General features: G+C 42.6%; 3 protein-coding genes across 5 annotated transcripts in view; all 3 read right to left on the reverse strand.

Annotated features, from left to right (window-relative positions):
• Positions 1-878: 878 nt before the first annotated feature.
• On the reverse strand, positions 879-7,878 carry EEF1AKMT1 (EEF1A lysine methyltransferase 1). The gene is made up of 5 exons (XM_048495512.1): positions 7,670-7,878; positions 7,422-7,574; positions 6,449-6,531; positions 3,506-3,786; positions 879-1,043 (listed from the first exon to the last, which is right to left on the reverse strand). The coding sequence occupies exons 1-5, from the start codon at positions 7,670-7,672 to the stop codon at positions 904-906; spliced, it is 660 nt and encodes a 219-aa protein (XP_048351469.1). The 5' UTR covers positions 7,673-7,878; the 3' UTR covers positions 879-903.
• A 13,415-nt stretch (positions 7,879-21,293) lies between these two features.
• On the reverse strand, positions 21,294-90,074 carry XPO4 (exportin 4). 2 transcript variants are annotated; one of them, XM_048494717.1, is made up of 23 exons: positions 89,978-90,074; positions 78,897-79,002; positions 77,246-77,387; positions 76,260-76,398; positions 66,317-66,433; positions 64,967-65,120; positions 59,042-59,154; positions 55,607-55,764; positions 55,250-55,271; positions 49,455-49,631; positions 45,220-45,362; positions 44,949-45,094; positions 40,390-40,567; positions 37,869-38,028; positions 36,026-36,195; positions 34,740-34,914; positions 33,608-33,901; positions 31,818-31,998; positions 31,228-31,346; positions 29,597-29,727; positions 28,378-28,495; positions 26,558-26,650; positions 21,294-25,849 (listed from the first exon to the last, which is right to left on the reverse strand). In XM_048494717.1, exons 1-23 carry the CDS (start codon positions 90,053-90,055, stop codon positions 25,652-25,654), a joined length of 3,312 nt encoding a protein of 1,103 aa, XP_048350674.1. In that variant the 5' UTR covers positions 90,056-90,074; the 3' UTR covers positions 21,294-25,651. The 2 variants fall into 2 exon arrangements, with proteins under 2 accessions (XP_048350674.1, XP_048350673.1); XM_048494716.1 differs by having other exon boundaries at positions 55,250-55,424.
• A 20,814-nt stretch (positions 90,075-110,888) lies between these two features.
• LATS2 (large tumor suppressor kinase 2) overlaps positions 110,889-144,179 on the reverse strand; it is a 49,977-nt gene continuing 16,686 nt past the window's right edge. Inside the window, exons 2-8 of one of the 2 annotated variants that reach the window (XM_048494641.1) lie at positions 124,081-124,159; positions 123,459-123,591; positions 121,055-122,607; positions 119,614-120,196; positions 118,497-118,679; positions 115,428-115,534; positions 110,889-114,276 (exon numbers count right to left, since the gene is read on the reverse strand). In XM_048494641.1, the coding sequence (XP_048350598.1) occupies positions 113,782-114,276; positions 115,428-115,534; positions 118,497-118,679; positions 119,614-120,196; positions 121,055-122,607; positions 123,459-123,588 (3,051 nt within the window). In that variant the 5' untranslated portion in view covers positions 123,589-123,591; positions 124,081-124,159 and the 3' untranslated portion in view covers positions 110,889-113,781. The remainder of the gene's footprint in view (positions 114,277-115,427; positions 115,535-118,496; positions 118,680-119,613; positions 120,197-121,054; positions 122,608-123,458; positions 123,592-124,080; positions 124,160-144,179) is intronic. The other variant, XM_048494640.1, reaches the window with a different exon arrangement.

Raw genomic sequence — 144,179 nt, forward strand, 5'->3', positions numbered from 1 at the left:
ATTCCCTGGGGCCCAGTTGATACACAACCAGTCATTCAGCTAGTGTGTTGTTGATAGTGTACATGTGCTTTGCTCTTAGTGAGGTCACATTCCTTTATACTCTGGCAACTAGGATCTCTGCTTCTCCGAGAACACTGCATCTTGTCCTTGCTTCTCCTGGTATTTCATCGGTCTTCATGAACATGTTTAAACTGAAAACCTCATACCAGAAATGCATCAAGACTAACCAGATCACCCTCAACTCTAGGAACTGTATGACTGTATGCTGTATGCAACTTGGACGCTCCTCCAGATTTGAATTTGAATGAAGGAGGCATTTGCTCTAACAGCATTGACTCGCCTCTGTTGTCACTGTGACTTCTTACACATTATGGGAACATTTTACCTGTGAGAGTTGTCTTTCCGCTGACCACCACCTCATGCAGCATTTGAAGTCCACCACCAGCTAAAAGCCAGGATGATTAAACTGAACCTCCATGTGACCCTCTAAATACTAATGCTGGAGGGACAATAGCAGGTGGAAACGTTGGCTCTTACTTCTTGCTTGTAGGACTTCACAGGCATCCAGCTGGCCATGGTGTCAAACAGGGCGCTGAAGTAGATAGACTCCTGGTCTGATCCAATGGCTGTTGTGTCATTACAGTCTCATGAACGGCACTTTGTGACAAGTACTGGAAGTTTTTAAAAAGCACTTCAGAAAAGAATGTGTATGATATCCTGAGCTATCTCAGCCCAAATCTTTTTTAAAGTGATACCGAAAACAAATGTGTTCCAAATATTTGCCCAATTAACAGTGGAAGCGGCTACATAGCTTTAAAACTGCTGACTAGCAGATAAAAGTGATAAATGTTTACATCACTCAAAAAAATGCCCCATACTGAAATATACCAGTCCTTTATGTCACTACAAAGAATCAGAATCCAGTCTAGAATCATAATTCGCATAACATCGAAATTCATTGGCTAAGTTTTGAGTATGTTTTGGGAGAAACTTGCACATCTTCACACCAAGATATTTTGCAGCTGGCTCTTCCATGGTTGCACCTGAAACAGAAATTTTAAAAAATAATTTTTTTAGAGGGAATAAAGAGCAACAAGCCCTGCTATATCAGACCAAGGGTCCATCAATCAAATATTATTTTTCTACCAGGGCCAGCCATATGCTTCAGGGAAGTCCATAAGCAGGGCATAAGAAGGCCAGAGACCTCTCCAGTCAATTCCATAGGCATCCTGAACGGGGACGGTGGCAGAAGGTCAAGCTCTGGGCGCCACTTAGACGAGTCAATTGGGGGGGTGTTTGACCGGCAGCCCCCCTTCCCAGGAGCAAGGAGCTGGAGTGCACTCTCTGTCGCCTCCACTGCCAGCCTCTACCATCCCTTCTGCTGCTGCCAGCTGCTCACCCTCAACTTGGGCTTCTGCCACCTGCAGCCACCTTTCTCTTGGTTGGTGCCTCAAGGTGAGGGTGGAGGGTGCAGCAGCTGTGTGGGGGCCCGCCCACCTCTCTTGCTCACTGGCTGGCTTCTGGCGCTGCCCATCCACCTGATACCTGCCTCTGGTACCACTGGCCAGCTTTGTCCTGGTACCTGGAGTTCTCCTGGGGACATCTGTGCTGTGGCGGGGGTGGGGGGGAATTGCTGCTCCAGTCTCAATGTCTCACACTGGCCAGGCAAGAGGGGTTTGTGAGGGGGTGGCTGGAGCATGGTCTCCTTCCTTCCCTGAGTGCACACAGGTGCTGGTCTGGGCAGCTGGAGGAGTAACCGTCTTAAGCTGGGAGGACACAACCCATGCAGGACTGGCTGTCTTGCAAATTAGAAGCAGATTTGCCACTTCCATTCCAAGTCAAAAGAAAAGCACCGGAAGAAATTTGGAAAAGAAAAATAAATAAATAATCCTTCTTTAGCCCACGCTCTGAAACCAAGTGACACTTCCCACAGTCTCTCCTCAAATAAAAATTAAATCCAACACCTAACTCAGACTGGATATATTCATGACAGTTAGGTTTATGTGTCTCTCTTGTGGTCTCACTTCATGCACACCTGGCCTTTGTAAATCACCTGGCGCTGGCCCAAACACTGCACTGATCTTATCCACCTGGCTTCCTGGTCCTTGTAGACAAGTGAAGGTTCCATGTAAGCTATGCAGCTTAAACGTAGCAAAGGAGCACAACTGTCCTGATTATTTTTTTGATGGTGCTGCTTTCACCCACTTCAGGTTCGTGCTTGCTTCAAAAGCCTCCTGAACATAATGCAGGAAGTTTTTCTGCGGTGCTGCAAGTATCACATCTTTTAAAAAATCACCTTTTAAGGAACTGATAAACGTCTTTCGCTAACAGTATATCTAGATGGGTTTTCAAAGCAAGAAATGGTTTGCCATGGCCAGCTTCTGCAACCTTGAAATTCCTCAGTAGTCTTCCATCCAAAAGTACTAACCAGGACTGACCCTGCATAGCTTCCAAGCAGGCTAACCTGGGCCATCTAGGTCAAGTGCTAACTTTACAAATTCCTGCAAATTTCTCTGATTTCTGATTTATTTAAAACGTTTTATGCGTCCCAACTTAGAGCCCCCAAAGTGGGGAAGAAATCTAAAAATTAAAATCAGCTTTAAAACACATATATACAAAACATTCAAAGCAACGATTTAAAAATAAATAATTAGGAAGGAGCATCCGTGTACAAATGCTAAACAACTTATGCCTTTTACATCACTTTGATTTCGCACTTTTTGACTCCAAACCCTTCCCCCTCTTATATTGGATTGTAGAGAGATGCCACTGCCACAAAAACAGCCATTGGTAGTCACATTGAGCCCAGCAAATAATAAAGAACCAATTTCAAGACTCTTGGGCCCTTTCTGCATGGGCGCTGAGTGGGGGTGCTTCGGCATAAATTATGCCAATGCATCCCTCCCAGGCCCGTTTGCACAGACCGTCCCAGTAGGGGCATAGGGGAAGGCGCAGCCTTCGCACAGGCTGCGTCTTCCTCAGCCAGCTTACCTTCTCCTGCTGGCTTCTGTTGAGTTGTGGAGGCCAGGGGACACGCCCCCCTGGCCATAGCAACAGCTCTGGAGACGGAGGCCAGGGGGGCGTGTCCCCTAGCCTCCACAACGCAATGGAAGCCAGCAGGAGAAGGTAAGCTGGCAGGGGAAGGCGGGAGGGAAACACCGCCTTCCAGCCGCTGCCGTTTGCACAGCAGCGGCTGGAAGGCGCTACTTTTGAAAAACCTCACTTGTGGAGCATGGTTCAAAAGCGGTTCAAAAGTTTCCACGCTTGGGTGGCACGAGCACAGCGCTGCTGCATTGCGGCAGTGCCTGCTGTGTGAATGCCTCCCCAGGGACGGTGTTTTTGCCATCCCTAGGGCACTGTATTCCGCCGGTGCAGAAACAGCCGGAGTGTGATCAATTGTACTGAAACAATTGTACCGAAACAATTGTACTGAAACAAAGTACTTGCAGTTGCCCCCAGTTCTAAAGAAACAATTAATACTTGAGAGTTTAAACGGATCCTATACCTGTACAAAGCAGAATCTTTCCTTTAGTTAAGTATTTGATGGTATCTGCTGTTTTTCTGAGGCATTCTTCAGATAAGTAGGGTGGATCTGCTAGAACTATGTCAAAACTGTGTGCTGTGAGATTTTCTGGAAGTTTCAAAGGATCGTTGTAATCATAGAAAACATATTCATCTCCATACACAGAAAATCTTCGGTCATATTCCAATATACATGTTGAGAAATCTTCGCTACCCAGCTCTTTCAGTTTTTGATAAACACTGGGTGTGCTAACACATGCTATCCTATGAAGATAAAAATAATTCAAGAAAGTGCTTTAGAAGGATATTACAATCCAACAGTTATAAAAACAGAACACGCCCAAAATATTATTCAGATTTTTTTCACGCCTTAAGATGACTTTTGCCCTGCAATTGCAAAAGAGGTTTTTTAAAACCAGTGGAAACGCTAACTCAAGCACAGAATTGTCTTATTTAAATTACATTAAATTTCTTATTTAAATTTCTTATTTAAATTACATTATTTAAATTATTTATTATTTAAATTTCTTATTTAAATTACATTTAAATTACATTTAAATTACATTACATTAAAAAAAATAAACTTCCATTAAATGCTCAAAACTTTCAGAGTCTGCTAATTTAACACTGATTGTACCTAACATATGAAAGTATCACATCTATGACAATATCAGCAGAGGCCAATTTGCTGGCGGTTCCTGGCCCCTCGATGATGCGGCTGGCCTCCACACGGGCCAGGACCTTTACGGCCCTGGCCCCAGCCTGGTGGAACACTCTTCCTCCAGCTGTCCGGGCCCTGCGGGACCTTGGTGAGTTCCGCAGGGCCTGTAAGACCGAGTTGTTCCACCGGGCCTTTGGAGTGTCCAGTCGCTGAGTGGCGCCCCCTCCCCCTCTCCTTCCCCCCCTGCATCCCCCTGCATCTTCTTGCACATACCATCTGATGCACTTTACCACCTATTATCCTCCCAGAGAGGAACCTGACCCCTCCCTTTCTTTTTTACTGGGGTGATCTTAATTGAATTGGCCATAATAGGGCACCTATTATGATACTAACCGCTGTTTTTAAGTAGCTTTTAATGGATTTTAATATTATATTGTTGTTATCGATTTAATTAATTGTATATGTGAATGTTGTTCACCGCCCAGAGCCCCCAGGGGATGGGGCGGTTTATAAATCGAAACAATAAATAAGTAAGTAAGTAAGTAAGTAAGTAAGTAAGTAAGTAAGTAAGTAAGTAAGTAAGTAAGTAAGTAAGTAAGTAAGTAAGTAAGTAAGTAAGTAAGTAAGTAAGTAAGTAAGTCTTCATTCTTATTAGCTTAGAGTTTACACTATGAAATGAGAATGCTGCTTACAGAATAGTCCACAAAAAGGTTGTTGCTTTAGAAAAAGGACAGACATATTTCATTGTGAAAGCATTCTGTAATAGCACATCTTGCTCTCATGGTAGTCGGGGAGAGAGAAGGGAAGAGGAGGGGGCCAGAAGGATCCCTAAAGTAGCATTCTGGATAAACATCAGGGCAACAGCAGAGTCAACTAAGGAAAGGATTCAGGAACTGACCTTTCTAGACTTGCTAACTTCATTACCCTCTCAAAATCACCTGTGTGTTCTGTTCAAAGAGCACTACCCAGTCCACTAGTTCCAAGAAATATAAGAGATTAAAATAGTTCATGGTTTTGGAAGATCCAGCTTCACAAGAAGCAACAAACTGTTTTGGTTCAATTTCACAAGTTTTTGCAATGGCATCTCACTGACCTGCACTGTATGCATAGTCAGTGTTAATACTTTCACACTCCTATATGCTATCTCCAACATTTTCTAAAGCAGGTGAAACTGTGCCTTATGTAGGAGAGCCAAAGATCTGAAATTCTGTGCAGCAAAAGCGATGGTCAGCTCCCGATATTGCTACAGCTATACTACATCACTAGAAAGCGCTTGTCCTGTAACTATTTCAACTTTAATGTGTATCATCGTTTTAAGAAATCAAATGGCTGTTCCTTGTATTGCGTGATTTTATTTATTTGTTTGTTTGTTTATTTATTTAATAATTAAACCTTTAGACTGCCCTCCCCCGAAGGGCTCAGGGCGGTGAACAACAAAGACAATACTTCAATCATAAAAATCTGGATCATACTGGCTCAACATATTAAACCTGATCATAAAAACAATAAAACAAAATATACACTATAAAACAGGAACTATAACAGATGGCGACGAAAACCCACCCCCCCTACTGTGCCCACGGGAGGCCTAGATGTAATGGGATTATATGATCAGCCCGGCTGGTCAAACGCCTGGGGGAACATGTCCGTTTTTCAGGCCCTGCGGAAACTCTGCAAGTCCAGCAGGGCCCTGGTCTTTAGGAAGCCTGTTCCACCAGGTAGGGGCCAGCCAGATGTCTTTTGGTTCAGGGACCTCCAATAGGCTCTCCTCTGAGGAGCATAGGGACCTAATCCGGTTCTGGCTAGATGCCCTCATAAGGAGCCTGGCTGCCACATGTTGTACAAGTTTAATCAAGCTTGGAGGTGACTCGATGGGTGTATCATCTCCACTGGCTGCCCATCGAGTTCCAGATCATGATGTATTAAGCATGTCCACAACTTTTTTAAAAGTAGTCCTAGCAACAGTTGTGAAAATGCTCCGAGATCTTGAAACTATAGATTCAGTTTCCTACATATTATAAGTTTTGTTGGGTGACTTCAAGCTGGTCACTGTGTCACCTTCCCTCAGTTCTTTGTTTGTGAAACAGAAATACACTGATTATTTCCTCACAGGTAGTAGCAGTAGCTGGCATGTCATTCTTCTTGCTTGGATCATGCTACCAAAATGTTAGAACACTTAGAGAACTTAAGAAATCAAATTCTTACAATATTTCCGGTAAGATGGAAGAATACACAATGCTTTACTTATAGAACAATATAACTTACCTGCCACCTTTTCCAACTGCCTGTATAGCTTCAGTAGCCAAACGGAGTGCAGTTTCAGAATCATACCAAAACTGGCTCAGATTCTAGGGAAATAAAACACAGACATAAACAATTAAATACTTCATACAGTACATTTCTCATGGGAAACAGGCCCACAATCACAAACATTGAATAGTTTGGCCTTTTTACTTTTTATATTGTGTTTCACCATTGGAGGGCACTCAAAAAGGAGAAAAGGTGCAGATACTGTAAAGGGATGGCAGCAGCAAAAATGTAAGTTCAGATAGGATAATTAATACTTAACAATGAACTAAAGGTGGCCACACAGCTCGGAAACAATATCAACACACCTAATTTATACTGAGCTTAGAACAGGTATTTTGGAAAAGGTGGTCCATGTCCTCTGTTCATTGGAAACTGATTCTTCTCACTCTTGATCCTCACTATGAGGATCACATCCCTGCTCTCAGTCACAGGAAGTATAAGCACTGATGTTGCACCTGCATTCTTACCAGTAAGCGTATCAGAGATACATTTAGGAAAATTACCTTTACTGTTTCATTTATGTTTACTTTCCCTTTTGAACACAAGTTTTGTATGACATACAAACTGAATTACAGTCAAAATCAAGTAAAAAAAATACACACCAGTTGTTCAGTTCATAATGCAGAATTAGAGGGTTTTTTAATATAATTTATCCTGACAACTTGGATCCTACGGAAAAGATCCATTAAATGCAAAAGAAGGGATATCTTTGCAAACTGCACCCTCTCCTGTGGCAGCCCCCCAACTCTCTCCTACAAGTTGGGGGAAAGCAGCATGAGGAGATTCATTTCAATGAGCGTTTCATTCATTTCAAGGAGGCTCCAGCTGAAGGTGGGGAAGCTGTTCTTCCATACACAGAAGTCTCAGATGGGTTGCAACCTAAATACTTATTACTTTGTTCCACCACGCACAGCGACCGCCAGCTTACCCAGTTCTCTTCTATTGATCCCAGAGAATAGTGAGAACCTTCTTCTATTGACTTAATGTCATTTTTCTGCTGCTCCTCGATGTAGAACTCCTGTAGGGCAGCTAAGGCTTGGGACGAGAGCTGAGGAACATCATCATCCGTGTCACTCATTTTCTATTAAACAACAACACACAACAAGACACAGGCTGTTGTTGTTTTTTTACTACAAGTGATACTGAAACAATACACCGACCGCGCATAAAACTAACCATTCATCCAGAGAAGGAAAGATAACAAATAAAGTGCAATCTTTAGCAGAGTTTCAACCCTCTAGATTCACTGATTTGCAAGGGCTTTGAAAGCTGTAACTCTTCTTCTGTACTAAGAATTACTCTGTTGATATCCACATCAGCAGATTGGCCATAAGTGGCCGCGAGGACCACGGCGGAAGAGGCCTCCCTGCGACTGCCCTTAGTAGGGCAGGTGGCAGCCGTGCGCGTTTTGGGCAGGCGCGTCATGACGTCATCGGGCGGGGCCGGGGCGGGCGCCCTTATAAGCTCTTCCTGTTTCGCGGCATGGCGGCATGGCGGTGGCCAATTTGAAAGTCGTCGGCGAGGGCAGCCTGGGCGAGAGTTCAAGAGAGGGAGGTTGAGGCTGCGCTGTCGTGCTTTCGCTGCCGCTCCGGTCCCGGAGAAGCTGCCTCGGGACTCCCCGCCACCCTCTCCCAGACGCGCCAGACTATAGCTGGAAGCCTTGCTGCTGCTTCTCGTTGCGCCCAGCCCGGCGTGGTCGGCAGCGAGTCGCTCTTCTTCTCGCCTCTCTATCTGCCAGGCGGCCGTCGCTTTCCCTCTCCCCCAAAAGACAGACTTAGTGCGCAGGGAAACCCAGGTGAGCCGGGGAGGAAATGGCGCTGGACTCAGCATCTGGGGAAGCACTTCTACTACAGCACAAAGCAGTGAAAAGTTGTTCATTTCCCTCCCCTTCGAAGGTGGGTAGTATGTGTTTAATGGCCAGCAGAAGGTGGGTGATAGCATGTTCAAGCAGGCACAAGCCCAACATGGAGGGGGCAGAATAGGGGGGAACACCTGTGTGGTTGAGGCATCAAACCAGGACTTTAGGGCTAGAATGCTTATCTTGGAATGGCAGATAAAGTCTTTGGAGTGCTGTTATCTTTGACACAAATGGAGAAGGGACATGGTACATTTCCCTAGAGCACCAGTCAATGTTTGGCAAGAAGCAGCCAGGGAAGTATACTCAGGGTCAGAACTGTGGTGGGCCTCATCCAGAATACAGAAATGTACAGATAGAGGCCTGACTCTTCAGCATCCCATCAAATTGCCCAAACTGTGAGTTCTGTGCTTGAGTTATTTGGTAATTTTCACTGAATATTTCAATATCTGTATGAAAGGAAATAAAGCAGAACAAAAAAAAAATCTTAACTTGCATAACTAGTTCCTGCACTAGGCTCACATAATTCCTAATCCATACCTTTTCCTGTTATCTTGGTATTTGGTAGCTAAGTATGAAGGATACATTTATGCATGCAGAAGCAATTGGAGAGAAACAAGTAGGCATCACTACAGAAGTACACAACAACTAAGCTTATAATGAATATTTTATATGAGTGGTTATTCTCACATAGAGCTATTCCTCGGGTAGGGCAAATTATTTATTTCTTTATTTTTATTTATTATTTCATTTTTAGACCGCCCTCCCCCGAAGGGCTCAGGGCAGTGTACAATTAGGCTGACCAGTGTACAATTAGGCTGGAGGTTATTTAAAAACACAGTAATAAAAGCTCAGCTGGAATGTGTTCCACAGGTTAGAAAAAGCAGCACCCAGTCCAAAAGAAAGCCACCATGGTTAACAAGAGAGGTTGAGGAAATTATCAGAAAAAAGAAAATGTCTTTTAGAAAATGGAAGTCCAGTTTGACTGATGAAGAATACGAGAGGGAACACAAATGGTGGCAAAAGAGAAGCAAGTTAGCTGTAAGGGAGGCAAAAAAGGATTATGAGGAACGCATGGCTGCGAACATCAAGACCAGCAACAAACAGTTCTTCAAGTACATCAAAAGCAGGAAGCCAGCAAGGGAAGCGGTAGGCCCGTTAGATGACAAAGGAACAAAGGGTGTGCTAAAAGATGACAGGGAGATTGCAGAGAAGCTGAATGAATTCTTTGCATCTGTCTTCACCCAAGAGGAGGTGAGGAACATTCCTACACCTGAACCAAGCTTCTTAGGAGGCGAATCCGAGGAACTAGCGAAGATAGTGGTAGACAAGGAAGAAGTTCTGGCAGCCATTGATAAACTAAATGTTACCAAATCCCCTGGCCCAGATTGCATTCACCCAAGAGTTCTTAAAGAGCTCAAGCATGAAATTGCTGATCTTCTCACTTTAATATGCAACTTATCCCTGAAATCAGGCTCCATCCCTGAAGACTGGAAGATGGCCAATGTCACACCAATCTTTAAGAAAGGATCTAGGGGGGACCCAGGAAATTACAGGCCAGTCAGTTTGACATCTGTTCCTGGTAAATTAGTAGAATCTATCATTAAAGATAAAATTATAAAACATGTAGAAAAGCAAGACCTGCTGAGAAAGAGTCAGCATGGCTTTTGCAGAGGCAAATCCTGTCTTACAAACTTACTAGAGTTCTTTGAGGGTGTAAACAGGCATGTGGACAGGGGTGAACCGGTGGACATTGTCTACTTGGATTTCCAAAAGGCTTTTGACAAAGTTCCTCACCAGAGACTGTTGAGAAAACTCAGCAATGAAGGAATAAGAGGGGAAGTCCTCCTATGGATTAAAAACTGGTTGAGAAACAGGAAACAAAGAGTGGGTGTAAATGGGAAGTTCTCACAATGGAGAGATGTCGGGAGTGGTGTCCCCCAAGGATCCGTTTTGGGACTAGTGCTCTTTAACCTATTCATAAATGACCTGGAAGTAGGGGTGGGTAGCATGGTGGCCAAGTTTGCAGATGATACCAAATTATGTAGGGTGATGAGAACCACAAAGGATTGCGAAGAGCTCCAAGCGGACCTTGATAAATTAGGTGAGTGGGCTAAGAAATGGCAAATGCAGTTCAATGTAGCAAAATGTAAAGTGATGCACATTGGGGCAAAAAATCCAAACTTCACATACACGCTACAGGGGTCAGTGCTATCAGTCACAGACCAGGAAAGGGATTTAGGCGTCTTAGTTGATAGTTCCATGGGAATGTCAACTCAATGCATGGCAGCTGTAAAAAAGGCAAACTCGATGCTGGGGATAATTAGGAAAGGAATTGAGAATAAAACTGCAAAGATTGTCATGCCCTTATATAAAGCAGTGGTGCGACTGCACTTGGAGTACTGTGTCCAGTTCTGGTCGCCGCATCTCAAAAAGGATATTGAGGAGATAGAAAAAGTGCAGAGAAGGGCAACAAGGATGATTGAGGGACTGGAGCACCTTCCCTATGAGGAGAGGCAGCAGCGTTTGGGACTCTTTAGTTTGGAGAGGAGGCGGCTGAGGGGGGATATAATTGAAGTCTACAAAGTTATGCATGGGGTAGAAAATGTTGACAGAGAGAAATTTTTCTCTCTTTCTCACAATACTAGAACCAGGGGGCATTCATTGAAAATGCTGGGGGGAAGAATTAGGACTAATAAAAGGAAACACTTCTTCACGCAACGTGTGATTGGTGTTTGGAATATGCTGCCACAGGAGGTGGTGATGGCCACTAACCTGGATAGCTTTAAAGGGGGCTTGGACAGATTTATGGAGGAGAAGTCGATTTATGGCTACCAATCTTGATCCTCCTTGATCTGAGATTGCAAATGCCTTAACAGACCAGGTGATCGGGAGCAACAGCCGCAGAAGGCCATTGCGTTCACATCCTACATGTGAGCTCCCAAAGGCACCTGGTGGGCCACTGCGAGTAGCAGAGAGCTGGACTAGATGGACTTTGGTCTGATCCAGCTGGCTTGTTCTTATGTTCTTAACCCATGCTCTGGAAGGGCCACTTTCCCCTGAAGAAACAGTTAATCACATAAGCCTACCTTATTCCAAGTCAGATAATTAGTATGTAAAGGTCAGTCTTAGGTCTCAGAGAGAGCTGGCAGGGTAGCCATGTTAGTCTGCTGTAGCAGAAGTCTTGTGACACCTTAAAGATATTTGTAGCAGCAAGAGCTTTTGTGAATCAGAGTTCACTGCTTCAGATACTTGGATAGTCTTTCATATTAGCTGTTATCTGATGCTTTTAACTACAGATGCTGGAGACAGAACTCAGATTGCCTGCAGATAAAGCAGGTGCCATATCACTGAGCCATGGCTGGTGAGTGGCAGTTCCATCTGGCACTAAGACTTGTGTCACTGCAGGTTAACTGGGCAGCAGGTCTTGCTCTGCAGGAAGTGATGCAACTTCCTTGGAGCGTGGCTGCTCTGCCCTGAACCTCAAGCCAAGGCAACGCAGGCCTGATAAGGCTAGCCACTAGTGGGAGGTATTCTCCACCCATCTAGGAATACCCTCCCCACCCCAAATCATGACTGAAGAGCAACTTCACGGAATGTGGATGTAATCACTCACCTGTCAATATTGGTCCAATTAAAAAACTCTTACACATATGCATGTCTCAGGTATTTAAAGATACACCAAAAATGTACTGAATTAACATATGCATCAAACAAGCATACTATTGGTCAGGATCAACTTCAGCAGCCAACCAAGTGTACATTTTGGGGGGAGGGGGGCAAACCTAGGTTTGGCGTCACATAATATATGGAATGGAATAGTGTGCACCATTTACAGGCTTAACCAGACCTTGGTGTGAAGATATACCTGGGTTATCCATTTCCTACAACCTGCTTGTCCTGACCTGGATAGCTCCAGGCTAGCTTGATCTTGTCAGATCTCAGAACTTCAGTTTTTGGATGGGAGACCTCCAAGGAACATCAGGGTCCTAATGAGGCAGGCAATGGCAAACCATCTCTACACAGCTCTTGCCCCCCAAACCCCTCCAGGGGTCGCCATAAGTTGGATATACCAGTCAAGCGTGTCTGTTACTTTTTAAAGTTTACCTTTACCATTCGTTCACCATCCCTGTCGTGAGCCAGGTTTTAAAAAGCACAAGTAGGCTATGCCACTACATCTCAAATACAAGAATTTATTGGGGATTCTGCAAAAATTGTGAACAACCAGGATGTCATCTGAGGAACTCTTTCCTACTAATTGAACGAACAAGCTTTCAAAGAAATGGAGTCCGGGAGCCATAAAAACACTGGTGGGTTGGCTTAGGGAAGGAACACACTTTGTTTATTCCCATGGCCATACTGATGGAAGCATGAAATGTGCCTCCCCTACCACGCTTGTAATCAACCTTTGCACAGCATCTCATTATCTTGAACCGACAAGTCCAACCCAAGCCTCTCCTTTCTTCTGACATCACCCCAAACATGGTGAGGTGCTCCTCCTGGCCCATTATTTCGCTTATGACCGATCTTTTGCCTCCTGGGCTTGTCACCTCACTCACCCCCAGCATGGCCTCCATCTCTCCTCTGCCATTTCAGTTCTGTCTCGTACAGATGCAGCCGAGGGACTCCACTCGCTGCTCCCTCCAGTGGAGGCTCTGGGAATCTCTGCTTCATTTGGGCTGGTTACTTAAGCTTCCCCATTTAACCGGTTGGTTTGATTTTTACCTTAGCCACCCGGCGGTCTTGTTGTCCTCTGCTTCCTCTCCCATGTTCAATGCACATCTCATTTTATTAAAAAATATATTACTATTTCCACCATCACCCATGGGTGTACCTGCCACAGGGACATGTGAGGTCCCATGTCCGCAGGCGCTTGCCATTTGGTCACATGTGGGGTGCAAAATCGTCCCCCATTCAGCCATATACCCCACCCCAGGGCAGTGGTGCCTTGCCTTTTTAAAAGCCCCATCACATCACTTCTTTGCCCCCACTCTCAAACTGGGGGTGGGGGGGGCACCAGGACTTTTAGAACCCCATATCAGTGGCAACAAGGCGCCACTGCCCCAGGATGGGGGGCGGGTAGGTGAGCCCAAGAGGGCTTACTAGGGGTGGGGAGTTCAGCCTTTTGGCTGGGAAGTAGCCACTTGTCTGTCTACACTTCAGCACATTAAGAAGAACAAGACTTTCCTGGACAGAATGGAGCAGACATTACTGGGTGGAGAACCCACTGGGGACATCTCTGAGGAGGATGACAGCTCTCAAACAGAGGAAGTGGGCAATTGGAGAAACAACCCATAGAAGCAGAAGGACCAGGGAGCATTCTGTGCATATGAAACTACAGAATCGTTGAGGTTCTCTTCCTTCTTGATGAGGATAAGGAACAGGCACAGGAGGAACGGACTCGGCTCTCAGAGAATGCCAAGTGACAGATGGTTCAACCCATTAAGTGTCACCTGCAAAACCCCAGAGGAGATGTGAGGTGGTGATAGGGGACTACCTGCTAAGGGGGAAAGCAGCAATTTGCAGGCCTGACAAGATGCATCGAGAAGTGTGCTGTCTTGGGGCAAAAGTCTGTAATGTCACAGAGAGGCCCACGGATCATTATCCCTTCCTTTTAATCCACTGCTAAATTTAGCTTTTGGGACATCAGAAAGGATTTTGAGGCTCTCGAAAGGAAGCTGAAGGAACTGGATGCACAGGGTGTCATTTCATCTCTACTTCCAGTGGAAGGACATGGGCAGTGGTGGGATCCAAAAATTTTAGTAACAGGTTCCCATGGTGGTGGGATTCAAACTGTGGCGTTGCGCCAATGGGGCTGGGCGGGGCAAGACGGGGGTGGGCGGGGCATTCCTGGGTGGGACTGTGGCAAGGACGCAGCCGCTGCGCCGGTCCTTGGGCGGGAAACGAATGCACGCAGGCGCAGGCTGCCACGCACGCTGTTGCACCTCCTGCTAGACCGCTTCAAGTTCTGCGCGCTACTGCTGAGAGGAGGGGTGTAACTAAGGCAAAAATCACGTGGCAAAATCACCAATTAGTAACCCCCTCTCGGCACACACAAATAATTAGTAACCTACTCTCAGGAACCTGTGAGAACCTGCTGGATCCCACCTCTGGATGTGGGCCCAGGCAGGAAAGAATAGTGGAGGTGAATAACTGACTTCACAGGTGGTGCAGCCAGGAACGTTTTGGCTTCTTGGACCATCGTCTGCAGTTTCATGAAGAGGGACTACTGGCAAGGGGTGGGTTGCACCTCACGGCTGTATGGAAGAGCATTTTTGCTGGGAGATTGACAAACCTAATCAAGAGGGCTTTAAACTGAGTGAAATGGGGAAGGGAGACAATATTCAAGTGGGAAGGAGTTCACCTAGTACAAAAGAGAATTGGCTAAAGATTTTAGAGCGAATAGTTCAAAAACCTAGCAGTGAGGGGGATGAAACTTTAAATAAGCACCCACGGGGCATGAACCAAAGCCTTAGATGTCTCTATACTAATGCACAAAGCATGTGTAATAAACAGGATGAACTGGAACACTTAACAAGGCACAATAAAATAGGCATCACTGAAACCTGGTGGGATGAATCTCATGACTGGAATGTAATAACTTGAGGGGTACAACCTATTCCAGAGAAATAGATCAACTAGGAAAGGTGGACGAGGAGCACTATATGTCAAAGATGATTGCACCTGGGAGCAGGTCCATGACTTAAATCCTGGGAACCAGGTTGAGAGCATCTGGGTAAAAATTAAGGGTGAGAAAAATGATCTCATTGTGGAGATCTCTTACAGACCCCCAAGCTGGACTGAAGAGTTGGATGATGCCTTCCTGGAGTAGATGACCAAACTTTCACAAAGAGGAGAAATAGTAGTAATGGGAGATTTCAATTATCTAGATATTTGCTGGGAGTCAAACTCTGCCAAGTCTACCGTGTCCAACGATTTCCTCACTTGCCTTGCAGACAATTTCATGGTCCAGAAGGTGGACGAGGCAACAAGGGGATCGGCTATTTTAGATCCTAACCAACAATGATAACCTGATGTCAGTTTCCCTGTTCAGACAATAACTCATTTGATGGGTTCAAGGATTTTATTGAAGACAGGAGAAGACAGTTCTGGCAAAAAGACGCCAAAGCAGTTGATAATATGTTGCAGCAAATCCCCACCCCCACATGTGAACCAAGACAGTTAGAAAGAGTCCAGCCTGAAGGCCCGTCTCAGCCGCCGAGCTCCAAGGCCAGGGAAGCAGATATAGCAGCACCTGCAAATTCAGCTAAAGCTCTCCCCAGCAAGCCCCACCTCCCAGCAATGGCATCCTGACATCTGATGAATGGGGTGGAAGTGGTAGGGTCCTTAGATGGGAGTGACTGTGTTCTCCTGGAGTTCATTATACAATGGAAATGGGATACTAAGTCTAGTCCAGGGGTAGGGAACCTGCGGCTCTCCAGATGTTCAGGAACTACAATTCCCATCAGCCTCTGTCAGCATGGCCAATTGCCCATGCTGGTAGGGGCTGATGGGAATTGTAGTTCCTGAACATCTGGAGAGCTGCAGGTTCCCCACCCCTGGTCTAGTCGGTGACGCGTTCTAGACTTTAAGAAAGCTGATTTCAGCAAACTTAAGAAACCACTGGGTGAAATCCCATGGTTAAGAATACTAAAAGAGAAGGGAGTACAAGATGGGAGTTTCTTAAAAGTGAGATCTTGAAGATACAATTTCAAACAGTTCCCATTAGGAGAAAATATGGAAGGTGTCTAAGAAACCAGGATTGATGTCTGAAGAACTCTTAAGTGAGCTAAGATATAAAACAGACATGTACATGAAATGGAAAAGGGGGGAAATTACTAAAGTGGAATTCAAACAAATAGCCAAGACATGTGGGGAGAAAGTCAGAAAAGCTAAAACACACAATGAGCTCAGACTTGCAAGAGATGTTAAAAACAATAAAAAGGGCTTTTTTTGGTTATGTCAAGTCCACTGACAAAAGGAAGAAAAAGGATATGATAGGGTCACTGCTCAACTGGGGGGAAGTGGATCAGAAGATACGGTAGGGGAAATTCAGAACAAAATAAATGAAGAGCTAGTACAGGAATACCTGAATACTTTAAATGAATTCAAATCTCCAGGGCCTGATGAACTACATCCCAGAGTATTAAAAGAACTGGCAGAAGTAATCTCAGAACCACTTGCTATAATCTTTGAGAACTCCTGGAGAACAGGATAAGTCCCAGCGGACTGGAGGAGAACTAATGTTGTCCCCATCTTCAAAAAGGGGAAAAAAGAGGACCCAAACAACTACCACCCAGTCAGCCTGATATCAATGCTAGGGAAGATTCTGGAGCAGATCATTAAACAGTCTGCCAGCACTTAGAAGGGACAACTGTGATCACAAAAAGTCAGCATGGGTTTCTAAAAAACAAGTCATGCCACACTAACCTTTTTTTGATAGAGTGACAAGCTTGGTAGATGAAAGGAATGCTGTGGACGCAGCATACCTTGGTTTTAGTGAAGCTTTTGACAAGGTGCTAGAAAGATGTGGACTAGATGATGCAACTGTTAGGTGGATTTGTAATTGGTTGACTAGCCAAGCACAAAGAGTGCTCATAAATGGCTCATTTTCATCCTGGAGAGAAGTGAGTAATGGAGTGCCACAGGGTTCTGTCCTGGGCCCAATGCTATTCAATATTTTTATCAATGACTTGGATAGTGAAATAGAGGACACGTTAATCAAATTTGCAGATGATACCAAGTTAGGAGGGGTAGCTAATACCCTGGAGGACAGGGGCAGGATTCAAAATGATCTGAATAGATTAGAGATCTGGGCCAAAACTGAATTTCAACAGAGATAAATGTAACATTCTACACTTAGGTAGAAAAAATGAAATGCACAGATATAGGATGGGTGACACCAGTACATGTTAAAGGGATCTGGGAGTCCTAACAGACCACAAACTGAATGTGAGTCAGCAGTGTGATATAGCAGCCAAGAAAGCCAATGCAATTCTGGGATGCATCAATAAGAATAAAGTGTTTAGATTGAGGGATGTAATTGTACCACTCTAGACTGCATTGGTCAGACCTCACCTAGAGTGTCCTGTTCTGAGCACTGTAATTTAAAAAGGATATTGACAAGCTGAAACGTGTCCAGAGGAGGGCAACCAAAATAGTTAAAGGTCTGGAATCCATGCCCTACGAAAAGAGAGTGAGCTGGGGATGTTTAGTCTGGAGAAGCAAAGGTTAGGGGGACATGATAGCTATGTTTAAATATTTGAAGGGATGTCATGTCGAAGAGGGAGCAAGCTTGTTTTCTGCTGCCATGACTAAGGCACAGACTAATGGGATTCAAGGTGCAGGAAGAGATTCCACCTAAACATTAAGAGATTCCACCTAAACATTAGGAAGAACTTTCTGACTGTCAGGTCTGTTCGACAATGGAATTCACTGCCTCGGAGAGTGGTGGAGGTTTTTAAACAGAGGCTGGATGATCATATGTCAGGAGTGCTTTGAGTGCATGTTCCTGTGTGGCAGGGGGTTTGACTTGATGGCCCTTGTGGTCTCTTCCAACTCTGATTCTATGGTCACCTACTACAGCACTTTAATTTGTTTAGAGCACTAGTGAGCGAAAGTAGCCCAACAAGATCTTGTTTTGTAACACTTAAGCAATACAGGATTCCCAAAGGAGCCCATATATACAATACTCTGATTGTACCAAAAATGGTACAAATTACTTTTACATGGTCCCTCCCATATCCTAATAGTAGTCAGTCTATCACAAGAAACAGGAAGAAAAATATATAAGATATATTTAGCAAAACCAATAAAATTATAATTGGAACAAAATGCAGTTATCTCACAATCTGTACAACAGTTTTTCAAGAAAAATGGATATCCCAAAACTCCTCCATGACTTGTTCTTAAGTTCTAAAGTTGAGAGAACCAAACGTAAAAATTAATATTAAAAAGAAAAATTAAAGCAGGGCTTTGCTCCTCTCTTTCAGGTTGAACAAGCATTGAAAAGTCATCGTACTGGTCTCTAAATATGATCCGGCAGACTTTAAAAAATGTAAATGAGCATCACTAAAAATAACAGGCAGGTATTTATTGTAACTTACTTTCCTGAGGCAGAGCTATTTTTTAATATGTGTTTATAAAAACATTTGCAACACAATTCATTTGCAAGAGCCATAAAGTTGTAAAAGTGCATAAGAAGCTTGAAGACAGTCCAAGTGTATTTCAGAAGAACAGTCTTTCGACAGGATAACGAACATAACCATTCGTTGCAGTGGTGTCAATCTTGATAGATCTTCCTAAGATGATTCTCATGAATACAGCAACAGTTCAAGGAAGCAATTTTTTTGCTTAAACGTACTGGAACACACCAAGAAAAATGCATAGTAGACAATATTTTGAAATAGAGAAGACGGGACAATGATAGATCTCTACCCAAAGGCTTTAGTTGATGAGTTTTGCAGTGATGCTTCTGAATAATTACAAAATTATCCTGCAGGTTTACTGCCAGAATTAGATAAATCGAGATGTTTGTATTGTAGTCTTGCATGCAGTAAGCAAGCCCTCAACTTTTTCACACTAACCATCTGCTTCACAGCTGGGACACAAACCAGGCTCACTTGCCACAAACTCATTTTTTGGTGAACGGAAATGCAATGCACAGAAGATTCCAATACAGAAATTAAAATATTATTGCGGAAAGAGCTACTATAAACAATGAGGAAAGAATCAATGTCGATACTTGACATATCAGTGGTAGAAAAGGTGACTACTGCAGTTACCTCTTCAAAAGTCCCAAAAGGTAAATATTGCACTGCACATATTGAAGCACCAAGATGGTGATCCTGCAAGTCTGAAAGGCAATTCAACACTATCACTCTTACTTTCTAAAAGGTCACATGATCAACTAAACCACTAGCTTGATATTATATTTTCCTGCTATGACTTAAATTCAATGAAAAATGAGCAGCTTTTCCTGGTTCCTGCCACTTTTTATATATATATATATGTATATATATATATGTATTGGAGGTCTCGGATTTCTAAAAAAGAAAGCAAATAACCTAAAATTCATAGTATATTGGGGCAAAAAAAAATCAATTTACCTAAAAATGTGTGAAGGTTTTGTATCTGAAAATTATCAGTTTATTCCATAAAGCAAAGAGGCTAAGTGTCTTTTTCTTGGATAAATAGATACTTTCAACCTTTCTACATTCTCTGAGATACTGCTTGTTCTGTAGAGAATGAATGTTTCCCACTGCTGGACCAGGTCAGCCAATATGAAAACCGCAATGACAATCAAGCCAGTAAGATAACAGATATATTAAGCGAACGTATGAAGCAAGTTCTCACCATTGTGAACACTCTAAGTACACTTTCAGTGAAGAAGCATTTTGGAAAACTGAATGAGCAAAGGAGAAAAAGCAATGGCTCAAGAGCTTCTAACTTTCAGGTTTCCAAGGACATTTGAGAAACACCTGTAACAATCAGGTGCAATCTTTAGATGACAAGAAAATCAATTGTGTGACTTACAACTTGAACATAAATTTCATGTGGGCAAGATTAACAATGTCCTCTTCCTAAAAATGGCTTTCTAAAAAGAAGCCAAAATGGCCAAATAGTCTTTTTACCTCCTGCAATGTCATTTTGATTGCCCGCTTATTGCCATTCCCCCTGCAAAATGCTCTATGTAACTAAGAGCAGGTAGGTCAGGTGCAGATGTCTTGGTACCTGCAAAAATTAGTCCCATCGGCTATTGTGTGTATTACAGACACAGCTGAAAGACAGTTTTTTGAGGCTGCAGGTAAAAGAGGAACAATTTCACACAGCTAAAAGTCGAATGAAAAAGTCAACATAATTTGGGTGGAGGGGCTAGCTTTATTAAACAGCAATGGCTTCCTGCAATTTGATGGTAACAATATTTCATTTAGCCTGGTATTCAGTGGGATACCAGAATTCTTGTGCAGATTCAATACAATCACTATTTTGTTGAAGGCTTTCACGGTCTGAATCACTGGAGTGTTGTGGGGTTTCCGGGCTGTATGGCCGTGTTCCAGTAAAATTTTCTCCTGATGTTTCACCTGCATCTGTGACTGGAACCTTCAGAAGATCTGATGGTAGTAAAGCAAAGCAAGTGGAGTATATATATCTGTGGAATGTCCAGGGTGGGAGAAAGAACCATTTGCATTGTTTAGCAAGTGTAAAGGGTGAAATTAGCAAGTGTGATTTCCATGTGTTGAGTGGAATCCGCCATTTTAGCATATGTAAATAACAACGAAGTTGCACAATCAGCTAGCAAAGGCATTTGCACAGCACTTGCTTTGCTTTACTACCATCAGATCCTCTGAAGCTGCCAGCCACAAATGAGAAAATGCTACTGGAACGTGGCCATACAGCCCGGAAACCCCACAACACTCCAATCACTATTTTATTTTGTTCAGGCGAGGCTATGACTTGAAATGATTTCAAGTGCTAGATCAACCTTTAAAGTTACGTTTCAAGAGTTGCATGCTTCAAATGTTCAGGACATTCAAACTATCATGTTCTACCTAAAAACAATTTTGCTTGTATGTGTGCATCCAGAGAGATTAAGCAGTACTACCAGGGTTGATCTCAAAATAAGCCTTTGAGATAAACTGAGTATCAGCAAGCAGATATCACCCTAGAAACGAGCGTCTAACTCAACAAAACGTAAATATTTTTCATAGTATTGTTCAGAATGCAAGAAGAAACTGCTGAATTACAAATAACCTGCACCACAAAGGGGATTTTCTTTTATTTTACTATGGGCTTCTTTTACTGTAATTGTCACTTTCTGGTATGCTGAGAATTCGTACAAGTAAGCTAACACAAAATAAGTGCAGGAGTGAGGAACGCTACTATTTGCATACTACTATTACTGTAACAGACTTTAGTATGATGGTACAGACATGGACTCACTGATTCAGTGCCTCTTCAATTTATTTCATATTCTACTGTGGTCAGTTACTAATCGAGATCACATTCTGAACTCTAGACGTATTACAGTGTTTTAAAATGAATTACTGGTTCTTTGTAGCTAGGCACCAGCATGTGTGCAAAACAGACTTTTCCTCACTCAAGCTCGAAGGTACTCCTTGCATCTAGGAACTGCATGTTCACTGGCAAAATCTTCACTGCAGATTAACTTTGGTATTATGATTTTTTTTTAATTCCCATTGCTAGTACTAAATGGTAACCTTTGCCTACAAGCAAAAATCCACCTAGCTGCCTGTACATTTCTTTTAGTTATTAAGCACTGTGCATCATTTAAATGGAATCTTGGATTAAAGCTCTTGACCCTTTTCTGCAGTAGCAGATTTTTTTCAGGTTTACATTCCTTGCAATATATAATATAGAGATTAGCAGAATGAAACCACAGCACTCTCGAAAGCTACCCCAAGCCCTGAATGTAGATTAACAGAAGTGGGGAGCAAGAATGACATGCTAAAACAGGCATCCAGTGGAAGCTGTTTACTGTGTGAAAGAACCACACTTGAGAAAAGGTTATAATTGTACAATTGTGATTTGCATAACAGATCTAACAAAAAACTCAAAAGCGTTTTGACCTTTCAGTAATTATTCACTGTGTCAACATTCATTTGTTAACATTAAAATACCAGTTCCTCAAAAATATCACAAGGCTTAATTCAAAGCCTGATAAAATGAATTGTGGTTTTTATTAATTCCCGTGGGCTTTCTTTGTGCCCTCTCTAACAGAAGAACGTAACATTCCATTAAAGATTGCTCAAAAACACAATGGATATAGTCAAGTAACGAAAAGCTCTCCAGTGTGGTGAAGGTACATAAGCACCAATACTGGCTTCCAGAGCTACTGTGGTATCTCTGAAATAGTTAAAAATAATGACATTCAGAAGATGGACATAGATCATGTGACATCTGGAAATGCTGCACAGGGAAGGAAGAGATCAAATATTATTCTTTTAAAAAAAACAGACAGGAAAGAAATTCAACGTTCTTAGATATTACGAACAGTTATAAAAGTTTTCAGATAAAAACATACTGACAGCATCCCCTTAATACAATGTACATTTCAAATGAAGAAGTAAATTAAACTGAATTGCAAATCCTTGACAACTCAACTTTAGTACCAACCCAACTGCTGTTGTGTATACAGCCCATTCATCTTGAATAGACAGGCTGTACAGCAGCAGCTTGTGATAGAATCTTCCCCAATCCAGAAAGAAAGTGTTCTTAAGCAAGATTCATTTTCCGTAATACAGATATTTTACACATGAAGTGAAATCTTGCAATTTTTAATATTTTTTTGTGAAATAAGTATCAATTGCCAGAAATCAGAGATTCACATGGTACTAATTTTAAGCACTATTTTTTTATAAACTGGAACCATTGTACACAATAATTGTGAAAACAACTGATTCAGTTACACTCCAAACCATTGTACGGGTGCCCTCAATAAAACAGAGGCTACAGAGTTGCCCATTTTTCTAATCATAACAATCTTTTAACACAATTGATGGTATTTTCAAAGCCATTGTCCACAGAAGCCCAAAGGATATCAAATAATTTTACTCATAGAATTTTCCATAATTAGATCACAAGTGGATTTGCTGGAGCCACAAAAACCAAAGTTTTAAAAAGAAATCAGGAATTAACAAGGAATTAACATTTCCTCATTCTACACGTATCACTAATACCATCCTAGCAATGGCAGAAGCAACAGGAACTGTGATGGAAAAAATTTAAGGCTCTATTTAAATGTCACAGCTAAATCAGGATTGTGACCCTCAGGAACTTAAGGCTCCTGCTTCAAACTCTAATGTACCATTCTGGTTTGGTGGCAAGCTGTGGTTTGAAGTAATTACATAAATCCAGCCAATTTGAATGTGATGACAAACTATCACAATCTATACCCTGTTCAAGATAAAGATGATGAGATTTCTGAATTCACCCACCACTTCCTGCACCGTTTTTGTTCTAGAATGCTCTGCTTGGGTCCTAGTGCCTTGGGGACAGAATTAGGTAAGCGAGAGGACCCAAGTGGAACATTCTGGAACAAAGACAGTCCAGGAAATGGCAGATGAATTCACAAATCCCCTGTCATCTTTATCCTGAGCAGGGTATAGAACTAGAAAGAGTATACAAGGGAAATGTGAGCACAGAGCAAACTACTGATGGTAGTCATGACATCTGAATTGAACCGTACTCTAATAAGCCTATCAGATACTTTATTGCGTGGAGACAATTTGCTCCAGCAAGCCTTAATTGTATGAAAAGGCTGAATTAGCTGTTGCGGGTTTTCCGGATTGTTGGGGCTGTAGTCTAGTAGTTTTTGCTCATAATGTTTTGCCTGCATCTATGGGTGATATCTTCATAGATTTACACTGTGCCATGGAAAGAAACACATCTCACCATGACCTGTCTCTGAAGATGCCAGCCATAGATAAAGGTGAAACATTAGGAGCAAAAATTACCAGATGACAGCCACGCAGCTTGGAAAGCCGGCAACAGCCAGCTGATTCTGGCCGTGAAAGCCTTCCACAGTACAAAAGGCTGAAAGCTTAGAGGAAGGTTTTTTGTTTGTTGTTTTTTTAAACAGACTCAATGACACATCCTACCCTTCTGGGTTCGTGGCTTATCAACAAGGAATCAAAGAAGTTAGGTTTTGGACCCTTACAGCACTCCATAGTGCTAAAGATTTCATATTGTATATAATTCTAGGTAGTGAAATTACATTTTGAGATGAACAGCTGAAGGATGGCACGGAATTGCAAACATGATGCTACTCACAGCAGTGAAAAAGTGAGTATTTATCTATCCCCACCCCCCCCCACCCCTCAATATAAAATGTAAAAACCGTCATTTGGAAAATGTCCAATAACACAAATCTTGCAGGGGTGTGAAGTTCAAGGCCTGGGAGACAAATTAGCCGCTTCCTTCATTAAAAAATGGTTCAGTTTAACCAGCAGCATGTACATTTGCGTTGGTTGAGTTTGGCTTGTAACTAATAGAAAATTCCCTGCTTCCATATTCTTGAGTTCCTGCCACTTTGTTCCCACTGCAGCCTCCTATTTGGTGGATGCAGGATGAAACCATACAGGTAATCTTTAAAGTGCCAACACATAGAATAAGTGGGATCAGAGCAGCAGAAGACAGCACCGTGGATCTGACCGTGATGGTGAGACATCAGACCCCCCCGTTCAGGATTCTGGATCTTGAAATCAAAATGTGCGTGGCCTTTGGCTAGAAGTGTTTGACACTCACAGTCTAGCCGTTGCATCCAATGCCCCAACATAAAAGAACAGTTCATATAAATCAATAATTTACACCTTTTGAATCATTATTGCTTCAGCAAACAGTTCAGTCTAGAAATACACACCAGTTGTGTACGACCTGGGCACGAATCAAGAGATACTGAAAATAAAACGACACATGAACTTTTCTGTGACACTCGTACTGACATAATACTTGCAACATATAGAAGGGCTGCAAAACAGGTACCCAGCAGCTTAATGCCAACATTCTAGACCAGTTCTGAAGACCCAAACCTTGCCTTAGACTTCTCACCCAAGCGTGCTTATTTGTTTTTAAATTAAGGCAATGAAATGGCTACAGTTCCTAAAGTTCATTTCAGGGGAAACAAAAATATACAACTTTCTTCTTTCTGAACTTTAGGCAGCAGCATATAATGTAGAAACTTGTATTACACAAAAACATGCAACGCCAGGTTGATGTAAAAACAAAAGCGTAACTCCCCAAAAAAAAAAAAAAACTAAATCCAAGTTAAAAAATATCATTTGGTGGTTCTCTTTTTCTTCTTCTGGATCACGCGCTCCATTTTCAGAGGAAAAAAAATAAAGCTTAGAATTGTTTTACAGTCCTGCATGTGCTTACACCACACACTAGAAGGGTTTATAGCAACAAAAAACAATCTTTTTTCGAAGTCCGAATGGTCGCTATTTCAGGGCCATTGAGGGGCAAGGCACTGGTTCTTGTTTTTAACTGTGCCCGTTATCTGTATGCACTTGTGGAATTCTTTGTAAGCTCTCAGTTTGTTTATTCTGTACAACATAGAAAGGTACGTCAAGACTGTAGCTAAAATACATTAGCAGAAGCTGATTTTAAAGCTGTCCTCTCCTATTCCACTCTGCTATACCAAAACTTCCAGGCTCTCTAAAATCCTAGGATGGCTGAGAAAAAACAACAACCCAGAAACAAGAATTAAGATAAAAGTCAGCTTTCAGCATTTCTCAGGGCAGTTTTGCAGAAAGGGTCTAAGTTAGGCATACAGTTCTGGCGTTTTATTTTACACAGAGGAGTCCACCAACATTTGACATAAAATCTTCTAAACTTTTGAGGAAGGCCATCTTCTGCTTACGGTCCAGCGTAGGCGGAGTGCTGCTTCCAGTAAGCTTGTTAAAGGCATCAGCTAACCGCTGGTAAATGATAGGGTCTTGTTGGCTTGATAATAACGTTTCAACTAATTCCGAATATTCAGCCTGTGAAGAAGAGTGGTTATATTTTCATTATGACGAAATGGGCTGGACCCAGAGAATTTTCCAACAGAAGAACAGAACTTCGCTGCCTCCTCCCTTCCACTGATCCCCCCCAGGGGAGCATTTTGCAGAGATAGGGGACCCCGAGTGGGGTCTGCAAGTAAAAATTGCCAGTTTAGTCTGGATCCAAACCAATATGCAACAGCTGCCACTAATACATAATAAATAAAACATTCATATAGCTTGTTTCAAATTTCACAGCACTTCACATATTTCCTCTTCTATATTTGTATAGCAGCAATTTAAGGAAAACTGGTATTATCTTAATTTGCAGGTCAGACAGATAATGGACTGGTAAATTCATTGACTCAGAGGAATATCTGCACTTCAGGCCGGGGGAAGCTTTTACTCCATCTTTGAAGATCATGGGAAGAGGCAGGCAAAACTGCTGCTGAAAGGGAAAATGGACAAACACCCACCACCCACTCCTTCTCTCATGGAGAAATTCAAACCTCTGGGTCCTAGTAAGTCTGAGCTATTCTAAATATGTTTACTGAGCATCACTGGTGAAAACCAGGATAATTCTTACAGCAGTTCACTGATATATTTTATGCATTTGACACAATTTACAGTGCATGAGTTATTCTACTCTATGCCCACTGTTAGAAACTGATAAATGGTTTTTGCAGGTATAATATAAATGTAGCCTACCTGATGCAAGCATACTAACGTGTAAAATGCTTCACCTGCTGCAGCTGTCATCTCTGTATTGTGCTTCTGCAGAACGAGCATATCAAAAACCATCTGAAATTACAAAAAAAACCCCCTTTGTACTCTTGAAGGAAGATTGCTATATACTCTTGCAGTGGCTTGAGAACCACACGTGGCTCTTTGACATGCTGGCCGTGGCTCTGTGGGGGACTGGTAGAGGCCAGCCGCATCATTGAAGGACCGGGGACTTCCAGCAGCTCCGCCAGCGCAGAGCGCAGTGGCCTATTCGGGACATATGGGGCAAGATGGTCCCGCAAGTATGAGGGCCCCAAGCCACGAAGGGCCTTAAAGGTCAGTACCAACAACTTAGACGAGGCATCCCAACCAAAAATCTAGGAAAACTGTTCTTCTTACATATGACATATTTGACATATGTATATACTAAAGAATGGAAAATTAGATTTTATCAGATCATATTTGCAACTAAGCCTCATTACAATGCAGTGGGAGTAGGGGAGTGAAATGCTCTGGGAGCCAACTGTGCCTTATACTGGCATTTTTTTGGATTTATGCTGGCGTGTCCTGGAGCAGAGGCATATCTAGGGAAAATGTAGCCCAGTGCAAAATCTGAGTTTTCACCCACCCACCCACCCCGTATGGGCGGCTGCCTCCCCCACCACAAGCAAACTTTTTTTGCACCAGGTCTTTAAGTCAGTGTGTAGACCTGGGGGGAAGGAGAAGGAGCCCCCCACGTGACTCACAGTCTCAGCCAAGGGACATTTGTCCCCCTGGGCAGTACGCCCCTGTGCTGGAGTTATGCTAGCATACACCTCTGAAGCAGCACAGCAGTGGCTGGCCACCAGCAAACCCTGCTGTGGCCTGTTGTTGGAAATTTGCTGGTCCACCCCACTATGTTAATATAGCATTCCCGGGAGTATAGAAGGAGTTAATTGGCTCCTTAAGCTTCCAGTCCAGGAACGTCTCTCACAACCAGTGTAAAGTTTCACCAGCAAAAAACAGAGTAGCCCACAAGTGCTCATTCAATGGAAGAGTGAAAATCCTACCCTCTGCTCCCCAACCATGGTCCCAGAAAAAAACCTTGACATAACTCAGGATGCTGTGTGCAGTCATGGGTACCAACACACATCCCACGGGGCTAGGGCATACCTCCTCCCTTACCCAATCACTGCCTCCCAACACTACGTAAAGCACCTATCAGAACACTTCATAGGTCAGACTGTGCAGCAAGTGATTCTGCCCCCTAAGGTCCCTGATATGCACACTTAGAAAGCACAGCATTGCCCTTGGGTGGTGGGAGATGCAGAGAGAGGAAACTGAACACCACAAGGAGATCACCAACACTAACACTTCATGGGGAGAGCAAACGTCCTTGTTATAGAACTAACATGCCTCACGCCTGATCCCCATTGCTAGTGAAACACACCAAAAGGTGACCCTGTAATCCTAATGGGAGCAGAGAACTGTACCATCCTGACAGATAAGCAGGAACAGGGATCCAACAGCCTTTGTCTAGGAGCGCTCTATCACCTCCCTGCCCCAGTGCCACCACAACAGTGCAGACTCCCACAGATGAGGCTGGCAGGATGTATCTTGGGGCAACATGAAGCAGCTCCACCTAGGAGTCTGCCCATGGCATGCAATGAAGAATACTCCCTGGAAGCCGTACTTTATGGAAGGTTATTCTGAACAGTTATTGTCCAGTGTTCTTATGCTGACGAGGGACTGGGGTTGGTTTGGATAAAAACTCAATAATGAAGACAAGTCATAAAAATAAGATATTGGAATAAGAACGTTCTTACCTTAAGAAAGTGCCTTGTTGCTAAAAAGAGGGAAGAGTCCGTCTCCTGTGCTTTTGCACATTGTTCCGCTAATGGCGTCAAAGCTTCCAAACAGAGCTGGCAAACATCAGAACTCATTCTAATTAGCTGATGTTAAAGAAATGTTTTCTTTTGGAAACAGCCAAATGGTTCAACCATCCCACCCAACACAGGCAAATCAAACTTGCTAATTGCACCCTTTACACTTCTTAACAGGCAAATGGCTCTTTCTCCCACCCTGGACATTCTGCAGGTATATATACTCCACTTGCTTTACTACCATCAGATCCGCTGAAGATGCCAGCCACAGATACAGGTGAAACGTCAGGAGAAAATGCTACCGGAACATGGCCATGCAGCCCAGAAACCCCAGGTTCAACCATAACTTTCAAAGTGCAACAGTGACAATATTAACAAGCAAACTTATGAGGGGGCTGGAAGGGTGCTTGTTCTTTTTGATAGACAGAAGGATAGTCTGCCTAGTAAACATTTTCATTTCCATTTCACTTTACTACCCACCCTCTACCACTGTCACAGGATGGGTGGCAATAAAACATTGTGATCTGACATCACCCCGTGGGTCAGTAATGACCTGGTGTTTGCACAAGGGACTTCCTTTACCTTTTAACAAAGGCAGAATTAGCTTTTCAGAAAAGGGCAGCTGAAAGCAGACACTTTACAAAAATTTATATTATGCTCCAAGAGGTATAAGTCAAGGGATAAGGAACAAGGGATAAGGAAGCCTTTAAGACCTCTGGGACTTGAGACTACTTAACACTGCCAAACATCTTCATAGAAGAAGGAGGAGGAGGAGGAGGAGGAGGAGGAGGAGGAGGAGGAGGAGGAGTTTGGATTTATATCCCCCCTTTCTCTCCTGCAGGAGACTCAAAGGGGCTTACAATCTCCTTGCCCTTCCCCCCTCACAACAAACACCCTGTGAGGTAGGTGGGGCTGAGAGAGCTCCGAGAAGCTGTGACTCGCCCAAGGTCACCCAGCTGGCATGTGTGGGAGTGTACAGGCTAATCTGAATTTCCCAGATAAGCCTCTACAGCTCAGGCAGCAGAGCTGGGAATCAAACCCGGTTCCTCCAGATTAGATACATGAGCTCTTAACCTCCTACGCCACTGCTGCTCCGGGAAAAACCCAACTGCTGCTTCTAGGAAAAAAACCCAACACATACAAGTTAAATAATAAAGGATACGACGTCATCCCTAATTCTAATGAATACATAAGGCTTTTGAACAAGTCTTCCGGAAGCTGTGGAATCTTCTCAGGAAATATTTCACAAATAAATGTAATCAGTTTGTAGTACTGATTACACAGTGATGGAAACTGGAAAAGAAAAATGCAAATAAAATGCATGGCTCCAGCTGGAAAATTACTGTCTTCTAAATATTTCAACATCTTTAATTTATACACATCCCTAAACTCTTCAAGTCAGTCTCGAAGTGCCAATTAAGAATTCCAAAGTGTCTTTAAGGACATTATTTTCAAAACTATGATATAAACATCAAAAATAAATTACTTGCATTATTTTTACATCACTTTTAAACAACCATTCGCAACATGAATATATAAATACAGTTCATTAAACCAAATCAGAAACAGAAATGATAGCAGACAAGTCTTTACCCCCAGTTAAAAGCAGACACATTTCCAAGTGGAAGAAAATAGAAAGAGGCAAAGCTAGAACCCCCCCCCCCTCCCGCACACACACAATAGCTACCACTGAAAAAGTAACAGCCCAATCCAGAGGCAGGCGTGGCCAGGGATGGCACTGCTGCTTGTGCCACCTCCCGGCGGTGGCAACAAAAACTAGAAATCCCCTGGCTGCCTAGAATTTCTCCATTGGGCAAAATGGTCTGTGCTGGGAGGCGTTCTCAGGCCAAATGCCTAATGGAAGCTAGCTAGGGTTGGTTCTGTCCCCAGGAATGACCCTAGCCCACCCCCGGCTCCTCCAGTGTCTACCTTTTGGCCAGCGCAGCTCTGCAGGGGGCAGGCTTTTCTGGGTTGGGCCCACCCACCACCATGTTTGCCCTCCCCATCAGCATAGGTGCCACTTATGCCAGAGGGGTGGACAAATGCACCTGCACAGCCCTGCATCAATTCTAGGAGCCACCCCACCCCTCCCCTGGATCCAGCTGCCCAATGCTTATCTGAAAAAGAAGGTAGTCTGAGAGGAGTCACTGAAATATCCTAAAGCATGGGAGAAATTTATAGTGGTTAATCTGATTTGAAATTTCAAAGAGATTTCAGAGAAGTTACAACCATAACAAGGAACGTATAATGGAAATATCAGACTGTGGAGCAGTGACAATAAGAACATAAGAAAGAACCTTGCTGGATCAGACCAGAATCCATCTAGACCAGCACTCTTCTACTCGCAGTGGCCCACCAGGTGCCTTTGGGAGCTCACATGCAGGAGGTGAAAGCAATGGCCTTCTGCTGCTCCCGAGCACCTGGTCTGCTAAGGCATTTGCAATCTCAGATCAAGATTGGTAGCCATAGATCGACTTCTCCATAAATCTGTCCAAATCTCTTTTAAAGTTTCTCTGGCCAAGATGTTCTAATGTCACAGAAGAATAGGGCTGACACAAGGGTTTCTGGCTGCTATTGTCTGAACTGTCCTCTTCTTCAAGAAGGGCAGAGATGAAGGCTTCAGAAAGGTTTTTATTGTTGGTCTTCCCAGTCTCAGGCATATAAGTGTAGATGGCAGTACAACATTTAAATTCACCTTTAATGGTACGAGGCAGTGTCTGGAGACCTCAGCTAAAAGTTTTCAGATAGCTCTGAAATATTCTTATTGGCAAGGCTGTGTCAAGCCGTACTTACTTTTAGGAGATCTTGGGACATTAAAGGCAGGATAAGATTCACTCCGTATAAGACTACATCTGCTGCTGACACAGATCTGCTTGTCGCTTGCCCTGGATCATGTCCTCTAAATACTTCATCTAAAGGGGGGAAATATACAGCAACATGTTTTTTTTTTAAATTTATCACTTCAATACATTATCCTCTCTCTCCCAAAGCCCAATCTGAATTCCAGCCTCATAATAGTTTAATATATTGTCAGTGAACATGCCCCCTTGCAAAAAAACATTACACCAAAGCCACTAGAGTTCAGGATGTGTACTTCAGCAAGACCAATCCAAACTTGACTCTGAATACGGCAGTTGGTCTTGCTGAGGTACAAAGCAGTGAACCCCTTTCAGTTTTGCCATTCGCAGTGTTTACTGTCATAATTGTAAAGCAGAAGCAATTTCAATGGGAAGAAAGGACATGAAAATACAGGTACAACAGGTTCATTAAGTTTCATCGTAACACCAATTTGAAAATGTTCACCTTAAAAATATCTCTAGAAACAGACATTTTAGACACGCTTTGGAACATGCTTTACCTGTTTATTACAAAATGTATCTCACCTGTATCACTGAAGTCTATAAATTCTTTTGAAAGCAGATTAGTAAGAAGCTCCATGATGAGAAGAAGGTCCTGGTATTGGTCCTCTTCTGCCGTAACATCTATTCGTTGTCTACCTAAATTATTCTTGGAATACACTTGAAGTAGGGTCAGACAGGCTTCATATAAATTCATGGCTTTAGACTACAAAGGAAAGAAAAAGGGAGACTTACTAAATATGTATACTGGTGGTGGAAAATGTCACCAAATCACAGCCAACCGTAGGGATTTCAAGAGAAGAGAATGAACAGAGGTGGTTTGCCACTGCCTATTTCTGCTTGCAACCCTGGACTTCCTTGGTGGTCTCTTAGCCTTCCAGATCTGATGAAACTGGACTAACTCAGGTCATCCAAATCACGGTGAAGAAGTACATTAGCATTGGTAATTGCATAGTGCTTAAGAGTACTGGACTAGGATCTCGCAGATCCAAGTTGAACTTCCTCCTTGCCATGAAACCTACTGAGTTTGATCCTGGTTATTCATTCTCTCTCAGCCCAACAACCTACACAGGGCTGTTTGATGATACAACGGAGGAGGTGAGAATTATGTGGACAAATACACCCAAGAATGCACTAAAATAAATTAGTTTCCATTATAGTTGGGTGGTTTTAACATCCTGTAGGAAAAAACACAATGTCAGGAAAAATGTGTATCATACATTAATATTAATCAGGATAAATGGACAACCACACCATTCAACTACTGCTGATTTCTCAGTCTCCAACAGTCCCATACAACTATTTAAGAAAGAAGGAGGGGGAGAAGAGGAGGAGGAGGAGGAGGAGGAGGAGGAGGAGGAGTTTGGACTTATATCCCCCTTTCTCTCCTGTAAGGAGACTCAAAGGAACTTACAAATTCATTTCCCTTCCCTCCCCCCACCCACAACAAGCACCCTGTGAGGTGGGAAGGGGCTGACAGAGCTCAGAAAAACTGTGACTAGCCTAAGGTCACCCAGCTGGTGTGTGACTGAGTGCACAAGCTAATCTGGTTCCCCAGATAAGCCTCCACAGCTCAAGTGGCAGAGTGAGGAATCAAACCCGGTTCTCCAGATTAGAGTGCACCTGTTCTTAATCACTGCACCACGCTGGCTCTATTAAGTATTCCTCTTGACGGCATTCCACAAACCCACATGCCAACATGACTGTGTTTTGCAGTTAAGCTAGCTGGAAGCAGCTGGAGCCCAGTGTTAGAATACCAATTCCCACCCCTCTTCCTTATATTCCAAAAGAGCAACAAGGTCCTATTACAGTTCCTTGAGACAGAAAAAAAAAGAGAAGGAATGTAAAAGGCAGGGAGAAAACTTGCCAGAGCATGGGAAAACACAAGCAAAATAAAAAAAGAGGTCACGAAGGTGTAAGAGAGGAGGGAGACACCCCAAGACATTTTGGCTGAAAAGTGGCACGCAATCTAGTATAATGCCTCCTTGGATTCTTAGAACTACTTTGCCTATCAGCTGACTATATTTGATATCTGCTCAAGTATGATTCACCAGACTTTCAAAGCAGCTTCATCTAGACAGCTATTTTAGAGCATCTCCCCACGTTAGCTTCTGACATTTGTGATCTGGTACCAAAGCACAGAACTAGAAACGCAGCAGGCAATTCTTAAATTCTCAGCTGAATAGACAGGGCCTGTAATGGGCTGAAACACCCAGGAGGTGTACTCTGAGGAAGCTGATCCAGTTACTGAAGTGTGGATTTGCAAGATTTGCTGTCTTAATAAACTGCACCCCAATGATTTGTGGTATAATTACCTCTCCAAGATAGCATATTTGTTTATGTGCAACTTCAACAAAAACTTCTATGATGAGGTTAACAGTCTCTGGTGTATTCTTGTACACCTCCATTAGTCCAATACAATTGGTAAGGAAGTCCATTAGAAAATTAAAGAGAATTGCTACATTGTCTATCTGGGTAGCCTCAGCGATGCCACAAAGTGCTTCTAAGGTTGCTGTGATTTCCTGTTTCACTTCTTCCTCTTGGCAGATCTGCTGGAAGTTCTCTTGGTTTATCACATTCAAGAATCTTTGTTGAAGTGGTTGAAGAACCTACAGAGCAAGAAAACAAAACAAAAAAACCCCAAACGAAATGTAGTCCAATTTCTAGTTACCTAAATAATAAACAAGCTCAGCTACTGACACTACATTTTTCAATACAAATTCTCTTTATCTGACATTTAAATATGAACATCCGTAATTTCTTTTCAATTTTAAATAAATATATCAGGATATAAGTAATTAAACATAATGCAATTATAACTGTAATTAAAAAGTTTTTTTTTAAATCTTACTGGTTCTCAGATAAAAAGATAAGGACGTTTTTGGGTATACTATTTTTCCTCAGCAAGCTTACAATGACATATGTTAGATGACAAGAGATGATAGTTTTGGAAAGACCACAAATCAAGCAAATGTTACTAAAAAGGTAAAGTTAAACTTCTCCAATAATAATTACCGTAATAATAAAAATGGGTTCTAGCATTAATGTTTATGAGAAAATAATAAGAACTTTAAAAAGATACTTCAGCATAATAAAGATCAAGGAAACTCGATCATCTCAAAGCTTTAAATTGTGTCCATGTACCGTGTTTTCCCGAATATAAGACAGTGTCTTATATTAATTTTTGCTCCCAAAGATGCGCTATGTCTTATTTTCAGGGGATGTCTTATTTTTCTGTGTTCTGTTCATCGAGCATGCTTCTAAACAAAAACTTTGCTATGTCTTACTTTCGGGGGATGCCTTATATTTTGCACTTCAGCAAAACCTCTACTATGTCTTATTTTTTGGGGATGTCTTATATTCGGGGAAACAGGGTAATTCATACACCTGCAGATCCTAGACCCAGAAATTTCATTTGTGACTTCTGAAATGAAAAATCAGCCTTACCTCTGTCCAGTATTGCTGTTTAGTATCTGTGTCCATATGAGCAAAACCTCCTAGAACCAAGGCCTTCATTAGTGTACGCTGAACTGAACTTGATAAAAAATGAAGAGGTGGATTCCGCCTCGCAAACTGCTTAGCCAAGTTCCACCAGTTTTCACACTGAATTACTAAATTTGCCCTAAAAGTAGAAAGATATATGAACACCAATTGTTTAGCTGCATGCCACACTTCCAGGATTTCTAGATCTTCTAGATTTATAATTCAAGATTTTCTTTAAGTTAATCTTTTTAATGCATCCAAAGTCCTTTCTGTCGTGCATTCCAATTCAGATGTCACGTCAAGCAGACATTAAGCCTGAATGTGCAGGCTTGTTCCCAAGTAGACCTCACTCCTTGTGAAGGTGTAAGGAAAGCATCCTGGTTTAAAACTTGATCTGGTCACCCGAGATAACACAAATGCACGTGGCACAGCTTAACTAGAGTTTGTTTTCCTCTCACAAATCAATTGTAAAATAAAAGTTTAATTCATGTTTAAAACACTTGTTTGTGGAAAGAAAACCAACTCTGGCTAACAGCCACGCACCCATATTTTAATTTTAACAACTAAACAAAGATAGGATTCCTTCACTGTGCTTTGTAAACTTTGGGGGGGGGGGGAGAACAAAATGCTAACACAGGGCTCATTAAGCCTCAGTTTGTGCACAGAGGCGTAATGTCAGATTGACATGGTGTCTGAATGCAACCTCAGTAACTAATCATACATCCAGTGAAAGCTTTGTTTGCTATGTGGTCAGATAGCCAGTGAGCTCTGCCAATGGTCTACTATTTTCTAGGTTCACAAATGCATGCTCATTATTTGTTTACAGTACTTTGTGACTCACAGCTGAACATGTGAACCAATTCCACTGAGAAGTACTGTGTGATAACCTTCCCAGCATGCAATGTAATTGCTGTCAGCAGCATTACATCTGGGAAGGCTCCTTTATACATGCAATATGATGCTGCATTCATCAAATAGTTAATGTCCAAGTATGATCTAGCCCAATGTCACCTTGAAAGCCCAGAAATACAGGTACCCATATAGGCAAGAGTGTTCTCATAAAATCATGGATGGTTTTGCCACTTTGTGAAAAGGCCACATTCTTCACTCCTGTGCAGTTAAATTATTCAAAGCACTACATTGTCCCATTAAGTGATTATTTTAGTTCGCTCCACTGACATAGTTTTAACAGAATATCTCTGAAACATGTTACACAGGCAGTTTTTTCCTTGTTGACATTTTAGGCTTACCTTTCCCTCCTTTCTACCAACGTTACTAGCAATTGCACTGTGTCGTTTGCCAGGTCTTGCTCAGAACTCCACACTGCAAGGTTGCTGATGACTTTTTCTAAAAGGTAACCCACAATCCACTGAGAACCCTCTGTGTCAGCACCAAATGCTGTATTGAATGGCAGACTTATCTAAAAAAAGAGAAGCAATTACATTTTACTAGAACTGAAAACAATGCAACTGTTATATTGATTCCAAGCCTTTGTCTGCTTTTAAACCACGCACATATCTACTAACAACCCAAGAAATGGTAAATAAGATTGGTATTGCAAGGAAAAAAACTCATGTGTTCCCTAGCAAATCAATGGGTTTGATCTCATAGAGATTTCCTTCCAAACAGCAGGACCTTCTCGCTTCTCCCTCCACTGCAGCCTGAAATCCCCCCCACCTCCAAAATGTCAGTTCTTGAAGACAGGCAAACCCACAGGAGGGAGGGGGACTGCATGTCTGAAGGAGGAGGAGGAAATCTGTGAAAACAACTCCTTCACTTGTGGAAATACTCTGTGAAATTCAAGCCAACTATAACATCTACTCTTTGGCAATCAGGGAATGTTAAATAAGAAATAACGAATAGAGGATGCCAGAAAAATACCCCTACGTTATAACAGCACAAGCAAAGCCTTTTTCTCTCAATGAGATTTCAGCCTCTCCCCTGGCCTCGCTTCACTCTCTTTCTTGCCAATATACCTCAAGCTGTCCCCATCTTCAGGTTTCCCTCCTTCCCTCTCCCTGGCAGCCTCTCCCCAGGAAAAGTTTGTGGAGTGCCGGGTTAGTTGCACAGCCAGAAACGTTCAATGACTTGCAGGAGGCACCTCACTTTCCCCTCTATCCTCTTCCCTATAATACCTCCTCTTTCTCTCCTCCTGACAGCCTCCATATCTTTGTCATGGTATATAAAAAAAGAATGAAAAGTTCACATAAAGGGTCCTTTTAAGTTAGCAGAAAGTTTGCAAACCCAAAGAACGGAGACAGTCAGTCTAGGGCAGGGGAGAACCTGCGGCTCTCCAGATGTTCAGTCAGTCTAGGGCAGGGCTTGCAGTTTCTTCAGATAAACAGGGTAGCACTCTCTATCAGCTCTTTTCACCAAGCATGGGCACAATTGGCCATGCTGACAAAGGCTGATGGGAATTGTAGTTCCTGAACATCTGGAGAGCCGCAGGTTCCCTACCCCTGGTCTAGGGGCAAAAAGTAGCAAAGATTAACATTTAACATGACTGGTGAATTCAAACTGTAATTACCAATGAGAGGCTGTTGCGTGGGCAAGTATCCCTGAAGTATGCATTTGTATATGTTGTGTTGAGATAGAATTGAGACTGAGTTCTGTGTGTGTTGAACTTTGTTATAGCTGAAGAGATCTGTATAGTACAATAGTCTTGTATAGATAGATTTGTGTAACCTTGCAACTGCTAAAGTAAAAGCCTTCCTATGGAAAGAACATCTTGCGTGGAGAGTATTCTTTTCCAAGTGGTGGAGAAGGTTGCAGTGAGTGCAAGAAGACTAAAACTTTTCATCTTACCAGAGTGACTCCGCTTTATACTCTGCTGGTAATCTTCACTTTTCCTTGCTTCCTTCTTTCCTTACCATCCACCAAGCAAACTACCTTTTATCTGCCCCCTCCATCTTCAGCTGTATTTATTTACTTCATTTATACCTTGCCTTTCTCCACAATAGGAAACCCAACCAGCTTATGTACATAATTCTCTTCTCCTCCATTGCATTCTCATAACAACCCTGGAAAGTAGGTTAGGCTGAGAGTGTGTGACTGTCCCAAGTATCCACATTGAAAATTAGATATAGCGATTACCTGGTCATACAGTTTTTCATCCACTAAGAGGTAGGTTTTCGCCCACCGTTTAAGGAACCATACAATATCTTTTCCCATCTGAGGGCTCAAAAGGTGCGTTAGATTTGCTCTTATTGCTCGCGATTCCACTTCTGAAACTCTTAGAATAGCAGACAATAACCTGAGAAAATTAAAATTATCATTATTTCTAATGTCCTACCGTGTCCTCTTGCACTCTCTCTCTCTCTCTCACACACACACAGGCTAGAAATCTTCAAAAGATGGGATGTAACTGAGAGACACAACCTTCTTCTCCGCTATTCCTTTTTAGAAAAAATAAATTCTCCAAGGATTCGCTCTGCTTATTCAGGCACAGAACACCAGGATATAATACATGCCCTTTGCCTTGAAGACTAGTACATGATGAAAAGATCACTCTTTAACTTTTGAACCTGGGCTCTCGGATTACAGCAGCAGGAAAAGCTACTTCTAAGGCCCTGACAACAGGGGAGGCGGGAATGTTTCAACTGGAATGTTGCCTAGAGTACTTGAGGCTTCTGTTGATACCTTATGCCAATGCCTGTTGATCACCATCACTTATCATAGTTTAAAGGTGGTTAGATCTCTCAGTGCTGCACAAGTGCTCTGGCAACAGAGAGATGCATAGAACTACAATTTTTATTTATTGCTAACAATAAAGTACACAACCCACTTTGTGTTTCACATAGTAAGAACTAAGAGGTCCTAATTCAATGGCAGGACACAGGTTTCTACGCTAAAGGTCTCCGGGTAAATCTCCCCAAAACCTCCAGTTAAATGCTCACAGATAAAAGTATAATAAATCCTTGCTGCCTAAAACACTGGAAAGCATATGCCAGTCAAAAGGCAGAGATGGTGAGCTAAACAGGCTAATGGTATGACTGAGTCTAAAGCAATTCTTTATTTTTGTATTTGTGGTGCCTTTACAAGGTGTTTCTGCAATTAACAATCTCAGATTTGAAAGGAAGACTATGCCCAGGGATTTGCAGTAAGCATGTGTCTGGGAGGATAAAGTGCAATTTCTTAGAAAGAGGGTCCTCAGGTGAGCATGAGCACCAAAATGCCTACCAACACCTTTTCTGGGACCCAGCAAATTTTTTGGAAAGCAGGCAAGGCCAGGTTGGCTTTTGCTTGGCACAGCTTCTAATTGACTGTGGAGGTTTTTAAAGACATTTGGCAGCCACAAAAGCTCAAGGAGCTTTACTGTGTGACTGGAGTGAAGCTGTAACAATCATTTCGTGCTTGGCTCTACTTCCTGTGGCATTCCCCTTGTGGCTGCACCCATGACACAATATCAGAATTCCAAAGGTGCCTGCAGGCGCCCCCCCCCCCGCCCCCCCAGGGCTGGGATGTGTTTACGGGCAGTTCTTAGGTATGCTTAAATCCTGTTAAAATCAGTGGCATCAAATGCTGAGGTGTTCAGGTGAAACCTGAAACACTGAAATCATTAAATTCACAGTGCGGTAGAACTTTTTCTTCTCTGTCATATTTTTAGGTTGCTCAAGAAAGCCTTTTCTCACTGTTTGCTTCAAAACCATTAGAAGCTGCAAATATTTTCTACTGGTGTTTTTTGCAGATGGAATTCCAGCCTGATCAATTAATTAATTAATTAAGCAATTAGCCTGGCACTGAGTAACCCTCTTAATGCAGCAGCATATCACCACAAACTTTAGCCTGAGGGCATGAATAGTGCTTTAGCATGGCTAAACCATGACAACTTAGGGATCAAATACTCAGTAATAAGAATATTAGTGAATCATTAACCCTGAAAAAGAGCAAAACTTATTCGGGGGGGGGGGGGGCTGAAAAGTAGCATAATACCACTTATTCAACATAGGATTTCAGATACACGTTATCGTAATCTTTTAAAAGGATACAACTTTTTGAGTAGTATCTGATGGTCAACTGAACAGCAGCATACAATCTTAAATTCTTTTACAAGTTACGTTGTCTGACTCATAACCTTAACAGCTGATTTTGTACAACCGAGAAAATCTGGTCAGTTTTCATAACTACAAGCCACTTGGTTTTATAACTTCCCACTGGCTTGGAGAAACTAGGTTTATGTGTTTTAGCTCTGCTCAAGCTATATGTCTGAGTATTTATTTCTAGCTTGATATCAACCATTTATTTCAATTTAAAGATGTACCCGAACCACCTCTTAACAGAAGGTCTATGCATGCATACAACTTTTCAGTTCCCTCATACATCCTTGTTCTGCCATTCAGCCCTCCAAACATGGCATTCTCAACGTTGCCCTTGCACTGAAGATTGATTTTAACTTACTACTCAGCTCTAACCATTTCCCAATGGTCTGACTTACTTTGGTACACTGTCATTTGCAGGTCAGGCCAATCTGACATAAAGCCTACGTAACTTTTCACCATTTGCAACATTCACAATGCTGTCATCTTTGATGTGGACAAACAATCTCTGGTGTTATTTGCTACCTCTGAGGGGTTTTTCCCCCCAATATTTGGTATGAAGATACTAAATAAATTACCTAATAACAGAATCGGTTCTGTTGTACCCTGGAATGGAAGAGGCCTTTTCTCCTGGAGATCCAAGAATTTGAAGCGTTGTATTGATGTCAACCTCAGTTGAATGCTTAATGGAATACTCCATTATTTCTGGAGGTATTAGCGGAGTCTCTCCCTGAGTATCATTAGCTAAGAGGTAGCCTTAAAATTAAAAGCAAACAAACAAAAAAGAAAGTAGTGACCTCAGGTTACCTGACCTAGGTTCAACACTGCTTCAAGGGCCATCACAAGAGATGCTGAAAGAGCTAGCATCAACATTTGACTACGTTCTATCATAGGCTTATGAACCTTAAGTGTATCTTGTATTTAGTGTATTTCAGTTTTTGGCATATGAAAACACAGCTGAAAATAGACAATGAAACAGGATATTTAAGAAAACACACCACAAGGGAAGATAATACTTAAATCATAAGATAACCACAGCAAATGTAAACTAATTTTTTTAATGTGCATTTCTTAGCCACAACATGAGACACTAATACTATCTAGCAGTTTCATTGCAAGTTTACCACAGTTTAAACTTAAATTTTCTCAGAAGTTTCCAGCACACCGCCAACCCGAAAATGAATTTCTTACTTTCCATTTAGTGCTATAATAAATGAAAGACAACGAGAAACGATAGCTATGCAGAGAACACCGTTACAAGGCAGAGGAACTGGGATCACGCTGCTCCATCTCACTTTCAGGCATGCTTATGTTAGTTGTCACATTCAAACAAGGGACAACATGTCTTGATGTACGGAGACTTCTATTCAAATGTGAGGTCCAATCGGCAGCATCCAGGCAGATTGGCCAAGTGTACACCATAAAGAGTTGGCTGGCCTAAACAATCCCAATGCTTCATCACATTCAAGAGTTTCATTAATTGCACTGGGATCAAGTCCTGATCCTCCTTGATCTCAGATTGCAAATGCCTTAGCAGACCAGGTGCTCAGGAGCAGCAGCAGCAGCAGGCCATTGCTCTCACATTCTGCACGTGAGCTCCCAAAGGCACATGGTGGGCCACTGCGAGTAGCAGAGTGCTGGACTAGATGGACTCTGGTCTGATCCAGCAGGCTAGTTCTTATGTTCTTAAGTTTTGTGCATATGATGTAAACTTTTGATAAGTTTCAGATAGGCACAAAATATGTTATCTCAGGTTAAATAAGACAATAAAATCTATAAAACCTTAATTATCAAGCTGCAGTGTACACCAATACCACATTCCTAAAACAGGGATGTTACCTGGTTGTTGTGGGTTTTCTGGGCTGTGTGGCTGTGGTCTGATACCAGACCACGGCCACACAGCCCGGAAAACCCACAACCACCACCAGTTGAATCCGGCCATGAAAGCCTTCGACAGGGTTGTGACTGTTACTATAGCAAATTTAGAGCAACACAGCTTTGACAGAGGTGTATGGCTAAACAACAGGAAGAGCCCAGCAAGGACTGCACTACAGTACTTTTAAGTACTGTACAACAATAATACAATCTCTCAGCTTGATGCCTTCCTCAAGACTCTGAATTTTTGATGAATGTTCTGGCTGGGGCCTTGTATGAAAAATCAAAAATGAACTCCCCCACACTTCATCATTTTATATATAATTGATGTAATAATGCAGTGCTCCTCCAGGGATTAAGAGTAAACCACATTTTCTTCTTATACTGCAAAAAGAAGGATAATATCTTTGGATCTGTTATTTTGGTAACACAGACATGATCTGCTTGAGGAAAGTCCTATCTTCATGCAGCTATTTTTGTTAACTGTTAGGGAGATTATTTTAAAAATTCTTTGAGCAGAAGATGCTATCACCTGGAAAGCAGTCTTGAGAGCGCTTTTGTAACAACTTTTGATCATGAAGTCCTTCAAGCAAGCTTGTAACGTCTTGTCAAACAACTATGTTCAATCTCCATGTTGAAGATCTATGTTGAGAGAGTCTCTGGGAGGAAAGTAACTAGAACGTCAGGGTAAGACAAGAAATGCTTAGCATTACTGTCATGGACATTTGCCAGGGCACGCAACCGTCTCTTAAGAGTACTGGTACCCAAATTCTTCATGTAGTTTTCACTGAAAGGATCTGAGAATGTTTCAGACTCAGTCTAGCCTTTGAAGATGAAATCTGATCAAAGATTACAGAGAAGGTGCTTCTGCACAGTCCTCTCCATTCTCTGGATACACTGTTTGGGATAGAATATGCAGGTAACCAAGAACCACATAAGAATAGCCTTTTTGAATAAGAGTGATTGGTCCAATCTCTATGCCAACAGTTGCTGCCATTTTAGACTGCAGTGGAATATCAAACCTTGAGACAAAAGACCGGTGTTAGCTGGAAAACATCGTAGTACTGTGATGAAAAGATTTACTGGATTAGAGCATATGAGATGATGTAGCAAATATTCAGATAGAAGAATTTTCACTCTCTCCTTCCTAAGATGGCTGATTCTTTGGCAATCCAGAAACCACTCTGTTTCATCCACCTATTCACGTCACAACTATTTCATCTTCATGTTGAGTGCCTTAAGGAGATTCAGCTTTCAGAGAGGGAAGAAAGAAGTTTGTCCATTACTTTCATGGTGAAGAATAAATGACCTCCTCCTGCCCTGGTGACTGTCGCATATTTTTGCCGTAGTGCCCCTATTACAATACAATGGCCTCCAGAAGAAACTTGTGGAGCATGAAGGTTGGCTCCAAGATCTATCCAGTTTATGCTCAGCTGAACCTTCTCGGTCATCCAGAAATCATGGACTTTTCTTCCATCTCAGGGAGACTGCGAGCTATCCCATTCTTCTCAATTTCCAGGCTCTTTTATAAATGAAATAGATCCATTTAGCAGGAGAGTTTCTACCAGGGAATCTAAGCTGCTCTTGATAGTGACATGAGAGAAACAACTTGACCCACGAGAGCTAAGAGCATATGATTTAATCTCTACTAGGTGACACATCTGTTCTCTGTATCAAAAGATTGGCAGCTAGCTATGGCCTTGGTAAAGATCCTGTGGGCTAATACTGACATTTCTGGAGATTTTGTGTAATGTAAAAAACTATACTGTCTGATTAAACTAGCATATGAAAGCAAGCTTCAGCAAGCTTCACTGGAGCCAGAGTGTCCTAGCTGAGTTACATCCAGAATAGATCTCATCATGTCTGACCTCATATGTGTGGCTGACGTATTTCAGATACAAGATGGCTCTCCAATTTCCTGTCATTTTGGGCACAATAAAGACCATGGAGAAAGAACTCGTCAGTCTCTGAGTGGGGGATTTCACTCATATCCTGATAACTAACAGATGCTGAATGATCATTTCCAACATCACAATTTTGTTGAGCGATTCCTGGATCAGTGAAAGCAGAGATGAGTCCTTTGGGAGCACCTTTGGCACCAAAGCATAACCAGAGGAAACAGGTGTCAGGTAGTGTAGACTTTTCTCTTCTTCAGAGCTAATGACAGCCAAAGCAGACGATACTAAGCTACAGTGACCATTAGACTGACACAGTATAAAGCAGCATTATGTAACTGTATATTCAATTTAGGAGGAAGGGCCTTTCATTTGGCACAAACTAGAGGATGATTTTAGGAAAGGGGGGGAAACCCCTTTTTGCCATGAAGAATACTTCTGCTGCTCTTAAGGTTTTGTGTAAAGTTGTGAATTTCTCCTCTGTTCTTGACTCTGTTCTGGATTGTTTTGATGACTCGAGCATGGGAGCCACAACTGATGCTGGATACAGGCTCCTTCAGTGACATTGTTTTTGCAGTTTTCGCCCTTCATTCTTTTTTTTTCCTGAGCTGGCTCTGGCTACTAGGATCCACTTCATTAAACCACCAGGTAGGCTATATCCGGGTTATATCTATCGATATTAGCGAACATCCTTTGACACTGGTGGGGAACCAACACCTAACAGGCTTCAAGAACGACCGTTTAGATTACCACCACAAGTTAGTGCTTGGGAGACCAACATCACCAGCACTACAGTCGTACTTTCAGTGCCCTGATGTGCTTTCTCAGAGGCCTTAAGGCTGAGCAATACAGTTCCCTATGCTGTGACCACCCTTTGGGGTGGCGGTTTCAGGTTACTTTCAATAGTTGAGGATAAACAGGCTCCCTACTAACACCTTCGAGAGCTAGAGTTATTGGATGGGAGAAATTAGAAGCAAGAGACTGAGAGCTTACTCAGTTTTGCTATTACACTATGGCCCATGAAATATCCCACTCAGCTGCTAGACAAGATCCTGAGAAGCTGTGTGGTGGATTATTCTCCATTTCCTGTTTGAAGGAAATTCTAGGTTTACCTACAACAGTAGGAGGTTTTTCATCCTACAGTAAACTATTCTCCTCCATCAAAAGTCCAATACAACATCAGATATTCCACTTGAGTATTGTGGAAAGCCAAGTCCGTGTGCACACCAGGTACATATTCAACTTTTTGAAAGACTTGCTATTGAGGTCCTGTCAATACATAACATCGGTTAAGCTAACAAGTTCTGCAAGGGAAAGTCCATTTGAAATGGAACACAAATGGGTGTTTACGAAAGTGTTCTACTCACCTGTGACTAGAATAAGCCAATGAATATCCTCATACAGATCATCAAGCACTTTATTATCCACAGAGCCGGATCCTGGTGAGGCAATTAACTGCTGCTGATGCCTTTGCAACTGGCCATGGAGCAGCGTCACTCTGTCTTCCAATAAGCTGAGGAAAAGCAGTAAGCAAATTTGATAGCCACTGAACTCACGTCACCGAACCCAGCCCCCAACAGAACCCTGCAGAGATCATTCTGAACTATAGAACCCCTTTGTAAAGAAAGCAGCATATACCTTGTAAGAAGAGGTATACAGTGTTCGGCAGCAATTCTTCCTAACATGCCTACGCTGGCCAGCTGGTCACAGAACTGGTCTCTGTCATCCTCTTGTAACTCACTTATTTCTTCTTCTTCTCTAGAGGCTACACCGTTGGCAGTCTGACAATTAAAAGAAAGTGAATTACATGATGCTGTGAACAATAATTTATATAGCATTCCTGCAATCCTAAGTGCAGTAAAATTTCCAAAAAGGAACTCTTCAAAAAAGAGTTGAGGGGAGAAGATGTTCATTTGTAACAAAAATATAGTCCCCTTAATTGATTGTTTATACATTTCTCACAATACTAGAACCAGGGGGCATTCATTGAAAATGCTGGGGGGAAGAATTAGGACTAATAAAAGGAAACACTTCTTCACGCCACGTGTGATTGGTATTTGGAATATGCTGCTACAGGAGGTGGTGATGGCCACTAACCTGGATAGCTTTAAAAAGGGCTTGGACAGATTTATGGAGGAGAAGTCGATCTATGGCTACCAATCTTGATCCTCCTTGATCTCAGATTGCAAATGCCTTAGCAGACCAGGTGCTCAGGAGCAGCAGCAGCAGAAGGCCATTGCTTTCACATTCTGCACGTGAGCTCCCAAAGGCACCTGGTGGGCCACTGCGAGTAGCAGAGTGCTGGACTAGATGGACTCTGGTCTGATCCAGCAGGCTAGTTCTTATGTTCTTATGTTTGGACTTCAATAATACATGCAATACATGTAAACAACATGATTACCAGTAGCGGAAAGTACATGACTTTACTTATTTGGACTGGTGATTCCCAGTTCAGCTTGCATTAAATATATGAAGCTCCCACACTGTACGTGTCACACCATTAGTCCATCAAGCTTAGTATGGTCATAGTTTTCATCCCAAAGTCAACTGCGCCCTTCCAGCAACAGAGACTTCTAAGTCTACATCTATGGGGATTAGCTCTCAGCCAGATCCTACACCTGCTACCTTTAAGTAGAGATGAAGGACTGAACCTGGGTCCTTCCAAAAAGTACATGTTTTTGTCAGTAAACCACAACCCCTTCTCATTGAGCTCTACTGCTTGTCAGATTGGTTGGACTTGTTATGCCTTTCCCCAGTCTTAGTCCCTCATCTGGAAAATGATTAACAACCTTCTTCAAAGTATAACACATGATAAATTCTCCATTTACCACTCTAAAAGAGCAACACTCCATCCAAAAAGCTAAATACAACCCACAAAATATAGAAAGCTTCACGGCTGTAAAAGAGCAAGTAGGCCTACACAATTTTCGACACACAAAGCCAAGTATGGCCCCACCAATATAGTGTGGTGAGCTACCAGGTATTTGATATTGCTGTGGATTTTGTTGGGTCACAAACCACGACGTTTTCTGGATGCTGCCATAAATGTCTAGTGGGTTTTGTGAAATTGTGAAAGGCTGCTTTAAGGTCTTTTTCATACTTTTTTCCCATGTTTTAGCAAAGTTCTGACCAAACTATGTTTATCTAATCTGTTTAGTTTGTGTAATAATTTATGCAAAACAAAATCACTTCCAAGAGTAGAAGCCTACATTCTTTGGGGGGCAAAATTTGCTGTACAGGTCTGGTGAGACCTCCACAGTTGCAGAATGTTGTCAGAACTCTCCAGCTCAATCCAGTCAAACCCTTCAAACAGCTAATTTTGCTTAGCACATGTATCAAAACTACACAAACTCTCTTCATCCCATAGTTTCTGGTTCTGGTTCAGAGGGCAAACGCTAACTACATCTTATCTGATTCAGCTATTACAGTCAATTATAGTTAGCACTAATAAAGAAATTTATTGATAAGCTATGAAGGAAGGAGCGGAAAACACATGAATTCACAGCTTATTTTCAATTTTCTCAAGCACTATTTTTGGCTCAATTCAGACAACCCCTTCAGTTACAGGAGGAAATTCACTGATAATGAGTTACGGCTGGGACCCAACTATTTACTACTACATACTACAACTGTTCAAAGATAAACCCCAAGTCTATGAAAAATTATAAGCTTGAAATAACTGAGAAAACCAGAAAATTACTTTAAAATGAAGTCTTAGTATTGTGCCCCCAGAACCCACTTTTGTTTATATCAATGCAGTTGTAGTTGTAGTAGTAGTAGTAGTAGTAGTAGTAGTAGTAGTAGTAGTAGTAGTAGTAGTAGTAGTAGTAGTAGTAGAAGAAGAAGAAGAAGAGTTTTTTTTTTGGCACAGAGGAAATCCATAGTCAATTTGAAGGGGCTCAATTTCAATAACAAACCAGATTCAAAAATCACAGATTCAAATGTTTCGGATTCTTTTTGCTAAAGTTACTATGCTTTTCAACCTATTTTGGGTTCAACTTTCCCCACATCAAGAAATAAAAACTCTAAAATTAAAACAGACATGCATAATAAAAACTCAAATGACACCATCTTTTTGCCACCAAAGAGGATACAGAAACTGGATCCTTGCCTTGTGTTCTTCCCAAGGGCCTCTTTAAACCCTCTTTCCTTTAAGCAAACCAGCAAATAAAGCTCTTAAAACTTCAAAGCCTCAGCTGTTTACTGAAGAGTGTCCCTCTATTTAAAAATCCCGGCTACTGCTTTGATATTGAACAAGCCGGGCTCGGCAATGCCAGCTGTGACTCTTAAATAATTACTTGTGGGAATAACGACTTATCTTACAGAAGGCCGTGAATTAACCTATATAAACAAATTATGCCAAGATTGCTGGGTTATAAATTTAACAGCCTCTTCTACAAAATAGCCTGTTATATCACACTTGCAACCATTTGTTAGGGCTATCAAGAGCATTAAAATCGCGCTTTCACAAAGCAACCATAAGGGTTATTCCTTATAACTGCAACAGATAGGATATGCTCCATACCTAGTAAACCATCATAAAAATTGAAATCTAAATAAAAATTGCAATCCTTTTCTTTGTGCTTAAGATATCATTGGATTTCTCTTGTTCTCCTTGGATTAATAACAGTCCATTGTGTATCATCTTACCAACAAAAGATACAACTGATCAGAGGTTAAGTTCTGATGGTCGACGCACCGGCGGGGGGGGGGGGGGGCGGTGTCGACCGTGCCTCCCGGGGGGGTGTGGCAAGGGCATTCCGGGGGCATGCCGTGGCGGGGGCATTCCAGGGCAGGATGGGGGCGGAGGCAAACACCAGCGTACTGGGCACTTTCTCCCCTTGCTATGCCTCTGCAACTGATCACTAAGAAGCAGGCTATACATATGCTAATCCCAATTGCATACATGCCATCATAACTGGCAATGAAAACTGGAAAAGCCTTTAGGAGAAAGGAGAGGCACTGGCAAAGCTTGGGGGGGGGGCTTATTCTGACATTCTGTCTTGCTATCACTGATGGGGGTTTTTTCACCTGCAAGTTTGCGGGGTTTACTTTAAAACTTGGTTTGGATTGCTTCAACCTGTTTTTACTGCAAATGGTTTTGGGAGCCATTATGCCTGAAGATCAGTAGCTGAACAGAGCAAATGATTCTTCTTTAGCTGCTTATTGAGAGAGGGAAGCACCTGGATGCAATGCAGAAGAAAAAGCCTTCTGCCAGCTGCTCCTTCTTACCTGTAAATGTGTCTTCCATCTCCTCTTAGCTTGGTGTGAAGAAACCTTCAAATGTTCAGAAGGCTTTTCACATAAGCGCATGGTTCAGTTCTAATCTTAATCCAGTTACAAAATTAAAGGCATGAAAACTTAACAAAAAAATGTTCCAAATCCTTGGCAAGCAAGTGTGCGTGGATATTAGACAAGTGGGCCCTCAGCTGTTTTCCATCTGACCATAATAATCTAGTCTTATCACCATTTACACCAATAATTAAGACAATGGAGCGAGACAATTGGTTGTTGTGGGCTTTAGAAGAAAGTTGCATCTGGAAGATCTGGTTCCTAACGTTTAATCGCCACTTGTGATGCAGGGCTGGCATCTTCAGAGGTGTATCGCAGAGGGAAGTCTGACTTCTCTCTGTGATACACCTCTAAAGATGCCAGCCACAGATGCAGGCGAAGCGTTAGGAACAAGATCTTCCAAACCACGGCCACACAGCTCGGAAAGCTTACAACAACCAGTTGAGTCATGAAAGCCCTCGACAATACATATTTAAGACAATCTTTACAACACTAATTTTTTTTTGTAAAATTGAGGATAAAAAGATAAAACCTAAATCACTCCAAATACTTAGAATTTCATTATCATATTAAGAACTTACCATATTCCTTGTACCATCAGGAGCAGCCAAGTGGCACTGGATGTATGAATTAAAAACCTGAACAGCATGCTGGGTAAAGAAGCCTTTATGGAAATGTTTGTCATCTTGCACTAAAGTCAGCCAAGACTCCAACAGTTTGTCATATGCCTCCATATATACCATGTCATCTTTGTCAAGCTAGGATACAGAGTGAAAAGAGTTGTCAACGTTTCACCAAATTAGTTTCTTGCTCATTAAGAATTCAAAAGATAAATCTATTGTCAGTCATACATCATTTATTTAAAACTCAACACATAATTTATTCCAAACTGGTAATAGTTTGCATTTCATGGCAGTGAAAGAAGAGAATAAGAGTTTGGATTTATACCCCACCTTTCTCTCCTGTAAGGAGACTCAAGGAGGCTTACAAACTCCTTTCCCTTCCTCTTCCCACAACAGACTCCTTGTGAGGTAGGTGAGGCTGAGAGAGTTCCAAAGAACTGTGACTAGCCCAAGGTCACTCAGCAGGAATGTAGGAGTGCGGAAACGCATCTGGTTCAGCAGATAAAGAGTCTGCCACTCATGTGGAGGAGTGGGGAATCAAAAGGGGTTCTCCAGATTAGAGTCTAGCAGCTCTCAACTACGACACCATGCTGGTTCTCAGTAAGCTCTTGGTAAGTGATTGGCCTCTTTGAAAACTACAACACATACACTGAGGCATAAAATAGACATATTTTATTAAGCACGTACTTCAATTAATGTGACAGAGCGATTGCAAATTTAAAATATTAACAGAGCCACGAATAATTCATAAAATCAGTTTAATCTGCAAATTAAATCAAGGCTAATTGGATTCTGAAAACTAAAAGTGGTAAAGAATCCAACAAGTTTCCTTAAGATGAAACCCTCATCCTACCTTCTAGGCTCGCCCTGTAACAACTGGCACATTTATGTAGCCGTGCCCTTCACTTCACATGGATGGAATTATAGCCTTATGCAGATATCCATAAGACTCGATAAAGCCAAAATAGAGCGGGGCAGCCAAAAGGCACCTGCTCAACCCTGACGTGTAAGTTCACCACAACATTTGGGTCTTCATCACATGCTTAATGCATTGAGTTTGTTGCATATATGTCTGATAGTACATCATCTTCATTCAGCCAACAGGAAAGCGGGTCAAGGGTTATTAAACCTATGTACCTTGGTCTTTGTTAACACAGTTACAGATTGTGTCTCACATACATAAGGAAGGTGAGTTTGAGGATGGGGCAGGAGGCAGGCTTCTGCTTACTTTTCACATGGTTTTTACCTTTGCTAACATACGAACAGGAATTAACATTTGCCACTGATCACATCCTGTTAAGTCAACAAGCCTACTAAATATTACAATTTGAAATATAATTTTAGATGTCATGGCCTTTAAAGTTACCTGAAATACTATTGCTTTAAGAAATATAACCATTCTCCCAATAAAGTTGAAATATAACGTTCTCCTAATTTTAATCTTCATAATTCTTATAAATTGCTTGTTCTGTGTTTAGAACCACAGACCATCCCATTCTTCTTGCTTGGCAATTGTGTAGTAGTTTTTTTCCCAAATCCCACTTTTACACTCCTAGCTGTTTCTTCGCCTTCCTTATAATCACACAGACAATCTATAGATTTAAAAAAACCACCCTATGTCGCTTCCCTAAAGCCACAGTAAAAGAACTAGCTAGATTCAAGTCCAATAGACCAACAAGATTTTCAGGGTATGAGCTTTCGACAGGCGAATCTCAGAAACCCTCTTCACCCTATAATCTTAAAGGTGTTACTAGGCTCAAATCTAGCTCTTCTATTGGAGGTCAACACAGCTACCCTTCTTACCTAAATCACAGCAAAGTTTCAGAAGTGGGGTGTTTTCTTATTTAATAGTTCAGAATATATGTTTTGTGAAGGATGCCAAAAAAATTCTGGTCTTCAGTTGATGGTCTGTACTTTTTGGCTCCATTCAGTAGCCAGAACTGGCAGGAGGAAAAGTTAACTAGCTATTTATGCCTGATTCACCCCGACACAACTCCTTCCCTCCCGCAAACCCTCTCGATGTGACAAAGGACTTATGGATGTGTGGAGGCCCCACATGATGTTAAACATTAGAAAAAGATGAAGCACGACAAGTCTTGTGTAGTCCTTCTGCAATGCTCAGGACCAAAAAAAAAGAGACCCTGCCTGCCAATTTCCTGCTATTGAAGGAAAAACCCAGGGGTCTGTCTATGTCAGTAGTGGCAAACCTTTGGCACTCCAGATGTTATGGACTACAATTCCCATCAGCCCCTGCCAGCATGGCCACCCTGGCTCTATGTGCTGTTGGCACTCTGGCTGGCTAGGGGACCACTTGCCCTGGCACAGTTTTATGAGAGCTTGTCAATGACAATGGACATAAAGGAATTTCAAACAAATGCTTGAATTCTACCCCCTCTTCCTTTTCTGCATTTATCATTCTGTTTGATTGGAATGGTCTTGTAAATACAAATGGAGAAGCAACTCTGAAAGGAAAAATGAGTCTCGAAAAGTGAAGGGATATTTTTATATACTGTCTTGGCAATACAATAATCCAGATTGTTTTAACAATGCAATATTTATTATTCACTGCCATTAGAACAGTTCACTGCCATTAGAACAGTTTTGCAGGCGATTGGTCAATAACTCAGTTGCGTCCCTCCCATATTTAAATTAGAACACATGCTTAAGGGCTGTTCAGACACAAGGACATGCCGTACCAATATGAACCTATAAGGCACGAAGAACTGCCAGTGAACAATCCTCAGCACGAAATCAGATACTCATATGGTGGTTGAGATGGAGCCATCTGTGCCAGCAGCAAAAATAAAATCCACAACAAGGAAAATTAAATGCCACCATGGCACTGTGTCCTCAATACTGTGGAAGCCAACAGTTTTATTCTTCTGGGTTGCCATTTGGTCTGCCTTGACAAAATGGCCCTGAAAGGCTTTAAAAGAACAAGCTGATGAAGAAACTCTGGTGAACAGAGGCCCATTAGGATTCTCAACTCAAAATGTGAGCCTAGACCAGTGGTTCTCAACCTTCCTAATGCCGCGACTCTTTAATACAGTTCCTCATGTTGTGGTGACCCCCACCCTTAACATTTATCCATTTTACAGATGGAGAACACTGATGCAGAGAGTCTTAGGCTACCCCTGTGAAAGGGTCGTTCGACCCCCAAAGTGGTCCCAACCCCCAGGTTGAGAACCACTAGCCTAGACTAAAGGGGGCATTCATTGAAAATGTTGGGGGGAAGAATTAAGACTAATAAAAGGAAACACTTCTTCATGCAACATGTGATTGGTGTTTGGAATATGCTGCCACAGGAGGTGGTGATGGCCACTAACCTGGATAGCTTTAAAAGGGGCTTGGACAGATTTATGGAGGAGAAGTCGATTTATGGCTACCAATCTTGATCCTCTTTGATCTGAGATTGCAAATGCCTTAACAGACCAGGTGATCGGGAGCAACAGCCGCAGAAGGCCATTGCTTTCGCATCCTGCGTGTGAGCTCCCAAAGGCACCTGGTGGGCCACTGCGACTAGCAGAGAGCTGGACTAGATGGACTCTGGTCTGATCCAGCTGGCTTGTTCTTATGTTCTTAACTTTGTCCAGCAAATGCACTGATGTAAGAGATAAGCCCAGCTTATTAACTCGCTTGTCACAGTGGCATGCTACCTTTCCTCCACGCATCATGTATCCATGTACTTGGAGCGCTCATGCTGTTTCTTCTCCAGTAGCTGGTCTAGATATGTGCAGCCTCAGAAACTCACCCTGAAGATGAACTTTCATATCATACTCTAAACTCTAATCAGGAGACACCTTTTGCCTTTAGTCTAAAGGAGATACCTTTAGTCCTTTGTTATCAGCTAAAGACATGTAGCCGCTGATAGCATCTTTCACTTGAGCCATAATTACTTTCACTCTGCAAGATGTTTCTTGAACAGCCACCTTCTTACCTTCATCTAGTCCAGGGGTCTGCAACCTGCGGCTCTCCAGATGGCTCTCCAATTGGCCATGGCGGCAGGGGCTGATGGGAATTGCAGTCCATGAACATCTGGAGAGCCGCAGGTTGCAGACCCCTGATCTACTCAAATTCTACAACCACTGAAGCCAACTCTGTGAGTGCTGTGATTAGACTCACTCAGGCGACACAGACTAGTCTTGTGCACAGACTTTTAAGAAATCAAAACCAGAAGTGGTAAATCCCCTTCAGACACCGCTAACTGCAAACTGGGCAGTAAAAACAGTCAAGGGGAATGAGGAATAAAAAGCACTGTAGCAGAAAGTAAAGGGGAATAATGGCCGTAGAGAAGAGGGTAATGTGATGAAAATGTTCCCTGCTTTATACAGTGGAGTCTACAATACAGATTTATTTTCCTCTTAGACCAGTGATGGTGAACCTTTTCGAGACCAAGTGCCCAAATTGCAACCCAAAACCCACTTATTTATCGCAAAGTGCCAACACGGCAATTTAATCTGAATACCGAGATTTTAGTTTAGGAAAAAACAGTTGGCTCCAAGGCGTGCGTTACGCGGGAGTATGCTTGGTGGTAATCGGTGGCTTTGCTTTGAAGCAACTGTGCAAAGCTTCCAATGGGTGAATCACGGCCCTAGGAGGGTTTACTCAGAAGCAAGCCCCATTGCCAGCAACCGAGCTTACTTCCAGGTAAAGGATCGCACTTTAGTTCTTTGCATGAAAATCAGTGGGGTTTAACAGCACTTAACAGGGTTACCTACACTGCTTCCCCAAAAGTAGGTCTTAGGTTTAATGCTAATCATTGAGCCCAGCAGCCCAGGCCAGCCTAGATGTGTGTGTGGGGGGGGGCACTCTGTTTGCGCGTGCCCACAGAGAGGGCTCTGAGTGCCACCTCTGGCACCCGTGCCATAGGTTCGCCACCACTGTCCCAGACCTTTACGTAAAAAAATGGCTTATTCAGGCTGCAGAGACAGAAGTCAATACAGGGCCTTCACACAAGAAAATTGTTACATATGAAAGAAAATTTGGAGTCAGATCCAAATTATAACATGTGAAGCATGATGAGGTAATAGATCTTTCTGGCCAGTCTTCTACACCATCTGAGAAATTGTTCTTGGCGGCCAGGGCTGCAGCTAAAGAGGGAAATCTGCAGAAATTCACAGACACCCCCACCCCGGTGCAAAGGCATCTTTGGATCCAATTCCTGAAGTGGATTCACCTAGCATGTACTGACCACTTCCTGTCATTATTGGTTCTTCAGAGAGCATAATAGTAATAAACTGTCAGATACATACTGCATACCGACATCCATAAAAATACTATCATTTCTAGAAGGATCATTAAAGGAATACTTTGAACACAAACAAAAAGCAGAACAAACTTCTTAATAGCAGTTCAATATGACCAATTGCAGTTTTGTGGCCAAGTTATTCCAGTTTTCCCACGTTAAAATCTAAAAACACCTCTGCTGCATTCTTAAGCAATATCCAAAGGCTACTATATATACATAATGATGGCAGTGATTAAAATAGAATTTAAAGTAAATGCAAATTTTCAATCGGTACTAAATTTTAACCCAGTCATTAGCGACTCTTAAATCAAGCTTTCTTCCCTTGTACATAACACAAGAATGCCTGAATATAATTATTTTAAACTAGTTAGCCTTTAGAAGACCAAATGCATATGAAGTCAGACACACGCACAAATGAAAACATATGAATCAACATTAGCATTCTGAAATAAGGCATTTCAAACATTAGCATTCTGAAATAAGGAAGTTCAAAGTGAGTACTTACCACCTCTTCCAAAGCAGCACTCCTTCCAAAAGAGCAAGTGAGGTGTGTGAGGCAGTTAACAAAGGAAGAAAATAGTTCATTTGGAATGGCTGTTAATATATTGCGAGGAAATACAGTGATCAAGTTGCTGACTATACTAGATATTCCCACTGCTTCGGAGTCCTCTATTTCAATTCTGCAAAAGATATTTTTGTGCGTGTGTTAAATCGATCATTCCATTCAAAGTCATGCCTGCTACGGTTATCTTTGGAAAGATATCTCTTAAGTGGTTCTGTGCCACGGGACAGACGGCCACGACAAGGAAGTTGGTCCCTCCCTCCCCAACCCTAAATTCTAGTAAGCAAAGATATTACATACCCATTGATCGTGTTGAGCAATCCCTCAATGAAATGAGCTAAGTAATCGACTTGTGAGCTCTCGTCAGGAAATACTGGCCCGTGAAGAGAGGCAAGCTGAGCTAGACACTGCAGCGAGTCTTGTGCCATATCTGTGTCTTCTCTAATCTTTCGATGCACCTTTTAGGAAGCGAGAGGGTTAACACCACATCGAGGAGAAAAATAAGATGTTCTTTTACCAGTCACGTGGCTTGCAATCCTAAGGAGCACACACACGAAAAGCTTCATCTAGTTTCTCTCGATACCAAGTTGAATTAGACTAAACACCGCCAGTTATTTAAGTCTTCCCAAGCGCACTCTCAACATGTAATCTTCACGAGTCATGTTTAATTAGTGAAAGCTAGCTGGGACCTACCTACATGTTGAACTGTCTATGCATGTTGAGTCTTAAAGAGAGAAACAGATGCTCGCCAGTCAGACACGCTGCTACTTCTAAAAACAGCAATAATGACAGCCATCTGTATTATGCTAACTATGCCTGGGCTACAGCGTCTTGCTAAAGTTAGTCGACAAGTTCAATCAAGATTATATCAATGCTTCTTTAGCAGAGGTAAACAGTGAACCCTCAAGATAGCAAATACAGCTCGTAGCAAAATCCTTCCGTGGCTTTGGAGACAACTTAATTGTCAATGAACAGGACTGTCCCACTCTTAGGCATTAGCTTGTCTTTGTCAAAAAATAAATCATCGCAATATGTGACTGAATGTTAATGGTGACATATGAATGTCAAGGGTCTTCAGGGAAAGAAGACCTATTCTTACATAGATGCAAAGCAGATCATCTTGAATTTGAAATTAAGGTACAGGATTCAACATAGGACTCTGGTGGATGTGGATTTTTGCTAATTTTTTTCATGCTAGCAGGTCTATGGAAAGTCGGTTTGCAGAGTTATGGGACCCACATGGACAAACCACCAAAGAGTTGGTAGAGTTGCCAAAAGGAAGGGGGGAATGGGAAAACTGACACACACACCCTTTTTCTTCTGCAAGCATAGCTCCATTGACAAAAAAGAAGGAAGGTAGCTTTCACTCCCTTCCTCATTTCAGCCCCCCCCAATCCACATTGCTATTGGTTCATGGGGTCCCCCACCAGTTGACTTTCTGGGGGTGGAAAGGGATTACTGGAGGGACAGGAGAATGGTGAAGATTCATGCTCCATCTGGTGGCAGATGGTGGCACATACATTTGCTGGCACATGAATCTTACCATTTGTTATAATAAAGTTATTTCAGCCATGATTAGATCAATTTGTGTTCAACAACAAATAATGAAATAGCAGCATTTAAACCAAAATATGGACTTTTTAGCCTTTAATTTTTAATGGGTGTGTTTACATTAAACATTAACAGTCATCTTGGAAAGACTAAACATTAAGCTTCTAGATCAGTGATGGCGAACCTGTGGCACAGATGCCAGAGGTGGCACTTGGAGCCCTCTCTGTGGGCACGCGCACACAGAGTTCATCATGTGGGGGGTGGAAAATCACACACACACCCCACACACACACACACCTAGGCTGGCCTGGGCCATTGAGCTACCAACCCAGCACCGCAGTGAGCAGGAGGACTCCTCAAGGCTGGCGTGGGCCTGGATGCCTGTGCTCCGGTGCAGGCTGCTGCCCGTGCAAAGGGGGGGGCAGAAGAGGCAGAGATGCTAGAGAGGCGCAGAGCGGTGCACATGGCACTTGCTGGAAGCTAGAGCAGGCTGGCCCCTGCTCGAGCAGGTGGGGCGGAGGAAGAGGAAGTCAACCGGTTTTTTCTAAACTAAAACCTCAGCATTCAGGTTAAATTGCCAGGTTGGCACTTTGCGATAAATAAGTGGGGTTTGGGTTGCAATTTGGGCACTTGGTCTCAAAAAGGTTCGCCATCACTGTTCTAGATAGTTAAAAGGGGGATAAAACAGAATTCTAGATTTTCTGAAAGGCAGTCAGATAAACTAGATTCTTAATGGTCAGTTGTGTTCTTGTTAATGATTAATCAAAGCACGAACTCCTCAAACTGAGTCATAAATGTTGTAGGTAAACTACAAGTTAGGAATCCATGAACATAGCCAAGAATCTGTTGTTTTGCATCTCTTGAATAATAGTTATGATTAGTATAGATTTGATATCCAAAAGTAGATCTAAATCCAATGTGATTTTGATACCCAGTACTGAATGTTTAAAAGCAAAATCCCAAACTGTAAATAAAAGTTTTAACCTACAGGCTTAATAAAAACAAAATTTGCTTGAAGAGGTCCCCAGCTGACAGTAACAACTGTCTGGGTTGTCTAGACAGCTGTTCACATTTTGCGCAGCTGTTAAACGGTCTGCCGGAAAGTTTTTCACCTTTTTGAAAATGCTTGAGCGAGATTTTCAAAAACTTGCAAGTAACTATGTACACAACAACAGCTAAAGTTGTTGGAAGAATTAATAGGGTACACAAAAGGTTTACTCTAGTATGCTATTCATAAACTAGACACAGTTTTAAATATATTTCTTGCCTTTGAAAACCCCAACACTACAGAATTCTATTTTGAGAGATAAACGATTTCCCTCGTCAACAATTCAATATTAAAAAGCACAGAACTTCTCTAGCATATACAGACTTTTCAACTAACGCTGCAGTCCTGTGACCACCGACTTGGGGTCAAGTCTAATTTAATTTAACACAGATAAGATTGAGAGACAAGGAGATCAATTCAAAGCACTGCAGCTGCTTTGAATACAATTTCACGAATTCTTACATGATTTCTCACTTCCATGCTGAAAAGCTGCACGCACATTTATCACATGTGAGGCAGACAGAGACATGCACGCACCCGTCAGATGAAACAGCACAGAGTTGTTTTTAATGTGAAAGCATGACCGGTGGAGCAAAATTTTACTATCAGGAGTAAAATTTAGCATTTTATGTTACGCATGCACCATGCGTCCCTGGACAGCAAGCAGAGGTTAGTGTCCTTTTCATAATCGGCTGGGAGACATTTCAAAAACATCAGTACCGGTAAAGCTCAGCAGCTTGCCTGGTTCCTGCTGTGTTGGAACCATGCCTCCAATCAGTACTACAATAATTAAAATTGGCAGGAAAAGCCTGTTTCCTGATTTCATTTGCTGCTAGAGCTACTGATATAATCCAGCTTGCAACAAAACAAAACAAAACCCCTCATAGCATTTCATTAATACTAGTTCTACAAGCCAAGATTTGATTCACTAAGTCCACGTGCAAACACATCATTAGCATCTAATGAAACTTAATGCGTCATTGCTTGGCAAAGCGCAGAACTACCTCTATTCAACCGCCTTACCTGAATTCATCCTACCTGATCAAACAGGAGGGAGACAATCCAACAACAGTCTTGCAAAAGAGCAGCAGCACCTCTTTGCTACTGAATCAGGCAAAGGGAAGGAGGGGACTTACTGTGAAGAAAAGCTCCATCACTCTGCTGTCCAGGAGGGTCTCGCGCCAGGACTCTGTTGGCTTTAGCATCACATTTTGCGAGGATTCAAACATCGCTATATAATGTCTGCCTAGTTATCTGGTGTCAAGGTCAACAACAACATTCCAACTTGGCTTAAAAAAAAAAGATCCCAGATACAACAGGTCCCGTTCAGAAAGAATGCAATGGAAACAAACTTTAAGCCTCTTCACATACACGGCATAATTCATGCATGAGGGCAAGGAATAAAAGGCATTAAGTGCTGAAAAAAAAGAATGCCCAAGGAATGCCAAATAACGGCGATCACAATGACAAGACATTCCACGGCGGCACAATCACTTTAATGATCATCTGGATGTGACAGAAACAAGAAAATCAAAAAATGTGTTAAAGGAAACAAAACTGAAACCAGGCTGGTTTTATGAAGAGGCACTACTACTCTAGAGAATAATTTCAGAGGGTAGTCTGCAGCAGAATAGCTTGATTTGAGACCTGTGGCTCTTTAGAACCAACAAGATTTTTTGGGTATAAGTTTTTAAGAGCCATCGCTCCGTTTTTCTTGTGGGTCTCTAAGATGCTACTGGACTTGATCTGGCTGCAGTACTGGGAAAATCTCTACTGATACTCACACAGTACAATAAACTTTTAAAAACTAAACTGATTTTATTCCCTGCTATGCCAAAAAAAGCAAACAAAAATGTTACATACTTTTGGGGTGTTGTGGGGTTTCCAGGCTGTATGGCCATGTTCCAGTAGCATTTTCTCCTGATGTTCTGCCCGCATCTATGGCTGGCATCTTCAGAGGAAGATGCCAGCCACAGATGCAGGCAAAACATCAGGAGAAAATGCTACTGGAACACGGCCATACAGCCCGGAAACCTGACAACACCCCAGTGATTCCAGCCGTGAAAACCTTTGACAATAGTTACATACTTTGCTTGCAGAGCAGGATTAATAAGCAAACAAACTTATTTTTATTTGGTTGTTCTGTGTTTTCCGGGTTAATGTGTAACAGACTTCTCTCTGTGATACACCTCTGAAGATGCCAGCCACAGATGAAGGTGAAATGTTAGGAACAAGACCTACCAGACCACGGCCATACAGCCCGGAAAACCCACAACAACCAGTTGAATCTGGCCGTGAAAGCCTTCGACAATACATTATTTTTATTTGTTAAACTATTTCTATCCCACCTTTCCTTGTGGCTCACTGATCCCAATTAAAAAAAATAAACAAGCTGAACGGGGTGGGGACTTTAACAACAAGAGCTCATCAAGGGACAGAGGTTTAACAATGGGCACTCCTCAAGTTTGGCACGAGTAAAGTTTTCAAACCATGGCCAACCCTCTAAAAATAGATAGGCACTGACCGATATTGCTTAGAACTATGATCAAAAACTATATCTGACATGAACTATTACACTTGGAAGACAGCCCCAAAAATATTTAAGCAAGATCCTGCACATTTGCTTCTGCAGTAAAGTGGAGCATTTAACAAACATGTACAACAGTTTCCATTCAGTGCCATGCACAAGTTACAACAAGCAACGAATATTTATTGCATACATCAGCTATCCAACACACTGGATGCCATTCAGCCTATCGTTTGCCTCTTCGGTTTGTCACCCGTATAGAGATATTCCATTCCTTTCAGTTCTTCCATCAAACTGAAACAGGAGACATACCTTAAGGGCACAACCACTTAAGCAAATATCTTTTGTCTGAGCTACATGGCACTAGCTTTAGGGTCCATAAAGAATACTTGGTTTATTTCAGATCCATAAAAGAAGTTAAAATATGCCCTAATACTGCCCTATGGCTAGGGTGGGGTGTGTGAGATTGTGAAGGAAATAGTTCCTGAGCCCTTTGGTCCCAGAAACGCCCCCATTTGCTAGTGCAGACTTGGACTGGCAAAATCAGTGGTGCAGCCCATTGACCTGCATGGGCCACTTTCACAGGGGACGGGGGCAGTGTCACTTTCAGCTTGCCGTACATGGTGGAGCAAGTCTTTTTGTAGGTGATGACCCCAAAAAAGCTTACCTCATTCTCCCCTGTTTATCATGACAACAACCCTAAGAAGATGCAGGCTTCTGAGTGAAAAGTACTGGACATGGACCCCTCCATGGGCAGTATTAGGGCAAATTACATCAGACACCTGTAAAATGAGCACAGGGGCCCCCCAAGGCTGTGTACTTTCACCACTTCTCTTCTCTCTGTATACCAATGACTGCATCTCAAACGATCCATCTGTTAAAATACTGAAATTTGCAGATGATACAACAGTGATTGGTCTCATTCGAGACAACGATGAAACCGCATACAGACGGGAGGTTGAACAACTAGCCTCGTGGTGCCACTGGAACAATCTAGAACTGAACACACTTAAAACCGTAGAAATGGTGGTAGATTTCAGGAGAAACCCTCCCATCCTACCTCCTCTCACAATACTAGACAACACAGTATCAATAGTAGAGACCTTTAAATTTCTAGGCTCCATCATATCTCATGACCTAAAATGGTCACCTAATATCAAAAATGTCATCAAAAAAGCACAACAAAGAATGTTCTTTCTGCGCCAACTCAGGAAGCTCAAACTGCCTAAGGAGCTGCTGATACAGTTCTACAGAGGAATCATTGAGTCTGTCATCTGCACCTCTATAACTGTGTGGTTTGGTTCTGCAACCCAACAAGATCGACACAGACTTCAGAGAATAATCAGAACTGCAGAAAAAACAATTGCTGCTAACCTGCCTTCCATTGAGGACCTGTATACTGCATGGGTCAAAAAAAGGGCTGTGAAAATATTTACTGACCCCCTCGTGATCCTGACATAAACTGTTTCCACCTCTTACCCTCTAAACGTCGCTACAGAGCACTGCACACCAAGACAACTAGACATAAGAACAGTTTTTTCCCGAATGCCATCACTCTGTTAAACAAATAATTCCCTCGATAATGTTAAACTATTTATTATATACTTATTATATAATTACTGCACTACTTTTTTCATCATTCCTATTACCCATCTCCTCCCACTTATGACTGTATGACTATAGCCTGTGCTGACATTTTATTTTATTTTATTTTATGATTTTACATTTTATGTTTTCATTACTACTGATTGTTTCCTGATTGCTTACTAGACCTATATGACAATCATTAAGTGCTGTACCTTATGATTAAGTGCTGTACCTTATGATTCTTGACAAATGTATTTTTCTTTTATGTACACTGAGAGCATATGCACCGGAGACAAATTCCTTGTGTGTCCAATCACACTTGGCCAATAAAGATTCTATTCTATTCTCCCCTTGTTGGAGAGAAGAAGGAAGAGGCAGCCTGGGAGAGAAGAAGTAGAGAAGGTGGGAGAGAAGAAGGAAGAGGCAGCCTGCCTAGCTGATTGCCCGTGTGCTGCTTTCCTCACTTCACAAGGGCTCTGGTGGGCTGAGTGCACTGCCCTCGCATCAGGCAGGCTTCAGGCAGGTTGGGAGTCACTTTCCCTGCCTAGTGGCCAACTTGGGCACACTGATGTACCGTTACAAAATGTCCATGCCCCTCAACCTCAGGCCAGACCCCCCCCCCCCCGCTGATTTCTGCACTTGCCCACAGAGAGAGGAGAGGCCACCATCACCTCCAGGGAGGTAGGGAGGGAGGAAAGCGCTTGCTGAGCACCTCCAGCTGCACCCACAGTCGCCACCCACCCACCCAGGCAGGCAGGGAGTTGGGGTTCCACCGTCACCTTGGTCAGCCCATCTTGCTGGCTGAGGATGTAGGCCTCATCATAGTCTTCCTCCAAGAAGAGCTGGTCCTCTATCTGGATGGCAGGACAAGCCATGCACCCTATGACCAGTAGTGTGCCCCTCACGCTACTGCTACAAAGAGACCCCCACCCCACACTAGGCCCCATCAGACATCCGCCAATCCAGAGAGGGGGGGAGCACGAGAATGGGGGAGAGCAGGGTGAAACGCAGGTCCTCCTCCTCCTCCTCCACTTCCTGCCTTCCAATGGTGCAAAAATTAATATAAGACCCTGTCTTATTTTTTGGGAAACACGGTATTGGGGGCACCTCACTTTCCCTTGTATCCCCCCTCCCCAAACTATTTCTTCTTGTCCTCCTCATGGTAACCCCAATATCTTCTCCCCTTTCCCTGCCTCATTCTCACCTTCTCTGCGTCCCATTTTTACCTATATTGCTTACTTCATCTGTGCCCCAAATTTCTCCACCAAAGCAGCTCACATCATTCTCCTCTTCATCCACACAACAGCGCTATGAGGGAGATTAGGCTGAAAATATGTGACTGGCCCCTAAATCACCCAGTGAGAACTTCCACAGCACAATGGGGATTTGAACCAGGGTCTCCCAGACCCTGCACGAAAGCTTATATACCCTTATATCACATTGGCTTTCATGGAGTAAGTGCTGTTGAACAGTAGCAAGCAGTCAGGTCTAGTTGAGTCATGTAAGTTGGGTGGTATCGAGTCACCCAGAGGTTGCTGCCAGGCCTAGGTTTGCCATCCTTCAGGACCTGGGACCTGGCGATCTCCCAGAATTACAATAGAGCTCTTAAACAGAGATCTGTCCTCCTGGAGAAAATGGCTGCTTTTGAGGATGGATTCCATGGCATTAGATCCAGCTGAGGCCTCTCCCCTCCTAAGACTCCACCACAGAATCTCCAGGAATTTCCCAGCCTGGAGCTGGTGTCCCAAGCCTGGCCCCAATCCATTCTCCTTCAAAGACTAAAACAGGCCTGAAGAAAGCCCTGCCTGAAAGCCCTGCCTTTGCTGACCAAACCAAGCCTCAAAACTGTGGTTGAACAACAACATCCACAGAACTTGTTGATTAAAGCTGCAGGTGTTCCTTTTATCACTTTTGCGTTTTTTAAACCCATTTTTTAAAGATTTCACAATGCAAACCTGGGGCCCTTTTCAGGCCCGTAGAAAGAACTGTCTTGCTCATTCGATGATTCAGTCACTGGATTTAAGTGTCCTCAGATTTGGCCGACTTATATGCTATTAGCATATATATAAGATGATGGTATTAGCATATATATAAGATGATGGTAACCACAGGTCTAGCTTTTTAATGCAAAGAACATGGAATTCCTCTAGCATTCCTTTGGTGAACAAGAGATAAACATACAAAGTAGCAGATTTATCACAGGCACATGTATAAAATATTACTGCATAAAATCAGATAATGAATAACAATATTAAGTCTGCACCTTAGCAGCCTAATTCTAGCTCATAATTAGGTTTACACAGTGGTGTGCTAACATTTACCTTTCTGTAGAGCTTCAGCACAACAATTATTATTTATTTATTTATTTTTGGTTTGTATCCCGCCCTTACCAACAGGGCTTAAGGCGGCAAACACCAATAAAACCACACAAATAATCATACAGTATAAAACCAATACCAACACAACGGTATTATTTAAAAACATTCACAATAAACAATAAAAAGACAGCTGGCGATAAAACCCTAACCAGACACCCATGGGAGGCAGTGACGTTCCAGTCAGGCTGGCTGGCACGATATAAAAGCCGGGCAGAAGAGCTCAGTCTTGCAGGCCCTGCGGAACTCACTGCTGTCCTGCAGGGCCCTAATCTCAGCAGGGAGCTCATTCCACCAGGTGGGGTGCAGGGCCTGGCCCTAGTGGTGGCCAGCTGAACCTGTCTCCGGTCAGGTAAGTTACCCCCCCCCCCCGGCCCGAGGAACGCCGGGGTCTAGAGGGGCAATACGCTATGTAACTATGACTGATGGGTAAAAACATAAACTGCAATCCACAAGTAGTATACCTTCATCAATGAAATTACAAATTCTGAATCTCACGACTCTCCCGCAAGAAGGTTGTCAGGATCACACAGTCTTTCCCACTTAAAAATGATCTTTTTAAAAAAGGATATCATTTGGAGGAAGGAAATTCCAGCTTAAGACCTGATTTGCTAGTGCAAGATAACGCTGAAAGACTGAAGACATCTGAGCATTAAGGTTTTCACACCGGCTGAATTCCTGCAGTACCTCTACTGTGAGCATGAAGATCTGGCGGAGATCTTCCTCCTGTGCAATCGGGATAAATTCAAACAATAGTCTCACACTGGGACACTCTATGGTTAGTCAGGCTAATGAGGAATTTTGCTTTCTGAATTTATGCAGCCCAATGCATTTAAATTATTCAATCATCAACAAAATTGTACACAATTACTTCAGCTAACTGCATGGTAAGCAACTATGCCTAAGCTGTTATAAAACTGAAGAATGCCTTAAAACTATAGTCAGCCACCAAATTTCAGACATACAACATGCAGCAGTATATTTATAAATAAGGATCCCGTCAAAGCTGCAGTAAAATACTAGCCTTTTACGGAATGCATTTATTCTTCCAGAGCTAGCCCGTTTAGATACAATTATATATCACTGCCACTCACACAGTCAGGAGTTAGAGCCCCCTGTGGGTCAGATCTCCTGCAGCTGGCTCATGGTCAACTCAGCCATCCATCCATTCCTTGGTCGGTAAATGACTACCTAGCTCATAGCTAGGGGGTAAAGAATAGCCGAGGAAAGCAATGGCAAACTACCCCACAAAAGAGGCTTGCCTATAAAATCACTGCTCGCAGTGGTACCCCAGGGTCGAACACGACTGAAGGGGAAAACTTTACCTTCTCATATATCTCTCAATATGGCAAAAATGTTTGAATGCTTCCATGTTTGGCAAGTTACTTAGTTTACTTCTTTTTCAACTGGTTCTCTCTGTTATGTTGCCCTACCATTTTATGCTGAGTGAAGACATATTCATCTATCTTGTCTCTCCAACACGAATCACCGTTTACTAGATCTAGCTGTTGATGACATATTAGTGTCACTGGGTTGAAAATAAACCCTCCCTCCATTATGTGAACAGAGAGGCACTTCTGCTCAGACAAGGGCTGGAGCCATTTTTCCTGTTTGGCCCCCTATATACAGCAGTCCCATCCCATATAGTTTCCCTAATTTGTGCTGCAAGGGACACAGACCTGCGGCAAATAGGAAAGTTGGCAATTCACTCCCCCAAAACCACTTCACTCACAGTTCTCTGGTCACTGAATTATTTTTAAAACTGAAATTCAGTTGCACTGGTGCTTTAAATTAAAATAAAATTAAATCTAACAATTGCTTAAGTTTATGTATTTGTTACATGTATTTATTAGTAAATAAAACTGTTCTTTCCTTATCAAGATTACTTATTAGGAACATACAAGTAAATGTCATTAACTTACTTGAAATATTCGTTTGCAATTACCGTGGAACTCCATGCTTAGTCCAATATTGCTGGTTTTGCTTGAACTTGAGAACTCGCTCAACAGTGCCGTTAAAATAGAACAGGCCAGCGTTTGCTGTAAGAATTGAAGAAAGAAGATATTTACAAAACTGAATCACAGTGAAATATTTCCAAGTTTCTTAGATTCTGATCGGACAAACTTAAACACAATTAATTCACCATGACTCTTATCCATCAGAGAAGTCACAAACTTTCAGTTAGTACCAATGTTAAAGCCTTAAAGTTTAAATTCCAAATTGTAACTCTACATCTTAACTCACAACTAAGAATTTCATGTTTTGAGAGCCAATCAATTAATTGGCCCAAATTAAACATAACTCTCCCAAACCCTTATTAAGCGACTGAAAGGAGGCTACAGGATTATGTGTTCCTCCAAACACTTGTGTACAAATGAAGAACAGTTGATTTTTTATCCCACTTTTCTCAACCTTTAAAAAGTCTCAAAGCAGCATACAACATTTTTCCCTTCTTCTCCCCCTTTTCCTGCTATTAATAAAGAGGAAGAGTGCACAACTCCTGTGTCTCTTTGCTTTGAGAAGAGCAACATAACACTTAGGAAAGGTCACTCCGTAGTGGAGCATAGGCAAGTTTATTTACTACATGTATGCTCCACTTTTCTCCCTGCGGGGACCCAGATTCTCTCCTCCATTTTATCCTAAGGTAACCCAGGGCAAAGTACAGATTCAAACCTGGGCCTCCCTTACTGTAATCCAATGCTCCAACCACTGGAATCCAATGCTCCAACCACAGGTTTGTGGACCTTCTTTCTCTTTAATTCCCTTCCTTACTGCACAGCCTGGCCCACCCACCCCGATCAGCCACACACATTTCAAGCACAGGAACCCACCCTCCCACCAGCAGTAACGTCCTGATGGTCTTCTCATCTTTTTGAGAGCCAGCATGATATAATGGTTATAGTGTTGGACTAGGATTTGGGAGAACTGAGGTTAGATCTTTTTTTGCCGTGATATCTTGTTGAATGACCTTGGGCAAATCACATATTCTCAGCCTAACCTACCTAACAGGAGGGTGATGTTTAAGATAAAATGGAAGAAGGAAGAATAACATTAGCTGTTTCACTGGGTCCCCACTGGGGAGAAAACTGAGGAATAAATGAAGGGAATAAATGCACAACCATTCTTTTTAAATGGCCGTGCTGCCCCATGATTCCCTGCCCTGTGCTTGCAGCTCAGTCTGTTTCATGCTGCCCAGCTTGAGGGCAAAGGAGAGTCCTGGGTGAGAAAAGACTACACAATCTGTTGCACAATAAATGCGTCCATTCTAAAATGTTTCCCCTACTTCCAAAAGATTCCTGTACTGGAACAGAATTCACTTTATATATGCATCAGAACAGAAACCAGTTTAACTAGAAATAGACAGGAGCCTCACATTACATAAAAGAATAACAAGATTTTTAAAATGCTAGCATAAAACTTCATGGACTACGGGTTCACTTGGTTGCAAGCATATGACAAAGTGGGCCATGAGTCCACAAAAGATTGTGCTTAAATAAAAACTTGCTGATCTTTAAAAACCACGGGACACTCCTATGTTTTCACTGTAGCAAATTAAAATGACTACCCCTTCAATCTTACCAGATACTTTGGGTGGCGAGAGTGCTTGGATGCACACAAATACTCAGCTTACCAGCGAACAAGCCTGGCAAATGAAAAGTCTCAACTGACTGGATTCCAAAAGCAATGGATTTGACACAGATCCTGGCTTTGTGGGACATTTCATCCATCTCTATAAAGCCTTATTTGTCTGAAATAAGTCAGTCAAATCTTACTAGTTTCTAGATTCTAGTTTCCAAGAGCTGACGTTTTAACGTTTTGCATTGTTCATATAGCATTACTTCCGAAGGAATGTTCCAGAGTCACCTTGTGTTTATTCATCTCTGTGGTAAACCAGATGTGAGCCTGCCCTAGCCAATACCTCAATTATGAAGATTTCCTTCTATTGTGCAATTTTTATCCCAGTCTGGTACCAAGAAGCACAGTTTTCATGGTTCTTCTCTGCTCCATTTTATCTTAATAACCCATTGAGAAAATACAGCCTGAGATTGAATGACTACTAGCCCAAGGTTACCAAAGACTGAGTAGAGATTTTTAAACCCAGGTCTCCACAGTACTAGGCCAATGTTCTTCCAGCACGCTAACACACTGAAAGGGCATGAATGCCATGGATCTCTTCTGAGAAATGGTGGGGTGTGAGTATGGAGTAACAGACTCATTTTGCATCGGTACACAAAAGGATATGCAACGAATGATCTAAAATTGCCAGTTGTATGACATTTGTAGAGGTATCTTCAGAATACATGCATTATTGTACCCCTTCCTCCAGATTGGTTCAGTTTTCAACTCACAAAGGTGTCAATGAAAATCTCATGATATTTTTTTTTACTACTTAATGCCCAAGTCTTTCATACATTACATTAAACCCCACATTTTGTGATTCACACAATGGACGTACACACAATAGAGGTATACAACTACTGGCGTAACTCCTAGACTATTTGGAGCCAAGGTACCATGGATGGACAGAGGAACAGGAATTGTTAAAGGGTCATGCATACCGGCAAGTGTCCAGGGGTTAAACGGAAATATGCACACTACCTCTGAACACCCGAAAGATTAAAGTCGTGGTGATACTATTTATGCGAGGTCACCCAACAGCTGACACCAGTGCCATCCACCCACCAACTGCAACATCTTTGTTCAGAAATGCCTCTGATGTCAGTACCTTGACCCCACAGACAGCTAGTTATCTCAGCTAGTATACACAAAATTAACATTCTTCCTTGCTATATAAATCCCAGACAGACCAAGGGAAAGAAAGTCTTTTATGTGCAATATGCCTTTAAGCTTTAATTTAGTAGCCTATTGCAATACTAAGTTTAGTGTCCCAAGTACACTCTAAGAAAAAAACTTTCTTTTTAAAAAGCACACTCCTCTTTCTTTGCTCCTGAAATTGATGCTTGTTATAGTTCTAGTCTTAAAAGCTGGGCCTTAGATAGTGTTCTAAATCCTGGCCTAGTTGTCTTTGACAACCCACAGCAAAACAAACAAAAAAAAAACCCCATAAAAACTTGCTGAAGTTCCAGATCTGGATCTGTGTTTTGTCCTCTGAAAGAAAATTCCATTTGTGAGAGCTGTTTTTGCTGATTCCATCTTTCTACTACAGACTTCCCCATTACAGCCCACACTACTCCTAAAGGTCCTGACCTCAGGAATAGCATTTTGTGAAACATGGTAGGGAGCAGCTAAAAGAGGGAAGCAAGAAAGATCATTCCCACAAACAGAGCTCCACTTATGGTCCTTTGGATCTAACCAATTTGTTTCTACTGCAGTACTACACTATTACAGCAGCCCAGTGCCGACATTTTATCATCTCCACAGCATCCCCCACATAAATCTCCAATGTCTTCCACAGCTTGCTCTAGCTATTGTAAAGTGCTACATTTGCACTGATGCTAACCACGATTAATCAGAATTGCCTCATGATTTGCATAATCCCTGTTAGAACCAGTGCGCTCAATGATGCACCATGGGTCAAGCTGGGAGAGAGAGAAGGGCAAGAGGCAAACCAGCCTACAGTACACCACCTGTTTTCAAACCACGGTTAAACACTGCCCATTGTATTTGCACCAGGTAAGTCTGCAGAAGTCATAAGTCATTGTTGGTTGTTAGCCACTCTGAGCCCTATGGGGGAGAGTGGGGTACAAGTCCAATAAATGAACGAAATGAATGAATGAATGAATGAATAATACTGCACCATTAAGTTTGATTCTTGAAAGCCAGACACAAAAATCTGCTTCAAATGTCAGCTTTTAATAACCAAGTTAGAAAGCAAAGTTTTACAGCACGTAACTGGAGACATTAGCGTCATACCAGTGAAGAGTGTACCTCGTGAAACTAGTCTGCCTCCCTCGCCAGAAATTCATCGGTTCTACCACATGAACAAACGACATACCCAAACAATAACTCCATCTGACAAAATAAAATACTTCTCTTGTTTGGGGAGTGGATTGTCTCCTAGAATAGCCTGGCACTTACCCCAGTGGGGCTTTATTACCAGGAATATACTTTATAAAAGTTTGCCAAACTTAAAAGAGACTTTCAGCTGCTCTAAAAGAAGATCAATGAGAATGTGCAAAGAGAGATTAACTTGGCAATCAGACACCCAGTTGAGGCAACGCAGTCCAGACAATAATTCTTTTTTCATTGAAGATTTAATGCACCCCCCCCCCAAAAAAAAACAACCCCACTTTTTAAAAATTATAGAAAATGTATTGCACTGGAAAGTATACTCCTATGTGTAACTGCCTCTCGCACAACGCGACTCGTGCCTTCAGAAAGAATGTCATTTACAATGAAAGTTAAAGCCATAATGAATGTCTGAAGGGATTTCACACTTGTGTCTAGGGGCTGTTGGTGGAATACATGCACCACTTTATTTGAGTGGTTAGGTTACAGAGGATGAAAGGGATAAAAGTTCAAAGACTGCTTAGGAAAATACAGGGGCTAGTGTACACCTGTCCAAAACACAGAATATAATCAGGGAATTAATTTCAGAAGCTACAATTGTTGCGCTTCCATCAGACATTTGTGTCCCAGTGACAAGCATGAAAAGTAGCACTTGGCTGCATACAGCCAACTCTATAAAGCTCTCCAACTGCAAAGGACAGGAAAGAAATCCCTCTGGAAAGAGCCGCTTCTTTGCATCTATACCTAGAGAAGTGAAAAGTTTAATGTACTTCAGGACAAAGGGGTTACATGCTTCACAGTTGTATTACCACTGCACATGAAATTAATCCTGCTGCCCTGAATCATATTCAGATACTGTCAAGATGGTTTGAAGGGCTGCCGTTCCTCACAAATGCTTCTATGAAACCCATCTTGTCACTGTTAACTGATGCCCAAGAACACAGGAAGTATTTGATAACATCATTCAAGAGTTAACTCGCAACTAACACAGCTGGAGGAAATAGACGCAGCGTGGAGATTCTAAAATGAAAACAGGTCCTAAGCAGCTATCTTAACAAGTGGGTCTTTGATTAATTTCTTGGTCTTATACAAGGCTATATTTATCTGCAATCTATTTTAGCATATCGGAGGTTAACAAAAGGAAATACTGCCGTTTGACATAGTGATGGCACAGGTGGTTTTAGAAGGGTATTAACAGATCCAAGGACAATGGGCCCATCAGTGGCTACCACTAGGAAGCCTCCAAAGTCTCTGAAAGTCAAGGTTAGGAGGCAAAGTTAATGGAAAGCCTTCGCCTCTAGGCGCAGCTGGTTGGTCCCCCAGGGCAAATGGTTGGCCTCTCTGTGAAACGGGATGCTGGACTAAAAGGACTACTGGTTCAGATCCATCACTTCTTATGCTCAGTTCTTTAACCATCACTTCTTATGCTCAGTTCTTTAACCATCACTTCTTATGCTCAGTTCTTTAACCAGAATGAACTGCCATGGGTGACAGATAAGAAACTCTGGCTCATTCTGCACATGCAGAATAATGGACTTTCAAACTGCTTTCAATGCTCTTTGAAGCTGTGCGGAATGGCAAAATCCACTTGCAAACAGTTGTGAAAGTGGTTTGAAAACACACTATTTTGCGTGTGCAGAAGGGGCCTTGCATTCTGAAAGGAAAGGAGATGGTTCTTGCCTGATGAGGGTGTAATTGCCTTTCATGTAAATTACAGTGACATTACAAGGTGGCCACGAGACCTAAAAAGAGCTAATATACAAGAGCTGGCACAACTTTTTTTGCTTTAATTTTAATAACCCTTTACCAAGATACCAACTTTAAACAATTTTCACGCTTTCCATTCTCCCCGTCCGATGAAAGATCTGACAGAAATCAGGAGCGCACCACTCACGTAACACATTAAATAGAGTTCGACTTCTTGACCAGACTATTTTTATGAATTAACGTGAGTAATGAAGCTGCGCTGTAGGTCTCAGAGAAGGGAATCCTACAAATAGCCAAAGGGTATTCAGTACCAAGACCCAGTGCCAAGGAACTACAGGCATTTGTGGTTAAAGGAGGCTATCTCACATTCATTTTCTCAGCATCTTGGAATCAGGGGTGGAAAAGATGAATTGGGCTGGCTAAAATTAGTCATGGGCTTTTTATCAATAGCTGAAAGGGCAAGAAAAATGGCCCATTTCATTAGATTCTCCCATACTGGGTCCTTTTGATTGCGCGTGAAACTTATTATCATCCCTTCTCATAAACCTTATAGATTTTTTAGAAATCCCCTGTGTTTAAAATACATTTGCAATTCACAAACAAGTGCCCAGATCAGGAGTGATCAATTACCTCTGAAGTTAGACATGGTTCTTCAGATGATTTGATTTGGCCCATGGCACTCATATCAAATTTTAATCAGGCTGTTCACAATTCCACTGGTAAGGAAGAGTACAATAACTTTCAAATTGCAAGCAAGATATTCTACATTTCACATCTTTCGTATATCTATAATCTTGTACGCAATATATATGTAACACAGAAGGGTACATATCTATAAATAAAGCTAGGTCTGAGATGTGTATCAAAAGCAGTAGGGTGTGGAAGAAAGTCCTCAGAATACACAAGTTAACTATCACTGCTCTAGACCATGACCACGGGCAACAATTTGGGTCTTTGCTGAAGACAGAACAATCCCAAAATAGACTGCTCTTTTGCCTGGCAGTTCTTGCAGGATACAAATCTGGAACCTGATCAGCTGTTATCCTCTGCTGCTGATCCCTTTTATTCTGATTTTCCCCACCCCATAAAAAATTCCTTAAGTAATTTTAGGTCCACTAAAAGATGGAAAACATGTAAGAGGCAGGGGAGATCTCATCCTAAGATATTCCCACCATACCTTTTCAAAATTACAATTGATTGTGACCAGTTTGGGTGGAAGGGTAATGCACTTTCTATTTTACGTGGTTAAAACCTTATGATCATAGAAATACAGAGTTGGACAGGACCTCAAGGGTTGTCTAATCTAACCCCCTGCACAATTCAGGAAATTCACAGCTACCTCCACCCACACACCCCAGCGACTCCTATTCCTGCCCAAAAGATGGCCAAAAAACCCCTGTAGGATCCCCGGCCAATCTGCCCTGGAGGCAAATTGCTTTTTGACTCCAAAACGATGATGGGTATTACTGAAGGTATGTAAGGAAGGGTCACAAGAGCCAAGCACTGACACAACCATTCCTGCCCTCTTTCTCATGATCTGCGTAAATTCACAAGGACTTATTTTTGCCTCGTCACAGTCATATCTCAAGACCTGTAGTATAATAAAAGTAGCTGGGGTGGGGGTGGGGAGTTAACTCTGCATCTTAAATCTTCAGCATGAAGTCCAGCAAGCATGGGCCAATTCACTTGAAACTTCACAGCAGAAGCTCTGCTGAAATTTTGGTGTAATTTGCTTCCGCAACAGTCCTTCCAGCCCCCTAGAAAGATTCCCCATGGGGAGTAATGGACCCAAATATCAGAATCCCGAAAAAGAATCTGGATACCAATGCGATATATTTGGGACCTGAATAATCTGGAATGCCAATAATTTTTCACTCTGATATCCAGATCTGAAAAATACTGATTTTTGTTCTGGAGCATATCTGACCATCCCAGCCATCTCACACCCTTTATTTTGCTGTCGTGCAGTCACTGCCTGAACCTCAGTTCTATCACTAGGACCAGTGGGCATGAGGGCTCTCCTCTGGAGGGAATTGAGGCTTCTAGGGCAGGGCCTCCAGGAATTGTTCTCCTTATCGTTCCTGTCAGCATGGCCAATTGGCCATGCTGGTAGGGGGCTGATGGGAATCTGTAGTTCCTGAACATCTGGAGAGCCTGCAGAGGGTTCTCTACCCCCGGTCTAGAATCAGCAGCCTTTCAGATAGCCTGTAGTCCACTCCTTATCAGTTTCTGTCAGCATGGCCACTCACATGCTGGGGCCATGGGAATTGTAGTTCCCTGAACATCTGAGAGTCAAGAGGTTCTCTACCTGCCCAGGAGCCAGGGACCCTATAGGGCAGTGGTGGCGAACCTATGGCACGGGTGCCAGAGGTGGCACTCAGAGCCCTCTCTGTGGGCACGTGCAAACAGAGTCGCCCCACCCCCACCCCACACACATCTAGGCTGGCCTGGGCTTCTGGGCTCAATTCTTAGCATTAAACCTAAGACCTAGTTTTGGGGAAGAAGTAGGTAACCCTGTTAAGCGCTGTTAAACCCCACTGATTTTCATGCAAAGAACTAAAGCGTGATCCTTTACCTGGGAGTAAGCTCGGTTGCTGGCAATGGGGCTTGCTTCTGAGTAAACCCTCCTAGGGTCATGAGTCACCCATTGGAAGAGTTGCACGGTTGCTTCAAAGCAAAGCCACCAACTACCACCTTACTCCCGAGTAACGCATGCCTCTGAGCCAACTGTTTTTTCTAAGCCAAAACCTCAGTATTCAGGTTAAATTGCTGTGTTGGCACTTTGTGATAAATAAGTGGGTTTTGGGTTGCAGTTTGGGTACTCGGCCTCGAAAAGGTTTGCTATCACTGCTATAGGGGGCTAAGGCTCCAACAAACCTAGGGCTGACAGTGATCCTCAATGCAGTCCTTGCCTTCTCTCCCATCTGTCTCCTTTTCACATGGACTTTGCCTCTAGTGCTCCTTCAGGTTTTCCACCCCTCCATCCCCATCTGACTCCTCCACTACCCAGGGACTGCTTGTTCTCCCTGTGGTGAACCCCTGTTGAGCTATTAAAAGAACCCACTGATCACAGGTGGGAATGGAAGCTTCACTGGGCCTCAGCAGCCCTCTCATGCAGGCCACAAAAGGGATGGCGCCAAGCTGGAGAGACTGGAGGAGTCAGCAGTGAGTGTGTCCAGAGGTCCAGCAACTGAACTCCCCTGGATGGAGATGAGACAGGAGTTGAGGGCACTCCCCACACCTGACATAAATAGGTAAAAGATTTCCGGCACATGACAGCAGACATGTCTTTCTTAAGTAATCTGGTTGTGCATCGCATAGGAAAACTGGAGTAGGCAAATTGAATTTGAACTCTCATCTCTGGCCAAATCTTAGACGAAGATAAGCATTTCAAATTCGTCCATCATAACTACCAATGTTTTCAATTTATCATATAGAGAACTCATCTTCGCAATGGAACCTTTTCAACTTCATCTTCTGGCTCAGCATATGGAACAGAACTAAATGCAGAAGTGGAAATAAGGTGCTGTAAATCTATTTAGAGCTTCATGAGAGGGTGGAGGATATTTCCTCATCTGATTCGAAGAATGTAACATGAGTAAATTTTGTATTGCCTTTTTCAGTTCTGTGGGCTGCTCACACCCCTTCTGCCCAACCGCACCACTTCCCCGGGGAATGGAAAAGGTCTTTCCTCAGACAATTCCAACAGCTGAAACACAGTGAGGGACAGATGTAAACTGAACTGAGCGTGAGGAAATCACTGCCAGCTCATGGAAAATCCACTTTGATATCAAACTGTCGTGGTGCTTCAAACAAGTTTAGTGCTCCAGTACTAGCATTTAGATCATGTTATTACACTTAATTTGACTGGGATATATATATATATATATATAACAAAGGACAGCTATTATTTTAAAACAAAACATTAGCACCGTATTTAAATGCCAAATCTGAGTCCAAGATTTTACACAGTACACAGATTTAACTCGATGCCGTGACTATTCACCCGGTCGTTGCGTTGGGATTGCTAAATGCAATATAAACAGCTGCCGATTTATTTCTCATTTCATAATTTAAAAGTTTTCTAGAAGCAGCATTTTCCTGTTATCAAAACTGAAGCTTCAGGGATCTAAGTTTGCACGGACAAGATTGCGCACTTAAAGTACATTTAAAATTGCCAGCACTTACCACAGTGGGGTTACCGCTGCTTATCAACTGGCTGACTTCATGAAAAATGCTCTTGCAGTCAATTGATTTGTCTAATGATCCTCGTTTCACTATTACTGCTACTGCTAATAATATCTGTTCCCGTACATACTTCTGGAGGCTGTAAATAAGAATTCAAAATATGAAATCTTTAGTGTCAACCTTTAGCCAGACATCCAACATTTACATTTTCTTCTTCATTTATGCTTTACAAACGTACCTACAGTAGTCCAGACATGTATGTAAAATATTGAATTTCTCCACCATTAAATCCATACAAGCAAGAATTCAGCACCTCGGCTGAATTGTGTGTTTTGGCCAGCACTTTGAACATGAGCGTCTAGTGTAGCAATTGTATGTAGGTAGGTGGGGCTGAGAGAGCTCAAAAGAACTGTGACTAGCCCAAGGTCACCCAGCTGGCATGTGTTGGGAGTGCACAAGCTAATCTAGTTCACCAGAGAAGCCTCCACAGCTCAAGTGGTAGAGCAGGGAATCAAACCCGGTTCTCCAGATTAGCGTGCACCTGCGCTTAACCACCACACCATGATGGCTTGTCTGCCTTGCAACTTCATATGGAGGAAGGAAAACAAATGTCAGTGTCAAATTTAAGACACTGATGTTTGAACAACTTCAGAAACATACAAGCATTGCAATTAGAACTTCAAAATAAGATGGGGAAACTGCAGCAATTGTAATCATACATGAACAGAGACATTAGGTAAATGAAATTCTGCTCACTGAATTTTTTAAAACTTTCTTGGAAAACTAGTTCTGGATAACCATTCAAGCAGTGGTGACTGTGCCTCCCCCAAGCTCTTTTCTCAGTTATTTACTACATTCTGCCAGTTCTCTCCTTTATTCACATCTTTTTAAAATATCACCAACCCACAGACTTTCCATACGAACAGAGAAGCAGAAAATATTATTGGAGCAGGCTGACAAACATTTTGACAAGAATGTGTACTTACTTAGGTCGTTGTAAGACATACGTTAAAAGGAATGTTCGCAGTGATTCAATACTACTTTTCTCCAACAGAATCCATTCTCGCACAACTGCTTCCATAATTGCTGTGGCGGCTTGGAAAAGGACATAGTCCACTTTACTTGTTTCTGTTGAGACAAACCCAAGATTTTAAGTCTTGAATTCATAACAAGTAACATAAAAGGCATTTTTCACACAAATATGCCGACAGAAAGTCATGCCATAAATTAAACGTGTCAAATAATTATTCCCAAAATACAAAGGCATATGGCCACCATATTGTCAAAACATTTTGGCTACTCCCAGTCTACAAAGAGAGAGATTTGCAGGAATCTATAATATTCTCCCATTCCAATCACACAGCAGCTCTCTCAGAGGCTGGGAACTACTGCCTTCTATTCTCCACTTCAGAAGGCTGTGATCACTTGTAGCTAGGAAAAAGTAGGAAAAATAGTTGTTCAAGGCAAGAGACAACATTCACACGTACCACACACATCACATGTCTCTCCCCCGAGGCTTGTGTGTTCTATTCCAATAATGTTTCCCTCCCGAGAAACATGTTATTTATGAATCTTAAAACTTTTTAGCCAGCCTCTATATTCATTAGAAAACTATAAATTAAATTATAAATCTAACAGCAACCAACTACTGATAAAATAACAGAACAGCATGGCACCATCGTGAAGATCATGCACATCTGCTTCCACTGAAGTGGACCTTTGTTTATTACTCTAGGCGAGGTAAAGGAGCAAGTACAACAGTCAATATTTCGCCCGTCAAAGAAGATTTGGTCAATTTATCAGTTAAATATTGATCAAGTGTTTTTAAGTTTATTTTTAAATGCAATTAAGATATAAGTAAACCAGGTATTGCTTTGATCTGGATGGTCCAAGCTAGCCTGATCCGATCATCTCTCAGAAGCTAGGCAGCGTGTGCTCTGGGGTGTTTGGATAGGAGACTACAAGGAAGTCAAGAATTGCTAAGCAGAGGAAAGACTACGGTCAACCACCTGTGAACATCTCTTGCCTTGAAAACTGTACGGAGACACCATAAGTCAGCTGTGACTGGATGACCAAAAAGCAAACAAACAGGTGTTAGAAAGCTGAAATCGGTTTTCAAAGGCAAGCAGGCAGCAGGCCAAGTTTTTCCATTTGGAGATGCTTATTGTTGGAGCGTGTGGACATTTTTCCTGTCTGCTTAGCTTAAACCTGTGTTGGGCAATGTTTCGGGAGGGGTAACATGCTCTCTCTCTCTCTCTCTCTCTCTCCTGGCAGACACCATAACAGTGCACAAAAGGAAAGCTGCAATTTCCACAGTAGCATTCTTCGCTTTAGGGAATATTTGTCAATACTTGACCGTTGTCAAAGAGCAGGTAGTCAACTGACAGGAGGGCTGGCCAGTTGACCAGCATGCTGGTGCTAGGAAGTTGAGCTCTTAAAGCCTCAAGTTTTTAACGTTTGAGAATCATTAGCTTTCTGACCTCGGAATCAAAAGCAGGAAAAGCCACCCAACTGGTCTGCCACTCAGCAGGACTTAACTTAAAGTAACGCCCTGGGGGCAGCATCACATGCCTGAACAGGATGTGCCACCTGCCTTAGTAACAGGCCAAGGATTTAAAAATACACATTAGGACTTACCTAAAATATGCTTGCAGACAGCAAATGGCGATTTTGATTTTCTAAAAGATAAGAATATGTGCTCAGCGTGCTGACGTTGTTCATTATTGACCATGGAAGGTGGTGCCTGATGGGAGAAATAAATATTTCTTTTTTAATTGCTGAAACCAGAAAAGTTATATTTCTTTTGAAAACGACAATGCAAATCGCCATGAACGCATACAGGAAGTTGACTACACTTAACTATGAACATCTTCCCTTTTGAATTCCAACACTTATCAGTCTTTGGAAGAGCTGGAAAAGATGGCAAATTCTGTAATCACTATGGATTGGAAGGAGCTAAAAGGGAACCTTCCAAGACCTCTTAAATGCCGCAAGATAAATCTACCTCAGCTTTGTCGGTCTACTGAATCCAGTCAAAGAGGAGAAAGGAAGCACACTGCCGGAAGATGCTTATGGGGCATACATCTTGAGACTCCAAACCCTTGGAGGAAGGGCATCACCAGTGACATACTGCCCTCTAGTGTACTGAACAAGTTAGCACATGGCAAATAAAACAGCAGTCAAGACCCCTCGGGGTTTTCAAGGCAAGAGATGTTCAGAAGGGGTCTGCCATTGCCTGCCTCTGCATAGCAACCCTAGACTTCCTTGGTTGCCTCCCATCCAAGTACTAAATGAGGCAATCCTGCCTAACTTACAAGATCTGATGACGTCAGGCTAGCCTAGGCTATCCAGGTCAGGGCTATTCAAGGGTCGTACTTATGCTGTATTGTTCTACAGACAATTGAACAAAATAATGTACTATATTTCAACCTTGCAGACCAATTCAAAGGATGGTCTTTCGCCTTCTGCTGTGCTCATCCAGGCTGCTTATCTTCCTCGCCCACTTTCCTCTGATGAACTATTTCATGTAGGTGCAGCGAACCTGCCACCACCTATAGCCCAGACTAGCCTCCACAGCCCAAGTGTAATGGTCAGTGTCGAACGAAGATCTGGAAGACCCGCCTCTGAATTCCCACTCGGCCATGAAAGCTTGGGCCACTCACACACCCTCAGCTTGACCTACCACACAGAAGAAGAGTTGGTTTACATACCAGAAATTTTCTCCACCTTTAAGGAGTCTCCAAGTCACCTAAACTTTGCCTTCCCTTCCCCACAACAGACATCTTATAAGGTAGGTGGGGCTGAGAGAGTTCAAAGAACTATAGCTAGCCCATGGTTACCAAGCAGGCTTCATGTACAGGAGTGGGGAAATAAACCCAGTTCAAAGCTGTTGCGAGGACAACATGAGAATGATGTAAGCTGATTGGGGGCCCCAATGCAATGAAAGGTGAGGTAAATGAAGTAAACAAAACAACACAGAAGGAGGAATGAACATGCTGTGCTAGGTGACCCCCTTGAAGCCTGAACCCATCATTCAAAGGATTTATTGAAGTCTAAAAAGTGGAACGATCCATCTGTGGGTTGGTCAACAAAGATCCATGGTAGCGACCCTATGGCACTCCAGATGTTCATGGACTACAATTCCCATCAGCCCCAGCTCATGAACATCTGGAGTGTCATAGGTTCGCCACCACTGACATAGACCAATGCTATATTAGAGGCACACTAGGCTTGAGTCCCTTGACAGCTGAGGTATATCTAACAACACAGAGGAAATTTATGCTTTCCACAGAATACTTGCCAAGAGGCTAACAGCAAACTTGAGGTACTGTGTTTGGACCATATTTTAAATCCATGCCTAAGTGTACCTTCTACATCTATATCTTCAGAACATAACCATAATTGGCATAATAAATAATACAGATTAGTAGTGATCACAGAGTAATTCAATCATGGTCCCTACTTAATGACATAACACAGGTACTTAGCCATGGCTTCAGAGATAGCAGAAGTACAGTTGTTTAAAGGCTAAGAATTTTTTTGTTAGTCTGATAAGACGTTCTTTATTAATCAGTAGAGGGGTCAGCAAGTTGGACCTGATTGTCTTATAAAATCGGCAATGTAGAAGCATATGAAATACAGATTCAGTCCGCTTCATGCTGCAATCACAGATTCTTTCCTGGTATATCTTCAGAACATTGCTGCACAAGAAGGAGATGCAGAATGGTCCAGAAATTTTAAAAATTCCAGAAACATCATAAGCACAAGGGGGCAAGCTGCTTACATATTATGGATTTTAGGATTCTGATTATCAAAACAATAAGATTATCAGAGGAATATCAGGAAAAACTTCTAAATATCAGGAAAAACTTCCTGACAGTAAGGGCTGTTCGACAATGGAATGCACTACCTCGGAGTGTGGTGGAGACTCCTTCTTTGGAGGTTTTTAAAGTGGGGCTCGATGGCCATCTATCAGGAGTGCTTTGATTGTGTGTTCCTCCATTGGAGGGGGTTGGACTTGATGGCCCTTGCGGTCTCTTCCAACTCTTACGATTCTGTGAATGAGCTTATCAGAGGAATAAGCTTCTCTCTATGTGTACAGTGCCAGCAAATCACACCCCTGTGGGGTTTACAAGGCAAGAGACTAACATGGGTAGTTTTGTCATTGCTGCCTTCTGCCTAGCAGCCTTGGTATTCCATTCAAGTACTAACCATGGCTGATCCTGCTGAACTTCCAAGATCTGATGAGATTAGGCTAGCCTGAGCCATTTCTAGCCTTAAACACACTGTGTCTAGTGAGAAGGGGATGTTTAGTGAGGTATATATTATCCATGTCCCAGGGTAGGGAACCAATCAGTAAGTGTTTGGAACTTGCTATGCAAACCAACCACATCTTTGCAAAGACACAGTGTGAAAAAAGACTTCTCTCTGTGATACACCTCTGAAGATGCCAGCCACAGATGCAGACGAAACGATAGGAACAAGATCCACCAGACTACGGCCACACAGCCCGGAAAACCCACCACAACCATTCTGAATCAAGTTTCAATTAGTTAATCGATACCGTCATTCTTTGCACTCTGACACCTGAATGTTTCAGTTCCATCGCCTTAAAGATTTTCAGACTATCTCGAAGAGACTCCCACTATTGAAGAAACACAAATATTCAAAGGAATCTACCATCATGCAGATTAGATGAAAATCAAGTATTGTTTGCAGTTGGATGGTGGCACTATTATCAATTTGCCCATCACTGATAAAAATAATTCTTGTCTCTCAGTTTCAACTTGCAATTTAAGACCATTGTCTATGTTAGTAGCAGAAGCTGAAAAGGAGTCAGGCCAAAAAATAGGCTATCATATCTTAGAGCACAGGTGTCAAACTCACTGCCCTCCAGATGTTACAGACTACAGTTCCCATCATCCCCTGCCAGCATGATGCTTGCAGGGGATGATGGGAAATGTAGTCTGTAACATCTGGAGGGCCACGAGTTTGACACCTGTGTCTTAGAATCACAGAGTTGCAAGAGACCACAATGGCCATCAAGTCCCACCCCCTGCCATGAAGGAACACACAATCAAAGCACTCCTGAAATATGTTCATCTCCATGAACACAAAGAGAGCACCAAGTCAGTAGAAAAAACATGGGAGAACAGAACATTTAATCTGAGAAATATCAGCCCAAAGTCACAGCCTGCTCATCCACTGACAACAGGGACATTGCAAGAAACTGTGATTTATTATGATTCACAAGAACTATACATTCTTTGCTATATTCCAAGTGGAATTCAAATTACCGCATCCCTAATGACTTAGAATGCCTAGGAACAAACAACGTATCCACTGAGACCAAAGATACCTGCGGGAGTGATGTTTTGAACCATCAAAACGGAAAGGAAAAGCCGGAGAACCACTTTTCCTGTACTGACATATTCCAATGACAAGACCAAAAGAACACGTTAAGGACCATAAGCAAAGGAGAATGAAGGAGGCAGCAACGGGGACAAAGGGAAGTCTAAAAACAAAGGGAACCAGTAGAAAAATAAGGAACACAAACAGGGTAAATTATATTTTCTTCATTTAAAAAAACCTGACCTTTCACACAGAAAGGAAAGTTTTAACTCAAGGAGTTTAACAGCCATGGATTGACTTTTATGAGGTTTAGCATATTTGTATTTAATTTACATTTCACATTAAAAATTTTTAATGGCACATAATATGTTTCAAAATGTTCTCAAGTCAAGCATCATAAAGGTCAAATTAAAACACCCAGGTGCCTTACACCAACTTAGATCATGGGCCAATCAAGGACAGCACTCTGCCATGGCTTCTGTGCAGCCCCACGCTGGCAAACAGACATCTTCCGAGGCTTAGCGTGGTGAACTGGTTAAGAGCAGGTGCACTCTAATCTGGGGAACTGGGTTTGATTCCCCGCTCTGCCGCCTGAGCTGTGGAGGCTTATCTGGTGAACTAGATTAGCATATACACTCCAACACATGCCACTGGGTGACCATGGGTGAGTCACAGTTCTTCAGAGCTCTCTCAGCCCCACCTACCTCACAGGGTGTTTGTTGTGAAGGGAGAAAGGAAAGGAGATTGTAAGCCCCTTAGAGTCTCCTTACAGGAGAGAAAGGGAGGGATATAAGTCCAAACTCTTCTTCTTATCTATCAAGGTGTGTCTGACTCAGCAGCAGCTCTCCAGATTCTCAGGTGGAAGTTTTTCACATCACTGGCTACCAGATAATTTTAACTGAGATGCACTTAGTGATAAAGTCAGTTGCCCCCCCATCCCACCTTGGTAATTTAAATTAAATCAATCAACTTTTGCTAATAAAATGTCCTAGAATAACGTTTTGGGTTTTCAAAAATGTATATTTTTAAAGGATTGGAAGTGCATGATAGGAGAATTGGGTAAGAAATATTGATTTTGCTCGCCAACCAAATGTGAAATTTAAACAAGTCCCCCCCCCTCCCAGCTATCTAATTATTCTTTCCTCGAATACAACCACTTTTTTTAACATTTGGGGGAAAAATGGAACTTCCTGTAACTGGTCCCATTTGCCATAGCTTGAATGATTAATCATCTTTATTAGCTTTTTGGGGAAATGTTATTTGACCATATCGAGCACCTTTAATTTATTGTGCAAATAATGAAGACATTCAGAGTATGTGTGTGGTGTCCTTCTTAAAAATAATATTTATGGGTCTTGATTAAGTATATACAATAAACAATGTTTTATTAGCTGGGTTAACTCTTTATCTGCAATTGTTAAAATTCTATTTTGCTTCTCTTCTCATTCTATTCCACTATTATATTGCAGGAAGGGAAAAGTTTTAGAAAATGGGGTGTTTTCATCTTGTTTATGAGGACGTTGCTGTTTATTTCAAACGTGATGTGTTAGCCACCTCAGTACTTAGGAAATAGAAAGGTAGGACATACTTGTTTTAAATACGTACACAAAATATTGTTTTTTTTATCATGTTGTGACCTATCACCTAGATTTTTCTATAGACAGGCAGGGTAATTATTTTACTTACATACAAATCAATACAGAGTGTTTACTGGAGTACTTGTTTGTTTGAAGTAACTTAGTTTCCTTTGACTCTTATGAATGCCAACCCAATTTTGTTAGCCCAACAGTCAACCCTTATACACACATGAAGATACCTTATTCTGAATTCTGGACCAGTGGTCTGAAAGTCAGAACTGTCCACTCAGACAGGCGGCACCTTTCCAAAGATCTCAGGCAGAGGTCTTTAATATAACCTACAGCCTGATGCTTTCAACTGGAGATGCCTGGGGTTGGATGCGGGAAGAAGTCATATCACCTTCAAAGGGTATATCAAAGCAGAGGTCATATCATCTTCAAATCCTAAACACCTTTATGGACAAGTACTCCTAAATACTTCTGCATTCTTAAGAGAAGCAGAGTTTTTAAAAAACTATTTTAAAAGCTGGTTGCAAAGTAATGAATTTTTATCCTTCTCATCCCAAGGAAGCATGCCTAAGCCTATTTATGCTATAGCTTTAACAATGCCTTCCTTTCACAAAACAGAAAACTTCAACTACAGGAAAGTTTTATTTATATGGCTTTCCATCATTGCATTTTTATATGCGGTCAAGTTTTGTTAGTTTGGAAGCGAAGGCCTGAACACCTTCTACTGTACAGTTGTTAGAAACCTGCGAACTAAAATAAGAAATTTCCTTTCCTGCCCTGATACATACAGCGGCAAACTTCCAAGTCCAGTTTCAAGTTAAGTTGCTTGTTTTTGAAGCATCCTGTTTTTCTGACCTTGACAGGCATCTCAATCCATCAAAAGGAATAGCACTTTTACTCACAGATGTTTGATCGCAATTTCCCTGGAGTGTTTGTTCCCTGCGACTGGACATTTCATTTCTCATGGGACTTTTTGGCCATCTGACCAGTAGACCAAAAGCACAGTGTGTGTGTGTGTGTGGGGGGGGGGGGTAATCATAAGGATAAACAGAGAGTAAACTGGTTGTTAGGAATGTTTGAAACTGTAAAACAGCAGCCAACGTGGCTGAATCCTTTCTCCTGCTCAAAGACAGAGAACACATAGTCAGGGGTAGGGAACCTGCAGCTCTCCAGATGTTCAGGAACTACAATTCCCATCAGCCTCTGTCAGCATGGCCAATTGGCCATGCTAGTAGGGGCTGATAGGAATTGTAGTTCCTGAACATCTGGAGAGCCGCAGGTTCCCTACCCCTGACATAGCTCTAAAGATGTGTTCTCATTCTTCAAAAACATATTTTCTCTGCGCCAGTGAAGCACAAAATGAAGCAACCAAGAAGATTCTATCCATACTTGCAATCAAAGGTTTTCTATTGTCAGCCAGTGAAAACCTCATAAACCCATGGAGATTTATTTTTCCAGAGCTACCAACAGGAACCTCATCAGCTCAAATTCTGATCTGCAAATAAGAATTGTTTTAATGTATCTAGTGATACTTTGACAAATTAAACAAAAGTCCGAATGACAAAAGATGTTTCAACGGGCTGAAAGAGTACTTTCTCTGAAGCATTCTTGACATGATGCAGTCCAAAAACAAGTGAAGCCTTCCCTATCCAGAATGATTATTATGAAAGTTAACTCCGTTACTCCGCACTCAAGATGACTGCTTCAATCACAGCTATTTCCCATAAGCAACGTTTCTATCTGCCCTGCTCCATTAGGAGTTCTCTACTTATAAGTTGTTGGGACAATGTGAAAAAACATAGCAGGACCAGCATATTTTTATTGGTAAGCCTGTTTATCCACATCCACACAAGGAAAGGGTCTGCTAAGAACATTAGCAAATGTTGTGTCGAAGAATTCAGCTTGTAGTGCCTCAATTTCCATTCTTAACAACATTGGCAACGGGGGGAAAATTCACCTTATACTCATTCATCTCAAGCAAGAGCCACATATTCTCCCCAAAGTATCATGAACAGTATTAGTTCACTTCTTCATGAAAGTGTAGCAGGAGAGACTATGAGGTTTTTGGAGTCTAAAGGTATATGGCCCAACAAACAAACTATCTAAAAGCAACCTTAGGGATATACAGCAAGACCAGTACTCTGATGCACCACATTGGTCTCTGAGGCCCCTTCCGTACACGCAGAATAATGCGTTTTCAAACCGCTTTCACAACTGTTTGCAAGAGGATTTTGCTATTCCACACAGCTTCAAAGAGCACTGAAAGCAGTTTGAAAGTGCATTATTCTGCATGTGCGGAAGGAGCCGTCCCACAGCAACCACTAAGCAACAGCTTTAACTCTGTGAAGGGTTCACATGTAATACATTAAAAAATCCCAGTTTCAATATGCTTCATCTTTAACTAAAGTATCCTAGGTGGCAGGGCTGGAAAATGCATTGTCCACAGTCTCGGTGAGCTGCTTCCAACTGTACTAGACAGTACAAAGCAAGATGAACCAACTGACTGATTTCATCTAAGGCAACGTTTATATATTCAAATCTCTGAGGTTCTACATATCTATGAAAAGCATTTAAACTGATTTGTGGTCAGGTCTGTTTCTTATAATTAGCTCCAGATACATATGAATCTGAATTAGCTCCAGAAACATATGAATGTGAAGGTAGGCATGCTAAAAGAGCCAACAGTTTGCATACAACATTTTAAAGAAGAAATAAAAACAACACTGTTACACTTCCAATGCCTGAATCAGACCTGGGGAGTAAGTCTTTTTCTTAAAGTTTTAAACATATTTCAAGAATGTACAGAATTCCAAATGCAATTTTTAAAGTTCTAGTCTACATCCCTTGCAGAATTCAAGAGGGTTATATTGCAGCTTCATATTAACATGGCAACAACCAAACATAAATACAGAACACACTTAAAATTGAACAGGGTCCTTCCACAACTTCCAAGAGTACACCAATAGTATAACTCTGATTGGGATGGCACTATGCATTCCCTAAATATTTAGCTTTATTTATGTAGTATTTTTGAAAACAATATGTCACATTGTCAGCTCTTAATAACAATTCTCATGATGTTCTCAAGACCTCTTTCTATCTGCAGACCCAACAGGTCTTTATAGATAGATGTTGGCTGGAGTCAGCACTAGTATGTGCTTCTTTTGTCAAGTGTTCTCCATTTCAGTCTTAAATATTTGACTCCTAACATATCTGATTGTAACATACTGCAACAGGACTCCTTCATTGACAAAGACATTCAAGTCGGATGCTGTACTTTCAGATCAGAGTTTGGGAAGTCTTTACAACAATGCCTGTACTTTTAAGGTCTATACCATTTCTAGAACAGCAAATTACTGCAGATATTTTACAGTTCGCACACAAGTCTTGTACAGACCATTAAAGGAAGTGTGCTTGCCTGTGAAATTAAAACAATATATGCAGAGAGGACTAACAGTCCAATCCAGAGATCCCAGTTGTTTTCAGCAGTGCAGGGAGAAGGAAAAATCCAAGCCTCCCCCCCCCCAAAAAAAGGTTGGTGTAAGTCCAGGATCCAAATCACAGCGCAACCAGCTGCAAAACCAGGGTGGAAGCTGACTAACGTAGAGTCTATCCCTAGGAATACCGCAGCCCTCCTGCATTTTACCCCTACTACAACCACCCTGAGTTAGCTTAGGCTGAAAGAGTGATTGGCCCCACAGCCACCCTACAAGCTTCCATTAATGGCAGAGTGGGGTTTGAACCCAAATTTCCCAGCTACTAATCCAACACCCTAACTACTAAACAGAATGCTGGTGTCGAGCACCACACTGGCTTCTTGGAAATACACATAAACCGAAGTTCTTGAAGTGAAAACGCACCAACATAATTTTATTTCTGTGCCTGAACTGGAAGTGAAAACTATTAATCTCTTGTGCTACCTTTACCCCTGCAATTAACAAATGGATTCCCACCCTCCAGTAGGGAATCAAAGGTTAACAGCTGCAGAACTGAGAGGCAAGGTAGTATAGTACAAAGGAGGCCTTACTTTCAGCAACAATAATTGAAGCAGAACTATTAAGCACAGTAAAGCAAAGGACCTGCATACATTTTCTATAGTTCACTCACTCCCTAATGTGGTATAATAGAGAGGTAGACATGGGGATATCTGGATTCAAATCCCAACTCAGCCATGAAGTCTGCTGACTATCCTTTGGATGAGTCTATCCTTATATGGTTCTTGTGAAAACCAATTAAAATAGCCTCATGCAAGTCACCCTGAGCAAAATAAATACACCAAACAAAATGTTAACGATTACATGTTTCAGTTTGCATAGAATTCGTATATTGTCCAATTCACTATTTGCTACTTGCTGTGAAACAGCAGCTTGTGGGTGACACTGGAACAGCTATGTTAGTCTATAGATGTCACTTGGATTTGTTGTGGAAAAAAACTATTGATATGGAATTGAAGCAGTAAGTACTGCTTACACATTCAGAGCAAAGGTCACCCACAGTTTTACAGTGAGATCTTAAGCCATTCTAAGCCCACTGACTTCAGCAGATTTAGAAGGGTGTAGCACAGCACCGTAGCTTCATATCTGTAAAACGTAACAACAAGCAAGTTCTTTTACAAGAATGAAGCAAGCGCTGTATTTACATTCTGGCTAAATAATTACAAAGTATTTGTTTACAGAACACTTTTTACTTTATAAGTTTGTTTTGAAAAAATAGATTGTAGACTTTAATATACTACAACATAATAAATTAGTATGAGCACATATGGAAAGAACACAACAAATACATTTTATATGTAAAGTTGAATAAATCAGTTCCCATTTTAAAAGGTTTTAGAAAATCATGCCCATAATTATCTTGGGCCTGCTCTCACACACACAGTTTCAAAAGGGCCGAAAATTCTACCCCAAAATGAATTAATTGTACTTTAGAACCCCCACACTATGTTCTGACATCACCAACAAATACTACAGCTGCCTTTTTATTCAACACCCAATTTCCTGCTTGCACAGAAAATCCTGTTACATGAAAACGTGTTGCTAGACGTTCTTAGGTGTCCTCATAACCCCCCATTGGCAAGAAAAATAAAGCTAGCAAAATAGGCAGTTTAATGGGTGTGACACATACAGAAGCGAGCACGCATAGCAGGATGAAAGAAGAGGGGAGATCTTTGAGAAGAAGCTGGAGGTGAGAAGGAAAGGAACGCGAGTCAGAAAAACACTTTCTCCCAATGTCAATGAAGTCGCTAACCAGGGAGCCAAAGGGATGCAAAACGGGAGAGATGGGGAATTCAGCCGGATGGGAGCACGTGGGTGCAGGAGTGAAGCAGAGGTTATGGCAGAGGTTAAGGGACTATGAGATTGGGACCTGTAGGGAGCTTGCTGCAGGTGGTGTTCTGAAAGAAGGCAAAAAAGGGGCAGCGAGCCTAGTGGTGAGATCCTGTTCACCTTTGCTGGGAAGCAAGCTCCTCCGAGCTCGATGGGACTCTTATGCAAACCAAGAGCACCTAGGAAAGCTGCCTCAGCCGGAGTAGAGAGGACAGACGCATGGGGCAGTTGCAAAGTTTCTGGGGCACAGCATGGGAGGGAAACGCTAGGAAGCCCTGCAAGGTTACCCGAGGATACTTCCAGAGAGCGTGCAGAGAGGAACGAGGGGCATGTGAAAGGAGCGCTGCCCAGAGCGAGAGGGCTGCTGCACGGGAGTCCCTCGCACCATCCCCCGGGAGGTTACGAAGGGGCTCCTCTCCCGACGCGCCCCCTCGGCCGCCCCTCTCGCCCCCCTCACCATCAGCACTTTGGCCGCGCTCTCCAGCTGGGCGATCACCTCGGGGGCTCCCCCCGCCGCCGCGGCCGCCGCCATCATGGTCTCTCTTCAATGACGCGCCATGCGGGGCATTCTGGGACCAGGTGGCCGCTCAGCCAATCGCAGGTCGCGGCGGACCCAAGAGGGCGGAGCGTCCAGGGCGAAAGAGTCGGGCGGTGGGGGTGGAAGCTCCTCAGAGAGGGAGTCGCTCCCCGCCGGCTAGGAGGGCGGCAGGGAAGGCGCGTTAGTAGCCGCGCTTCTTGTGCCTTTTGCGGGACAGGAATGGCTGCTGGAGGAAGACTAGGTCCCCTTCCGCACATGCAGAATAATGCACTTTCAATGCACCTTGCAGCTGTGCGGAGCAGCAAAATCCACTTGCAAACAATTGTGAAAGTGCGTTATTTGGCATGTGCAGAAGGGGCCTTAGAATAAAAAGTTGGGGAATAAAGAGTTTCAGTCCTGCAAGAGTGCCTAAAACACCGTTCCAGGTATTGGCTCCCCCCAAAATGGTTAACATGTGTATAAGTGCCGCTGAAGTTAAAATGTTTTTTTTAATAATAATTTTTATTGATTTCCACAATATATTTGTCAGAAAGAATTAGAAAAATACTAGAGAATAGGTTACAAACTTACTAGAGTTCTTTGAGGGTGTAAACAGTCATGTGGACAGGGGTGAACCTGTGGACATTGTCTACTTGGATTTCCAAAAGGCTTTTGACAAAGTTCCTCACCAGAGACTATTGAGAAAACTCAGCAATGAAGGAATAAGAGGGGAAGTCCTCCTATGGATTAAAAACTGGTTGAGGAACAGGAAACAAAGGGTGGGTGTAAATGGGAAGTTCTCACAATGGAGAGATGTAGGGAGTGGTTTCCCCCAAGGATCCGTTTGGGGACCAGTGCTCTTTAACCTATTCATAAATGACCTGGAAGTAGGGGTGGGTAGTGTGGTGGCCAAGTTTGCAGATGATACCAAATTATGTAGGGTGGTGAGAACCACAAAGGATTGCGAAGAGCTCCAAGCGGACCTTGATAAATTAGGTGAGTGGGCTAAGAAATGGCAAATGCAGTTCAATGTAGCAAAATGCAAAGTGATGCACATAGGGGCAAAAAAAAAATCCAAACTTCACATACCACGTGCTACAGGGGTCCAGTGCTATCAGTCACAGACCAGGAAGAGGGATTTGGGCCGTCTTAGTTGATAGTTCCATAGGGAATGTCAACTCAATGCATGGCAGCTGTGAAAGGCAAACTCTATGCTGGGGATAATTAGGAAAAGGAATTGAGAGAATAAAAACTGCAAAGATTGTCATGCCCTTATATAAAGCAGTAAGTGGTGCGTGACCCGCTTGCTGGAGTACTGTGTCCAGTTCTGGTCGCCGCATCTCAAAAAAAGGATATTGAGGGAGATAGAAAAGAAGTGCAGGAGAAGGGCAAACAAAAAAGGATGATTGAGGGGACTGGAGCACCTTCCTATGAGGAGAGGCTGCAGCCGTTTGGGGACTCTTTAATTTGGAGAGGAGACGTCTAAGGGGAGATATGATTGACGCCTATAAACCTATGCATCGGGTAGAAAATGTTGACCGAGCGACATTTTTTCTCTCTTTCTCACAATACTAGAACCAAGGGGCATTCATTGAAAATGTGGGAATTAGGACTAATAAAGGAAACACTTCTTCACGCAACGTGTGATTGGTGTTTTGTAATATGCTGCCACAGGAGGTGGTGATGGCCACTAACCTGGATAGCTTTAAAAGGGGCTTGGACAGATTTATGGAGGAGAAGTCGATTTATGGCTACCAATCTTGATCCTCTTTGATTTGAAATTGCAAATGCCTTAACAGACCAGGTGCTCGGGAGCAACAGCCGCAGAAGGCCATTGCGTTCACATCCTGCATGTGAGCTCCCAAAGGCACCTGGTGGGCCACTGCGAGTAGCAGAGAGCTGGACTAGATGGACTCTGGTCTGATCCAGCTGGCTTGTTCTTATGTTCTTATGTTCTTATGTTCTTATGTTTATTTAGTTATATTTTACATTTTTATCCCACCAGTCTCCCAAGGGACTCGAGGCGCCTTACATGTATGTCAAAATGTAAAATGGTAAAAGCAATACAAAGTACAAACATTAAAACCAGTTAATAGCAAGATGGCATAAAAATTTAACATAACAACCTAGAGGGGCAGATGTGTGTATCGCGCCCAGGCAAAGGCTGTGGAATTATATTAAAAGATAAGACATCTACCCAGAACTATATCAATTAAACATTACACAATGGATCCCAATATGATATTCTAATATTATTAGAGAAACCATTATGGAATATTTAAATCACTGTCATTTATCCACCAACTACAGAACATTCTTACTAATTAGGATATTCTTACGTTATCAATTATTTAAAATCCTCAAGTTATTTTTGTTTTTATGTGATCAATTCAGCTTCAAATAAAAAGGAAGGTTCCCATTTTTCACAAAATTCATGTTTTGAGCTCTGAAGTTAAAACATTGAAACTGTTATACACTTAACTCTGCACTCCACTGTGGTATCATTCGTGTGCCCAAACAACTGTTCAAAGAGAATAATCAGGATGCTTATTGTGAAAAGGGCGAAAGTAGGGAAAACAACAGTTTAAAAAATCGTTGAGCCTCATTTCATATTTAAACTAGAGCATTGAAAGTAAGCTAAAACTTACTTTTTTGTTCGAATATTGTTTCAAACTCATCTGGCAAAATACAGTTTTCCATATCTGACGCGCGTTAATTCAAACCAAAAGTGCACTAGAGTTTTTTTCCATTGTATTTTCATAATTTTGTGTATCCACTAGGTTGCCTAGCATTATACTCTACATTCTGAAAACCTAATTGTGTTCTGTGGCAAGTAAAATGTGCATGTGCCATTTAAAGTTATGCTTAAATGCCAGTGCTTTGTTGCAGTTGATCACAAATCAGTTTGACCTTGAATATCTGATGGCAACTGTTCAAATAATGGTCATCATATTTTGAAAGTCATCATTGGTTCACAGCATTGTAGGATTAAAGAACTTGTGATAATTTGATCTGAACCATATTCTGCAATGCTACATTTTAAATTCTTTTTTTTCAGCAGATGAGCCTATTTCACAAACATGGGTTGGTACTGTTAAAAAAATTGGATATTAAAAAATTAAAAGGAATTGGAATCAGTCCTTTGCCTTTCCACTTTTTATAGTGTTCTTGTAACATGAGAAACAGGTCTTGATTATTTTTTATGAGAGGGCTTCTGCAGTTAATAGAACCACAGGTGAGATCTTTGGACCAGTAATTTCCTCCTAAAACAAGAACGGAAGCATTAACTCTAGGAGGACAATGGTTGTTTCCCCCACAGTTTTCTCATGAGTAAAACTTCAGATATAACCATTCTAAGCCAACCGTCAAATCTAAGATTTGGCATTAGGTTGACAACAGTGGATGATTATGGCTGAATTGGAACTTGCGTACTGCTGATGTACAGACTGGGCAGTTGTACAGTTGTAGAATGTGCAGCTTCCCTTTGGGATATGAATCTGAGTTGCCTTTTTTTGCCGGGGGGGGGGGGGGGGGGGGGTTATGTTTGAAAGTCTTTCCAGTTTCTGACCATTCTCTTCCTCATGCAAGGCTATCGGTATTGGCTGATTTTTCTGCTTACTACTTACTAGCTATTAGTGAAGATAGTACATAGCTTGAAGTAGTCCCTCCATAAATCTAAAAACTATAGCTTGTTGGTAGGATAATGACGCTTGTGAGAACACCATACATTCAGGAAGCCACTGAGCTATGAATGGAATGCAATCTTTTAATTATGCAATGACTAATAAATCGTTTGGTTGTGTTGACTAATATAGAATGTCTTCCATACATACTGTATCCTTTATTCTTGTATGAGGAGTGCCCTTCATGCATTACCTTTGGTTGAATGCCATTTTACATGCTCCCTGAAAAACTATTTTATGGGTACAAAGGGCATCCTTGTCTTGTGCTATCAGACAAATCCTTGGTTAATTAATGGTCTGTGTATGTATGAATTTCTTGTCTTGAATTTCCTACAGTTTTTGTCAGGCTATGTTATGATCTTATTTTAGCAAGGAATGGCAAGAGCAAAACACATTTAAAAACTCTGTTCCAGGAAGTGTCATAAACGAAACGTTTGTGCTTGCTGGTAATTGTCGAGATTTTTGGAGGCTCCTGGAAATGTCAGACACTTCTGACATTGCTAAATCTCAAGCCCTGTTTTATGACATGATGAAATTATATCTTCATTTCCATCATTTTCTGGTCGATGGAAGTTTTAACACAAACATTAATAAAATATTATACATTTTCAAATCAGTTCTAGACTGGAGCCTTGATCTTCAATAAACAGTTGGACAAAATCTAGTCATGTGTTAATCTGTCACATGATAAAACTTAGTAAAATGTTCACTAGTATTGCTGGATGAACTCCTTTGCTCCTCCCCTCATGTAACACCCTTCCACAGACCACAAGGGAGCATATTTCTGCCCCCAGTAGTTTACAATCTAAAATTTCAAACAAGGAACAGGGGAGGGAATGACAAAGAGGATATGCATTCATTTCCATTCCATTTATCAACAAGTATATCATTAAAGGTTAAGGGCTTTTAGACAGAACAAAATTCTATAAATAAAATTCATTTCGGTTACTAATCACTTTTTTGTCACTTAGATGACTGACTCAATGCTGTAAATGGCAGAATCTTGGACTGTAGAAATGTGGGTTAAAACTCCACTCAGGGCCATCTTGACAGCATTATAGGCCACCGGGAAAAGCAGCGCATGAGACTCTTACACATACATGCATGTGTGGTTGCAGAGGGGACTGTGATATTAAATCAGAGGCAAATGCCAATGTCCATTGGTTATCATAAAAATTAACATTAATAAAATTAACATTAATATTGCTAAATATGCATTTTCCAATAACAAATATTTATAGTTTAGAATAGTATTTGTTTGTTTGTTTGTTTGTTTGTTTACAGCAAGTCACAACATACATAAATTAGCATAGGGCCCCTATGCTCATGGTGCCCTGGGCAACTGCCCAAACATGGCCATATATTAGGATGGTCCTGACCAGAGGTGGGATCCAGCAGACTCTCACAGGTTCCCGAGAGTAGGTTACTAATTATTTGTGTGAGCCGAGAGGGGGTTACTAATTGGTGATTTTGCCACATGATTTTTGCCTTAGTTACGCCCCTCCTCTCAGCAGTAGCGCGCAGAACTTGAAGCAGTCTAGCAGGAGGTGCACCGGCGTGCGTGGCAGCCTGCACCTGCGTGCATTCGTTTCCCGCCCAGGAATGCCCCATTCCCATAATGCCCCAGCCACGCCCCCGTAGTCCCCCGCCCCGCCCCATTGGCGCTACGCCACAGTTTGAATCCCACCACCATGGGAACCTGTTACTAAAAATTTTGGATCCCACCACTGGGCCTGACTCCACCCAACCGTGTTGTTTGCTTCATAACATTGAATTCTAACTCTGCGGCATAGTTGTAAGAATAAAATACTTTGGTCTCTATGCACTTCACCCTGAGCTCTTTGGAGGAAGCCTGAGATGTAAAAGATAAATGACTTATAAATACCTAAGAACACAAGAAGAGCACTACTAGATCAGACCAATGGCCCACCTAATCCAGAATTTTGTTTCACACAGTGGTCACCTTGCCCTGGAGGGCCACCTAGCTGGGCATGGAGACCAAGACCTTCCCATGATGTTGCTTCCTAGCACTTGATTTTGGAGATTTGTGTGTTTGAATATGGAGGCTCCTCTCATTCACCAGTTAATCTGTCTAACCCTAGGCCGTTTCCGGACGGCCTCCATTCGCCCCCACACCGCCAAGAGTTCTGGCGGCGTGGGGGCGGAAGCCCGTTCGCATGCAAGCATGCGAACGGTCCAAGCAGAGGCTGACAGACGGCAGGCGGCTCCGCACGGAGCCGCCTCTTCTCCCTTCTGCGCCCCACTCACGATGTCCTCGTCGTCGCCTGCTGGGCGTCGAAGCCCCGCCCACGCTGCCCTCCGACCCCTGGAGGTTGGAGGACAGTGTGAGGCGGGCCGCGTAACGCACAGCAGACGAACAATTTTAATTTGGCGAGGACATTGTGAGTGGGGCGCAGAAGGAGACAGCGCCTTTCCCCGCAAGGCGCGCCGTTCGGCACTCAGCGCCGCCGGTTGAAGACGCTTCCTCCCCAACAACAACCCTTTAAAGGGTTGTTGTTTAGAAGCGGCCTGGAGGCCGCTTCCTGGGGGGAGGGAAGCGGAGGTCCAGGTCGCCCGCTGCTGGCGCTGCAGCAGCGGGCGCTTCGTGGGAAAACGGGCGCCTGGGGTGGCGCTTTTAGCAAGCTTCCCAGGTCCGTTTTCGTTAATGGGAAGCGTGCGGAAACGGCCCTAGTGTTCTTCTGTTTAGAAGACATAAATATATCTTATGTTACATCTCTTCTATGATGAAGGGAACCTTAAAAGATGTTCTCTGATTTACAAATTAGCTCATTGGTTTCCTGTATAAAGACCTAGTAACAACTGGCTTTTTAGACAATCTTGTAACAACATTGGACAAAGCGTGCTCCTTTCAATATGAATAATTAAACTAGTTTTCCATTTTAGACTGTGCTTAATTCTTTGGAGATAACTGTTCTGGTAAGAATGAATTCTCACCCTATTACCATTTTATATGTTCTTAGGTTGTGTTTATTTTTCCAGTCCCAATCACTAGGTTAAAAATACAGTTCAATGGTAACTTAACAACTTGAAAATAATTTGAGAATGTTGCTTTATTCTGTTTTTGAACCTTGAAGGTGCCCTCTCACCAGGATAGTCTAGGATAGCCCAATCATATCTGATTTCAGAAACTAAACAGGGTCTGCCCTGGTTAGTACTTGGATGGGAGATCACCAAGGAAGGCCTGGATTGCTGGGCAGAGTCAGACAATGACAAACCATCTCTGTTTGTCTCTTGCCTTGAAAACCCCGGGCACAGGTGTCAAACTCACGGCCCTCCAGATGTTATGGACTACAGTTCCCATCATCCACTGCCAGCATCATGCTGGCAGGGGATGATGGGAACTGTAGTCCATAACATCTGGAGGGCCGCGAGTTTGACACCTATAGGGTCATTATAAGCCAGCTGTGCCTTGACAAAAAACCCTTTTAAAGGTCTGTTGACCATACATCAATGAGGAGAAAGGCTGTCTATAAACATCCTGGTAAATACAAAATAAACAAGAAAGATGGTCACAAGAGGTAGGAACGGTTAGGTTATTGTCATTTGAAATGGACCATACTCTTTAGGAAGGGAATGATGGAATAGAACAATGCACAAATTTGTACGCAAAGTGTTTTGCAATGCTTACGTCATTAAGGTGGTATATGTATGTAGTTGCACTGACTTGGATAGTCCTAGGATAGCCTGATCTCATCAGATTTCAGAAGCTAGGCAGGGTTGACCTTGGTTAGTATTTGGATGGGTGATCTCTAAAGCATACCAGGGATGTGACTTGGAGGCAGGCAACGGCAAACCACATCTGAATGTCTCTTGCCTTAAAAACCCCACCAAAGGCTGTCATAAGTAAGATGTGACTTGATGGCAAAAAAAATTTAGACAGTCACAAAAGAGACTCAAAATACTGTGAACCTGCTTTGAACTCATTAACGTACATGTGACTTTAGGATCAGCAAATCCAATGAAGGCATATTCTATAACCACTGTCAGGTTATTGTGATTGCTGTCTCTTCTTTCCACCCTTTGTGTTAAGTAACGGGGCATCCTGCATCTATTTGCCTGAAACAGATAACAGTTGTACTATTTCCATGACAGGCACTCAGAACAAGACACATTCCTTTCCAGCAGAAGGGAGGGGGGGCATCTAAGTAGGAAGCAGTGAAAGAGGAATGTGCCAAGTATGCTTTCCTTTCCTGCTTGCTCCTCTTCCCCCACCCCCCCGGAAAAGGAATGGGCATCTAGGAAGCCAAGTTATCCCAAATTATTCAGGATTGTGCACAGCACTCAAGCAAATTGTGAAGAGCTTCCAAAGGCTTTATCCAAATCGAGTGAATAGCCTCCCCCAAAGATAAATGGAGTCCAAGGTATGCAAGTGTGAATTGATGCACACTGGGGCAAAAATGCTAACCCCATGCTTTCGTTGATGGAATGAGACAATTTTTGCCATGGAATGAATCAGGCTAATGGCAGACAACAAGAAAGTACTTAGGTTATCACATAATTAACTGTCCAGAGTTTGCTGACAGAGGCTGTGGTGATGGCCAGGGCTTTTAAGAGTGGATTACACCAATTCACAAAGCCTATCAACAGCTCTTAGTCAGGAGAACTCAGTGGAGTTTCCCTGTTAAGAAATAATAAGCTTGAGAATACCATTTCAGAAGCATTTAGTGGGAAAATTCTTGGAATTAAGATTCTGGACTTGGTCAACTTTGATAGGGTCCAGCTGGACTCTTCCTGTGTCCTTTTTACACACAGAGACCTTTTCGGTTTAAAGGCCTCTGATATGCACAAAGCAAAGAGAATTCCAAGCAGGCATACTCTGTATCACATTCAGTTCAGTGGGTTCTAATCCCCAAAAAGTGTTCTTATGATTGTGAATTGATGCAAAAAGGAGAAACAATCAATGTAGCAGGTAGAGAGCAAAGGAAATGGGAACACAAAACTTTAACAGCATCTTGTGCTATCCCATCCTGGTGGAACGCTGTCGAATGTGACCTGGGCCTTGTGAGATTTGGCACAATGTCACAGAGCCTGCAAGGCGGACTGTTCCACCAGGCCTATGGTTGAGGATAGCAACTGAATACCCTGTTTCCCCTAAAATAAGACCTACCCTGAAAATAAGCCCTTTCATGATTTTTCGGGATTTTTGGAGGATGCTTGAAATATAAGCCCTGCTCCAAAAATAAGCCCTACTTACAGATTCCCCAACGCAGCTAATCTGGTCACGTGGGGGGAGCAAAATCATGGGGGGGAGGGAAATGACATCCCTTGAAAATAAGTCCTGACACATCTTTTGGAGCAAAAATTAATATGACTCTTATTTTCAGGGAAACACTGTACATAACCAACTAGCCTTCCTTTTCCTTTTCCTGTCCCCTTTTCTCTTTCCCTTTCCCCCTCCTTTTCCCCTACCCTTCAAATTAATAGATGTGTGAATGTTTGATTTATAGGGGGTTATTTAAATTGACAATGTATTCCCCCTTGATTACTATTGTATAGGGACTGAGATATGAAGGAGGAGAGCTATTTGTGATTTAAAGTTTTATTGGATTGTTTTATAATTTTGTGTAACTAATTGTGAGCCCCCCTGAGCCTATTTGGGGAAGGCAACCTATAAGTCAAACGAAATAATGAAATGAATTGTGCAATTGCTAACCACCAATAGCAGATCATTTCTTGGCAGTAATCATAACATTGTAAGGATTTATGCGCTATCATGTCCTGAGCCAGATATGCATTTGCTGACCTACCTTTGAATCCTTTATATGCGCAATTACTGACATGAGGCCAAAGCATTACAAAAGAGACCCCCTGCTGTCTGCAGAAATCAAGCTGTCAAAATCAAGGATGATGTCTACAGGAAACAGGCTGCATTGTTTTTATGTTTTACCATCACAGATCAATTGAACAGATTGTTTCTTTTTTAGCTGTTATGAATGCAAAGAAATGTGTTAATTTCCAACCTGAAGCTTATTTGCAGCTCTATTTCTTTACCACTAGATGACTCTTTTCAACCATAATCATGTGCCTATTGGAAATATATCATGAGTCACTATTAGACACACAGAGGCGCACAGAATCATCTTCCTATAGTATTGCATTTCATGCAAACATCTGAACTTCACAAAACACAATTGCCCACATTTTATTCTATGAGATTTGACTTTTACAATGCCCAAACTGTGCAGTAGAACGCCATTCTTTCATTCCTCAGTGACTTTGGTTCCAGGGTGTTCAGGAAAGGCGGGATTAAGCCAAACATTCTAAATGTTTAACCCCATATAGTTCAGTGCAGCTCACTGTCACTGGCTTCTGATTTTCATCTCTGCCTAGTGTTGCAAGAACAGAATACTCAATCCTGACAGCCTGGCTGGAGCAGTTTTGTATATTCAAGTTACAAGATGCACAAGTCTAGACTGAGAAGTGCCCATGATGCAAGAGTGATGCTGCAGCGCACAAATCACATGTAAAGTGGTATGTACAACAAAATGGAAAGCACAAGAATGCCCTAGCATAGAGAACTGGGAATATACATCAATAATGGCCAAACTATTGAATTATGTGAAAGGCAGCCCAGTCCAGGGGGGGGGGGGCAGGGGGATGTCAAGCAGCTCCTGAAACCAGCACAGGGACACACCAGTGCGTTTGCCCACCCTGCTGGTGTAAAATGGCACCTACAACAGTGGGGAGAGCAAACATGGAGGCGGGTGGGTGTTGCGGAGCCCTGTGGAATCCAATCTGGGAGAGCCTGATTTAACCTAAAGGAGTACGCCAGTGCGGCTGGGGGCAAGCTAGCGGCATTCCTGGGGGTAGTCCATTTTCAATGGGCTTTCAACTTGGGAAACCCCCTGGTTTAGACCTCTCATTTTCCGCTCCTGAAAGGGTGGCATAAGTCCATTTTTGCAAATGAGGGCTTTTCCGGCAGCCAGGTATTCTCCAGTTTTTGCTGCCTTCTCGTGCCACCTGGAAGCAGCATGGTGGTGCGGCGGCAGCACTGTATCCAGCTGCCACGGCTGTAAGAGATTTTACCAAGAATTCTGAAATAAATGGGAGATGTGGACATCACTGATCTCAACCACTAAACGACGAGTAATTGGTCTTTCTGATTCTGGGGAGAGCACCGCTGGTGAAACTGGTTAAAGACGTTCGCAGTCACATTTGCTGTTCTAAAAGCAGCCACGGATCAAACAGCTTCTGTTAAACAATACACAATTCTCTTGGAAAAAGTAGCAAAACTTCTTTTGCAAGTGACAGAACTTTCTAAGTAATGTATACTGCTACATACAGTCTTTCTATCTGCGTTTTGAATGTACTCTTGATTTGTACTTCATAAATGTCTGGTAATGCTCTAGAGCCTATTTTAAATGCCTAATAAAGGTTGTTGTTGTTGTTGTTGATCAAACAGTCCTTCAATCTGCAGGCATGGATTTTCAAATGGAACGCCATTCCATCCAACAAAAATGCAAAGCCCATCCCCAGTCTAAAACTATCCCTTGTCTGGATTAAATGTTTTTATCCCCTTTCTATCACTACCATCGCACACTACTTTAAGATTCCCATTGCCTTCCCTGATTTGATGCAAATGACAGTGTGGGCAGAGAAGCGGGCATTTGGTGATCCAAGTAAGCTGGTGGACTTTACACATCATTATAATTCTTTTTGGGAGGGGGGAGTTATGGTTTGTATGAGGTTGGAGGTGTATTTTTAAATAAGAATAGAGTGTGTGGACAAGAGGAGCTCAGTCTTGCCCTTTCTTCCTGATTGGCTTGCTGTAGTCTGATGTTTGGGAGTCTTTTTCTCACAGCCAATCTCTAATGCAGGAAGTTAAGTTCAGGGAAAAATGCTTCAGGCAACAGAGTAAGGAGAGAGAGGTGGAGGATTTAGGTCTGCTAACCCAGAAACACTCTGGTTTTGTTTAAAAACAGACACCTTCCCCCCTTTTTTTAACATGTAAAGAGCATGTTATCTTTTTTCTTTAAAAAAAATCTCTATGAAAAGTACAGGGTAGGAGCAATTTATACCAGAGAAACTGCCCGGCTGCTTTTACAAAGAATGAAAGACACAGAGAGGTACTGGACATTGTATATGCACGGACCTTCTCTGTTAGGGGGAATCTCATATCTTGTTCATTGCAGACGTAATGTTCTGTGTTCTTATGGTAGCATCAGAAGATTCAGTCCAGTGTCTGCAGGGCACCTAAGGGTTGTTGACCATTGCCTGTTTCTGTTGGTGTTGGTGTCCTACAACCTTGTTTTATTATGGTGCCACTTTTCACTGGAAGACCTGTGGGGGTCCACTTGGGAAGTCTTCCGCAGTCTGTTCCTGCCTGTTGCTTCTGCTCTGGATTATGTGGGGCGATTTAGAAGGTATCAGCCCTCCTTGCTGCTAGGGTAACCTGTCAAACTGCCAGGGTGGAGAGCTTTGCTGAACCTAATCCCCGTTTGCTGCCTGCAAAACAGGTTGCCAACCACCAGGTGGGCCCTGGAGTTCTCCTGGAATGACATCTTAGTTTCAAACTATATACTCTAGTTCCCTGGGAGAAAATTTTGCAAGGTAGACTCTCTAGTATCGCATCTTTGTGGAGTTTCCTCTGTTGCCCAAACTTTGCATTCCAAGCTCCACTGCTAAATCTTCAGGAATTTCCCAATTGGGACTTCACAACCATGTCCCCTTCTTAGTCATCGTGGGAAAATTTATAGTCCCTGAGGCATGTGTCAGACTGTCTATGTTTTTTGTTAAGAGTGGGGAAATGTTTTCGTCTCTTCCTCCCTCCACAGTCGACTGTGTAGCAAGCTGCTTGTCTGTCTAATTTTTGTTGGAAGTGAAGGACCCTGGACTGTCTTTTAAGCTCAGACTTCAGAGAGGGACTTGACTAGAGAGTCAGAGAGTTAGAGGGGTCAAGGCACTGGGCATCCTTTCTCTACTGCTCTGACACTATCTCTTTGATGTGTAGATTGCTGCAGTGGCGTAGCGCCCAGGGGACAGAGGGTGTCTTGCGCTGGGGGTGCACCGGTGTGGGGGCGGGGTGTGGGGCATGGCATGGGCATTCCAAGGTGTCCTGGGGCAGGGAAGGGTGTGTGGCAGGGGCGCAGGACACACACATGCCCTGGGCAAAGTTTCCTCTTGCTACGGCACTGGATTGCTGTTCTCAGGAAACGTCCTTCCTCCTTTTTACACCTCCACCCACATGCATGACTTCACCATCTTGTAACCATGAGGGTGGGTTGCAGGTCCTGTGTATCCCTCCATCTTATATTTATCCTATCCAGAAACAGACTTTCTATAATAAATCAAGTATATTGATTTGATATCTTTAGATATCTATAGATAGTAAGCGTTTGCTGTTCCATACGTTTTCCGCAGCAAGGATAGCGATCGCACAACAGTGGAAGTCCGCGAAGATACCGAATCTGGAGGACTGGAGAAATAAAGTCCAGCAATTATACATTATGGACAGAATTTCTTTAACCTAAAAGACCGACCAACTGAGGAGTATTACAGGATCTGGCAGCCTTGGATTAATTACATAGCTAAAGTTAATAAAATGTAGACTAAACTGTTAAGTGTTAAGGCTTAAATAATTATTCTTTCAGATGAATTTAATCTGTATTAATTCTTGCGTATCTTACTACTGTATTGTTTATTGTTTAATGGTAGAGGGGAAGTAAGCAGGGGACACAAGTTGGGCGGGGGGAGGGTGGGGTGGTTGTAAGGGAAAATGAACATATATCATATTGAGTAGTAATGTCTAGATAATGAGTAATATATTACTATTATGTATTTTTTTAAAAATTATTATTGACAGGACAAATTTGCTCTCATCTGTAAATGAATGAATTAATTATTTTTCCTTTCTACTGTGGGAAAAAGCAATAAATATATATATTCAAAATAAAGTATATTAATTTGAATAGGTAAAAGGCTCTGAGTAATTTTGTTCGTGGCATACACAGAGACTATATGGGCTCTGCTGAATATAATAGCCTTTGAGAACTCTGCTGAATTACCAGATTTTACATCCACACACACGTGTGTGTATGTATGTGTGTGTGTGTATATATATAAAATATATGGTTGTGGGTTTGGGTGTATGAAAGGAAAAAAACACTTTCCAAGTGTTCAAGGAAAATACTTATGTAGGGGTGAGCCTGCGAACCCGGCAGAGCTTCAGACAGAGCACAGGAATGCCTGCACCATCTGTTGTCCTCTGGGCAAGCATCCTCACCGGTCACAAGACCCCCATGACTCACAGGTCACAAGATGTCCTGGACAAAGGGACAAAAGGTGCGTACCTCCAGGTATGGATTAGGCCCAGACAGGAACGTTTCCTCTCGCACATACGCAGCCCCTATGATTCATGTATTGTGCAACATTCTCCCGCTCTCCCGCCTTCCTGAAAACCCTAATAAAAGGTGCCAGGGAGCGCCAGCTCGGCAGAGTAGCCAGATCCACGGATCACGCTATATCGCCACTGGCTTCTCTCCACCGGATGATATCGCACCGTCTCGCCTATTCCTTGCGTCGCCCGTAACGACTTCATACTTACATCAGTACCCAACTGGTTTGCTGTGGGAGAGGAGGATGGAACCTGTCCTCTATCCACCTTCCAATGCCCAGCCAGTCTAAAGCTTTAAGAATGTCCCACCAAGCAAAGCATTTGCTAAGCCCCAGGGCAGAGAACCAAAAGGCTAGAAATCACCATCCCTGTCAGATTATTGGCCGAGTCACACCCTTGCCCCTCCCCATCCTGCTTCTGCTTCCTTTATCTTATGTACTGTGAAAAGCAGACCATGAGGTGCCAGAGCAACAGTCACTTCTAATTACCAAATGCTACTATTTTAGCAATCAGATTATATTATAATAAGTAGGAGGAGATTAGGTTTGTATTTTGATAAGCTAATTTCAAAATCCACCCTTATAATTGCAGCTTTCCTTGTGCGGTTGCTAAAGGAATTTTTTTGGGTATGGCTTCCTGGCAGATAGGGACTTGTGCCATTATTATTGACTGGACATTCCTTTGTATGTGCTAACAAGCATCTCTGTGACAGCTGTCTTCATAAATCCAGACTGCATTTTATTTGCATCCATGAAGGGAGAGGGAAATATATGGCAAAGAGTAAACACAGAATATAGTCATGAAGAATCAACACTGACTGCAGGCAAGGGACTGAGAGAGAAGTTTAACTCTTCACACGAGCAATAGATCAGAGGTCAGCTGGCTGTTGTGCGTTTTCCAGGCTGTGTGGCCATGGTCTGGCAGTTTTTACTTCTAACATTTCGGCTGTATCTGTGGCTGGCATCTTCAGAGAGGCGTCACACTAAGTTGTGTTTCTCTCCCCATGGCACAGTGAAAGACATCTTACCATGACATGCCTCTGAAGATGCCAGCAGGTGAAACATTAGGAGCAAAAACTATGGGACCACAAACACACGGCTCCGGAAACCCACAACAGTCAGTTGATTCTGGCTGTAAAAGCCTTCAGCAATACATAGATCAGAGGTCATTGTTAATTTACTGTTTGGCATCCATTAAATACCCTCAGTTTCTCTGTCAGCTTTTCTGTAAGCTGATACACAATTTTTTCTTCTGCTGTTCTAAATATAACATCTTCTCAGCCTTTAATTAAAGATTCTGGTTGATGCCAACCAGCAGATGATAAATTACCAGCAGTGTTCAATCTGTTCAAGGGCGGGGGGGGGGGGGGGCAAACCCCTGATAGCATAAAGTGAAATTGCTGTGCTATTAAAAGTCTCAGTTATAATAGGGTTTAGAAACGGATGTATACCCAATCCCCAACTAACTTGATAAGCATCAATGCAACTGCAGCTGCAATAAAGTGTTACTTCCTTTCCTCAAAGTGTTCCAAAAGTTATCTATTTGGATGTGTTGCCAGAGTTTATAGTGCATTCTCAAGCGTGAATTAGAAGCATATCTTCCCGGAACCATTACTTAATAGTTGTTTATTGTTGTGCACACAAGTTGTTTATTGTTGCGCACACAAGTAAGTGATATGCATTGGATTGATATCTAAACACTAGAGTCTATCTATAAAGCATCCATCTTTGGCTGCTCAGGTGTTAGTTTCTGTGTTCCCTAGCATTTATTCTAAAAGTTTAGATTTGTAAAATCAAAGGCTACGATCATGCTTTTCATGCTTGATTTCAGCAAAGTTTATATGCAAATATGCTCCAGATGAGCATCTCAATCCAACATTTTATCCTGGTGTGGAACCCCTTGATGGCTGCATTCTCACTCTTTCCCCTCCTCCACAACCATGAGGGTGTTCTCACTAATTTCAGTAGTAGAACCTGATCTCCTCATGCAAATTAAAATGTAAATTAACTCTATTCAATGAAAGGAATGAGGATGGTTATTCCTGTGTAGGCACAAGATCAGTGCATAAAAATTGCCTTGCTTAGTCACACCAAAGCTGGACTTGGTGCAGCATTCTATCTCAAAAGAGTTCCTCAGGAAGCTCCCGTTCATGACCATGCTGGATATTAACTCAGCACACAGAACCTTTAGTGTGGCTAATAGCTGTTGGAGACTTATCATCAGGATGGGTCTAATCCCATTCTAAGCTAAAAGTGTTTTTATGCCTCAGTTACCCATGATGCTGCTCTCACTGGTGAGACTGGTGAAAGAAACCTGTGGTGTAGTGGTTAAGAGTGGTGGATTCTAATTTGGAAATCCAGGTTTGATTCCATATTCCTCCACATGAAGATTACTTGGGGATTTTGGGCCAGTCCACCGCTCTTAACCACTACACCACAGGTTTCTTTCACCAGTGAGAGCAGCAATGGCGTAGTGGTTAAGAGCAGGTGTACTCTAATCTGGAGGAACTGGGTTTGATTCCCTGCTTTGCCGCTGTGGAGGCTTATCTGGGGAATTCAGATTAGCCTGTACACTCCCACACATGCCAGCTGGGTGACACTTGGGCTAGTCACAGTTCTTCTGAGCTCTCTCAGTCCCACCTACCTCACAGGGTGTTTCCAACTCTTCTTCTTCTCCACATTGAGCCTGCTGGGTGATCTTGGGTATTCACGGTTCTCTTAACTTTCTCAGCTCCACCTACTTCATAAGGTGTCTGTTGTGGGGAGGGGAAGGCAATTGTAAGCCACTTAGACTCTCTTTAAAAGTAAAGTGGGGTATAAAAACCAACTCTTCTTGTTCAGGTGCTCGGGAGCAATAGCCGCAGAAGGCCATTGCTTTCACAGTCTGCATGTGAGATCCCGAAAGGCACCTGGTGGGCCACTGCGAGTAGCAGAGAGCTGGACTAGATGGACTCTGGTCTGATCCAGCTGGCTTGTTCTTATGTTTTATCCCTGAAATCAGGCTCCATCCCTGAAGACTGGAAGATGGCCAATGTCACACCAATCTTTAAGAAAGGATCTAGGGGGAACCCGGGAAATTACAGGCCAGTCAGTTTGACATCTGTTCCTGGTAAATTAGTAGAATCTATCATTAAAGATAAAATTATAAAACATGTAGAAAAGCAAGACCTGCTGAGAAAGAGTCAGCATGGCTTTTGCAGAGGCAAATCCTGTCTTACAAACTTACTAGAGTTCTTTGAGGGTGTAAACAGGCATGTGGACAGGGGTGAACCTGTGGACATTGTCTACTTGGATTTCCAAAAGGCTTTTGACAAAGTTCCTCACCAGAGACTGTTGAGAAACTCAGCAATGAAGGAATAAGAGGGGAAGTCCTCCTATGGATTAAAAACTGGTTGAGGAACAGGAAACAAAGGGTGGGTGTAAATGGGAAGTTCTCACAATGGAGAGATGTAGGGAGTGGTGTCCCCCAAGGATCCGTTTGGGGACCAGTGCTCTTTAATCTATTCATAAATGACCTGGAAGTAGGGGTGGGTAGCGTGGTGGCCAAGTTTGCAGATGATACCAAATTATGTAGGGTGGTGAGAACCACAAAGGATTGCGAAGAGCTCCAAGCGGACCTTGATAAATTAGGTGAGTGGGCTCAGAAATGGCAAATGCAGTTCAATGTAGCAAAATGTAAAGTGATGCATATAGGGGCAAAAAATCCAAACTTCACATACACGCTACAGGGGTCAGTGCTATCAGTCACAGACCAGGAAAGGGATTTAGGCGTCTTAGTTGATAGTTCCATGGGAATGTCAACTCAATGCATGGCAGCTGTAAAAAAAGGCAAACTCTATGCTGGGGATCATTAGAAAAGGAATTGGAGAATAAAACTGCAAAGATTGTCATGTCTCTCTTATATAAAGCAGTGGTGCGACCGCATTCTTGGAGTATCTGTGTCCAGTCTCTGGTCGAGCCGCGATTCTCAAAAAAGGATATTGAGGAGATAGAAAAAGTGCAGAGAAGGGCAACAAGGATGATTGAGGGACTGGAGCACCTTCCCTATGAGGGAGAGGCTGCAGCGCTTGCCAGACTCCTTTTTTAGTTTGGAGAGGAGGCGGCTGAGGGGGGGGGGATATGATTGAAGTCTACAAAAATTATGCATGGGGTAGAAAAATGCTGACAGAGAGACATTTTTCTCTCTCTTTCTCACAATACTAGGAACCAGGGGCATTCATTGAAAATCGCTGGGGAAGAATTAGGACTAATAAAAGGAAACACTTCTTCACTTGAACGTGTGATTGGTGTTTGGAATATGCTGCCACAGGAGGTGGTGATGGGCCACTAACCTGGGATATAGCTTTAAAAGGGGCTTTCTGACAGATTTTATGGAGGAGAAGTTGATTTTATGGCTACCAATCTTGATCCTCTTTGATCTGAGATGATTGCAAAATGCCTTTAACAGACCAGGTGGATCGGGAGCAACAGCCAAGCTATAGGAAGGCCATTGCGTTCACATCCTACATGTGAGCTCCCAAAGGCACCTGGTGGGCCACTGCGAGTAGCAGAGAGCTGGACTAGATGGACTTTGGTCTGATCCAGCTGGCTTGTTCTTATGTTCTTATGTTCTTCATTTGGTATTAAAATTGTGTGTCTCACATTTTTAGCATTTCCTATTTATGCAAGATTAATTTTTTTCTGCCTACAAGGTGACATTTACTTGAGCACAGCCATAAAAAAAGACTTGAGTGATTTTTCTAAATAATTTTTAGTTGAAGCTTTTGATTTTACAGCAATGGTATAACAGTCAAAGTGTGGTACAGGCAATGAGACTTATAAAACAGTCAGGAACAGGTATGGGTGTAGGAATATCTGCCAGAAAAGGTATGATAATATATAATTCCATTATTGACAAGAATTGTATTTTATAGTAACTGCCTTGTAACATAATGGCTAAGGAACTGACAAATGTGGTTATTTCTTAGGATATCAGTAGTAGTTATGGATGTCTCTTGCCACAGAATTGTTGCTCAATGGGCTACAACAAAGGCCCTTTCTGCATGGACGGGTGAGTGGGGGTGCACCAACATAATTGCAGTCAATGCACCCCCCAAGACCGTTCACACGCCATTCTGTGAATGGCCCTGGTGCCCAAGTGGCTTTTGCACGGGGCTGCTGCTTTTTTCCCGCTCTTACCTCCTCTCGGCTGCCATTGATACAGAGGCCAGGGGACACGCCCCCATGGCCATGGCGATGCCTCCAGGGACGGAGGCCAGGAGGCATGTCCCTTGGCCTCTGTACAGCGGCAGCAGCCAAGAGGAGGTAAGAGTGGGAAAAAAGAGGTGCGGGGAAAAACGCTGCCTTCCACCTCGTGCAGTTCTCTTGGTACCAGGTAGAAGATGCTGCTTTCTAAAAAACTTGCTCATTGAGCAAGTTTTGAAAGCAGCGTTTTTGTACCGTTTGGGGGGTGGTGAGCATGGCAACTGTGTGAACAGTGCCCCAGGGATGTTTTTACCATCCCTAGGGTGCTGTTTTCTGCCCATGCAGAAATAGCATACGTATGCATCTTTAGTGCTATAGCACTATCCAATGAAATCAGACAGGGTAGAGAGAAACTTACTTGCCCAAGATCACCATGGATAAGAGTGGGAATTTGAATCCATATTCTCAAATCCTAGTCAGTCAGTCTTAAGTTACAACTGTACCACACCAACTAGCCTTTCATAGCTATTGTGAGGATACAATGAAAAAAGTGAGAACCATGTAATGCAGGGGTCCCCAACCTTTTTGAACCTATGGGCAAATTTGGAATTCTGACACAGCAACAAAATGCCACAAAATGACTTACCACAGGTGGCGCCTGCCACAAAATGATTTCCACAGCTTAACTTCAGTAACATAGTGCTGATACTTGTGCTATGGTGACAGCTGCTACCAAAAGCAATATATTTTTAAAAATATAAACAGCCAATCAAATCTCCAGTAGTTTTGCCTTGCTGGGCAAAAGCTCTATGTGGCCTGCCCACTTTTCTAAAAACCCTGATGTAATGGGTCCTTGAAGGGTGGGCAGGATACAATAAGTGATACAAACCCAACGACCATCTTGTAAATATCCTCTTGCCCAGCAGCCTGTGGTTAGAATTATTTCCAAGTGCTGCAGAATTTGTTACTGTTAGGGCACAAGGGACCGATGCCAGTACATTTATAGCCCAATCCGCAGCCTGAGGCGGTTGATGTTTGTGCTGCTGCCCTGCTGCCTCCAGAGATGCTGGGAGGGAGAAAAAACAAAAAGCCTCTCTGGCCGCCAGAAAGCCCTCCTCAGTGGAAAACGGAAGGGTGGCACAAATCTGTCTTGTGGCTTAGGAGGTTAAGAGCTCGTGTATCTAATCTGGAGGAACTGGGTTTGATTCCCAGCTCTGCCACCTGAGCTGTGGCGGCTTATCTGAGGAATTCAGATTAGCCCGTACACTCCCACACACGCCAGCTGGGTGACCTTGGGCTAGTCCCAGCTTCTCGGAGCTCTATTAGCCCCACCTACCTCACAGGGTGTTTGTTGTGAGGGGGGAAGGGCAAGGAGATTGTAAGCCCCTTTGAGTCTCCTACAGGAGAGAAAGGGGGGATATAAATCCAAACTCCTCTTCTTCTTCCCTGTTGCCAGTGTTCCTGTGTTGACTTCAGTGCCCATTCAGCATCCCCCATCCTAGACTGAGCTATTAGGCAAGCACAAAAAAATTCTACTAGCTAGTGGCTTGTGTGGGCTTAGTGGCACACTTTGTATGGCCCCATTTTGTCTTCTAACATGTCATTCATCACAAAAACACAGAGACATCCAGGATTTTCATTCTTTTTTTTTAATAATAAATTGTGCCAGCAGAAGCTTTTGAAAGGCAAATGATAAATAAATAACAGTTAAACTGAGTTCCTGAGGAAGAACCTACCACATGAAAGAAGGTCAGATAGATGTAAATATCAAAAACATGGCATTATTATATAAAAAGTAGTAATACTGAATCTTTCATAGATCGCCACAACACAAGCACTGCATACCTCAGAACACTCCTTTCATACAAATGTAAACAAATACACAATCATGTTGTTGAGTTTTTAGCCTGATGGATTTACAGGTGGTGTTGCTTCAGGTATCTAGACAAAGGGTAGGATATGATAGGCTAAAATGTTAAGGAATAATATGTGAAATAACATAGAAAGAAAATGAAGCTTTAGATTTAGAAAACGTTTAAAGCAAAAAAAAACCCCACAGTGGAATATTGCCCTCAAATGTTATTGCAATCAATCATTTAAAATAGGCCTGTTAAACTAATTTGGATTAAGGATTTGAGAAAAACAAACAAAACAAAACTAGTTATATATAGAATATAAATGAAGATACATATGGCTTAATTATCTTTAGTATTCCATTATCACTTTGAATAATCTTCACATTAACATAACTAATAAAAAGGCATATTTTAAACTGTTTTTTCTTAATATTTTAGAGTATGCTTGCATTTTGATAGAGAAGAAGGATTACGACGGTTCATCATAAACAGATGAACACAATATAACAGACCAGGTGCAATCAAGGCCAGCATCTCAATACCGAGGTGGGGGGGCGGGGCGGGCGGGGAGGGTGCTTCACATGAACAACTATGGCTGCAAATCCCGACCACATTCTCTTGGTGCTGGATAGGGCTGTCACAAAGAATAATTCACAATTTCAAGCCACTTCTGAACAGCTACAGTCTTCAATGACTCAAGGTGATGTTCATGAAGGGTTACCAAACAACATATCTCAGGAAAAGATCTGAGTTATAAAGCCTGTTATATTGTTGCAACAATAGATGATATTGTCTGTTTTATTCTGCGCTTTGACCGTATGTGCAGTATCCTCACCTCTGAAGTGGTCAGAAAGAATCTACTGGATATTTCAAGATATGGTGCTATAGCCTGTCTCTTCTTGAGTCTCAGGGCTTGCTTTAATCAGGGGGCAGCTACACAGAGAGGAATGATACTGTCACTGGATTACTCTGAATGTTACTGCTCCAAAGAGTCCTATTAATTTTAAGGATAAAACAAAATAAATAATTGGATACTAGCAACTTTTCTGTTGCTAGAAGGGAGGACCAGGGTGATCTCACCTTATTTCCCTCCTCTCAGCAGTCCTGTCCTACACGGGATTTTGGCCACATGAATCCCATTACCCCTCACCAAAGCTTTCTCATGACTCAAATGTGGCTCTTCTGCTCTCTTGTGCCACCAGAAAGGCTGTCGGTATCAAACTGAAGGCTCCTGAATCAAGCTTAAGGCACAGAAAAAAATTCTTACCTATACGTTTACATGGAATATTAATTAATACTATATGGTGAGTTTCAAAACTGCGGAACACTGTATATCACATCAAATGAGTTTCAGATGGAAGCCATGTTGGTTTGCGATAGAACAGGTAGATCTGAGTTCACTAGCACCTTGGAGGTCAACAAGGTATTGGGGTATCAACTTTCAAGAGTCAAAATCCAAAGTGTGTATTCTCAGATTTTCAGACTCAGTGTGTATTCTTTGACTCTTGAAAGCATATACCCTGAAAATCTTACTGCTCTCAAGGTGCTACTGGACTCAGATCCACCTGCTAAGTGAGAGGGTTGCCTTATACAGCAGGCAAAAAATGTTCTGCTATTTTACCCTTTCTTTGGCAGGATAAATCTTTTTATGAAACAAGACGATTCCACCAACCTCTCCCACCCTCCCTCCACACTGTCAATCCATATTGAATCAATGCTTTGTAATTTGTTTTCTAAAACACAGAAAGTTGGTATACAATCATAATAGGGGGGGAAAAACCATCCACACAATACATTATCAGCACACAAATCCTGAAGGTCTAAGTTGTAGATCCCTCAGCAAAATCAGTACACAGGACCTGCCTGTGAATGGCAAGAAAAAGATCATTTCAAACAGGAAAACAAACTAATCAGCCCATGCAACATTCTCCACACACCAGTCACTGAAATCATACCCCGACTGCCACTTGCTCACACACTGATTTCACTATATTCCCAAAAGAGAGAGAAATAAGCAGCTTCAAAAAAAATTTTTTTTTTGAAATGTGGAAAAATACACATAAAAATCATGGTGTGAATAAAAAATGGCACCAGTAAATTTAGGACGTTAAAACAGTGGACTTTTTTGTTTTCTCTTACTAAACATTATTGCACAGAGACCTCGAATCACACGTTCTTCAATCTCACACATTTCCTCCAAAAAAAATGTGACGTAAGTGCGATGGATAATTTTTTTAAAAAAATGTAGAAAAGAAGAACAGCAGCATGATTTGTCAAACTTAATCCCTATAATTTAGTAGGAAAAAAAATAACCCTGCAATAAACAAAATATAAGTGCTCTTTGCTCACTTAAAAAAAATAGCATGATGCTGTGGAAATCTGTAAATACTTAAGAGTGGGCAACACAGATCTAGAAGGAAAAAAAAATTGCTAGCAAACCCAGCCTTGGAAATCACGATGAAGATCCAGATTTCAAGTGTATTCATCTACGTAGCTATTTACAGTGCTAAATGGCCTAAATCAGAAAGCTTCCGGTTAGGACCTTGTCCACAAGTCCTTTACTTCCCAGACTCCTATTGGCCTGAAGTAGAATTAACTGCAATTAAGAACTATATAAAGGAAAATGCTAAAATTGTGATTTTTTGCTTTGAGAACTCTGAACAATAATTTACACATATACAGGTTGACAAGCTCCAGTCTGATCCAGCCCATCTTTGCTTCCTCTATCAGAATTTTGAGACTGGTTTACTTCTAGCCCAGAAGGCTTTGGATATCTAAATGGGTATCCATTGTCATCGAAGAACCTTCTGAAAGTGAACTCGTAGAATGCGTGCTCAGTATGCTTGCCACTAGAAGGGGCCTGTGGGTCCCACGCCCTGGTGTTATCCTCACTCGTGTCGTTCCAAGGACTATCTTCCTCAACTGGATCAAAATTGGATGTATCCGTCGGATGGCTAATCTTTGGGATGTAGGGAGCCGGCTGCCTGCGACAGTCAGTGGAGAAGTCTATGGAGTCAAAGAAAGGGTGAGCCTTAATGTCGTCTGCTCCATTTCTTCCAAGCCTCTCTTCAGCAGAGCAACACAGTTTTGTGATCAGGTCGCTTGCTTCGGGACTTAGCTTGACCTGGGAGGGAATGTGCAGGGTGTTCTCCCAGTTGATCACCTGAAGAACGCAAACAGCTAGTTAGCATCCAGTAGCATTTCTGGTGTACTGCCCAGAGCCCTTTGGGGATTGGGCGGTATACCAAATCCAATCAATCAATCAATCAATCAATCAATCAATCAATCAATCAATCAATCAATCAATCAATCAATCAATCAATCAATCAATCAATCAATCAATCAATCAACAAACAAACAAACAAATAAACAAGCTCAACTAGATAGCTGGTACCACTGACAGATACATTTATTTCTCTATTCCCTGTTCATCATATTCCTTGTCACAAATAGGTCTGAGAAAACACCTAAGAGAATGGCTCAAAACCCCCAACCTAAACAATATCACAAATGGTGGCTCATTTCCCCACCAACAAGACCACTTTGGAACCAATGATTCTGGTTTTCATCACCCCAGGAGCCCAATATTGTCAACAGGTACATCTCAAATTTGATCAGTAAAGGGGAACAGGCAAGCTAGACCAAAGATTAAACACTGTAATGTCCCACAGTCTACCAGGAGAGCTCAGAGGGACTTCTACCTCCTGGATTTTGAGCAAAGATGTAAAACAGAATTATTCCACCGAGCTTTTGGAACAGTCTGAGTCTCAGCCAAAGAGAATATTTTGCTAGTTTTGCACTAAGTGTTTTAGAATGATGATTTAAATGCCGTTTTTAAAATGAATTTTAATATATTATTTTAATGTATTTAATTATGAGATTGCATACATAGTTATTTTGCCGATCTGGATAGCCCAGACTAGCCTGATCTCCCTAAATCTTAGAAACCAAGCAAGGTTGGCTCTGGATAGTTGTTGAATGGGAGGTCACCGTTAAAGTCCAGGATTCCTACGCAAAGACATGCAATGGCAAACTACCTCTGGATGTTTCTTGCCTTGAAAACCCCTTGAGAGTTGGCCGTGACTTAACAGACCTTTACACAAATATACAGTTTTACTGTATATTGTACTATTATTCTTACCCAGCTTGGATCCTGATAAGTGGGCAAATAAATAAATATGCACACTTTGCAGTATCAACCTATTTCTGGGGAACTGCTCAAAATCTAACATCAGCAAACCCAGCTGCAGTGTATTTTTCAAACTGTAACACACTATCCAGCGTTATCGTTGCAGTTAACTAGAGTGAATTTACCTTCAGCTGGGTTTCTGTGGGCGAGGGAGCCAGAAAGGGAGGCTGCCCTACCAGCATCTCAAAAAGAATCACACCAACGCTCCACCAGTCACATAGCTGAGTGTATCCTGAAAGGCAAGCAGAAGAATGTTTTCTTCAACTGGCAAGAGCAGGGTTGCACACGGTTATTTCCTGCTATGTTCTAATAACAATTTCGTTTTAAATTATCACATGTAAGTGTACAGTTTCATTTCAAAACAATACATTGAGGCCTGAAATCATGACTGACAGCCTAATCTGGGGGGTGGGGGGCAGTTGTGGAAGTGGCAGGGCCTTACGTTAGCAGATTTGCCCTCCCCAGAGCTTCTACCCCAACCAAGCGGGAAATCTGCCAAAGGGTTGCTGAAGCAACCTGTCAGGACGCCCCCGTGCCCTGCAGGTGTAGCAGGGGTGTTCTGGAGGCGTGGCCAGGGGTGGAGCGTATATTTGCCAATTTCCACTCCGGCATTACCTCACGGGATGCAGCACACGGGGCATGGAGTTACGCCACCCTTTTGGGTAGCATAAGCCCACTGAGCCCAATTCAGTACTTTTCAGTTGCGGGGAGGGTTGGGGTTTTTTTGGTTTGCCTCCCTGCACTGCTGAAAAGTCCTCTGGAGGTGGCAGAGTGGCACCACAGTGGCGATGACCCTGGCCACCCCAGGACACGTGATTGGGCTATCTAAAGACTGCCTCAATGCCTTCTGGTAGTCAGCCTTAACCTGGCCGCTGAAAGCGAAGTGGGTATTCAAAGGAGTACTTGGCAAAGTTATTATTCACTATTCTAGCACACAACTGTTCCCTTTCAAAGGTTCAAATTCTACACAGCATCGCCCTTCAATGGTGCTTCTGCAACTGTCAAACAGAACCTGGACCATACTGTCATTATCAGTATGAAGAAAAGGCTCCATTTCCCCATTAGGAAAGACCAACAGCTAGTTTTTCAAGCCTCTGCCTGCAGCATCCTTCCATGTAAGAGGGACAACTATTTCCTCTGCCCTTGCTGTTGACCCACTGAAAAAGCAGCAGTGGCGTAGGAGGTTAAGAGCTCGTGTATCTAATCTGGAGGAACCGGGTTTGATTCCCAGCTCTGCTGCCTGAGCTGTGGAGGCTTGTCTGAGGAATTCAGATTAGCCTGTGCACTCCCACACACGCCAGCTGGGTGACCTTGGGCTAGTCACAGCTTCTCAGATCTCTCTCAGTCCCACCTACCTCACAGGGTGTTTGTTGTGAGGGGGGAAGGGGAAGGAGATTGTCAGCCCCTTTGAGTCTCCTGCAGGAGAGAAAGGGGGGATATAAATCCAAACTCTTAAAACTCTTAACCAGGACATCTATGTTGAGATAAGGACTTGAGCATCAACTGCATGGGACCCTGTGACATTTGTTCTCTCTGGCCCCTGTGGAAGCTTTCTTCTGCTGATCATTTCCTCAGCTGCTAGCACTGCTGTGTGCACAAGATCAACATTTCTCAATGTGCCCTTATGCATGAAAAAGTCCAACACCAATAAGACCTTTACTAGGCATGTCATATGGAGAGACGTTACATTTCAACCGTAAGGTTCAAATATTGGAATATTAGAATATCCAAAAAAGCTAAATAGAATTTTTTAAAAATACAAAGCTTATAAAAATATACTCCTGCATTCTTTGAATAGTTAAATCAGGCTAGTTAAAATCAGATCCATTAGAAAGCATGAAAAAGTTTTAGCTGCACAGAAAGCTAGTGCTGGAATGGATGAAAGCTTCCGTAACAGGTGATGAGAAGCAAGGAAGAAGAGTTTGGATTTATATCCCCCCTTTCTCTCCTGTAGGAGACTCAAAGGGGCCTACTAACTCCTTGCCCTTCCCCCCTCACAACCCTGTGGGGTGGGTGGGGCTGAGAGAGCTCAGAAGAACTGTGACTAGCCCAAGGTCACCCAGCTGGCGTGTGTGGGAGTGCACAGGCTAATCTGAATTCCCCAGATAAGGAATTCTCCACAGCTCAAGCGGCAAAGCGGGGAATCAAACCCGGTTCCTCCAGATTAGAATGCACCTGCTCTTAATCACTATGCCACTAATGCTCCTTTTGGGGTGGGGGATGACTGTACAGGACCCATTGGGATAGGATAGAATAGGATTTGTTGCTGAAAGGCAGTCTATAAATGTAGTAAATTAACAAAGTTCATGTGACTTCATTAATTTTTCTCCTGTGAGAGGTTGGGGTGAAACAAAGAGTATGTTGGGAAGTGATTCTGATCTCTAATCCTCAGAAAATTAGGTAATATATCCTCGGGATGTCAGTTCTTTGAAACCTTTTTTTAATTAATAAAAGCAGTATTAATGTTCCCACAAACATCTTCCCACAAATCTGATCCTAACCAGCCTGTGAATGTGTAAGTTAATTCTGTAAATTATCCCCACCAGCTCTTTCTTTAAATTTGATCTCAATATCTTATTGTCTAATTCTTCAAAATCTTCTGGCAGAACTTCCTACATGCCAAAATCCTTCTGTAACAATCTGAACACCGACTCTGCGCTATCAATTCTACTTGTACTTTCTTTCTACCTTTTAAAAAGAAAAATTCAAGAACTGAGTAGGAGTGAACATGGAGTTCTTGCATCTCTTTCTCGCTTTTGTTCTATCTCCAGTGAGTTTTCTGGGCATGTCTGAGCAGTGCTGTAGGGGAGGAAAATGGCGCCTGGGGCAAAATGGCACCCCCTCCCCCACTTACCGTTAAAAGAGCAGCCTGCTCTGGTCCACGGAGGCTGCTCCGGGTCGCAGGGGCAGTCTGAGGGGGGGAGCGATTCTCTGCCCCCGCCCCCCACGCCTGCACCCAGGGCGTTTGTCCCCGCCCCGCCCCATGGTAGCTCCGCCTATGTGTCTGAGCCATAAGGACCAAGACAGTATTGACTCAGTAACTCAATGGTGGGCTTATGCTTCAACAAGACAAAGAGCTGGAAAGCACCTACAGCCGCCAACTTGGAGCTTTCCTTGACCCATTGATATTTTTTTGATAACAGGAAACAGAAGTCACAATAGCTGCCTTCAAGTGAGACAGAGGCATGCTTTACCTTTACGGAGCAGGACTTCTGGTGCAATGTAATTGGGAGTGCCAACTAACGAATGGGCTAAGCATCTCTGATGTTGCTTCTTAGCTCTTTGTTCCAGGGTCTTCAGCCTGTCGCCACATCTACAGTTAGACACATCATCCCAGAGATCGCTTGGCTCCATGCTGTCCTGCCTGATATGACTCCCTTTTAAAGAAACAGGAAATGAACGTGATTACACGGAAGGATTTATAAATCTGCTCGTCAGAAAGAGAAATTTATTCCACTTACTATGTTTCATTTTGAATCACACATATACACTAAAACGTAGATTTTGTAAGCTTTGCCATTTATTTTTGTCATGAATTAGTTTTTTACTCATGTATTTTGACTGATGTATAATATTCAGCTTACACATTTGGTAAAAAGCATAATTTTGAAAACTAAGCAACCAGTCAACTGGTAAGACAATGAGCTACTCTCCTGTAACTCAGGCTGTTTCCGCACACACATGGAAACGCCCCTCCACCGGCATGAATTGTGCCGGTGGACTGACTTTCTCCACAGACGGAGAGGTGGCTCCGCACAGAGCCACCTCTCCGTTGGCCCCTTCAACTCACCGTCCCACGCTGCTCTGGAGGGCTAGAAGGACACGCCCACGCTGCCTCTGACCCCTGGAGGTCGGAGGGCAGTGCCAGCGTGTTCCCCAGCCCTCTAGAGCGACGCTGGACGGGATGAGGAAAAACAGCATCTTCTCAGCAGTGCGGTTCGCACCGCGCTGGTGGGAAGACAGTGCTTTTCAAAAACCTCGCTCAATGAGCGAGGTTTAAAGTGCCGGCTTCACGCCGCTCTGGGGTGGCCAGGATGCTTTGCAACAGCGCTCCTGCGCGAACGCTTCCCCAGGGACGGTGTTTTTGCTGTTCCTGGGGCGTTCTATTCCGTCCATGCGGAAAGGGCCTCACTGTCTTACCAGAAAACAAAAGGATCAGTTTGGGGGCATTAGAAATGGCCACAAACAACATTGTCCAGTATGTAGTTTCTAGGGACTGCCCACTCATTTGCCAAGACCGTTTGTTTTGTAAAATGCCTACTATATCATGTAGCCCTGCCCCCACCCTCCCAAAGTATAAAAGCACAATACCTTTCTGATAGTATTTTGAATTGTGCGTCCATCTGAATCCAGTGCAGAGGCCAAAATCTGTCAGTTTGATGTGCCCATCCAGATCAATTAGGATGTTATCCGGTTTAATGTCTCTATGGATAAACCCCATTTTGTGCACACTCTCTATGGCCAACGTGAGTTCAGCCACATAAAACCGAGCTAGGTTTTCTGGAAATACTTCCATCCGTATCAGCAAGCTCATCATGTCTCCGCCGGGGATGTAGTCCATCACAAAGTAAAGGCTATCTCTATCTTGAAAAGAGTAGTAGAGCTTAACCACCCATTCGTTGTCTGCTTCTGCAAGGATGTCTCTCTCGGCCTTGACGTGAGCCACTTGGTTACGACTCAGCACATCTTTCTTCCTGAGGGTCTTCATGGCGTAAAGAGCGTTGGTGTCTACTTTGCAGGCAAGGCAGACTTCTCCGAAAGCCCCAATACCCAGAGTCTTGATTTTCACAAACATTGATTTGTCCATCTTGGCTCTCTTGAGCCTGTTGTAGTTGGACTCTTTCTGATAAAGGATTTTCCTCATTTGTTCTTGCTCTGCTTCAGAAAGTCCAGCCTTCAGAAGAAAGGGACAGGGGAAGGAGTGAGGAATCAAGACAATCAGTTTTTAATTAGAGAGCACTGTACAAATGTCTATCTAGCACAACACCTTAAAATTCTCCCTTAAAAAGCAAATGTATTGTCGAAGGCTTTCACAGCCGGAACACTAGGGTGTTGTGGGTTTTCCAGGTTGTATGGCTGTGTACCAGTAGCATTTTCCCTTGACGTTTCGCCTGCATCTGCAGATCCAGCCACAAATTCAGGCAAAACGTCAAGGGAAAATGCTACTGGAACACAGCCATACAACCTGGAAAACCCACAACACCCAACTCAAAATGTTTAATGCAACACATACAGGGCTGTCTGAAAAAGGGTTGCATTCTACTCTGTTAATTTAAGTTGGCATACGACCAGGGCCATTTTGTGATGTTGCAATCATAATACAGAGGCATAAAAATCTAGTACAAGTCTCAAAATTCATCATTTCAAGATCACAACAAAGTTTCTCTCTAAATAAAAAATATTTCTAGGCCACATGGCAAAGAACATGAGGATGAAAAATAAGAGGGCACTATTTGGGGAAAAAATCTCAGAAACCAGTAAGGAGTAAGCAGGCTTCCAGTGGACAGTGATTTGTGGTATTCCACTCCCTTCCTCTGTGATTGTGAGAATGTGAAGAGGAGGGGAGCAAAAATGATACCCATTGCAGTCCCAAGGATGTACAGCATCAGGGCATATTCTCACTATAATTTATTTTTGGATGAAATTATTACATTGCCTCTTATATCATATCAAATACAAAGGTATGCCATGTTGCTTTTATCCCACTCTGACTTTTTTTCTTTTACGAAAGAAGTACACAAAATTAATTTACTTTGGCCATTTCTTGCTCCAGTTGTAGCCGCCGATTAATTTTTTGCTGGTAGGTCTTTATGACATTCTCTACATGCTGCTCCATGTAGAATTTAAAGGCAAATGGTGAGTAACTCTTGATGCGGGACTCTCTTTTCTCTTCATCTTTGCCACCTTTTCGCACTGGCACTGGCGACGTCTGGATTTGCTTTTTATCCTTGCCAGATTTTTCCACTTTGACGCTCTTGATTTTATCATTTCTTTCCCCATTTTCCTCTGCTTTGTTGCCTGGTGAGTTCGAGACTCCTCTCATTGTCTGCTCGATTCCTGTACGTAAACAGTTGATATCAAACTGCTCGGAGTTACTAGGCAGCAGAAAATGTTTAGGATAGGGTGGCGGCGGACACCTAAGCTCTTGACTGCTATAATCAACTTCTAGCGGATAAGCGTTAACTCCTCCAACAGGAAGGGGGTGCTGTTCAATCATCCCTAAGCCGTCCACAGCTGAAGACTGTGCAGGTAACCAGCCAGGATGAGCAGGGCCCACAGCGGTCTGAGGTTCAGGCCTCATCACTCTTGTGCTCTTCACTGGCTGCAGGATATGAGCAGAGGTGACTGCTGTGATGGTGTTGGGAGAACTAAGGGAAGGGTCACCTTTGCCTTGAGGAGTCTGCCTCATGGATACGGGCATCTGCTGCTGCTGTTGGTGATTGTTGAAGGAGTTGGTGCGGCTCAGGACACAAGCATCTGGTCTGAAGGGCACATGCTGCCGGGGCGATGCATCCAGTGCCTGGTTCTGTAATGAATCACGGCGGGAGGAAGAGGAAGAGGAGGAGGAGGAGGTTGTTTGCCACTGCTGAACTTGAGGGTTGTTCATGTCATACAGGTCCATGTTGAGGCTGTTTCTAGATGGGGTCAACAGACCCTGTGGTGGGCTGTCTGAAAATTCATTTGTAAATGCTGGGCTTCTGGTGATCACGTGCATTGGGTGAGAAGCTTGGATGGGTTGCTTGTGATGAGAATGTGGCATGTACAGACCGGCTGTTGCCTGCTGGAACCCATGGCCAGAGCTATTCTGAACCACCGTCCCTTTGTTTGGAAGGCTTGGATACCCTCCGTCCTGTTGTAGCTTGTTCTGAAACGACTGACTCCTCTGAATGCCATAGCTGAGAGCATCCCCCTGCACTATTATGGGCTGCCTGCTATAATGTGGGCTGTTTGAGCCATGGTTACTTTGGAGTTGCAAAGCTTGGCTGTTATGACTAACCACCGGATAATTTATTACTGGAGAATCTATGTTTGCAGGGTATGATTTTTGCTGGTGACTCCCAGGTGTGTTATGCGAGCCAACAACAGGTGGTCTTTGTACAGGAGCACTCATATTTGCAGACTGGGAAGCAGAAAGCAAGTAGTCCATATACGGCCTGGGAACCTCACTGAGCATGTTGGCAGCTTCTGCCCCAAAGCCTGTCCCATCATAGCCTGGGTTAGTGATCTGGTGATAGGGTGGAAAAGATTCACTGGATCCTTCAAAACTTGGCCTACGGCTGATGTTGTTCGACACAATGCCTTTTCCTATGTGGGAAATGAAAGACAATGAGAAGGAAAGTGTTAGGAAACCATGAGGGCACTGGCTGCAGCATCATGCCATTTCCAGGTTAAAAAATGGAAGTGATATTGGTAGCTGTAGGAATCTCTGGAGAATCTGTGGTTTTATCACAGAGCTTCTGACAACTCCTAGAACTACCCTACATCATTTCTGTTTTTTACTAGAAGTTACGTGATTCACAGTTGGCGCTGCAGCTACTTTTCAGAGCAATAGTAGGCAACAAGAGGAGGGGACAGATGATTCCTCTCCTTGACCAGAGGTCTAAGACCTAACCCAGCATCAAAAGTTAGGTGGTCAACTTGCTCATCTTGGCAGGTTCAAATGTAGTTCTTGAATAAATTCACCTTTCCATTGTGCAAGTTGGGAAAGGGATACAAGAGGGAAAGCGGTAAGAGCAAGTCATTGGATGCTGTTTTTTTGTTTATTCCCCCAAAGCAAAAAGGAGAAAAGAGCTAGCGAAGGTGATGCAAACAGCCCAAAATGGGGTAAACTCATTTCTCCTTCTTTTGCCTTTTTTCCTTTTGAATGTCAACTGTACAAAAACTTCGCGTTTTCCTTATAAACACAATTCTAAACTTTTCAACATTAAATTAAGCTGCTGTAAGCCTTCCAGTTGGTTGCATCAGTCTTTACCACATCAAATGACCTTGGAATGGAATGTCAAGCAGAGATTGCCACACAGATCACAACTCTGAGGTATTTTCTTCCTTGAGGAACTACAATTAACAGGGTCAAGGTAGTTTCAAAGTTGCTTTCTTGTTTAAATGGGATCAAATCCAGTTTAAACAACATAGGAACAGGGAACATTCACGCTTACCCGGAGAAGTCTGCTTGATCACACGGACTATTTGTTCATTTCTAGGATCTAAGTATCCCATCTTGCTAATGTATTCCAAAGCTGCTTCTATGCTTCTGCTGCCAGTCTGTTTGAGGGCTCTTATCGCCATCTCCTAGATAAAACGAAGAGACAGACACAAATGAAGGCTCCACAAATGGTCTGAAGGTATTTGAGAGCACAGACTGTTCAAGCTAAGATAATATGAGTGTACTCAAGGGGTCCAATTCAGCCAGCTTTTCCATTCAATTTCACTTAGATTCCCTCCTTACTACAGCCCCCTCAGACATCACATATGGCTTTTGTCCATGAAGATCTCGTGATCTACAGCGTGATCCTTTCAAAAGTCAAAGGAGGCTCCACCTTCCTTTTTCACCAACTGAACATCTGGCTGAATGCAACCCAAGGCCAGGACAGAAGGCCCACATGTTGCTCTAAAAGCTTTAAAAAGGGCTTGGACAGATTTACGGAGGAGAAGTCGATCTATGGCTACCAATTTTGATCCTCCTTGATCTCAGATTGCAAATGCCTTAGCAGACCAGGTGCTCAGCAGCAGCAGCAGCAGCAGAAGGCCATTGCTTTCACATCCTGCACGTGAGCTCACCTGGCGGGCCACTGCGAGTAGCAGAGTGCTGGACTAGATGGACTCTGGTCTGATCCAGCAGGCTAGTTCTTATGTTGCTCTTTAAAAAAACAAGAGCACAATATGAGCATAAATTAACACATTTGGGCTTTTACCGCATTAAAGAATTCTAAATTGTATGAAGTTTCACAGCACAATAACTAATTAATAAAATCTGCACATGGATATAACCGTGTTTGCAAAGAAAAATGACTCTCTTTTGAGATGCTTCTTGTACATGTCATAGTGGGCACCATTTCAGAAGAGGCACACCTTCCTATGCAAGAGAGAGGAAGAATTGCGTAAGCTGGAAAAAGACCCAATTTTCATACTACTTCCATTACAAATAATTGACTAAGGACTAAAAAAAAACATGCTGGTTAAAATGAACAGTTTTTAAACTGATCAGCTAAACACTGCAATCCTTAAAATAAACGAGTTTTGCTATTTTTCAAGATTCCCCCTAATTATTGCTTTATTATTTATTTATTTAAGTATCATAGTCAGATACTCAGCTCTGGAGAACACACCTTTTACATTTTATTATCAACAACATGGCAGAGCTGACTAGAACTGATTGGTTTTGAATGTTCTCAAAACAACGGTATGACATAGCAACGCAAGACACAAACACAAGAGAGATGATTTCTGGCAACGGTTACAGGATGCAGCTCTAAAATGAGCCGTGTTCTCCTCTCCCAGCAGCAGCTATGAACGGCATCAGCCTTTGCCTACTCACCGATTGCCTTATTTGATTAAAAACAGCTTCTGAAACATTTAAATCCATCCAGAATAGTTCGTGTGGGAGTAAATATAAAAATAAGAACAAAAACAAACCAAAATGGATCATTCTTACTTCACACACATATTTAAAGCATTTATTGTCCAACAGATAGCAGGCAAACTTGTAACAAGGGTCAGGTTGTTTATTTAGGGAACAGTTTGCAAAACCATCTCATTTATTCCACAGAGAGGGAGGAAGCATGAAGGGGACAGGAATACAGTTCTAGATATGGGCAAAAAGGAGAAGAAGGGGAGGAGGATAGCTCAGTCTCCCCAGATCTTGGGAGTTAAGCAGGGATGACAGTTAAACAGGAGACCACCAGGAAAGAGTGAAGAGGAAGGCAATGGCAAATGACTTCTGCTTTTCATTTGCCTTGCTGGGACTGCCATTAATCAATTGTGACTTGATGGCACTTAGGAGAAGTTGCCTTTGAACGTATTAACCTGCCTAAAAGAAATTAAGACACTGGTCCATCCAGAGTTGTCTACTCTGGCAAGACTCTTTAGGGCACAGGTGTCAAGCTCGCGGCCCTCCAGATGTTCATGAACTACAATTCCCATCAGCCCTTGCCAGTATAGCCAATGCTCATGTTGGGAGGGACTGGTGGGAATTGTAGTTCATGAACATCTGGAGGGCCGTGAGTTTGACACCCCTGCTTTAGGGTCTTTAGGTAGAGAGAGATCCTACCCATCATCTGTTACTTGAGATTTTTTACCTGGAAATGCCAAGAACTTCACCTTCTGCATACAAAGCATGTGATCTAACATTGACCCACAGCCTCTTCCAAGAACATGGAACAAATGGATATGCATGAAACACAGGGAAATAATAAAGAGGGGAAGAAGATCTTTTATTATTCCACCTGGGTGGGAAATGTGAAAACTCTTCCATGCTCAGATTATTGTCCTGTTTAAAAGTTTGAAGATCCAGTATTTAGGGTCAAGAGAAATTGTAATACCACATACATTTCCTACCCATTCTGCTGCTCTTTCATGTGGGCATTTGATGATCTACCCGTATTTGGTTGTTAATTGACGGCTGCTAGATTTAGAAGAAGAGTTGGTTTTTGTATCACACTTTTCTCAACTTTTTCAGGAATCAAAGGCCCCTTCCGCACACGCAAAATAATGTGTTTTCAAACCACTTTCACAACTGTTTGAAAGTGGATTTTGCTATTCCGCACAGCTTCAAAGAGCACTGAAAGCAGTTTGAAAGTGAATTATTCTGCATGTGCGGAATGAGCCATAGATTCCACAAGGTCCATCAAATCCAACTCTGAAGAGTCTCACAGCAGTTTACAATCACCTTCCTTCCACTCTCCTTGTGAGCTAGCTGCAGCTGAGAGAGTTCAAAGAGAACTGTGGCTAGCCCAAGGCCACCCAGCAGGCTCCATGTATAAAAGTGGAGAAACGCACCGCCCCTCTGTGGAGGAGTGGAGAATCAAACCTGTTCTCCAGACCTTCTTTGTTCTAGAATGCGCCACTTGGGTCTTAGTGAACTAGGTAGGGACTAGGACCCAAGCGGAGCATTCTAGAACAAAGAAGGTAGGAAATGGTGAATTAATAAACAATTTTACTGTCATCTTTCAGTGGAAAAGGGGACAGTAGCCAAGAGATTATCTATAATCCAGGAAACTTAAATTCATTTCTGTCACAAACTCAGTAGGTGACCTTCAACAAGCCACTCACACACATGAAGCTGCTTTATACTGAATCAGATCATTGGTCCATCAAGATCAGTACTGAGTAGTTGTCCTGGGTCTCAAACAGAGATCTTTCACATCACCAACCACCTGATAATTTTAGCTGGAGATGCCGGGGATTCCGGAATCTTCCATATGCCAAGAGGGTGCTCTGCTGCTGAGCCAAAGCCTCACCCCCACCCCCTTTCTTTGGCTTCTAGGCTGCTCTTTCCCATACGGGCTCACGGTGGCTTACAACAATTCATATAAAACATTAAAGCCAGCAGCACCTGGACATCATTCAAATCTACTCTAAATCCACTTTAGATTCCTATCTGCAATATGTGGAGAAGGATACCAAGCTGTGTTGCAAGGTACTATGAAGTCGATCGTGATAATACATCTGAGGTGCTCTGAACACTGAAGAGCAGTCGATAAACACTAAATATCACGGATATCAGGGAGGAATAAAACATGATCCTAGTTCACATGCCTGGAGACAAAAGAGACTGCTTACAGAGACAGAATGGTGGCTGAACACAGAAGATAATGACTGGGTTATTAGTTAACCATCACCTGAGACTAACACACAAGCAAGGATAACAGCCTCTTAAGTTATTCAGACACCCATCCTACACTGGCGGCTAATTCCACCTCCAGTTGACTCCTAGGTTGAGATTAATGGATTGTTTTGTCAGCTAACCAATTACACGAATACACTCCTACCTTACTTACTCCAACACGCTGTTCATTTTTTGCTCAGTCACTGACAAGTGATTTATTAAAAGGAAAAGAATTTGCTGCAGAATGCATTCAAATGATCTTACATATTAGCAAAGCTACCCTTCTAGAATTTCAACATTTTTATACTTTCTATTCACTCGCGGGTACAAAATGCACCAGAGGACTCTCCCATTCAAGTCCAAATATTGGGCGTTGTCCAAAGTTGTGTGTGTTCCTACATACATTCTACACAGATCCAGTACTTGTGCCAGAGGGGAGGTTCATACAGGAGTGGATATGGTATCTGTTGCTTTCTGAATATACAAAAAATGATTCCACATCATCTTACTGGACTGTCCAGAAATAACTCATTGGACAACTCTAGCCCAAAATGGCTAGATAATTTTATATGAAAGAAGGATACTAGCCAATCTACAGCCTGAAAGCTGGTACAGTGACCACAAGGGAACTGGAAATCCTCTGGTTACAAAGGTCACCTCAATTATTAATTCACTAGGTAGATATATATGCTGACCACACAGCTTTTACATATGACCTGTCCTTTCCACTCTGCAGTTTGAGAACAATACCTTCTTTATAGGTTTATTGCAAGCAGTGATTGATGACCTTCTTGAATTTCATTTAGAATGGGCTCGTCTCAAATGAACTAATTTAGATTCAATCCATGGCCTCCGAGTGCCACCTCTGGCACCTGTGCCGTAGGTTTGCTATCACTATCCTATCACCTGGGACACTGCTGCTGTGTAAGGAACCCAACAGCAGCTTCCTCTCTTAGGTAAATTACAAACCAAATGGGGTGGCTAAAGCAGAAGAAGGACTAGAGCTGAGCTAACCATGAGCTGAGCTCAAACTTTCAGATGGTCTCTGCTCAGTGCACAATTAGCATAGAAAATCCAAGTTGAGAACATCTGTATTTTCAACTCTAATTTCAAGCATTAGTTGTACCATCAGTTATAAGGATCACTATCTGAAAAACTCTGACTATCCAGAAAATGCTATAAAAATGTCAACTATAAAGGTCTATAACAGACCGTAAAAGAAAACACAGCTCCATTAGTCAGCTCCAGAACCCGAAGAAAAGGTTATTATTATGTAATAGCGAGGAGATGTTTCTATTCATTCCTCACCTGAATGCTGTGCACACTGAAGGCAAATAGTTGTAGACCAATTCCCCCGTTTTAGCCTCTCTGCTGGCTTTCTTCCCTGTTCATGTTGGCAGAGACCAATTCTAGTTGTTTTTTAAGACTGTCCAGCAACATTTTTCATTACAAAAAAAAAAAAAAAAGAGCCAGGTGCCAGAACATATTTATATTGATTGTCATGAGTAAAGATTGCTCAAGAAGTTATGGGAATAGACCCCCCCCCCCAGGTTACATCTGAAGGAGGCTAAGCCATCCAAGATTATGACAAAGGAAATTATTTAACAGCCACAAAAAATTAATAACTTGCTTTTCCATTCACAAAGAAGGGTAGGCAACAGATGCAGGAAACAGATAAGGGTTTTCCCAAGGGAGGAGACAGGAGAAATGCCATGCCAAAATGGTATCTCTGTAAGAGAAGATTCAGCCTTCTAATGCATGCTCAATGTTGGGGAAGTTTATTTGTGGATGAAATATCAAGCAATCCTATATTTCGTGGAATAATTTCACTACATGTGTTTCACACACTCACTGCTTAATATTTCTGAACTGTTGTTTGTTTATTTTTATAAGCTGCTTTCCAACAATTTCAAAGCAAAGTACGAAACGAGAATATAAATAATTTAAAACAATTAAAATATGTTATAAAATGTTATGGCACTGATAAAAGACCAGTCATCTGTCGCAGAGCAGACCTTCTTCAACAGAACAAAGGCAGGCAATGGAGCTGCAGCAGACCTACTGCACTGGCCGAATACTTTGATAAATAAGCAGACCACACCAGAAGTAGTTAACTTCAACAAAGTAGTTAACTTTAACACCTGGTTAACACACCTACATATACTTTATACAGATGTTAGCCAATCATCTTAAAGGTCAGCTGTCCGGTCTCAACCAGTTTCAGTAAGTTCCAGCTAGGACCTTTGACAGTTACTTTACCCTTCATCCTCTGGGAAGACCTGTCATTTAGATCATTGGGATCACTCTGCTCACAAGATGCTCTCAGTTCATTACAATCTCTGACAAACCATCAATTAGGACTTGAAAGATACGAGTCAACTTGCATAAAGAAGTTTTCCAAAATGAATGAAAAGATGGAGTAGGGTGCATCTCATGAGGAACGGCATTTCACAGATGAGGGATCATCACTCACAAATTAAAAAAAAAACACCCTGTTCCACTTAGAGACCTCTGTGCTATGGAACTGGATGCACTTTAACTGATTAAAGTAGTCAGGTCAGATACTCAAGTCTTCTGCCTCTGCTGGGACATGTGCTTGATGAGATTTTAATAGTGTGAATATCCAGCAGATTAAGGATGAAAGCTGAAAATGTTTCTTTAAAAATCAGCCAAAGCCAATGAAAACAGTTTTACACAACTGGTTACAGCCACCGCCAAAACAAATCTGTGCACTTTCGAAAATGTGGAGAGTCCACTTGGCTACCTTGAGCAACATCTGCTTCCTACCTGTTTCTATCTCAGGTCCTATCACCTGCAACCTGCGGCTTTCCAGTCTGCAACCTGCGGCTCTCCAGATGTTCATGGACTACAATTCCCATCAGCCCCCACCACCATGGCCAATTGGCAGGGGCTGATGGGAATTGTAGTCCATGAACATCTGGAGAGCCGCAGGTTGCAGACCCCTGTTCTATCTGGTTACCCAACATCTCCCCCTTCACCAAGTAAGAAATACAAAGTACCAGTTGGTACCTGGCAAGCTTTTTTCCCTTCTAAAGCCTCTATGATAGCAGTTTTCCAAAAGGAGGGATACTAGCTAGATACTGCTGTCGGATACAGGTTTTTCTGGCCAAACTGCTCAGGTATGATTCATGCCCAGGGTGAATCCAGGCTCCCCACACTGAAGGAGTTGGATATTGAGATTCTAAGATTTTAAGTGCTGGTGTATTATAAATAACAGAGAAAGATTCATAATTGTGAACACAGTTCTGGTATGTTCGAAGATTATAAATATTCTAATTTCAGCTGACATTAGCCTAGGTGCCGCAAGGCAATCAAGATAGCTGTGTTTTTGTTGTGGTTGTTTTTAGGTACTGGGTTTGACTCAATAAGTCTAAGCAATTTGTGCACTCACCAAAATCCTGTCTGGTGACCACTGGTCAAACTACTACAAGTTGAATTTTGCTGATCGCATTTAACATGGAGATTTAAAACAAACCTCTGACATTTAGTACTAAATTTAGTACTGACAATGATAGTACTAAAGTCCACTTAGTACAAAAACAGCAACAAAAAATACCTCAAAGGAGAAGATAAAACTATCTATTTACAAAGTAGTGTGTGTTTTTGGCCTTACTGATGTCATGCTAGTTCCTGTCTAAAAACATTCTGCATGCGTTCAGCTGTCCAAGTGTAATTGCACCATCACATATAGTAGCCATTCATTCAAACACATACAAACACAGACACACTTTTGATAGTGACTCCTTGACCCCAGCTTTCAGGGCAAGTAATCTGTCTGGGATGGCACTTTGAATGAACTGCCCGATGAGGTTATTTTTCTTCATTAGCATCAGCATGATGCATTTGCTAATTTTACCACACACGCATTAGCCAAACATTCATTCGGCTGACATTACGTTTATAAAAAGTATCACTTGATATGCCAACCATTTCAGGACTGCAGCCGCTAATTGAGAAGTGGCTGTTTCTATTCATGCCCTCCCCGTAGCTGCAAAGAGAAATCCAGAGTATGTACAAAATCTGTGTTTACAAATCTTCAGAGGACAGAAGGGGAATAATCTGACAAACTGTGTGTAAAGAAATCCCTCAGCTGTGTACTCAGATCAAAAGTCGCAAGTTCCTGGAAAAGTAGCCCTCGGGAAAAAAAGCTCAAGATGGGGAGGTTTTCCTTGTGGCGTCAGTTGCAAATCTTATATATTTATAGCCATATGTATTGACTCTTTTGAGAAAGTTAGGTTAATAACACAATTGCATTCTACAGTTACTCAGTGGAATGACACCTTACTCTAATTGACATGAGCACCCAGCCATTTTTAAGATCAGAAATGTGGGGTCCAAGATCGTACTAACTTAATTTCAGAAATGGAGCAGAAGTATATTAGCTACTGACAAATAATTCTTTATTACAAACCACTAACATGATTCTGTATCGGCTCTCCATTGCAGATAACTGTTTCTTTGAGCAACCCATGAATAAGAATAAGAAACTTATTGGATCCCCAGATTCTTTCAGTTATCACTTCACAAAATGGAGTATCCTTTTCTCAGGACAGGAGAAAGCAAACTGTATAGAAACAGACTGCTTCTAAAAACACAAACTCCCTTCCTGCAGTCTTCCAGATTACTTCTGTCTCAGCAGAAAGGTTGAAGGGGCTGGCTGTGACAACAGGCCTCAAGGTCTACTGCCAAGCTGGTAGCTAGAGACCAGACAATTCATCCATATTGTTTGGGACCACCTCGGAAAGTAGGCCTCACTCTGCCAAACAGCATTTACTGATCGATTAATGTACCAATCTGGTCATGTACTCTTCTCTGAGACATCGTTATATCTCACAATCTGGATGGGGATGTTATTGAAAGCAGATATTAGATACTGCCCCAGCCAGAGGTATATCTAGGGAAATGCAGGCCAGTGCAAAATCTGTGCCTCCCCGCTCCCCATATGGGCCATCCTCCCCCACCACAACCAAACAACTTTCTTTGCTCCAGGCCAATTGGCCATGCTCCCCATATGGGCCATCCTCCCCCACCACAACCAAACAACTTTCTTTGCTCCAGGCCAATTGGCCATGCTGGTAGGGGCTGATGGGAATTGTAGTTCCTGAACATCTGGAGAGCCGCAGGTTCCCTACCCCTGCCCTAGGTGGTATGCCCTTGGCCCCAGCCACTGTATGCAAAAGGCCTTTGCCCACAGTTCAGGTTATATATATCGGAACAATGCAGGGGAACTACAGAAAAGCCAGCATTAAATTACTATTATCTTCATATTGAGCAAGGATTAAAAAGAAAAAAAGAATCATGAGACACAACTCTTCACCAATGAAGCAACACATGTCACTTGATCGTGTGAATGTGTGTGAAACCAGGGACGGTTATAGTGGGCAAGCGCACAGCGACCCATCAGTGTTTATATATGGAATGCAGGGCAAAAATGGGGGTTGCGTATGTTAAGAGAGTTGTTCCCTTTGTTGTTCCCAGAATTTCTGTCATCAAAGTATAATGCCAATTACTGTGTGACGTAGGCAAGCATCCCACAGTGGACTGAATCTCTACCGAAGAGCACAATTCAATTATTTGCCTTCAAATGATTTAGCCTGAAGAACTTCATTGCTCCTATTTAATTATTCCTTGAGGACTTATTAATAAGTAGGAGCAATTTAACCAGCTCATTTTTCTTTCAATTTCTTCTGCTCTCTAGCACGGTTAAATGAGGTTCAGCACTTTTACAACTCTCTTAAAATACACAACCCCAATTTTTTGTATTTTATGCAATGTCTGCTATAACGTCTCTAGGTTATGCCTGGCCTGAAAACAATGAGGGCCAGAGCTTTCTCGTCTCTGGAACACTCTGTCAAGTGAGACCTGGTCCTTTGGGACTTGATACAATTTTTGCAGGGCCTGTAAGAAACAGCTGTTCCGCCAGGCATATAATTGAGGACAGCAGTGGTGTCCAACTAGTTGGCCTCCCTTTTCTCCTTTTCCGCTCCTTACCTTCTTTCCAACTTATGGTATGAATGTTTTCATTTTATATGGGAGTATAGTTTAAATATTTGATTGTGCTTTATTCCCCTTTACACCTTGATCTTTTTGTATTACATAACTGAATTGTTGTGAACTGCCCTAAACCCCATACGGGGAAGGGCAGTCTGTAAGTTGAATAAAATAAATAAGAAGAGAAGAAGAAGAAGAGTTTGGATTTATATCCCCCCTTTGTCTCCTGCAGGAGACTCAAAGGGGCTTACAATCTCCTTGCCCTTCCCCCCTCACAACAAACACCCTCTGAGGTAGGTGGGGCTGAGAGAGCTCCAAGAAGCTGTGACTAGCCCAAGGTCACCCAGCTGGCGTGTGTGGGAGTGCACAGGCTAATCTGAATTCCCCAGATAAGCCTCCACAGCTCAGGCGGCAGAGCTTGGAATCAAACCCGGTTCCTCCAGATTAGATACACGAGCTCTTAACCTCCTATGCCACTGCTGCTCTCCTGTAAGAATAAACTACCCTTTGTCACTTCCTGTGCGAACTTCAGGCGCTGCAGTTTTTTTAAAAAAATTATTCCACCACTGCTCCGAGCGGTGATAAGTAGCAGGACCTAATGCCCTCCCACCAGCGTCTTGGCAACACTAGTTTGACGTTCACCCCAATTTTTCTCATTTAGCCAGGCCTGCTTCTCCATTGCTGGAGCCAAGATCAGTCTGTCCTCATTGATATCTCCCTGACTTTTAAAGGCTAGGCTAAACAGAAGGCAGATCCACGCACTGCCTGTCCTGTCCTGTCCTGTATTTCGTGGGAGGGTGGGCCTTCTTCCAAGAGCTGCAGAGCTGACAAGGTTGGTAATTCCACCCTCAAATGTCCCTGTCATAACCTCTTCCTTACCAGTTTAACTCCATACGTACCCCACCTGATTCCTGTCAGCCTTCTTCGTCAGATCTGTGTGGTTGGCCCCTGGCTGAGTAGCCAACAGGGATTCCTTCCATGGCTCGAAAGCAGCTACCAAGTGGGGTGATCAGTTGACCCCCACCAGTGGCTCAGGTCTGCCCCGAGAAGCAGTTGAATGTACCTACAACCCTTGACAACTGTATCTTAGGATCAAACTACATGATATACCCAACGCACGGCAGGTCATGAGCACACTACTAGACCTGAAGTCAAGGTGTACATCAGGGGGACTCTCCTTAAAAAGCTCTCCTTTGCTCAGTACTGTGAGGTTTAGGAGGAGCTTCCAGGGTCCATCCTATCCACTTTTACCAGCAGAAAGGATGAGGGAGGCTTTCCCCCTTTCCTCTAACTCCATGCATCCTTTCTAGGACACAGGGAGTCAAAGAAAAGTCTTCCACTGACAAAAAGGAGTGGGAGGGAAGCTTGATGGCAAAGCAGAATCTCCCACTGGGAGAATGGTATTGAGGAGGGAGCGGGGGTGGGGGGTAGCTGGGGGCAGAGGAAAGGCCTGTTTGCAAATTATCAGGCAGAAGGAAGGTCTGGAAAGAGAAGGCAAAGAACATGCACTCTAGCTAGTTGCTTCTCCCCTTGAAGTAGGAAAAAAACTGAAGATGGGCAGTCCCATGCCAACAGGAAGAGGAAGTTTGATCTCATTTTCTGCCTCCCAGATTGCAGCATGGGAAACACCCCACAAGATGTCCTCCAGCTCAGGGGACAACTTGAAGTGCCTTATCCTCCCCTTCTATCTCTGAAGGAATGAATCTTTTAAGGTGAGTTCCACCAATGTATGCCTGACTACAAGTCCAGTCACACAACCATGACTCACCTTAAACAAGGCATAAAATGTATTTATGCTTCTGAGTCTATCCTGAACCAAGACTCAGGGCTCTGCAGGATTTCACTACTAAACAAAAATCCTGTGTAGATTGACCAAAGATTGGCACAAAATTACAACCAATCATATAAACAAACCCGTACTATAGTTCTCTATTCTTCAATCTTCAAGAAGTTCAACTTGCTTCCAGAAATATCTTCCTTGTGAGAACAAAATCAGTACAGCGAGGATTTCCGGCAGAGGTCCTCATATCATCTGCTACCCGATCCTTTCAAATGGAGATGCAAGGGAACAAACCTGGGATCTGTTGGCATGCAAAGTAGATGATCTAATGCATGGGTGTCAGACTCGCGGCCCTCCAGATGTTATGGACTACAGTTCCCATCACCCCCTGCCATTGTGATGCTGGCAGGGGATGATGGGAACTGTAGTCCATAACGTCTGGAGGGCCGCAAGTTTGACACCTGTGAGCCACTGCTCCACTCACCCCCAGGAACACTCATTCAGACGCTTTCAGTCCATTCTACTTCATACAGTTAGTGCAAAGACCAAAAAAAAGCAATAATGCTATAAACACTACCATGTATTCCTTACAGCAAGATCAGGGATAAATGTGGTTTAAAAATCAATATCAGGACAACGGCCAAAGAGAAATGAAAATAAATGTAGCACAGATGTGATGTGCACATAAATCCATATTTCACCTTTTGCTGAGGTATGTGAAAGAGCGCTGACTGAAGGAAGCAGTCCCATGGTTGTCTCTGCCCTATAAAAGATCTACCCAGATCCCACTCCACCCTATTTATTAGAAATAAGGTTGCATTCAAGAAAGAGAGGAATGAAGAACAGCCTGAATTTATCCTCATCCTACAGCTATAGCAGCTGCAGGCTTTACTTGGAATTCAGACTCGACTAGCATATAAGTCCACCACAAAGAAAGCCTTATTAATTAATATACTGTAACACAGCCCTGCTTTCTAAAACTGAAAGATGATTTTTTTCATGTTGTTCTGCTCAACTCAGAAGCAACAGCTGGATAAAACATCCAAAAAGGCCAGGAGTTTAATTTCATGCAAAAGCAGCTGCAGTGAAATTCTTTTCTTTTTCTTCGTCTGACCAAGAATCCACTTTAGAAGAAGACCAAGAAGACTCAACTGAGCAGCTGCAGGTTCTTCATTCTGGGAAACTGAGTAAATTAATATATCTATACTGTATAAGTATCTGGCTTCCTCTATGGCTGTTTCAGGCCTGAACTAAATGTTGCAAAAGCAGCAGGCTTTTTACAAAATTGGTTGTTTTTATTTTAAATACTCCATACGCACATTTTTAATGCAGTTTTTAAAAATCACTCTAATGTATTTGTGAACGGCCACAAACAGGTGAAGGACCAACTAGGACTGAAGTCACCTAATACCAACTGACTACATTGTACTCCCTGCTAAAATGTTTAAGATGGCATCATCACAGCAAAAAGGAACTATCCTGTCCATTGGTAACCTAGGCTGTTGCAGGGCCCTTCTAATGGCACACAAAGAATATGTCTTTATTTTCAAATGAACTCTATGTATACATCACAAACACTCTGTTCTTCTCAGTGGCAAATCTTGAGGGCAGGAGGGACAGTCATTTGACCCAGATACCATTCCCCTGGGTCACATGGGGGGGGTGCATTTTGGTCTATGTAGAAGGGAGCATGTATTATTTGGCCTTCACTGAATTGGGCTCATTGAATTTCATCAGAAAAGCAAACAAACATCTCACCAGTAGATGACAGCTATCTTTCTTGCCTTGTTTTGCTTTGTTTATCTCAGAGATATGTGTGAGTGGTAGGATACAAGAATGGTCAGATATCAACTACAGAACAACTGACTTAGAAGCACAGAACTGTACTCTATTGAGGGATGCCTCAGTGATTTAAGGGAGCAGAAAACGCAGCACGAGCCCAAATGACAATTTATTCCACTTTCAGAATAATCTTATGCTGTTGCTCCAGTTGACACTTATTGATTTCAGTGGACTTAAACTATGTAGGACGGCTCCACCAACCTCTGTTCAAATTCATCCACGCCTCCCTCCCAGCCCCACACCTATCAGATAATGAACTGCAGAAGATTGGGAAAATGGATGCTTCCTGTAATAAATACTTCATCACAAAGTCACACGTAGCTCGTGCATTCCAGAGCACTGTGTCATGCCTTCATGACCTATAACACGATGAAAATTACCAGCATCCACAGTCCTTTGGCCTATAATGTCTTTTGCAACCCTGAAGATAACAGTTTTAAAATCTGTTAAAAGTGGCTTATCTCTACAGGAACTGAATTTATTTCCCTTGTCACACAACCACCTTATCTATATAAACAGACAGCCACTTGCCATGAGATCAGGCATGATGAACAGTATGAAAAGATCCTGACCACCTCAGAATTAAGTGGGCCAAAGAAAATTAATCCTGTACTTCAGTTGACACAATGAAACAGTTCAGGCCCTGTAGGGAGTTAGTTCAATTTTGCAAGGTCTGTAAGACAGAGATGTTCTGTCAGGTCTATGGCTGAGGACAACAATGGTACCCATTCAAGATGGCTTCCCTTCTTCTTCCCCACAATATCTGTTCGAATGTGGTTTTTAAGGGGTAGAGTAAGATGTTAAATGTTATTCCTTGTCGGGCTTAATTGACACTGGCTATAGATAAGAATGTTATTAAACACAATTATGAATTTTTTATTAAATTATTATATATAGGAACATATTAAACACAGCATCACACACATACAGTCCATGGCCAGAGGTGGTTGAAACACCAGAAGCAGGAGTATGACCACAAAACTTAGATTTGTAGAAACCATCAAAAAGCCCTGATCACCACATAAACACTTTAGCTGCCCACAGCACCTTACTAGTCATTGCAACCTGAACAAGTTCACCATGGGGACCAGTTCTTAGTAGCAACTGGTGAGTAAACGTGCAGCAGGACCCAACTGCAATTGGGGCCACTGTGTGGAAGAAGGGGGAAGTCCTACCTTCTCCCCAATGCTGTTTCCAGCAGTTGATACAGCCCAGGGACAGTGTGTATGTGTGTATTTGCTCTGTTCATTCAGTACACATGCTGGCTACCAATGAATCAAAAATGCTCCCCCTCCCACTGGCCTCCAACCATTGAAAACCTCACAAGAGATAGGAAGGAATTTCTCCTTTTCCTGTCTAGCACACTTCTCCAAATTGGGCCCTGCCACAGTTTTACCCACATGTTGCCACTAGGAACGAGCAAGGAAGAGTATAGCTGCAAATCCCTGAAGCAAACTCATGCAGTTGATAGTGTCCCATTAGGTTCTCAGTTGCTACACTTCTCCATTTTTAGATTTAATGTATAATCATCACTATGCTCAATGTATTACTAATGATCACTGGCAATCTTTGACAACACATGCAAATGGAAATATTGGACAGGAAGTAAACCTGAGTGTTAGATAAGGTACTCCACATGAAACCACCTCGTACAAAGTCCAGCCACTTGTCTATCAAACTTATAGTTGTCTACTCCAACTGGTAACAGTGCTCCCGCAAGGCCCTTTCCACACGGGCCAATAAACACGGGTTTAGGATGGTAAAAAATCCATGGGGGGGGGGGACTTTGCACAGATTCCGCCCCTAAAATTAGTCTGCCCCGTGTTATTTCCCCCAAAGCGGAATTAGCAAGTCTTTTTAAAAATCCTGTGTTGCAGCCGCTCGCATGCAAATGGCCAGGCAGCAGGCGCTTTATTCCTGTTTTCCTTAAAAAAAAAAATTTCGCAGCTTATATCTGCGTAGCTATGTAGGTACAGATGGTCATATTGTGGGACATCAGCATGGCTGTAGGGGTTCGCATGTGCATGCCTGCATAGCTATGCACCAGTGGGACATGTGCATGCCTGCATAGCTACGCACCAGTAAATAAATAAAAAAAGATGCATCACCGTGCGAAGGCCCGACAGCAACCTGGATTGTTTCCGTGAGCTCCAATTGCTGCCTGCACAGACACATGGGAACGTGAAAACAGGAAAACGGTTTACTTTATCCCAATTGCAACCTGTTATACATGTGCTGTATGGAGGGGGCCCAACTGAGGCCGAGACCCTTCATATCACCAACTGCCTTATCTTGTAACTGAGATCTTCTGTATGCAAAGCAGATGTTTTTCCACTGAGTCACACCTCCAACAGCCCAAGCTACACAATCGAAGTAATAACAGAAGTGTTTCCTCTGCTATAATAAGTAAGAGACATTCAGGTTTCTAAATGCTAACTAGATGGGAGGGTGGAAATGGGAGAAAATTGTTTATCTTCATCTAAGCGTTACGAATCTCAGTCCATGAACAAAAATGGGGCTTCCAGCTGCAATCTGAATCTATTGGGGTCCTATCAAATCTAAGCCATTTAGATAAGTGGACGATTTACCCAGCCATTAAAAACTTTCCCAGAGGAACTGCCTCACCCTGATACTATTGTGATACCACTTCCTGTTGCATTAGTAGGACTCTTAACCTTTTGGTCATAAGTGCCTTTTTGCGCTTAGGAATGCAGGTTTTTTCAGGGACATTTCCCTTTTTAAAAAGAAACTTAGTTCTTACAAGTTTATCAATTCCTCTGTGTCTTTTAAACTGCTCTAGTTCTCTTTCACAAAGCACAAAACAAAGGGCAATTTTTTTCCACACAGATTACTTTTAAATGGGTTTAAACGTAAATCCAAATACCATTCCATAACTTCTATGTTTGAAACTGAGATGTTTACTTGATTTTTAAAGTAAAGAAACATATTATTTGCATTGCAGTAAGACACTGTCGGCTTAACTATCCTGAAAAATATGCAGTAGCAGAACATGATCTAAACAAAACTGGACATAACATTCTATTTGAAAACACTGAAATTCTGGACAACTCAGAAGGTTACTATGTCAGACTACACAGGGAGGTCACTGAAATCCATAAACACCAAGAAAACTTCAATAAGAAGGAAGAGACTCTGAGAATTAACAAAACTTGGCTACCAGTAATTAAAAACACCAGAATCAAAGGACAAGGGCATGCTAGGTTCATGAACAATGGACTCCACCCAGACACAGGGTTTGCATTCACTAAGACTGTTGCTGCTGCAGGGAATGCAAATGTGAATCACTCCCTGGACTGAAAAACCCCACCTGCAATACAATACTATCAACCACACCTTTGTATAGCAAGTTCCACCCACTTACTGACTGGCTCCCCACCCTGGGACATGGACAATACATACCCCACTAAAACATTCCCTTCTCACTGGACACAGTGTGTAATAGGCTTCCCTCTGAGATACACCTCTGAAGATGCCACAGATGCAGGAGAAACGTTAGGAATAAGATCTACCAGACAACGGCCACACATGTATGTAATTAGAGAATAGGCACAGCGTTTATGTTTGTGGTATTTAGAAGTGATTGATCAAAATGAACAGATTGATTGATCAAATGCACAGATTTGTAACGATGGCCCTTTCTGCACAGACCATTTACAGCGCCCTAGGGACGGCAAAAACGCCATCCCTAGGGAGCTGTTCGCATGGGGGGCGCAGCTGCATTGCAGCCGTGCCACCCTCGCTCCCCTCCAGCAGCACAAAGCCGCTGTTTCCAAACGTGCGAACGGCAGCAACTGGAAGGCGCCACCCCCCCCTTCCCGATCGACGTACCTTCCCTGCGACCCAGCCGGGCGCATCGCTTCGGAAGCCTGGGGACCGCCCCCCTGCCCTCGCAGTGTCGCCGATCGGCACCACGGCCTTGGCCAGCTGCGCTGCTTCCCCTGCCCTACCGGACCCGTTAAGATGGCATTGGAAGGTGCGGGGGTGTGTGTGCGTGTGCCTATTCTGCGCGATTCTGTGCTGTGCCTATTCTCTAATTACATGCTGTGCCTATTCTCTAATTACATACATGTGTGGCCATTGTCTGGTAGATCTTGTTCCTAACGTTTCTCCTGCATCTGTGGCATTACAGTGGCATCTGATCTAGAGCCAGTAATTAAAAACACTCAGTTTCCCAGGGTGTGTGTGTCGGCATTGTATACGCCGACGCATCCCCCAGCGTGGCTGTGCGGAAATGACCATAGATTGCATTGTGTGGCAGTGGGCAGGAATCTCATTTCCTTGGCTGATCCTCCTCCTCTCACTGTATCTCAGCCATTCCCTCCACCACCCACCACTGGCTCTAGATCAGAGGTTTCAAACTCTGGCACTTCAGATGTTCATAGACTACAATTCCCATCAGCCTCTGAGAATTAACAAAGCTTGACTACCAGTAATTTAAAACACCAGAATCAAAGGCCAAGGTCATGCAGGGGCTGATGGGAATTGTAGTCCATGAACATCTGAAGCGCCAGAGTTGGACACCCCTGCTCTAGAGTCAAGATCTATCCCCTTTTCCGTGCTTGCTTACTTCCGTTTTACCTTTCTCAGTTTCCTATCTGAACTGCCACTTCTTTCCTTCCCCCTCAAAGCTTCTCCCCTTTGCCCACTACCTCTCTCCTCCAGCCTGCATTCTCTTATTTACCTCATTTCTCTTTCCTCTCTCCAAGCTTGACTTTGCTTCCACCCCTCATCTCCCTTCCTGCCGGCCTATTCATTTCCCCCCTCAACTCACCCCATCCCTGCAGCAGCAAAATAGCTGCCTAGATCTTGTGAGCTAATCTTGTGAGCTAATCAGCATTTTGAAACTTTTGCTTGATTTTACTCCTTCCATTTTTTACTTTTAAGGGTTCTCCACAAATCTGGGGTTTTTCTCAGGTTTGCTGAAACCTCCCTTCGAGTCTGGTCTCGCCATGCAGTTTTTTGATAAACATTCTGGTGCCAGGCTCAGAATTAAACACATAAATTCCAGGAGTATGAATAATGGCAGCAATCTATGTTGGCTTCACTGATTAAACAAAAACATGATTAGAGAACAAAACTATTACTACATTTCACTGCATATGGTAGCAGGTATAGATAGGACCTATGTCTCTTGAAAGATGTCTTGTATAACACATAGGATCCACCACCCTTCAAAAACACAGCCTACAAAGCCTTCTGCTTATCATCAGCCTGGGCTAAGATTGCCTTTGATTTCTGAATTCTTGTACTATACCATCCACATGTTTCACAGTCTTCACTCTGCCACCATTCTGCCGGGCCTTTTCTGTCGGGCCAGCCGAGCACTCCTTCTTTTAATATTGTCCCATGGCCTTCATCTGGGTACAGCACAGGTCTGCTCTTTTGTGTTCTTACGTAGGTTTTATGCCATCTTGCTGACAATTGGTTTTAATGTTTATATCTTTTATACTGCTTTTATATTATTGTATTGTTTTACTACATGTTTATATGTAAGTCGCCTCGAGTCCCCTTGGGAGATTGGTGGGGTGGAAATGCAATAAATAAATAAATATCAGAACTCTTTGCAATGAAAATGGGAACTGCAGCCCGCAAACCATAGAACACATACCAACCATAGGAATGCTTAAGCCCCACCTACCTCACAGGGTGTTTGTTGTGAGGGGGGAAGGGAAAGGAGTTTGACCCCCATCTTTCATCTCTCTAAAATTATTAGCAAAAGTGCGTATTTGGGACTCTTTTTGCACCAGTGGGTGGAAAAATCTTTGGCTGGAAATCAGTTCATGTGTGTGTGCGTGCACATGTACGCCCTGGTGACCTGGGTGGTTCTGGGTAGCCTGATGTCATCATTTCTCAGTGGCTAAGCAGGATCAGCCCTGGTTAGTATTTTTCTGGGAAACCACAGACGAAGTCCAGGGTCACAACACAGAGGCAGGCAATGTTAAACCACCTCTGAAGGTCTTCTGCCATGAAAACACTATGGGGTCACCATAGGTTGGCTGAGACTTGACAGAATTTTCACCACGGTGGGAGTTTGGCGGGGGGGGGGGGGGGGGTTCAGCAGCGCCTTTCAGAGTTTTATTTTATTTATTTATGTTGGATTTATATCCCGCCCCATCCCTGAAGGGCTCTGACTTCACAGACAACAGGCATACAAGCAAACAGACAGCATACAAAGAACTTCATCGTCCCGAAGGACAAAGGATTATTAACAGTTAACATCCCTGAACGAGAAACTAGGGAATACACTTCCAATTTGAAAACGTTTCTATCCTATCAGTGGTTTTACGCAGCCCATGTTACAAATATATTCATCTTCTACAGAAAGAATATGTTACCAAGGGTGCATTCAGTTGTCACAAATAAACCAAGGTTTGCTCATGCCAAAAATGAACTTCAGAAATCTTCCTTCAGTCTCCCAAATATCCTGTGGTTTAGAATCCTGAACTTCAGGCAAGAACCAATCCATTTGTTAAAAGAGTTGGGGATTCAGTTATCGCAAGAAATTCAGTTTGTTGCCAACTATTACAGCATGCTTGTTGGTATCATGGAAAAGGTATGGTTTGGTTGCAACATCTGAATGCATGCCAAAATTGTGCTTGGAACCGGTTACAAGTTGTTGGTGTGTATTTTGTGCGATTTGGCATTAAATGGAAACCTTCATTCCTGAAAACCAACTCCAAAATTATTTTCTGCAACTCTGAATTTGTAGAACTGGTAGAACCCTACAGACCTTTCCCTTTCATCATCCTTTGGTACTGCTATTAATACGACAACATCACAGAGATATGGTTCCAAAGGGTTTTCTGGGTCAGAAAAAGTGGGTGTCAGTTGCTCAATTGCTCATCTAGCCCAACTACCAGGTAAGAGAACTAACTGCATATTCTCCAGAGGGAAGAAGGTTTCAGATTTTCCTAATTTTTGAAGAACTGTACATCTTTTAGCCTCAAAGTATGCATTCTTCCAGGTGTCGATATTGTGTACGTTCTTCATTTTTAAAAATCCCCAAGCAGAAAGAGAACCCAGTTACTACCTGCTACAGAACTTAGCGAAATATATATAGACACATCCTGCTCTCTTATTGCTAACACACGTCAAGGAAATGCTTACATCTCACCAGCCACAACCAACCATTCTAGCTCTTCATCAGTTCACATCAGTGTAACATTTTGTAGCAGAAGCAACAACATTGTCAACTTTTTCGGGGGGGGGGGGTGTTGGGAGAATAGAGTAAACTAGAATCCACCCTCTTCAGGTTAACAATCTATCCAATTATATGCTCAATTGCATCTATTCACTGCAATCAAAATATTTTAAAAGCTACTATCTACAACTGCATGCAACATTCCACATGTAATTGTCTGGGGTGTTTCCAAGTGGATTACTGAGCTGCGAGAAACA

The sequence above is a fragment of the Sphaerodactylus townsendi genome, linkage group LG04 (assembly GCF_021028975.2).
Source record: "Sphaerodactylus townsendi isolate TG3544 linkage group LG04, MPM_Stown_v2.3, whole genome shotgun sequence".
NCBI classification, from domain to species: Eukaryota; Metazoa; Chordata; class Lepidosauria; order Squamata; family Sphaerodactylidae; genus Sphaerodactylus; species Sphaerodactylus townsendi.

Coding starts and splice junctions, on each gene's coding strand:
- EEF1AKMT1 (XM_048495512.1), bottom strand. Junction 3,787..6,448: donor GCAGTTGGAAAAGGTGGCAG/GTAAGTTATATT, acceptor TTATCTTCATAG/GATAGCATGTGTTAGCACAC. Junction 1,044..3,505: donor AAAGATTCTGCTTTGTACAG/GTATAGGATCCG, acceptor TTTCTGTTTCAG/GTGCAACCATGGAAGAGCCA.
- XPO4 (XM_048494716.1), bottom strand. CDS start 90,055: ATGATGGCGGCGGCCGCGGCGGCGGGGGGAGCCCCCGAGGTGATCGCC. Junction 59,155..64,966: donor GAATTTCCTTCCTCCAAATG/ATATCCTTTTTT, acceptor ACACCAGATAAC/TAGGCAGACATTATATAGCG. Junction 29,728..31,227: donor TGTCCCAAGATCTCCTAAAA/GTAAGTACGGCT, acceptor TTTCTTTTCCAG/TTTCCATCACTGTGTAATCA.